Below are 144,179 nucleotides of genomic sequence, written 5' to 3' on the forward strand. Positions count from 1 at the left end.
GGCTCGTCTCCACAAAGACCGGGAGCGCACTCCTGGTCGGGAACAGGCCCGCGCAGAAAAAACCAAATCATCTCAGAAACCCAGTTTACTAAAACTTGGGTACTCGCTGCTTGGTTCGCCCTGGCTCGTCTCCACAAAGACCGGGAGCGCACTTCTGGTCGGGAACGGGCCCGCGCAGAAAAAACCAAACCATCTCAGAAACCCAGTTCACTAAAACTTGGGTACTCGATGCTTGGTTCGCCCCGGCTCGTCTCCACAAAGATTGGGAGCGCACTCCTGGTCGGGAACGGGCCTGCGCAGAAAAAACCAAACCGTCTCAGAAACCCAGTTCAGTAAAACTTGGATACTCGCTGCTTGGTTCACCCCGGCTCGACTCCGCAAAGACCAGGGCACACTCCTGGTCGGGAACGGGCCCACGCAGAAAAACCAAACTTTCTCAGAAACCCAATTCACTAAAACATGGGTACTCGCTGCTTGGTTCGCCTCGGCTCGTCTCCACAAAGACCGGGAGCGCACTCCTGGTCGGGAACGGGCCCGCCCAGAAAAATTAAACCATCTCAGAAATCCAGTTCACTAAAACTTGGGTACTTGCTGCTTGGTTCGCCTCGGCTCGTCTCCACAAAGACTGGGAGCGCACTCCTGGTCGGGAACGGGCCCGAGCAGAAAACATCAAACCGTCTCAGAAACCCAGTTCACTAATACTTGGGTACTCGCTGCTTGGTTCGCCCCGGCTCGACTCCGCAAAGACTGGGAGCACACTCCTGGTCGGGAACGGGCCCGCGCAGAAAAACCAAACCTTCTCAGAAACCCAGTTTACTAAAACATGGGTACTCGCTGCTTGGTTCGTCCCGGCTCGTCTCCACAAAGACCGGGAGTGTACTCCTGGTTGGGAACGGGTCCGCGCAGAAAAAACCAAACCATCTCAGAAACCCAGTCAACCATGCTAGATAACACTCCGGGTTCCTAAAATAGGACGTGTGTGCATGTGAAATGCAAGGGTTTAGATGCAAGTGATATAAGTGTGTGCAATAAGTTTACGCAATCTATGATGCCTTCAGGTTTTGTTAGATTGAGTTTAAGTAAAATGTGATGAGAAAATAAAACAAGACAAACTAATCTAACAAATATAGAGTTTTTATGAGCCAGTTAAATTAAATTCAAATGAATTATCTTTTGGAATTTTAATGAAGTTAGGTGGTCCCCAGCAGAGTCGCCAGACTGTGGGACATGATCCCGCGAGAGGGGCGGGGCGCGAGCCGCCGCGCTCTCACTCTTGGTCTCTCGTACCCACGCGATTGGCGTGTGCATTTTAATTATTGATTTGAATTTGTCTTTCCTGTAAACTTGGGATCACTAAGGCAATCCGAATTCCACACGAAAGAGACTGACAGAGTCGCCACCTAGATGTGGGATCTAGGACCCGTAATTAACCAGAAATCTAGACTCGCTACCTGGTTACAAGAATGGAAGGTATGGGGAGTTATCCACCACATGCACCATTCCTGCCCGATAATCGGTCTTCGATTCCAAAAGCTAACTCTTTTAAATTTATTTTAAATGGCTCATTCAACTCTATGTTAATGTGCGAACTAAGTGACATGCATCCTAGAATCTAATTTCAATGTGAATCCTAGATGTGTATCTTGATTTATTAATTTGTCTGGATTCATTCTAAGTGAAAGTTCTCCTAGAATTCTAATTTCATGGAAAACCCTAACTGATTTGATTAAGTATTTACAAGAAAATTAATATACAAAACACCACAATTTGTTGTGGTGCCGACTCGCGGGTGGTATGCCGTCAGACATCCAAGCTGCCTACGTACCCAAGCCTCACTGGGATCAGAGTCGACGTAGTTCGGTGCACCTAAGCTAAGCTACATATGCCTAACTCAACTAGGACACCGACTTAGACGGATTTGACTGTTTCAACAGTTTTAAGAGGAATTATTTAATTCAAGTTGAGGATTTTATTATCTTAGGATTTCATCTAAGATGCTATATGATTCTTATCTGAATGCAAGTTGTCCCTTAGACTAATGCAGGTTTGCCTACATCCTAGTTTACTAGGCTTGTCCTAGGGAAGGATTGGGTGACTAGTGTAACTAGACCTATGGTACGGTTGCTATTCATAGCAAGCGTCCGTGATGAGGCTGAACTCCTAACTATAGGACTTCCTAAAACCTAGGACACGGCACGACACCAGTGTTCCTAAATTGGGCTCTAATGGTTCTTAGATTGGAAACCATAATCCAATGGTTCCGAAAGACACAAGATAAATCGATTTAAGTTCTCGAAGTTAACGAATTTCAGATTTTGAGGATTTTCAGTTTCTGGACATTTAAGGAATACCAACGGTTCTAGGGTTCGCCAATTTCGGCTCAGAATGACATCCAAGGAAGGGAATCGTGCGCTCTTTCCTTGGGCAATTTAATACTTAGGTTATAGCATCTTATTGCCTGGCAAATCTCAGGATTTCCGTGGACAGTAACCTCGGAGCCAACAACATGCTATAGCTTAAATATTCAAATTGTCAAAGATCGGTTGCAATTAGGATACGATTATGGACGCACTGGCCATTTTTCCAGGAAAATCTAAAGATCCTAAAATTTCTGTTTCAATGGATTAAGGAATGAACATGTGACAGAATTTAAGATTCTTTGGAAATTTTCACAATAATTTTTAATTGATTTCGAATTTTTAATGGATTTTATCAATTTTAATCATATGAGTGATTTTACAAGTGAAATTATTGCAAACGAATTCGAAATGAGTTGAAATTTCTACAGCAGCAAGATGGGAATGTATGTAGCTTACTGGATGAGTTTTGCAGATTTTTACATTAAATTCACATTTAATCTTGATTAAACAATTAAATGACCAGATTGCAACATTAACACAGAAACTACAAGAAATAGAAATTTAAATTCTATGAAATTTCTACAGAAATAAGATATGAATAAAAATAGCATGCTGTGAGAATTTCATAAATTGTAATGACTATTTACAACCAATTCCGGATTTTACAATTTTCAGACCAGATTATGAATTAACACTACAGCCCATATGAAACCAGATCCAAAACACTTGAAACTTTTACAGTAACAAGGAATATGGAATATAAGACTACTGTAAAAATGTCAAGAATTTGAATGATGATCTGGTGTCAGTAAAAATTCTCACAAAATCTGGTAATTTTCAAAGAAAATATAAAATAATATACCAAACCGAATCCAACAATTCTCAAAAATTCATGGTAGAATGTGTGAGTATCATAGTATGTTTCCACGAAATTTCATTAATTTTGGAGTCTGTTTAGTATATAATTTATTTTCCTTTGTCAAAAGATGTTTTTTTGAAGAGTTTTCTATTTTTAAAACACAATTTGCGGAAAAATTCGGAAAAATTGGAAAAAATTCAAAAACAATGTACCTACCTGTGATGAAGATCTCCGCCCAATCCAAGAGTCAAGAAAAATCACCGCCGCCGATCCGCTCCGCCGTCTTTCGCTTTCTCTTAGAGGGAAGGATTGGGGAGTGATTTGAAGAGATAATGGAAGAAGAATATCTTAGAGAGAGGGATTGGGGGAGTGATTGGAAGAGATAATGAAAGATGAATCTATTTTTTTCTCTTCTTTTTTTTCTCCCCCTTGGTGTGGATGGGAAGGAAGATATATATAGGGAGAGAAAGAGAGAGAGAGAGATATGTTGGTGGAGAGCTCATCATGTTGTCCCTCTTAGTGGAGAATCCATCATTATTGTTCTTAGTGGAGGGCCCATCATGTTTCTTAGTGGAGAGCCCATTATTATTGCTCTTAGTGGAGGGTCCATCATGTTTCTTAGTGGAGAATCCATCATTATTGTTCTTAGTGGAGGGCCCATCATGTTTCTTAGTGGAGAGCTACCATCATTGCTCTTAGTGGAGGGCCCATCATGTTGTCTTAGTGGAGAGCTACCATCATTGCTCTTAGTGGAGAGCTACCATCATTGCTCTTCACAAGAGGCCCCACAAGAGGCCCCACTGAGGCCCCACAATGTGGGCCCCACAATGTGGGCCCCACAATGTGGGCCAAATTCTTTCTGGCTCGGATTCTCGTGAATAATCACTCTCCACAATTATCAGGACGACGCAAAATATGACAGAAATATCCGAAAAGATCGAGAAAACATGGGGGACGGACACCGAAATGGAGAATACTGACGGACTGACAGAAAAAACCCTAATTTCTTTATCGATTAAGGCAGAGCAAAATGGGGGTGTCTACAGATGCCCCTCTTTGGTAGAGATGACGTAGTCATCAAATACCAAAGTCAAAATGACAGAACCATTTTGCGTAGCTTTAATCAACAAAGGACTTTCTAGACACAACGCACCTTAACATAATGCAAGACCCTAGATAAAATCCTAGAATTTAGAATGCAATAAAAAGTCCTGCTGCGGTGCTGCTCACAAACGGGCAACGAGAGAGGATGAGACCATTCACAAATGGACTCACAACATGAGATACCGTTCAGAAACGGGCTCAAAGAGGATAGGAGGCCATTCACAAATGGATTCGGACAATGAGGTACCGTTCATAAACGGTCTCAAGGAGGATAAGAGACCATTCACAAATGGACTCGAGAAATGAGGCACCGTTCACAAACGGGCTCAAGGAGGACATGAGATCATTCCCAAATGGACTCAGAAAACGAGACACCGTTCACCAACGGGTTCAAGGAGAAGACGAGACAATTTACAAATGAACTTCAGAAAATGAGACACCGTTCACAAATGGGTTCAAGGAGAAAACGAGACCATTCACAAATGAACTCGAGAAATGAGGCGTCGTTCACAAACGGGCTCAAGGAGAACACGAGACTATTCACAAATGGACTCGGACAATGAGGTACCGTTCACAAACGGCCTTAAGGAGGATAAGAGACCATAGTTGTATGGACTAGAAGAGAATGGAATACCGTATTTTTACGGAGTTCCAAGGAAATGAGGTATCATATTTGTATGATAAGAGAACATTTTTGAATGGACTCAGAAGAGAATGGAATACCGTATTTTTACGGAGTTCCAAGGAAATGAGCTATCATATTTGTATGATGCTCAAAGAGAATAAGAGAACATTTTGGAATGGACTCAGAATGAAATACCGTATTTTTACGGCTTCAACTTCGGTTGAGATGAATTAATGAATTTGACAATGAAGAATTTAGAGATTTTTCATGAATTTGAATTTTGACGTAGAATTGGATTTGATGAATTTGAGGAATTTGAATTTGACGTAGAATTAGATTGTATGGACTCGAAGAGAATGGAATAGCGTATTTTTACGGAGTTCCAAAGAAATGAGTTATCATATTTGTATGATGCTCAAAGGGAATAAGTGAACATTTTGAATGGACTTAGAAGAGAATGGAATACCATATTTTTACGGAGTTCCAAAGAAATGAGGTATCATATTTGTATGATGCTCAAAGAGAATAAGAAAACATTTTTGAATGGACTCAGAAGAGAATGGAATACCATATTTTTACGGAGTTCCAAAGAAATGAGGTATCATATTTGTATGATGCTCAAAGAGAATAAGAAAACATTTTTGAATGGACTCAGAAGAGAATGGAATACCGTATTTTTACGGAGTTCCAAGGAAATGAGGTATCATATTTGTATGATGCTCAAAGAGAATAAGAGAACATTTTTGAATGGACTCAGAAGAGAATGGAATACCGTATTTTTACGGAGTTCCAAGGAAATGAGGTATCATATTTGTATGATGCTCAAAGGGAATAAGAGAACATTTTGAATGGACTCAGAAGAGAATGGAATACCGTATTTTTACGGAGTTCCAAGGAAATGAGGTATCATATTTATATGATGCTCAAAGAGAATAAGAGAACATTTTTGAATGAACTCAGAATGAAATACCGTATTTGTACGGCTTCCAAGGAAATGAGACATCATATTTGTATGATGCTCAAAGAGAATAAGAGACCGTAGTTGTATGGACTCGAAGAGAATGGAACACCATATTTTTACGGAGTTCCAAGGAAATGAGACATCACATTTGTATGATGCTCAAAGAGAATAAGAGAACATTTTTGAATGAACTCAGAATGAAATACCGTATTTGTACGGCTTCCAAGGAAATGAGACATCATATTTGTATGATGCTCAAAGAGAATAAGAGACCATAGTTGTATGGACTCGAAATGAAATACCGTATTTGTACGGCTTCCAAGGAAATGAGGTATCATATTTGTATGATGCTCAAAGAGAATAAGAGAACATTTTTGAATGGACTCAGAACAGAATGGAATACCGTATTTTTACGGAGTTCCAAGGAAATGAGGTATCATATTTGTATGATGCTCAAAGAGAATAAGAGAACATTTTTGAATGGACTCAGAATGAAATACCGTATTTTTACGGCTTCAACTTCGGTTGAGATGAATTAATGAATTTGAAAATGAAGAATTTGGAGATTTTTCATGAATTTGAATTTGACGTAGAATTGGATTTGATGAATTTGGGGAATTAGAATTTGACGTAGAATTAGATTTGATGAATTTTGGGAATTTGAATTTGACGTAGAATTGGATTTGATGAATTTTGGATTTTTTATTATTTTTTTTTGGATTTGATGAATTTTGGATATTTTTTTTTTTTTTTTTTTTTTTTTTTTTTTTTTTGAACTCAATGAAATCGGGGATATTATAGATCGTGCCTGACAAAGATATCGGAAACTAGGACTTTGACGAATGATGAAACGGCAAACCTTAGGAACGAAGAACCATTACTAACAAGAATGGATCAGAAACACTTTTATGAAACTTCAACAAGATTTTTCTCAAAGAGACTGCTGGTCTTGTCTTTGGGGATTTGGATAACTGAAACCTTGAACAAGACACTTGAAATTGGTAATCTAGAACAACGGCTCTCTTGGATATAACCAAACTAACTGGAAGGAAATTCTGAATTTTAACGGTTCATCTTTCTGAGAAATTGGGTCGACCATCATTGCATCTGAAGCTCTTCCAAGCTTAAGATGCCTTCCTGGGGTATGACATTTTTATGGAAGCTGGGCTTTCTGATGTTTCTACTTCTGAATTCTTCTGAGTTGATCTTCTTTGAAATGTAGCTGTTTGACTAGATTCTTGAACTCTTTCAGGTACAATCGCAGGGAGCTGACGAGGTCGGGCCTCCTTCACCGAGACAGTTGCATCATTTGGACATATGGATGACGATTGACTCCTTTTAAAGAGAAAACTTAGATAAAAGACACTAGTCAAAGGATTGAGCAGCTCTGAAGGAGTGAACATAGAATGACAAAGATTGACTAACTACACAGACAGACACGGTAATGCTTCTGACTTAGTTAACATTTTATTTGGTAAGTCCATCCTTTCGAGGAATGTTTTTTCAATTGGTAAACACTGGACTTTTTCCTTAAAACAGTAATGCTTCAAGGATTTAATTACGACCCCTAAGATTGCTTAGCTTCAATGCCCCCAGTTTTGAGGATGTCATTTGAATTTGCTTGAACTTCGGTTGATCCTCAGTCTTGATACCGGCTGTAGCCTTCTTATAAATTTGCTTGAACTTCAGTTGATCTTCAGTCTTGATACCGGCTGTAGCCTTCTTATAATGATTCTCTTACCGTGACCAAGTCACCTCTTCAGGGTTTTTAACTTGGCGGACCGTGCTAGCCTTAACTTTTGCCTGAACCGCCCTTCTAGGTTTTCGATTCAGCAGGCTATCCCCTTAGCTTTTGCCTAAGCCGCCCTTTCGGGTTTTCAACTTAGCAGGGGAATGATCTTAAATTTTGCCTAAACCGCCCTTTCAGGTTTTCAGTCTAGCAGATCTTCAAACTCCATTTTTTTATTCATCATCATTTTTTTTCTTTTTGTGTTTCGGGACCTAGATCATTAGTTCTGAACACCGGAAGGACTTTATAGGTAGGATAGGGCTTTTCAAAGAATGGCTTAAGGTTCAACAAAGATTTCGACCGAACCTGTGAACATGTTGCCTACATATCCCAAGGTAGGAATCAGGTCGTGTGTAGTTTAGGGCGAATGCCCCTAGTTTGAAGATAGATTACTTGAAGGTTAATTGATTTTTCATTTTTCTTTTCTTTCTGGAATAATTGACTTCTCTTCTTTTGGAAGTTGTCCCTCTTTTTTCTGAAAGGATTGAATTTCTTTTTTTTTTGGATCGATTGAATTGCTTTTCTTTTTTGAATTGACCGAACTCAGTTTAACCGAGCTGCCTACGTACCCCAGTGTAGGGATCAGGTCTCGCGTAGTTCGGGGCGAATGCCCCTAGTTTGATGGGTTTTCAAGAAAATTTCATTCAGGCTCAAAGGGTTTGCAAACAGGTATTTGTTTTGACATTGGGTTCTGATTTTGGGATTTATCGGCCAAAGGAGGCCTTTCGATGTTCAGATTGGGAGTCGATCTAGCTTACTAGAGTCCCTCTGGTACTGATTATTTATTTTTTATTATTTTTTTTTCTTTTTTTTTTTCGGAGTTTGACGGCATTTCCAGGTAAGAGATAATTGATCTTCTTCTTTCAAGATTCTAATACGTGATTTCGACTTTCATAGAGCGAAACTTGTTCTTTGACATCCTCCATCTATGGATTTGTAACTCTTGATATCCGATAATCACTTTTCAATGCTTGCTCTTGAACTTCTTATCTTGAATTTGTTGGCTTCATGCTATGAGTTTGAGAACCAAGGTTATTGATTGGAAATATGAAAGTTGTTTCCACTCCATGCCCCTTGCATAGCATATGATATTCACTTCATTCTTTCTTGAACCTTCTATCTGGGTCTTTCTCTTGGCATTAATGGTAACGCTTACCGGACCATCTTTTTATCCTCAAAATGGGTTTACCAACTCTTCACACTCTTTAGAGGGTAATGTATTTTCAATCGGCATTTACTGGATCAAGGTTTCAGTGCCAGTGTTTACCACTTCAATTTCATCTTTGAAAGGCTGAGATTGGTGCTCCTCCTCTTGTTCAAGTAATCGTTGTGACTCAAGTGGAGTTTCGTCAATTTTGTCCTCATTTGAGGAGGGAGTCTTATTTTAAGATCAGAAGCACACTTAAGAAACGGACACAAGTGAATTATTGGGACTTCCAATTTCATTTAAAGAGAAAGTTCTTACATTTGACAACCTATTCTGAACATGCTCAGGATTCACGACCCTAAAATAGAAAAATCAAAAGATAACTTGCCTGGACTAGGCATTGACCTTGAATTGTAAGACCGGACTCAACAATTGTACTGACCATGGTGACTGACTCAACATAAAATAGTAAATGACTAAAACTTTAACTGCTGCAACTGTCTAGCTTCGGAGGCTCGGCGAAAGCTGGCTCACAAGTAGTTGGGACAATAGAATGAATCCTAAAGGACCAAGACATGACAATGATGACAGATTCGCATAGGGGAATGCCCTTAGTTCAAGGATTATGAGAGTAAACTCTGAAGGATTTAGCAGAAATATTCTTGAAAAAGGTTGCCCTTAGAGGAGGAAGAGACCAAGGGTACAGGCAAGATTGGATCATCAAGATTGCATAATCGAAAGATTGTGAGATTCTGCTCCTGCCAGTTAGGGGATGGCATGAAGATACGATCGAATCGTATGACAGAAGAATGAAAGACGCACGATCAAGAGATTAGATGAGATAGTATAAGATTGCTTTCAACGGATAGATCATGAATGACTAATCCTATGAGATCTTTGGAAATGATGGGATTTATATCCTAACCCCAAAGGAAAAGTTTTTAGTCTTCGCACATTTTAACAGTGTTACCTGAAGGCATCAACCCTAATCCTAATCTAGCGGAGTGGAGAGAGGATCTCGACTCATGACTTTGTTTGTGTACCTAGGACCGATCGTAGCCATTGGAAGATGGACTACGGCCTAATCTAGACACAAATGGGTAAGATATCCTAAACTAGGCTCACACATGTGGTGCACATGTGTTCGTATACTGCATGCATGTGTGGGTTAATCTAGGGGTAAGGCCAAGAGTCCCCTTAGCGCAAATCCATGTTCGATATACTGTACCAGTGTCCGGCGTATCAGTACGTGAACAAGAGATCCGTTTACGCACCATAAAGGTACTAGGCTAAGGGTGGAATGCTTCTCTAGCACAGAGGCACCAGGTGATGAAATCCCAGTCAACCATGCTAGATAACACTCCGGGTTCCTAAAATAGGACGTGTGTGCATGTGAAATGCAAGGGTTTAGATGCAAGTGATATAAGTGTGTGCAATAAGTTTACGCAATCTATGATGCCTTCAGGTTTTGTTAGATTGAGTTTAAGTAAAATGTGATGAGAAAATAAAACAAGACAAACTAATCTAACAAATATAGAGTTTTTATGAGCCAGTTAAATTAAATTCAAATGAATTATCTTTTGGAATTTTAATGAAGTTAGGTGGTCCCCAGCAGAGTCGCCAGACTGTGGGACATGATCCCGCGAGAGGGGCGGGGCGCGAGCCGCCGCGCTCTCACTCTTGGTCTCTCGTACCCACGCGATTGGCGTGTGCATTTTAATTATTGATTTGAATTTGTCTTTCCTGTAAACTTGGGATCACTAAGGCAATCCGAATTCCACACGAAAGAGACTGACAGAGTCGCCACCTAGATGTGGGATCTAGGACCCGTAATTAACCAGAAATCTAGACTCGCTACCTGGTTACAAGAATGGAAGGTATGGGGAGTTATCCACCACATGCACCATTCCTGCCCGATAATCGGTCTTCGATTCCAAAAGCTAACTCTTTTAAATTTATTTTAAATGGCTCATTCAACTCTATGTTAATGTGCGAACTAAGTGACATGCATCCTAGAATCTAATTTCAATGTGAATCCTAGATGTGTATCTTGATTTATTAATTTGTCTGGATTCATTCTAAGTGAAAGTTCTCCTAGAATTCTAATTTCATGGAAAACCCTAACTGATTTGATTAAGTATTTACAAGAAAATTAATATACAAAACACCACAATTTGTTGTGGTGCCGACTCGCGGGTGGTATGCCGTCAGACATCCAAGCTGCCTACGTACCCAAGCCTCACTGGGATCAGAGTCGACGTAGTTCGGTGCACCTAAGCTAAGCTACATATGCCTAACTCAACTAGGACACCGACTTAGACGGATTTGACTGTTTCAACAGTTTTAAGAGGAATTATTTAATTCAAGTTGAGGATTTTATTATCTTAGGATTTCATCTAAGATGCTATATGATTCTTATCTGAATGCAAGTTGTCCCTTAGACTAATGCAGGTTTGCCTACATCCTAGTTTACTAGGCTTGTCCTAGGGAAGGATTGGGTGACTAGTGTAACTAGACCTATGGTACGGTTGCTATTCATAGCAAGCGTCCGTGATGAGGCTGAACTCCTAACTATAGGACTTCCTAAAACCTAGGACACGGCACGACACCAGTGTTCCTAAATTGGGCTCTAATGGTTCTTAGATTGGAAACCATAATCCAATGGTTCCGAAAGACACAAGATAAATCGATTTAAGTTCTCGAAGTTAACGAATTTCAGATTTTGAGGATTTTCAGTTTCTGGACATTTAAGGAATACCAACGGTTCTAGGGTTCGCCAATTTCGGCTCAGAATGACATCCAAGGAAGGGAATCGTGCGCTCTTTCCTTGGGCAATTTAATACTTAGGTTATAGCATCTTATTGCCTGGCAAATCTCAGGATTTCCGTGGACAGTAACCTCGGAGCCAACAACATGCTATAGCTTAAATATTCAAATTGTCAAAGATCGGTTGCAATTAGGATACGATTATGGACGCACTGGCCATTTTTCCAGGAAAATCTAAAGATCCTAAAATTTCTGTTTCAATGGATTAAGGAATGAACATGTGACAGAATTTAAGATTCTTTGGAAATTTTCACAATAATTTTTAATTGATTTCGAATTTTTAATGGATTTTATCAATTTTAATCATATGAGTGATTTTACAAGTGAAATTATTGCAAACGAATTCGAAATGAGTTGAAATTTCTACAGCAGCAAGATGGGAATGTATGTAGCTTACTGGATGAGTTTTGCAGATTTTTACATTAAATTCACATTTAATCTTGATTAAACAATTAAATGACCAGATTGCAACATTAACACAGAAACTACAAGAAATAGAAATTTAAATTCTATGAAATTTCTACAGAAATAAGATATGAATAAAAATAGCATGCTGTGAGAATTTCATAAATTGTAATGACTATTTACAACCAATTCCGGATTTTACAATTTTCAGACCAGATTATGAATTAACACTACAGCCCATATGAAACCAGATCCAAAACACTTGAAACTTTTACAGTAACAAGGAATATGGAATATAAGACTACTGTAAAAATGTCAAGAATTTGAATGATGATCTGGTGTCAGTAAAAATTCTCACAAAATCTGGTAATTTTCAAAGAAAATATAAAATAATATACCAAACCGAATCCAACAATTCTCAAAAATTCATGGTAGAATGTGTGAGTATCATAGTATGTTTCCACGAAATTTCATTAATTTTGGAGTCTGTTTAGTATATAATTTATTTTCCTTTGTCAAAAGATGTTTTTTTGAAGAGTTTTCTATTTTTAAAACACAATTTGCGGAAAAATTCGGAAAAATTGGAAAAAATTCAAAAACAATGTACCTACCTGTGATGAAGATCTCCGCCCAATCCAAGAGTCAAGAAAAATCACCGCCGCCGATCCGCTCCGCCGTCTTTCGCTTTCTCTTAGAGGGAAGGATTGGGGAGTGATTTGAAGAGATAATGGAAGAAGAATATCTTAGAGAGAGGGATTGGGGGAGTGATTGGAAGAGATAATGAAAGATGAATCTATTTTTTTCTCTTCTTTTTTTTCTCCCCCTTGGTGTGGATGGGAAGGAAGATATATATAGGGAGAGAAAGAGAGAGAGAGAGATATGTTGGTGGAGAGCTCATCATGTTGTCCCTCTTAGTGGAGAATCCATCATTATTGTTCTTAGTGGAGGGCCCATCATGTTTCTTAGTGGAGAGCCCATTATTATTGCTCTTAGTGGAGGGTCCATCATGTTTCTTAGTGGAGAATCCATCATTATTGTTCTTAGTGGAGGGCCCATCATGTTTCTTAGTGGAGAGCTACCATCATTGCTCTTAGTGGAGGGCCCATCATGTTGTCTTAGTGGAGAGCTACCATCATTGCTCTTAGTGGAGAGCTACCATCATTGCTCTTCACAAGAGGCCCCACAAGAGGCCCCACTGAGGCCCCACAATGTGGGCCCCACAATGTGGGCCCCACAATGTGGGCCAAATTCTTTCTGGCTCGGATTCTCGTGAATAATCACTCTCCACAATTATCAGGACGACGCAAAATATGACAGAAATATCCGAAAAGATCGAGAAAACATGGGGGACGGACACCGAAATGGAGAATACTGACGGACTGACAGAAAAAACCCTAATTTCTTTATCGATTAAGGCAGAGCAAAATGGGGGTGTCTACAACTCGCTGCTTGGTTCGCCCCGGCTCGACTCCGCAAAGACTGGGAGCACACTCCTGGTCGGGAACGGGCCCGCGCAGAAAAACCAAACCTTCTCAGAAACCCAGTTTACTAAAACATGGGTACTCGCTGCTTGGTTCGTCCCGGCTCGTCTCCACAAAGACCGGGAGTGTACTCCTGGTTGGGAACGGGTCCGCGCAGAAAAAACCAAACCATCTCAGAAACCCAGTTCACTAAAACTTGGGTACTCGCTGCTTGGTTCGCCCCGGCTCGTCTCCACAAAGACCGGGAACGCACTCCTGGTCGGGAACGGGCCTGCACAGAAAAACCAAACATTCTCAGAAACCCAGTTCACTAAAACATGGGTACTTGCTGCTTGGTCCGCCCCGGCTCGTCTCCACGAAGACCGGGAGCGCACTCCTGGTCAGGAACGGGACCGGTCGAAGGCACACAGTGTCGAGTAATTGATACCAGTCAGACACGCAGTGTTAGGTTAATCGACACTAGTGAGAAGCAGACGCAAGCGAAAACAATGCACAGTAAAATATGAACTATTCATTAAAGTAGGGCCTCCACGAGCCATTACAAAAGGTAGGGCCTCCAAGGGCCATTACAAAAAGAATACAGTGAACTGCCAAAAAGGAAAAATGGGTAGCTCAAGGCACCCCATGGCCACCCTAATGAGAAGGACCCCCCGCCCCGGCATCCTGCCCGTCCTCGCCCTGACCCGCCGGCGGGTCAAGAAGGACAAGGGCTGTGAGAACGACATTCGGGTTGGATCCCTTGACCTGCTCAAGGCAATCCATGAACCCCAGCTTGTATGATTTTGTGGACAAGCTAATACTCATTTTTCTGCACGGCGTCTGCCACGGCCGCTATCTGCCTCTCCCGGGCTCTCCCTCTCTGCGTTTCAAGGGCATCGACGGCCTTCTGCAACTGGGCGGTATTCTCGGACTTGAGTCTTTTTATCTCGTCGTCCCTCTCGTTAATGGACCTATTGAGCTCGGACGCCTGCTGGATCAACTTCCCGTTCTCCTCCTCAGATCTGGTGATTGCGGAAGAGAACTTCCGACTCTTCTCGCGGAAGTCATGATAATACACGCCGATTTGGTAGAGCGAGGAGAAAATGGCCTCATCGGCCGCATCAGGAGGCTCGTTAAGAACCTGGAGCTGATCCTGGTTCAGTTGGCCTTTGGTAATTATCTCCCTGGCAACACGACTGTCACCCATGTCGGTGTCGCTCTTCTGAACGGCCCAGTTGAGCCGAAAAACGTTGTCCCCGACCTCGCGGGGGTGGGACGGACTCCGGTAGATCCGTCCCCCGGCTTGGGTGTTCCCGCTCCCCGCCCGTATGAGCTGACGAGCCTCACTGTTGGCTTGCCCTTGGGGGGCGGTGCGTCCTTAGATGGCGTATGACTTGAGATCTTAGGGGCTTTCCTTTTTTGGCCCTGCTGGCCTTGGCCCCTGACAAAGGCTCCTTGCCTCACCTTCTCCAGTTGGGACTGCGACTGTATTTCTGAAATTCAAACAGCAAGAACAAAAGCCGGTCAGGGAAAAGGGAGAAAAAAGAGGACTCAAAAGCATGACTAGCCACATACTTGCCGGGGTCGCTGTACTAATGCCGAGCCCGACCAGAACCTCTTCCCTAGAGAAGTCCGCACAGTGAATGTGGCCCTCCCGGCGTAACTCCTCACAGACTAGGGCGAACGTTCTCACATCCTCGCCCTCCAAGAGCGGCTTGCGACTCAGCGCAAGTGTATCTGGGGTGTCCCACTTCAAAGGAACCGGCCAGGGCTCAGTAGGCTCGCCGTCCTCGACATAGAAGAACCGGTTCTTCCATAGATGTATGGATGAGGGAATGCTGATAATCATTTTCACCTCAGGGCGCTGACTAATGTAAATCTAGCCTCTGTCCATATGCTTCTTCAGGTGCGCACACATATGAAATAGCGGTATGGACAAACTCCTTTGGAGCCGGCCCTGGACGAGGTATATGAAACCAATAAGCGTCCTCCACGAGTTCGGCGCAACCTGGGCCGGAGCCAGGCCGTAGTATCGAAGGACTGCGACGAAGAAGGGGTGCAAAGGGAACCTGAGTCCAGCTCTTAGCGACTCGTCGTACATACAGACATCGGTGCTGTCGTTGCAAGCCCTATCTCCCTCTATCGCAGCCCTAAACCTGAACCTTTGGGGAATGCAATATCTATCTATAATGTCCCCTAGTCTGGACACATCAAGGATACTCTCCTCGTAAAGAGCCTGGGTGTTATATTTGGGATTGGCGTCCATCCGAGCCCTAGCAGTGACCTCAACGGCCCGGCCCGGAAGGAATGTGGTGGACGCCTCGGCGGCGTCACTACCTGCACTCATCTCTGCCCGAAAATAACCATCTGTTGGGGGCGGGGTGTTATTCAGCTCCAAAATTACCTCGTCCCCACTATCTACGACCTCTACACTAACATCAGGACTCGTCATATAAGGGCCGAGAGTCCTGGTCGGATTAGTTTGGGTCCTCTCCGACGAACTAGACTCTGAACTACTAGAAGATGCAGACTCCCCTGAAGAGGACCTAGAACCGGACTCAGAACTCGAAGCACTACTGGACATAGGTGACACTGAAAGAGAAATCAAATATGTACGACCTGAAAAGAAGATTACCGGCCTAAGGGGGATAGCTCTTAAGCTTGCGGACGACCACAACCACGGGCTAGCAGAGCCGAACAGGCAGAGAAGGCAGAGCGAAAAGTGAAAAAATGAAAGGTGAAAACCTCATTTTATAGCCTTGAGACTGAAGGCGGTTTGCATTCATGAACCGGATGATGCCACATGTCCCTCATTAATGAAGGGCACACCCTTCGAAGCAACGGCGCTAATAAATGTGGATGCGGAAGGGCACACACTTCGTAGCAACGCCGGACAGGATAAAGACGCGTCTCATAAGAAGACAAAAATCAGTCCGGCCCAAGCTGGACAGGATATGACGCGTCCACAAACCAACAAAAATTAGTCCGGCTATGATGCGTCCGCTAGATGACAAAAATCAGTCCGGCCCAAGCTGGACAGGATATGACGCGCCCGCAACACGAAAAAAATCAGTCCGGCCCAAGCCGGACAGGATATGACGCGTCCGCAATACGACAAAAATCAGTCCGGCCCAAGCCGGACAGGATATGACACGTCCGCTAGATGACAAAAATCAGTCCGGCCCAAGCCGGACAGGATATGACGTATCCGCTAAATGAAAAAATCAATCCGGACCAAGTCGGACAGATTTTGTACTTCCACTTCCGGCCGTCCCAGGCCGGACAGACGGCTTAGCCGGACAGGTTTTCCATTGAGCCATCCCGAACACCGGCTCGTCCTACCATTTAAGAATATAACTCTTCACACTTCCCGAAATCATTACAATGACTTGGAGAACTGGGGGGCAACCGATGGGGTACGAAGAATAGCGATTAATGAGCTGTCGATGCGTGGCCCCAGAAGGGCCCACCACAAATCTGATAGATGCCCAGGGGTAATTCAGTAATTGCCTAAGAGTGGAACCTAAATCCACAAAAGGGCCGACACCTGTCTTGGGGTAGGTAATCCAACCACCCCAGGTCTCCCTCTATAAAAGGCCTCTCAAGGCTCAAAGCAAGGGGTAATAACTTCTGAACCACCACTCTTAAAGTTTGGCTCTGCACCTCTGCTCATACTGACTTGAGTGTCGAAGGGCCCGTCCGGAGCAACGACTCCGGGTTGGTCTTCTGACCTCATGCACTCTTGTGCAGGACTCAGTTCTCTCAGTTCAGCTCCTTGGGCCCGCCAGATCAGCTCTTACGTCACTGCCGTATCTGTTACCAATTTTAGGCCTAGCAGAAACTATACGAAGACAGGGCCTTGTCCGGGCTTTCTCAAACAGCCCTCTTGTGGAGGCTTACTAAAAGTAAAGATGTATTAGTCATTTTATAAAAAAGCTGAGGTTATTTTTGTCCAAAAATCTGTCATTAATGCATTGTCCATTAAATGACTTCTTAGGAGGGATGTTCGGAAACTTTTTGACACTCCGGGGGGTCTTCCTTACAGCTCTCATATATGAATATAAAATTATTGAATTGACATATTCACCCCTCTTTCTTCACCGGACCATCCCTTGTTCTAAGGAGTATTCATAAATACACTACGTGGTGGTCAAGTCAACTACATGAAAAAAAAAAAACTTAAACCAAAACAATTCAAATTAACCATAATCATATTATTTCCCTCTAAATTTGGAAAGAACAAATTTTCTAAAAAAAATTTGGGAAAAATACACTTAGACCCCCTGTGGTTTCTAACACATTCAACTTAACCCCAAAAGTTTAAAAAGTTACAAGTAGACCCCTTGTGGTTTCATTGGGTTTTTTTTTAACTGGACGGAGCTGATGGCGTGGGGGGAAATACCAAAATGCCCTCGTCTTCTCCAACTGAAAATTAGGGTTTTCATACTTGAAAACTAAAAATTGGGGTTTGATTCAAACCCTTGTTGATTTATCAACATAAACCCTCCATTTAGGAGTTTTATTTGTCTTCATTCACATCATTATAATGATTTGCACAAAAACCCTAATGTTTTAGGGCTTTATTTTTTTTTATTTATCAAAGTTTTTTTTTCTTGAAATGTGGGTTTGATGTAGCCATGGGGTGGGGTTCGATTGTCTGTAGTGGAGGTGACGACGGTTGCCGGAGATGGCGACTGCGGCAATGGCCGAAGGTGGCAACGAAGGCGGTGGCCGGAGGGGCGACTGCGGCGGTGGGAAATGGCGTAACCCTAATCCCCCTGCAAATGACAGTATGTTTGTCCTCAAAATATTAACCATGGTAAGTTTTAGTCTTTCCGTCAGGTTAAACTGACGGACAGTTGACGGAGGGGGTGTACTTGTCACGTTTTGAAACCACATGGGGTCTACGTGTAACCTTTTAAACTTTTGGAGATAAGTTGAATGTGTCAGAAACCACAGGGGGTCCAAGTGTATTTTTCCCAAAAAAATTCATCATAAATGTTTTTCTTTCGGTCCAAATGGGGTCTAAACCTATCGACCTAAAAAATCAAAATTGGTTTGATTAGAAGATGAGATGCCAACAAAATTATTTATTACTTTCACGTCAATCAAAGAAACTTAGGCAGAAAGAAAGTGACTTTGAAAAAAGGAAACGAAGATGAGAAAAGGACAGGATTGCTTTCTTTTTTCTCTATGGAACACTTCTCTTACGTAACGGAACTCCAAATTGGTAATGAAAACGACGCATACAATACCAAAACTACCCTTGTTTACGACTTAAATTTTTAAACAAAACTCCACACCATTAAAGCTGTCACTGGTGACCAAATGCAACCAATAATGACCGAAATCTCTAGTTAACATTGCGAGCATTTCCTTTTCCTAAAGGGGTATTTTGGTCATTTTATCAGAAATCATTATCAACCCACCGAATACAAGTCTCTCTCTTGTCTTCTTTTTAGCGAAAATAGGTTCCTGTCTTCGTATAGTAACTCTCTTCCTTTTTGAAGTCAGGTTTTCTTTGTTGTTACAAAAGCAATTGTATTAGCCCAATCAAATAAATAACATTTATGAATAAGAATGCAACTGGGTTTAGGGGTGCAACTTGGGTCGGGTTGAACCCGAATTTTGGGCGGGTTGGGTTGACAAAATTCGGGTTGGGTTCGGATCTGGGTTTGGGGTTTGGCAACCCGACCAAAATTCGGGTTGGGTTGGGTTGTGTTGTGTTGTGTTGTGTTGGGCATCGGGCAACCCGACCCAACCCGTAATCCGGGAAAGAATAAGATTAACACGTTACTTTTTAACATTTTAAGTTTTTCACGTGTTGTTTTTTCTAGCTTCTAATTTTCTATCCTTGAAAATATAATAGTGTATACTTTATATACTTATCAAAAAGTCAAAAACATAAAGTAAAGGCAAACCCTAACCTAGAAAGTAGAAATCCTTATTCTCTATTTCTCTTTGAGAAAAGCCAGCAGCCTCCAATCCTCCATCGGACCATCTCTCATTCTTCTTCGGTTCTTCCGCCACAGCATCTACAAGGTTCTCTCTCTCCCTCTCTCTCTCTCTCCAATTTTTTTCATTAAGATTTAAAGAGGCATTTTTTTCATTAAGATTTAAAGAGGCATTTGATGGGGTAACTGATTTAAAGAGGCATTTTTTTCATTAAGATTTCAGCAGAAACCAAACCCAACTTGGGAAATCGGGTTTGGTTGGGTTCGGGTTAGGGAAAAATCAATTTGGGTTGGGTTGAGTTGGGTTAGCCAAGCCGGGTTGAAACTCGGGTTGGGTTGGGGGTTGAAGTTTTTTGGGTTGGGTTGGGTTGGCCTCAACTTGACCCAACCCGACCCAACCCGAGTTGCATCCCTAACTGGGGTTGGTTCTACTAAGCTTTTACTAAAAATTGGATTGGATTCTCACCCGACCCACCATTATGGTAAAAGCTCAACCCTAATTCTAAAAAAATTCAACCTAAGTTGAACAACCCGGGTTGGAGGAACTTCCTCCAACCCCTCTAACAGCAAGGGGCGTGGAAATATCAATTCACACACCCCAGTTATGAAGGGCTACTATAGTAACCTATTTATAAGAGGGCAAGTGTATAATAGGAGTTAGCATCACTTTCGTATGCTTTTTGTCTTGATCTTAGGCCCTGACTCAACCTCGGGCGGAGGAATCCTTTAGTTTTTGGAACTTTGGATTCCAATACTTTTAAGTGAGGAGTTGTAGAATGTTGAATAAGAAAAAGGGAAATGATTTCAGCACAACTATATTTTGATACATGCGCTCATTTATCTTGTCTTTTAGCATTTAATTGTCAGGTAAGTGCTTTTTGGGGACAATCAAAACCGTTTTACAGCTCTCTAAACATAAAAGGCAAGAAACATGAGCGACTTGAAATCATTTCCCAAAATTTATAAGCATTCAGAGGTGGAAATATAAAGACCAAAATACTCTTAACTTTATACTTAGACTAGGAGGAATGCTAGCTACATATCAGACTCAGAGGCCGCATTTGGATTCCAGGAATCAGGAATCAGAAGGGACATCATATTCTGATTCCTATTCTGATTCTCCCTTAGATGGAATCATGAAAAATTATTAATTCAAAAACATTCTATTCCAACTAGGGTGAAATCAAAATGCCACCTTTTGGGATGGGAAAAAGACATCCCCTAATTCCACCAAAAAAATGAACATTTCCTCCCTAAAATTCCACCTTGGTTTCAATTCCCACCTCGCCCCTATTTCATTTGTTATTTTTTGAACCAAACGTCAGAATCAAGTATAATCAGAATTAGAAGCCGATTTCACAGCCTAATTCCGGCAATCCAAATGCACGGATATTGCAAAGTTGAAATAACATGAACAAATAATAGCAAGCAAAATATCTAATATTATAAAGTGTGAAAAAAAAAAATTATATAAGAAGTGCCTTCAATGTCCTTTCTGGGTTACAGCCTGTCATTTTATGCAACTAAGAGTTTCTATATGGTGCCGGACCATCATGTAGTGTTCGAGCAGTACCGCCCTTGATATTTGATCCAACAGCGGTATTACCTACACGGGACTTGACAGTTGGGTACCATATAATTTCTCATGCAACTAAAACACTAGGTTTGTTTACGTCTTCCTAGCTCTCTTTTTTTTAATTAACGTGTGGGTTTCATGGTTTTAAATTTCGGACCGAAATTTTTGTTTTCGGTGGGGACCGAAACCGGTATTTGGCGAAATTAAATATTTCGCCATTTACCAAATTTCTGTCCGGAATTTCAAACGGGAGTACCAAATTTCGGTTGAAATTTCAATTTTCCGAATGTCCTAAACGGTTACCGAAACCGAAATTTTAAACCATGGTGGGTGTGTGGGACGACATCAAAATTTTCTTATGTAGTTGGATAGACCTTTCCGGCAAACCAAACAGGCCCTTTATGACTAAATTTTATGAGGTAAGAATCAGGGTGCGACTTGGCTCAAACACAACGGGTTCAACCCAATTTGGCTTGGCATTTCCTTGGATTGGGTTGGGAAAAGCCAACCCGATTTAATTTCATATTGGGTTAGGGATGAGGCCTTGGTCATTCCAACTCATCCCGAAACTGACCTCTGTCCTTAATTTTATCGCAATTTCTTAAGATTATTTTTGTTTTTTGTGTATTTTTCTGTTTGGCCATAGGTTAACCCTAACCTAACCCTACTCAACCCGACTCGATTTGGAAAAAAAGCAAGTTAGACGGGTTGGGTTAGGGTTGAGAGATTTAGAGGCGGGTTGGGTTAGGGTTGAGGGAATGTATCTCGGGCCGGTATAAGGTGATTTTGGACAAGGAAAATGATACATTCACCCGCTTTTCTTCCCAGAACCCCTCTTGTAGAGCATGGATTTAAATTTCGGTTTCGGTTTCGGTTTTGAATATAGCCGAAACCGAAATTTTGGCCGAAATTTAGTAAATAAATGAAGGCAAATCGAAATTTTGGTTTTTCGGTTGAAATTTTGTAAACAAAATAAAAAAATCACATTTTTTCTCAAATTTCGGCCGAAATTTGGTACTCTGGCTGAAATTTTGGAAATGATATATTCACCCGCTTTTCTTCTCAGAGCCACCCTCTTGTAGAGCATAGATTTAAATTTTGGTTTTGGTTTCGGACATAGCCGAAACCAAAATTTCGGCCTAAATTTAGTAAAAAAAAAAAGGCAAATTTCATTATTGTATCGAAATTTTGGTTTTTTGGTGATTTTTCTAAACAAAATTTAAAAATCACATTTTTTCTAAAATTTCGGCCAAAAATTGGTACTCTGGCTGAAATTTCGGGGTTTGGGTGATTTCAGTTTTAGTCCCAACCAAAATCCGAGCTTTCGGCCGAAATTTTCTACCAAAATTTAAAACCATGTTGTAGAATAAAAAGAGTAACCATTAATACACTATAGGGAGGTGGCCCGAGGAAGAAAAAGGGGTGAATATATATCACTTCTCTTTTGGCGTGCTTTGGCGGAGGAAGTATGGTCGAAGGGTTTTCATTAATTTTCCCTTTCTTTTTCTTCCTTCTGAATAAAAATTCCATTACACTATTCAAAAAAAAATCCATTATTTATAAAAAAGAAAGAAAATAGAAAAAAGAAAAGAAATTATTAATTAATTAATAAATTAGTAGCTTCAAAGTCAAATCCTAGACAAGTCCTTAATACAGAAAAGTACGAAATGTGGGCTGATGTTTAGAGAAATTACGGATTGTGGGCACCTTTTAAAACAAGAACAAAACACGGGCTAATCTTCAAAATCGGGTGGTCAAAAGACCCTGATACCCTTCCAACATGGACAAAGTCATCCTTTTTCATTACTGCCTATTAAATTGGCGTGCTTCACGAGGTTTCTTTTGGTTCGTTTGAATGCGTATTTGAACCGAAAGAACCTTGGTTTTGTTTCTATCTTGGCCGTTGGAAATAACTAGAGACGGATGGATACTTGACATGTGTTGAAAAACTTTTTGGAATGTTGACAACCCAAAGTCAATCGTTATCTTTTCTCACTTTTCTTTTGGCTTAGAACAGTAACGTTATTGAATACGTCTCTTTTGGCTTAGAATCTTTTCACTTCTCTTTTGGTCCTCACTTCTCTTTTGGCTTATAACGGTAACGTTATTGAATAGCCAACGGCGATGTTATTGAATATTTTATTATTTCTCACGTCTCTTTTGGCTAAGAACGCCGCCGGATTCAGGACTACGCCGCCGGAATATTAAGGGATACGCCGACGAAAATAGAGTGTACGCCGGCGGAATTCATGAGTACCCCGGCAAAAATAAAGGGGTACGCCGGCGGAAAGCGTAAATAATGGGGTAAGCCGGCGTAAATAATGAGGACCAAAAGAGAAGGAAAAAGATTCTAAGCCAAAAGAGAAATAAGGTGTACGTCAAATTCATGGGTACGCCGGCGGAAATAATGGGATACGCAGCGGAAAGCGTAAATAATGGGGTAAGCCGGCGTAAATAATGAGGACCAAAAGAGAAGGGAAAATATTCTAAGCCAAAAGAGAAATAATGGGTACACTGGTGGAAATAATGGGGTACGCTGGCGGAAAGCCTAAATAATGGAGTAAGCCGGCGTAAATAATGAGGACCAAAAGAGAAGGGAAAAGATTCTAAGCCAAAAGAGAAAATGGGTACGCCGGTGGAACTAATGGGGTACGCCGGCAGAAAGCGTAAATAATGGGGTAAGCCGGCATAAATAATGAGGACCAAAAGAGAAGAGAAAAGATTCTAAGCCAAAAGAGAAATAATGGGTACGCCGGTTAATTAATGGGTAAGCCGGTGTTAAATAATGGGGTAACCAGGCGTAAATAATGAGGACCAAAAGAGAAGGGAAAATATTCTCTAAGCCAAAAGAGACGTATTCAATAACGTTACCGTTCTAAACCAAAAGAGAAGTGAGAAAAGATAACGCTGCTTACCAAAGTATTCAATAACGTTAGCATTCCAAAAAGTTTAAGTTTTCCAACACGTGTCAAGCATCCATCCGTCTCTAGTTATTTGGAACGGCCAAGATAGAAACAAACCCAAGGTTCTTTCAGTTCAAATACCCATTCAAATGAACCAAAAGAATCCTTGTGAAGCGTGCCAATTTAATAGGTAGTAATGAAAAGGAGGACTCTGTTAATGTCAGAAGGGTATCAGGGTCTTTTGACTACCCGATTTTGAAGATTAGCCCGTGTTTCGTTCTTGTTTTAAAAGGTGCACGTAATCTGTAATTTCTCCAAACATCAGCCCGCATTCCGTACTTTTCTATGAATTCCTTGGGCCATAAATATTTAAAATAATCAATCTATATTTTTACTATCCTAAGCAAGAGCAATGATAGATACAAGAGAGCCCTTGCATAAAGAGCCACAAAAGGGCTTTTCATTGGATCCACGTCATTTTCAGTTACATTTTAAAATAGGTTGAAAAAGGAAAATCAGTTACATTTGATGAGGTGTGATGGGGTATGAAAAGCAACGACCAATTAGCTGTCGACACGTGGCCCTTAGAGGGCCCACCACGAATTTGGCACCTGCCCAGGGGTAGTCTGGTAATCTGCTAAGGGCAGGTCAACCTAAACCCACAAATGGGCCGACACCTGTCCTGGGGTAGGTAACCCAACCACCCCAGGGCCCTCTCTATAAAAAGCCTCCTAAGGCTCAAAGAAGGGGGTAGTAACTTTTGAACTACCACTCTTAAAAGTTTTGGCTCTGCACTTCTGCTCATACTGATTTGAGTGTCGAAGGGCCCGTCCGGAGCAACGACTCCGGGTTGGTCTTCTGACCTCGTGCGCTCTTGTGCATGGCTTAGTTCCTTCAGCTCGGCCCCTTGGGGCTGCCAGATCAGCTCTTTCGTCACTGCCATATCTGTTACCAATTTTGGGCATAACATATTAGCACCATCCGTGGGACCTCTGAACTAAAAGTTGTTCAAATTCCCCCTTTATAAAATGGCAGGACGGAGGAGTGCCCAGGTAGCAACTGCCCGGACAGCCCGAGCCGAAGCACCTCGTAGGATTCGAAGCGAACGAATGGCCTCACAGATAGTGGCTCCTTCAGCAATGACGACGCTCTGGTCATAACCATGCTCGTTGCGAACTGGGAGTTAAAGAAAATCCTCGTCGACAACGGGAGTTCGGCCGACATTCTCTACTATCATGCATTCAAACAGATGATGATAGGAGACGACTGCTTGAGACCGGCGAACTCCAACCTGTTCGGTTTCTCTGGAGAAATTGTCAAAGTGGAAGGGCAGATTGAACTCTCGGTCCTCGTCGAGGAACCGCCTTGTCAAGCTTTCGCAATGGTCAACTTCTTGGTAGTGAGGGCCACGTCGGTCTACAACGCTATCTTGGGACGACCCGGCCAGACTCTCATCCACGATGTTGCCTCCGCGTACCATCAGAAAATGAAATTCATTACTCCAAATGGTGTAGGAGAAGTTAGAGGGGACCAACCACAGTTCAGGGAGTGCTGTGATATGGCACTCAAAGGCAAAAATGCGTCGGAATCATTGCCAATCGAACTACTTGATCTGAGAGGCGAAGCCCAAGTAAATGAACCCGCCGAAGACCTCATCTCCATTCCTATTTGCGATGGCGATAGCGAGAAGTTCATTCAAATCGGCTCCTCTTTAGACAGTAGCACCCGGCAGAAACTCACCCAATTTCTTCGAGACAACGCATACGTCTTCGCATGGGCTCCCGCAGACATGCCTGGCATAAATCCGGAGACCAGTACTCATAGACTCGGTGTTGACCCCACCTGTAAGCCAGTGAAACAAAAAAGGAGACACTTTCCCCTAGAAAGGCGGCAAGCGATTAAGGAAGAAATGGAGAGGCTCTTGAAGGCCGACTTCATTCGAGAAATTCAATATCCGGACTGGCTGGCAAACGTGGTCCTGGTAAAGAAAGCCAACGAAAAGTGGAGAACCTGCGCTGACTTCACCGATTTGAACAAAGCTTGCCCTAAGGACAGCTACCCGCTCCCAAAGATCGATCAACTGATAGATGCAACCGTAGGTCACGAACTACTGAGCTTCATGGACGCCTTCTCCGGGTACAACCAAATCAGAATGTATGAACCGGATGTACCCAAAACATCCTTTGTAACGGATGAGGGCACGTATTGTTACCGCGTCATGCCTTTCGGTCTGAAGAATGCGGGGGCAACCGATCAGAGACTCGTAAACAAGCTCTTCAAAAAACAAATTGGCCGCAACATGGAGGTCTATGTAGATGACATGTTGGTCAAAAGCCAGAGCGCGCAAGATCATGTATCTGACCTGAAAGAGACATTCCACGTCCTAAGGGAGCATAACATGAAGCTCAACCCCACTAAGTGCGCGTTCGGTGCAGCTTAGGAAAATTCCTGGGATTTATGGTAAGCAAAAGAGGGATAGAAGGCAATCCGGAAAAGATCAGAGCTGTGGTGGAGCTCACTCCACCAAAGACCATTAGGGAAGTGCAGCGGTTAACCGGAATGGTGGCCGCACTAGAGCTCTTCATCTCAAAATCTGCAGAGAGATACCTTCCTTTCTTCAATGCTGTTAAAGGAATCAAAACAGCCCCCTGGACATCTGATTGTCAAGTTGCATTCGAAGAGCTGAAGCAGTACTTGTCCTGTCCGCCATTGTTAACCAAGCCAGAGCCCGGAGAAGAGCTACACTTGTACCTGTCAGTGAGTCCCATGGCATTGGCGGCAGTACTGGTTCGAGAAGAGCACAACTAGCAGAAACCAGTCTACTATGTCAGCAAGGTCTTACACGATGCTGAGACCAGATACCAGCGAGTGGAGAAGCTGGCTTATGCTCTCATCATGGCGGCCAGAAAACTAAGGTCGTATTTTCAAGCCCATACAATAAAAGTCTTAACCGATCAATCGCTCAGACAGGTTCTCCACAAGCGGGACACCTCAGGGTGACTTGTGAAGTGGGCCGTGGAACTGAGCGAATTTGATATCCAATGCTTGCCCAGGCCAGCGATAAAAGCCCAAGTACTGGTAGACTTCGTAGCCGAATGTACCATTCCCTAGAAAAGCACCGCGTTTGAAACTGTCCAAACTCCGGTTGTAGAAGAGATTACACCTGGGGAACAAGCAGAAGTTGGGGAGAATGAACCTGTAAGAGCAGAAGTTGGGGAGGCAGACCAGAATCCGTCGTCCGATGAGCCGCGCTGGGAAGTATATGTGGACGGATCTTCAAATAAGACTGGCTGCGGGGCCGGCCTGATCCTCATCCGGCCTGAAAACTTTGTTCTGAACTATGCACTAAGGTTCGGATTTCGCGCATCCAACAATGAGGCAGAATATGAGGCTCTCATCGCCGGAATGAACTTGGCAGCCCAAACCCGTGCCGAAAAGCTAAAGGCGTGTTGCGACTCCCAACTGGTCACAAACCAGATCCAAGGAGTCTACGAGGCCCGCGATAAGCGCATGATTAAGTATCTTTCCAAGGTCTACCAGCTAGCCAGCAAGTTCAAAAGCTTCGAGGTCATCTGAATCCCTAGAACGGAAAATGCAAAAGCAGATGTGCTGTCCAAACTGGCAGCGTCCGGTTACACCGCTCTCGGGAGTATATGTATGGAATTTCTGAAGAAGTCCAGCATCGAGAACGAGGCAGTGGGAGTAATGCAGGTCGAGCACGAACCATGTTGGATTGACGAAATCATCGATTACCTGCGCAATGGGAAGCTTCCTGAAGGAAAGAAGGAGGCCCGCAAAGTGATACAACGAGCAGCAAGGGTTTCCTTAGATGGTGAGAGTCTGTACAAGAGGTCGTACACCCTTTCATACTTGAAATGCCTCCGGTCGAGCGACGCCGCGTACACTCTACTGGAAACCCACGAAGGAATTTGCGGAGAACACTTGGGGGGCAAGGCCCTGGCCATAAAGGTACTGTTGAGAGGCCTGTACTAGCCAACCATGAGGCGAGACGCCCTGGACCTAGTCAAAAAGTGCAAGAGATGCCAAAAATTCTCTCCCACCATTCATCAACCGGCTGTACCAATGGCCCCAATCGTTAGTCCACTCCGTTTCGCAGTATGGGGGATGGACATCCGGGCCCTTTTCTGCCAGCATCGGGGAGACGTGAGTTCGTCGTAATTGCTATAGACTACTTTACCAAGTGGGTGGAAGCTGAACCTCTAACCCAGATCACGGAGCAAAATGTGCAGACCTTCTTTTGGAAGTCCGTTGTTTGCAGATTTGGGATACCTCGCGTCTTCATAACGGACAACGGCAAGCAGTTTGATTGCCGAAACTTTCAAAAATTTTGCTCAGACTTGAAAATCGAACAAAGGTTCACCTCCATGGCACACCCTCAGACGAATGGGCAGACCGAAGTTACGAACAAAATCTTGCTCCAAGGGATTAAGAAAAGGCTGGACGAGAAAGCACGCCGATGGGCTGATGAACTCTATCACGTCCTATGAGCGTATCGTACCACCCCACGCACCACAACGGGGGAGTCGCCCTTCAACCTGTCCTTTGGAACTGAGGCAGTAATCCCCGTTGATATTGGCGTCCCATCTCCCAGAGTCACTGTGGTACCCGGATCCCGCGAGAGGGGTGGGGCGCGAGCCGCCGCGCTCTCTCTCTTGGTCTCCCGTACCCACGCGATTGGCGTGTGCATTTAATTATTGATTTGAATTAATCTTTCCTGTGAACTTGGGATCACTAAGGCAATCCAAATTCCACACGAAAGAGACTGACAGAGTCGCCACCTAGATGTGGGATCTAGGACCCGTAATTAACCAGAAATCTAGACTCGCTACCTGGTTACGAGAATGGAAGGTATGGGGAGTTATCCGCCACATGCACCATTCCTGCCCGATAATCGGTCTTCGATTCCAAAAGCTAACTCTTTTAAATTTATTTTAAATGGCTCATTCAACTCTATGTTAATGTGCGAACTAAGTGACATGCATCCTATGATCTAATTTCAATGTGAATCCTAGATGTGTATCTTGATTTATTAATTTGTCTGGATTCAATCTAAGTGAAAGTTCTCCTAGAATTCTAATTTCATGGAAAATCCTAAGTGATTTGATTAAGCATTTACAAGAAAATTAATATACAAAACACCACAATTTGTTTGTGGTGCCGACTCGCGGGTGGTATGCCATCAGACATCCAAGCTGCCTACGTACCCAAGCCTTACTGGGATCAGAGTCGACGTAGTTCGGTGCATTTAAGCTAAGCTACATATGCCTAACTCAACTAGGACATCGATCTAGACGGGATTGACTGTTTCAACAGTTTTAAGAGAAGTTATTTAATTCAAGTTGAGGATTTTATTATCTTAGGATTTCATCGAAGATGCTATATGATCCTATCTAAATGCAAGTTGTCCCTTAGACTAATGCAGGTTAGCCTACATCCTAGTTTACTAGGCTTGTCCTAGGGAAAAACTGGATGACTAGTGTAACTTGACCTATGGCACGGTTGCTATACATAGCAAGCGTCCGTGATGAGGCTGGACTCCTAACTCTAGGACTCCCTAAAACTTAGGACACAACACGACACGACACCATTGTTCCTAAATTGGGCTCTAAGGGTTCTTACGACGGAAACCATAATCCAATGGTTCCGAGAGACACGAGATGAATCGAGATGATGAATAGTGTGAGGGAATGGGAAAGATAGAGAAAGGTGCGACTGAACTTGGGAGTGCCAAATTGCCTACGTACCCCGTGATGGGGATCAAGCCACACGTGGTTCCACTGGGGAGGTTACTTGGATTTTGGAAAACAGAATTGGTATTTGGATCAGGAATCGGGTTTATATTTGAGCATTGGACTTGAGATTCAGAAACATTGATTTATCAATGGGATTTTGGAATTGGGAATTTGCATCAAAGAATTGAGCATATAGGAATCATCAAGGGTTTGAATTTTGGGAATTCAAAATGGGCGGGCTTATGAGATTCGGCCAAATGGATTCAGACATGCGACTCGGATTGTGTTGGGATATTACTTGGTTGGATTGGGTTAATGGTTAGGGTCAAGTGAGTCGGGTCTAAGTTAGGAGCAAACCCGAGACTAGCCATGGTCTAACTAGGAGGAAGCAGGGTACAAACCAGGGTGCGGACCAGGGTGCACCAGGGTGCGAACCAGCAGGGAACCAGGGTGCGAACCAGCAGGGGAACCAGGGTGCAACCAGGAGGGAACCAGGGTGCAACCAGCAGAGGAACCAGGGTGCAACCAGTAGGGAACCAGGGTGCAACCAGCAGGGAACCAGGGTGCAACCAGCATCGAACCTGGGTGCAACCAGCAGCGAACCTGGGTGCAACCAGGGTCTAACCAGAGGCTAACCAGGGGGAAAACGGACCCTACATGCTTCCTAACATGGTTTTTCTTTTAAAGTAAAAGATATGCATGAAAACAGACCCTACATAGAATTGAAATAAATGCCTACCTCTTTGGAAACCCACTTTGTGTTTGATTTTTTCTTTGATGTTAATTCCTTGAAGATGATTCCTTGCTTGATAATGACTGCTTTTGATATATATCACCCAACGTATAAAATCACCCGATCCGGCAAGGATGGCCGAACCCTTGAAGAGATGAGGGAGAGGGATGAATTTTCTAAGAGAGGGGTTCTTTTTTTCTTCTCTTGGATGGTGGGATGAGAGGGTATTTATAGGAGAATGGGATAGGAGGTTAGGTGAGGTTAGGTGGTTTTGGATGGTTAGGATGAGAGGATGAGGTTAGGTAAGGTTAGGTGGGGTTAGGTAAGGTTAGGTGAGGTTAGGTGAGGTTAGGTGAGGTTTGGATGGTTAGGATGAGAGGAGAGGTTAGGTGAGGTTAGGTGAGGTTTGGATGGTTAGGATGAGAGGAGAGGTTAGGTGGTTTTGGATGGTTAGACCCAGGTCAAGATCTGCCATTGATCTAACGATTTACGGAAATCGGGTCTCGGAATGGAATCAGGGTCCGGGCTATGAAGTGACCCTAGCTTATTTTGTCCCGATTGATGATCCGTAAAGTCAGATCAAGATATTAATGACCTAAAACATATAAATCAATGATAGAGGGGGTTCTCACATGGATTTAACACACTAATTTATTTGTTGATTAAAACAAAACAAAATGGGGTGTCTACAGATGCCCCTCTTTGGTAGAGATGACGTAGTCATTGAATACCAAAGTTAAAAATGACAGAACCATTTTGCGTAGCTTTAATCGACAAAGGACTCTCTAGACACAACGCACCTTAACATAATGCAAAACCTTAGATGAAACCCTAGAACTTGAATAATAAAAAAAACTCGATGCGGCGCCGTTCACAAACGGGCAATTAGAGAATGAGATATCATTTTCGAATGGATTCTGAAGGGAAAGGACAAAGATCGCTCTCAAACAGTTTTTAGAAGGAGATGAGACGCCGCTCACAAGCGGGTTCAACGAGGATAAGAAGCATTCCCAAATGGACTTGGATAATGAGGCACCGTTCACAAACGGCCTCAAGGAGGATAGAAAACCATTCACAGATGGACTCGAGAAATGAGGCACCGTTCACAAACGGGCTCAAGGAGAAGACAAGACCATTCACAAATGGACTCGAGAAATGAGGCACCGTTCACAAACGGGCTCAAGGAGAAGACAAGACCATTCACAAATGGACTCGAGAAATGAGGCACCGTTCACAAACGGGCTCAAGGAGGACGATACCATTCACAAATGGATTCGAGAAAAGAGGCACCATTCACAAACGGACTCAAGGATAAGACAAGACCATTCACAAATGGACTCGAGAAATGGGGCACCATTCACAAACGGGCTCAAGGAGAAGACGAGACCATTCACAAATGGACTCGAGAAATGAGGCACCGTTCACAAACGGGCTCAAGGAGAAGACGAGACCATTCACAAATGGATTCGAGAAATGAGGCACCGTTCACAAACGGGTTCAAGGAGAAGACGAGACCATTCACAAATGGACTCGAGAAATGAGGCACCTTTCACAAGAGGGCTCAAAGAGGACATGAGACCATTCACAAATGGACTCAGAAAATGAGACACCGTTCACAAACGGGTTCAAGGAGAAGACGAGACCATTCACCAATGGACTAGAGAAATGAGGCACCATTCACAAACGGGCTCAAGGAGGACATGAGACCATTCACAAATGGACTCAAAAAAATGAGACACCGTTCACAAACGGGTTCAAGAAGAAGACGAGACCATTCACAAATGGACTCGAGAAATGAGGCGGCCCCCGTTCACAAACGGGCTCGAAGAATTTAGAGATTTTATATGAACTTGAATTTGACGTAGGATTGGATTTTTTATTTTTTATTTAATTAAGGATTTGGATTTGATAATTTTTTTTATTTTTGGAAAATGAGGTACCGTCCGCAAACGGGCTCAAGGAGAAGATGAGACCATTCACAAATGGCCTCGAGAAAAGAGGCACCGTTCACAAACGGACTCAAAGAGGACATGAGATTTTTCGTAGGATTGGATTTTTTTTTGAATTAAGGATTTGGATTTGATAAATTTTTTATTTTTGGGAAATGAGGTACCGTCCGCAAACGGGCTCATGGAGAAGATGAGACCATTCACAAATGGCCTCGAGAAAAGAGGCACCGTTCACAAATGGGCTCGAAGAATTTAGAGGTTTTCATGAATTTGAATTTGACGTAGAATTGGATTTGATGAATTTTAGATTTTTTTTTTTTGAACTCAATGAAATCGGGGACATTATAGATCGTGCCCAGTAAAGATATTGGAAACCAAGACTTTGACGAATGATGAGACGACCAACCTTATGAACGAAGAACCATTAGTAACAAGAATGGATTAGGAACACTTTTATGAAACTTCAACAAGATTTTTCTCAATGAGACTGTTGGTCTTGTCTTCTGGGGATTTTGATAACTGAAACCTTGAACAAGACAGTTGAGATTGGTAATTTAGAACAATGGCTCTCTTGGATATAATCATGGAAAAGTGGGATTTGCCTCTTGACAGGTGTTTAGATAAACATTTCTTGACCAGGATAGTATTTAACAACTGGAAGGAGATTCCGAATTTTAATGGTTCATCTTTCTGAGAAATTGGCTCAACCACCATTGCATCTGGGGCTCTTCCAAGCTTAAGGTGCCTTCCTGGGGTATGATCTTTTTACGAAAGTTGGGCTTTCTGATGTTTCTACTTCTGAACTCTTCTGAGTTGATCTTCTTTGAAATGTAGCTGTTTGACTAGATTCTCGAACTCCTTCATACGATCGCAGGGAGCTGACGAGGCTGGGCCTTCTTCACCGAGACAGTTGCATCATTTGGACACCAGGACGACGATTGACTCTTTCTAAAGAGAAAACTTAGATAAAATGCACTACTCAAAAGATTGAGCAGCTCTGAAGGAGTGAACATAGAATGACAAAGATTGACTGACTACACTGACAGACACAGTAATACTTCTGACTTAGTTAATATTTTATTTGGTAAGTCTATCCTTTCAAGGAATGTTTTTTTTCAATTGGTGCACATGGGACTTCTTCCTTGAAACAGTAATGCCTCAAGGATTTAATTACGCCCCTTAAGATTGCTTAGCTTCAATGCCCCCAGTTTTGAGGATATCACTTGAATTTGCTTGAATTTCAGTTGATCTTCAGTCTTGATACCGGCTGTAGCCTTCTTATACTGATTCTCTTACCGTGACCAAGTTACCTCTTCAGGGTTTTTAACTTGGCGGACCGCGCTAGCCTTAACTTTTGCCTGAACCACCTTTCTAGGTTTTCGATCCAGCAGGCTATCCCCTTAGCTTTTGCCTAAGCCGCCCTTTCGGGTTTTCAACTTAGCAGGGGAATGATCTTAAATTTTGCCTAGACCGCCCTTTCAGGTTTTCAGTCTAGCAGATCTTCAAACTCCGTTATTTTTCTTATTCATCATCATTTCATTTTTTTATTGTATCTCAGGACCTAGCTCATTAGTTCTGAACACCAGAAGGACTTTTATAGGTAGGATAGGGCTTTTCAAAGAATGGCTTAAGGCTCAACAAAGATTTCGACCGAACCTGTGAACATGTCGCCTACATATCCCAAGGTAGGAATCAGGTCGTGTGTAGTTCAGGGCGAATGCCCCTAGTTTGAAGATAAATTGTTTGATTTTTTTTTTCCTTTTTTCTTTTCTTTCTGGAACAATTAACTTCTCTTCTTTTGGAACTTGTCCCTCTCTTTTTTTTTTGAAAGGATTGAATTTCTTTTCCTTTTTGAATCGACCGAACTCGGTTCAACCGAGTTGCCTACGTACCCCAGTATAGAGATCAGGTCTCGCGTAGTTCGGGGAAATGCCCCTGGTTTGATGGGTTTTTAAGAAAATTTTATTCAGGCTCGAAGGGTTTGCAAACCGGTATTCTTTTGACATTGGGTTCTGATTTTGGGATTTAATCGGCCAAAGGAGGCCTTTCGATGTTCAGATTGGGAATCGATCTGGGTTACTAGAGTCCGTCTGGTAGTGATTATTTTTTTCTTTTTTTTCTTTTTCTTTTTTTGTTGTTTTTTTTTTTCACGGAGTTTGACGGCATTTCCAGGTAAGAGATAATGGATCTTCTTTTTCCAAGATTCTAAAGCGTGCTTTAGACTTTCATAGAGCGAAACTTGTTCTTTGACATCCTCCATCTATGGATTCGTACTCTTGATATCTGATGATCACTTTTCAATGCTTGCTCTTGAACTTCTTATCTTGAATTTGTTGGCTTTATGTTATGAATTTGAGAACCAAGGTCATTGATTGAAAATATGAAAGTTGTTTCCACTCTATGCCCCTTGTATAGCATATATCTTCTCACTTTCTTCATTTTCTTTGAGCTTTCCATCCATGTCTTGCCCCTGGTATCGGTTGTAGCTTTTCTAGACAATCTTCTTATTCTTGAAATAATTTTATCAATTCTTCACACTCTTCAGAGGGTAATGTATTTTCAATCGGCATTCACTGAATCAAAGTTTCAGTGCCAATGTTTATCATTTCAATTTCATCTTTGAAAGGTTGGGATTGGCGCTCCTCCTCTTGTTCAAGTAATTGCTGACTCAAGTGGAGTTTCGTCAATTTTGTTCGCATTTGAGGAGGGAGTCTTACTTTAAGATCAGAAGCATACTTAAGAAACAGACACAAGTGAATTACATTAAGGATTTGGAACTGAAATTTTTATTTAAAGAAAAGCTATTACATTTGACGACCTATCCTGAACATGCTCAGGATTCACAACTCTAAAGAGAAACAGAAGATAACTTGCCTGGACTAGGCATTGACCTTGAACTGTAAGACCGGACTCAACAATTATACTGACCATGATGACTGACTCAACATAAAATAGTAAGTGACTAAAACTTTAACTGCTGCAACTGTTTGGCGTTGAAGGCTCGGCGAAGGCTGGCTCGTATCGGGATAGCAGCTACTAGAACATCTCCACTGTCTGCATCTTCCTCTTCTTCAAAAGGTTCCGACCCAGACGTTTCAAAGGTAGGTTCTAAGGCACAGATAAGAGTGAGAGGATCAAATTTTGGGTCCCCTATGGTTATAGCATTAACAGCAGCAGCAGGGTTTGCATGACCAGGTAATGAGTTATCAGTTTTTGGCTCGAACACAAGATCTTTGTTGTCGAGCAACCTCTGGATCCTGAATTTTAGGGCAATGCAATTATCAGTGAGATGGCCGGAATTTCTATGGTATTCGCAGTGTTGATCTGTTCGCCAATTTGCTGGTAAAGGATTGGGAAGAGCCCTAATGTCGGGCAGGATTATGCGACCTGAGGCTAGACACTCCTTGAGTATCTCAGATGGTGGAAGAGGGAGAGGGGTAAATTTTGTCTGGGCCTGTGGTCGAGGTGCGACAGCAGGTTGGGTATAGTCCATCACCATGGGGTTCTGAGATTTGGAAGGCTGAGGATTGGAGCGGGAAAGGTTATTAATTTCAGCTGATGGAGACTTCCTGAATTCTCTGGTATTCGGGTTACTTCGGTTGAATACACCTTGAGCCATAGCCTCCTCTATTTGGGTGCCTGCCACGATAAAGTGTTTGAAGTCCGGATAATACTGCAACGACATGTGATATTGGAGTTGGGGGGAAATATTTTTCATGATTATCTGGACCTGTTCTTCCTCAGACGGGCGCTCCATCATCTGAGCTGCTACTCTCCTCCATCTTTTCACAAAAATCAGAAAGGATTCCCTCGAGTCTTGCTTTGTTCTCTCTAAATCCTTTCTGGTGATTTCTGTCCCATCATCATATTTGAACTGCCTGATGAATTGCTCGCCGATATCCTTCCATGTCCTGTAACGAGTCTTGTCCAAGACCATGAACCATCTCCTAGCAACCTTGGTTAAGGAAACTGGGAACAATTGAGCCATTTGCTCAGGAGATAAGCCCTGAGGCTGACACATAATGGTGAACATTTGCAAATGTGTGATTGGACAACCCACACCATCATATTTGTCGAAATCGGGCATTTGAAAATTGGCAGGAAGGCGGATTTCGGGAAATAGAGTAAGATCACTGGGATTGAAACCACCCTGGTCTTGAAACTGAATGTCTTGAACTTTCCTGGTAAGAGTCTCTAATTTCTCCATAACAGACTTATCAACCATGAACTGAGAAGGCCTACTGCGATTCTCGCTATATTGCTCTTTTTCCAAATCTTCTTCGGTTTTATCATGGATATTGATGAACACTGGATGGGCAGGTGCTATTGAAGTAGCTGCTTGGTGCATAGGCCCTTTATCCTTGGACAACGATGGTCCCAACTTTTCAGAAAGCTGAGCCTTGATAACTTGGTTTTCTTCTTTGAGTTCTTGAAGCTGCTGGAGAATTAAGGTAAGAGTATCGGTAATTGCAGCAGGTGGAAGGCCATCTTGGTTATCTGCCATTGGTGAGGATGAGAAAGAAGGAGACGCTGGGGTTCTTAGAGAGGATGGTAGAGAGACAGAATTCCTCTCCAATCGTGAAGATACCCGAACCCAAGGAGCAGTGGGGTTAGCTATTGTGCCAACTTCCTGTGATGGAAATAATGAACACGAGGTATATGAGCTTGACATTCATGGAGTGTTCATTCTCAAAAACAAAGATTACTCATTTAAGCAAGTAATTGGGACAATAGAGTGAATCCCAAAAGACCAAGATATGACAATGATAATAAAATCGTATAAGGAAATGCCCCTAGTTCATGGATCATGAGAGTGAACTCTGAAGGACTTAGCAAAATATTCTCGAAGAAGGTTGTCCTTAGAGTAAGAAAGACTAAGAGTACAAGCAAGATTGGATCATCTGGACCAGGCATGATCAGATCATGAGATTGCATAATCGAAAGATTGTGAGATTGTGCTCCTGCCAGTTAGGGGATGGCATGAAGATACGATCGAATCGTATGGCAGAAGAATGAAAGACGCACGATCAAGAGATTAGATGAGATAGCATAGGATTGCTTTCAACGGATAGATCATGAATGACTAATCCTATGAGATCTTTGGAAATGATGGGATTTATATCCTAACCCAAAGGGAAATTTTTTTTTTTTTTTTTTTCACATTTTATCAGTGTTACCTGAAGGCATCAACCCTAATCCTAATCTATCGGAGTGGAGAGAGAATCTCGACTTATGACTTTGTTCGTGTATCTAAGGACCGATCGTGACCATTGGAAGATGGACCACGGCCTAATCTAGACACCAATGGGTAGGATATCCTAAACTAGGCTCACACACGTGATGCACATGTGTTCGTATACTACATGCATGTGTGGGTTAATCTAGGGGTAAGGCCAAGAGTTCCCTTAGCGCGAATCCCTGTTCGATATACTGTACCAGTGTCCGGCGTATCAGTACGTGAACAAGAGATCCGTTTACGTACCATAAAGGTACTAGGCTAAGGGTGGAATGCTTCTCTAGCACAGAGGCACCAGGTGATGAAATCCCAGTCAACCATGCTAGATAACACTCCGGGTTCCTAAAATAGGACGTGTGTGCACGTGAGATGCAAGAGTTTAGATGCAAGTGATGTAAGTGTGTGCAATATGTTTGCGCAATCTATGATGCCTTCAGGTTTTGTTAAATTAAGTTTGAGTAAAATGTGATGAGAAAATAAAACAAGACAAACTAATCTAACAAGTATAGAGTTTTTATGAGCCATTTAAAATTAAATTCAAATGAATTATCTTTTGAAGTTTTAATGAAGTTAGGTGATCCCCAGCAGAGTCGCCAGACTGTGGTACCCGGATCCCGCGAGAGGGGTGGGGCGCGAGCCGCCGCGCTCTCTCTCTTGGTCTCCCGTACCCACGCGATTGGCGTGTGCATTTAATTATTGATTTGAATTAATCTTTCCTGTGAACTTGGGATCACTAAGGCAATCCAAATTCCACACGAAAGAGACTGACAGAGTCGCCACCTAGATGTGGGATCTAGGACCCGTAATTAACCAGAAATCTAGACTCGCTACCTGGTTACGAGAATGGAAGGTATGGGGAGTTATCCGCCACATGCACCATTCCTGCCCGATAATCGGTCTTCGATTCCAAAAGCTAACTCTTTTAAATTTATTTTAAATGGCTCATTCAACTCTATGTTAATGTGCGAACTAAGTGACATGCATCCTATGATCTAATTTCAATGTGAATCCTAGATGTGTATCTTGATTTATTAATTTGTCTGGATTCAATCTAAGTGAAAGTTCTCCTAGAATTCTAATTTCATGGAAAATCCTAAGTGATTTGATTAAGCATTTACAAGAAAATTAATATACAAAACACCACAATTTGTTTGTGGTGCCGACTCGCGGGTGGTATGCCATCAGACATCCAAGCTGCCTACGTACCCAAGCCTTACTGGGATCAGAGTCGACGTAGTTCGGTGCATTTAAGCTAAGCTACATATGCCTAACTCAACTAGGACATCGATCTAGACGGGATTGACTGTTTCAACAGTTTTAAGAGAAGTTATTTAATTCAAGTTGAGGATTTTATTATCTTAGGATTTCATCGAAGATGCTATATGATCCTATCTAAATGCAAGTTGTCCCTTAGACTAATGCAGGTTAGCCTACATCCTAGTTTACTAGGCTTGTCCTAGGGAAAAACTGGATGACTAGTGTAACTTGACCTATGGCACGGTTGCTATACATAGCAAGCGTCCGTGATGAGGCTGGACTCCTAACTCTAGGACTCCCTAAAACTTAGGACACAACACGACACGACACCATTGTTCCTAAATTGGGTTCTAAGGGTTCTTACGACGGAAACCATAATCCAATGGTTCCGAGAGACACGAGATGAATCGAGATGATGAATAGTGTGAGGGAATGGGAAAGATAGAGAAAGGTGCGACTGAACTTGGGAGTGCCAAATTGCCTACGTACCCCGTGATGGGGATCAAGCCACACGTGGTTCCACTGGGGAGGTTACTTGGATTTTGGAAAACAGAATTGGTATTTGGATCAGGAATCGGGTTTATATTTGAGCATTGGACTTGAGATTCAGAAACATTGATTTATCAATGGGATTTTGGAATTGGGAATTTGCATCAAAGAATTGAGCATATAGGAATCATCAAGGGTTTGAATTTTGGGAATTCAAAATGGGCGGGCTTATGAGATTCGGCCAAATGGATTCAGACATGCGACTCGGATTGTGTTGGGATATTACTTGGTTGGATTGGGTTAATGGTTAGGGTCAAGTGAGTCGGGTCTAAGTTAGGAGCAAACCCGAGACTAGCCATGGTCTAACTAGGAGGAAGCAGGGTACAAACCAGGGTGCGGACCAGGGTGCACCAGGGTGCGAACCAGCAGGGAACCAGGGTGCGAACCAGCAGGGGAACCAGGGTGCAACCAGCAGGGAACCTGGGTGCAACCAGCAGCGAACCTGGGTGCGAACCAGCAGGGAACCAGGGTGCGAACCAGCAGGGGAACCAGGGTGCAACCAGGAGGGAACCAGGGTGCAACCAGCAGAGGAACCAGGGTGCAACCAGTAGGGAACCAGGGTGCAACCAGCAGGGAACCAGGGTGCAACCAGCATCGAACCTGGGTGCAACCAGCAGCGAACCTGGGTGCAACCAGGGTCTAACCAGAGGCTAACCAGGGGGAAAACGGACCCTACATGCTTCCTAACATGGTTTTTCTTTTAAAGTAAAAGATATGCATGAAAACAGACCCTACATAGAATTGAAATAAATGCCTACCTCTTTGGAAACCCACTTTGTGTTTGATTTTTTCTTTGATGTTAATTCCTTGAAGATGATTCCTTGCTTGATAATGACTGCTTTTGATATATATCACCCAACGTATAAAATCACCCGATCCGGCAAGGATGGCCGAACCCTTGAAGAGATGAGGGAGAGGGATGAATTTTCTAAGAGAGGGGTTCTTTTTTTCTTCTCTTGGATGGTGGGATGAGAGGGTATTTATAGGAGAATGGGATAGGAGGTTAGGTGAGGTTAGGTGGTTTTGGATGGTTAGGATGAGAGGATGAGGTTAGGTAAGGTTAGGTGGGGTTAGGTAAGGTTAGGTGAGGTTAGGTGAGGTTAGGTGAGGTTTGGATGGTTAGGATGAGAGGAGAGGTTAGGTGAGGTTAGGTGAGGTTTGGATGGTTAGGATGAGAGGAGAGGTTAGGTGGTTTTGGATGGTTAGACCCAGGTCAAGATCTGCCATTGATCTAACGATTTACGGAAATCGGGTCTCGGAATGGAATCAGGGTCCGGGCTATGAAGTGACCCTAGCTTATTTTGTCCCGATTGATGATCCGTAAAGTCAGATCAAGATATTAATGACCTAAAACATATAAATCAATGATAGAGGGGGTTCTCACATGGATTTAACACACTAATTTATTTGTTGATTAAAACAAAACAAAATGGGGTGTCTACAGTCACCAACTTCAACGAACCGCTCAACGGGGACGGACTCCGCGCTAACCTCGACTTGCTAGAAGAAGTCCGGAAAGAATCCCGAATCAGGGTCGCGGCCTACAAGCAGAAAGTGTCCCACTATCACGACATAAGGATACGCCCAAGAGAATTCCAAGCGGGCGATTTAGTTTTGAGGAAGGCCGCCATCTCCCAACCAAAGAAGGTAGGCAAACTCTCCCCGACCTGGGAGGGGCCATACCGAGTGAAAGGAGTCATTCGCCCGGGGAGTTACAAATTGGAGACACTTGACGAGCACCTACTACCCCATGCCTGGAACTCGAAGAACCTCAGAAAATACTACCAATAGCCTACCACTTGGTGCAAAAGCGGATGCCGTTGTAACTACGCCTGAATGTGGATAATAAAAAGGCTATTGTTTCTTTGAAAGCTCCGAGTTCTTCGTCTCAGATAATACATGATGCTTTGTTAACCCCGGTTTGTCTCCAAAAAGATCGGAAGCGTACTTCTGGTCAGGGACAAACACGAGCAGAAAATCAAACCCTCGCCAAAAACCCAAGTTCAATACAACTTGGGTATCCGCCGCTTGGTTAACCCCGGTTTGTCTCCAAAAAGACCGGAAGCGCAGTTCTGGTCAGGGACGAACCCGGGCAGAAAACCAAACCCTCGCCAAATACCCAAGTTCAATAAAACTTGGGTATCCGCCGTTTGGTTAACCCCGCTTCATCTCCAAAAAGACCGGAAGCACACTTCTGGTCAGGGACGAACCCGGGCAGAAAACCAAACCCTCGCCAAAAACCCAAGTTCAATAAAACTTGGGTATCCCCCGCTTGGTTAACCCCGGTTTGTCTCCAAAAAGACCGGAAGCGCACTTCTGGTCAGGGACGAACCTGGGCAGAAAACCAAACCCTCGCCAAAAACCCAAGTTCAATAAAACTTGGGTATCCGCCGCTTGGTTCACCCCGGTTCGTCTCCAAAAAAACCGGAAGCGCACTTCTGGTCAGGAACGAACACGCGCAGTAAACCAAACCCTCGCCAGAATCCAAGTTCAATAATACTTGGGTACCCGACGCCAGGTTCACCCCTGTTCGCCTACGCAAAGACTGGAATCGCACTTCTGATCGGAAACAATCCATGTTACCAAGTGTTATTGGCCCACAGTGTTAGGTTAACCGGTGTTAGTTAAAAAAAACAAATACAAGCTGAAGCAATAGATAACAAAACACAACTTCTATTCATAAAAGGTTGGGCCTCCAAGGGCCATTACAAAAAAAATATGGCTTTCAAAGGCCACTACAAAAGAATCTGTCAGCACCGAACTGGGAAAGGGTGAGGAGTTCAAGACTCCTCGTGACCACTGTCCCGCGGAGGATCTGCCTCAGGAGCATCAGCTGGCAGGGGAGGGTCTTGCTCGTCCCCATCTCTGGCAGCCGGCTCGGGTATGACAAGACCCTTCAGAGAGACGTTTGGGTTGGACCCCCTGACCTGCTCCAAGCAATCCATGAATCCCAACTTGTAGGACTCGACGGACAAACTGACGAGTTCATCCTCCTTCTGCACGACCTCTTTCTGCCTCTCTCGAGCTCTCTCCCTCTGCTGACTGAGGGCGTCACTGGCCTTCTCCTTTAAGGTGGTAATTTCACCCTTGAGCCTGTTAATCTCCTGGTCCCTCTCTTGAATGGACCTATGGAGCTCGACGGCATCCTTCTTCAGCTTGCCGTTTTCTTCCTCTGACTTGGTAATTGCGAGGGAAAATTTCTGACTCTTCTTGCGAAGGTCATTGTAGTAACATCCGATCTGCGTACCAATGAGAAGGCATGAGTAAGACCAAAAAAAAAAGGGGGTGGTAGAAGTATACCTGATAGATTGAGTAGAACATAGCCTCATCGGGCGTGTCTGGAGGCTCATTAAGAACCTTGAGCTTGTCCTGCTTCAACAAGCCCTTGGTGACTATCTCCTTGGCTACTCGGCTGTCACCTAGGCCGGTGTCGTTCCTTTGAACGGCCCAATTAGGCCGAAAGACGTTGTCTGCAAGCCCTGAGGAAGGAGATTGAATGCCAAGGACCACGTTCGAGGGCTGGGAGGATCCGGCTCCCCGGCCAAAGGTGCCCACGATCTTTACCGATGGCCTGCTCCCCCTGGGCAGCGTGTCCTGCACTGGTGCAGGACTAGAAGTCTCAGGGGCCTTCCTTTTCTGACCTTGTCCCCTCCCATAGGCACTTTGCCTTACCTTCTCCAGTGCGGACTGCTTCTGCATCTCTGAAATTTGACAGGGCAAACCGGTTAGTAATAACAAAAGAGAAGGTTAAAGATCAAAACTAGCCTAAAACCACATACGTGCCCGGGTCGCAGTACTAATGCCGAGCCCGACCAGAATCTCTTCCTTAGAGAACTCCCCACAGTGAATCAGGCCCTCACGTTGCACCTTCTCGCAGGCCTAAGCAAACGTAAGCTTATCCTCTCCTTCAAGGACCGGCTTGCGGCTCAGCGCCAGCGTGTCCGGGGTGTCCTATTTTAAAGGAACCGGCCAAGGCTCAGTAGCTCTGCTGTCCTCGACGTAGAGGAACTTGTTCTTCCATATGTGTACGGAGGATGGGATGCCGGTGATCATCTTTACCTCCGGACGTTGGCTTATATAAATCCAACCTCCGTCCTTGTGCCTCTTCAAATGCGCGCACATACGGAACAACGGAATGGATAAGTTTCTCTGGAGCCGGCCCCGGACCAGGTACATAAATCCGATCAGCGTTCTCCATGAGTTCGGCGCGACCTAAGCTAGAGCCAGGCCGTAATACCGGAGAACCTCCGCGAAGAAGGGGTGCAGGGGAAACCTAAGCCCGACTCTTAGGGATTCCTTGTAGATGCATACATTGGTGCTATTGTTACAAGCCCTATCGTCCTCTATCACTGCCCTCAAAATGAACCGCTCAGGAATGCAGTACTTGTCCCGAACTTCCCCTAATTTGGACTCTTTGAGGTAGTTCTCTTCGTAAAGAGCTTGAACTTTGTACCAGGGATTGGCATCCATACGAGCCTTAGCTATGACCTCTACAGCCCGGCTCGGAATGAATGTTGTGGATGCCTCGGCGACATCACTACTCCGCTCTCCTCTGCCCGGAAGAAGCTGTCCGTTCGGACAGGGGTGGCGTTTAAATATAAAATCACCTCGTCCCCACTATCTATGGGCTCGTCGAGGGCAACTACACTAATACTAGGGCTTGCCATAAAGGGGCTGGGAATCCTGGCAGGATTTGTTTGGGTCCTCTCCGACGAGCTAGACCATGAACTACTAGAAGATGCGTACTCCCCTGAAGACGACCTAGAACCGGACTCAGAACTAGAGGAACTACTGGACATCAAGAACAGAAAAGAGAAATCAAATAGAGACATGCCAAAAAGAAGATTACCGGTCTAGATGGAAAGGCTCCTAATTCGCAGACGACCACAAGCTACCAGAGCCAAGCAGGCAGAGCAAAAAGAGGCGAAAGTAAAAAGTGAAAAGTGAAGAATGAAGGGTGAAAACCTCCTCTTATAGCCTAGAGGCTTGAGGCGGTCGTATTCGCGAACCAGGTAGTGCCGCGTGCACACACCACGAGGCAAGCGTATGTATACGTATAGGGGTACGTATAATACGTACGTATATAGACTACATACGTATATACACGTACAGGGTGGATGCGAAAAATCTCCTAAGTGTTTGGGCGCAAAAAATCTTCTAAGTGTTTATGCCCGTCTCAAGCCGGCCAGGATATAGCACATTCAGAAAACGACAAAAATCTGGTCGTCCCAAGCCAGCCAGGATATGGCGCGTTCAGAAAACGACAAAAAATCTGGTCGTCCCAAGCCGGCCAGGATATGGCGCTTTTAGAAAACGACAAAAATCTGGTCGTCCCAAGCCGGCCAGGATATAACGCGTTTCGCAAAACAACAAAAATCTGGTCATCCAAAGCCGGCCAGGATATAATGTGTTTCGTAAAACGACAAAAATCTTGCCGTCCCAAGCCGGCCAGGATATAACGTGTTTCGCAAAACGACAAAATTGGTCATCCCAAGCCGGCCAGGATATAACGTGTTTTGCAAAACGACAAAAATTTGGTCATCCCAGGCCGGACAGACGGCTTGGCCGGACATATTTTCCACTTCAATTCTCTGCCCATCCCAGGCCGAACAGATTTTCCACTTCTCATCTCTGCTCGTCCCAGGCCGGACAAACTGCTTGGCCGGATAGATTTTCCACTTCTCATCTCTACTCGTCCCAGGCCGGACAGACGGCTTTGGCGGACATATTTCCCACTTCTCATCTCTGCTCGTCTCAGGCCAAACAGACGGCTTGGCTGGATAGAACACTGGCTCACTCAATCGCTCAGGAACACAGCTTCATACTTCCCCAAATCACCACAATGACTTGGAGAACTAGGGGGCAAGTGATGGGGTACGAAAAGCAACGACCAATTAGCTGTCGACACGTGGCCCTTAGAGGGTCCACCATGAATTTGGCACCTGCCCAGGGGTAGTCTGGTAATCTGCTAAGGGCAGGTTAATCTAAACCCACAAATGGGCCGACACCTGTCCTGGGGTAGGTAACCCAACCACCCCAGGGCCCTCTCTATAAAAAAGCCTCCTAAGGCTCAAAGAAGGGGGTAGTAACTTTTGAACTACCACTCTTAAAAGTTTTGGCCCTGCACTTCTGCTATACTGACTTGAGTGACGAAGGGCTCGTCCGGAGCAACGACTCCGGGTTGGTCTTCTAACCTCGTGCGCTCTTGTGCAGGGCTTAGTTCCTTCAGCTCAGCTCCTTGGGCCCGCCAGATCAGCTCTTTCGTCACTGCCGTATCTGTTACCAATTTTGGGCATAACAAGTTGGATCCAATCGGGAGCCCTTTTTTGGGTCTTTATGCAAGGGCTCCCTTGTATCTATCATTCCTCCCTAAACAATTTCGATTTTAAGAACATGGACTTCTCCATACTTCTATGTCTGTAGAGAATCCGTGATAGTGAATTAAATAATACCCTTAGAATAACATTACGGGCCCATATTGATTTCTTGTTGTTTTGATTTTTCAAAAGATAACTATTATGGGACCCACACCTCATTACTGTCCAATCTCAATCTGTTAAAGATACTTTTTTTTTAATTTCCCTCGCTCCTCCAGCCTAGGAGTGCAAGTTTGGCCCTGTCAACCCTGACTCACCCTGAGCCCTAACAGGGTCTGGGCTGGATTTTCCAACCCTGAGGGCATGTCAGGGTTCATTTTTTAGGCCCTGACTCAGGGACGGGTCAGGTTCTGGGTTAATGCCTCGGATCACCCTGACCCGGTCCGACCCTAAGTTTTCTATTATATAATTGAACCATCTGTGCATGTTTCTTTTGCTAATGTTTTCTATTATCTTGGATTGATGGCTCGTCATGTTGTTGAATTCATATTGCCTTATTTTGTTCCATTTCTCTGATTATTGATCATTTTGTTCTATATGATATGTGCTTGCTTTATTTTTGGCACTCTTAACAAGTATTTGCACTAGGGTCAATTAGGGCCAACCCGGCTTGGCCCTGCCCAATCAGGGCCAATTAGGGCGGGCCAGGGCCGCGCTGAGCCCTGTAGGGCGGGCAATGGGTTGAGGTTTTTCGGTCCTGACTCAAGGTTAGGGTAGGTCAGGGCCGAGATAATGGGATCCAGGGTTGGGCTAGGGTTTTGAAAAACCCAACCCAACCCTGTTGCAGCCCTACTCCAGCCCTTAAAGATGTCCTAACGATTTCTGTTAATGGGGTGTATTCTTCTTTATAGGGGTGAATTTATAGGTCTGTTCAGTTGTTTTCCCAGGAAAGGAAAAGAAAAGGATGCTTGAGAAACTGACGTGGCAAAAGGAAAAGAAATCCAGAGAAACTGTGCAGAAAAAGGTTTCTGCGCCTGTTCACTTGCGCAGGAAACCCATCTTTTTTTCCCATGCGAGAAAAGAAAACAAATCTCGCAATATCGGTGGGAAATGGAATCTCGCTTTAGCGAGAAAACACCATTTTCCACATCATTTTTCCAATTTTCCACCTATTTAATGTTAGTTTCTCCGGAAAACAAGTGAACACCACTATTTTAGCTTACTCGGAAAAAAAGAGGTGTTTTCCCCGGATTTGATTTCCCGAGAACGCAAGTGAACAGAGCCGGGAAATGTTATATTCCCACACTTTTCCACAAATTATATCCCTTTTGTTGGTAGATTCCAGGAAAGCCAAACATGATACTTTTTTTAATGATGTAGGGCGATTATTCAGAATTGATGTAGGGCGATTATTTTTTCACTCCCCTGTGGATTATGCGCCACCTTTTTAGCGAGATTTGACATAAAAAAGCATTGAAGTCTGCCCACAATTCCTGTTAAAAAGGGGGCGTATAATCCTACAGTGGGGCGAAAAAATAATCTCCCTTGATGTATCTTTGTCTAGTTTATATTTGAGGAATGCTAATCTTAAGGGTGCCATTGCAAAAACTAGACGCAAGGGCGCCTCCATTGGATCCACTTCACCAATATGCATTCATAATGCCACTCAAAAATGCAAGAGTAAATAGATAATAAATGCATATTGGTGACATGGATCCGATGGAGGTGCCCTCAAGGCAAGCGTGCCCTGCAGAGTAGCATTCCTCTGTACATTTGTATCACTTCAAAAAAGACAAAACAGTGACATTACTGAGAGAGAAAGAGAGATCTTATCCATTTGGTCCTATTTATAGTTCCAAACTTGACAAGAGAGTTTTAACAGAGAGAGAATGGGTTCGCTGTCACAAGCTGTTGTAACTTGTAGTTCAGATGACCTGCCCCATCCTTATAAATGTCCCAATCCAAAAGCAAAACAAATTGAACCATCATAATCGCACACGAAATCAACAGATCCAAAAGCGAAAAAATATTGAACCATCATAATTGCACAAGTAACCCATATTTTCTATGAAAAAACGTACAAGGGACAAGAAAAATTTGAAAAGTCGAAGAATTCACATAGAAATGGCACTATTTTAATAATTCACGCTAGAATGTCACCGTACCAAAAAAAACCTAAAAGAAGTTGACTGAAATGCCCCTCAGGCTCAGTTTCTTCCAAAGTAAAAATGGACGTAAAATTTGTTTTATTTTCATTTTTTACAATATAACACAAATTTTACGTCCATTTTACACCGAAAGAAACGGAGCCCCAGTGATTTTTAACCTTATTTCATCGTGATTTTTCACATCTCATGCCCTTCCCCTTATGTCGCAAGTGGAAGTCTAATCAATCCGCGTTCTTCATCCAATTTGAAGTTGGCTTTGGCAAACTGGGGGCTAGTGAGGAAGGGCTTCAAATCATAGATTTCATATTCCTGTGCCTGCACCAACACAAAATCAAATGAAATTGTTAAAGTATAAAAGATTAAATAACGCCATCCCCTTTTGGTGTAATTGGCTGTTTCACATGGTATCAGAGCAAAGGTACTAGGTTCAAAACTCCTTGATATTAAAAATCCACATGTAATGGCCAACCCTAAAAGAGAGGGCCACATGTGCAACGTGTAGGGCAACCCTGAAAAGAGGGGCCAATGGTGAGGAGTGTTAAAGTATAAAAGATTAAATAATGCTGTAAATACCCGAAAAACAAAATTCATTTTCTCCTTCTAAGGAGGGGCGTTTTTGTCCCCTAGTGGTTTAATTAATTAGGGCTTCTTAAAGAAAGCCTGTAAATACATCTTTTGGGAGTTTAATTAAACCCTAAACACATTTTCTTCAGCCCCAAGAGACGATTTTCGTGTGGAAGAAGAGGAGAACCAAGTTTTGGGATCGGAGAGCGAAGATCAAGGTAAGAACTATGTTCTTTATCGATTTATGTTCTTAGAAATCCTAAAACAAGGATTCTTGATCTTGAAAAGATGAAAGTGAATGTCTGATTTCGTTGAAGATGTGTTGAGGACTGGTCTTTGACTCCTTAGGGTTTGTTTTCTTCATGAACCCTAACAAATCTAAGATCGGATCAGGAAATTGTCTTCGAGGGTTTAACCTAAAAGTTAAGATTATCTTACAATAATTGTGTGTCGATTCGGAGTGTGAAATCGGGTTAGATGGATTTCCTTCGTCGTAAGGAATCCATTGGATCCGACCTCGTGCGATTTGGAGTCCGAACGAATAAGATCTGTAATTTTGAAATTTTGAGGAAATCGGGTAAAATTTTGAAATTCTCAAGAAAAATCCTGCACTGAGGTTTGGACGCCCGATTGGAGGTATTCGGGCGCCCGAAGGGGTGTTTGGACGTCCGAATCAGGCGCTCGAACGTGAGTGATCTGAGAACCTGAGAATTTGAATTTCTCAAAGGCCCGAAGTGGCTTCCGAAGGAGGTGTTTAAACGCCTGAAAACCTTGGGCGGGCACCCGAACCCACCAAATTTTGTGAGTTGTGTGTAGGCTTTGGATTTCAGATTCTTTGTTTTGGGCCACTCCTTTGGGCCCTTATTGATTAAGTATGATCTATGTGAATTAGGTATTGGTCTTTTGAAGTGAATTTGAAAGAGGAAGTGTTCGTCATTGGAGGTACGTAATTTCGTACCACTTTAGTGTTATGATTTACTACTAAATGATATGCCTTTTTTTATCTTAACCCTATAATCTCCTTGAATATATTAAACCTTTGATAAATTTATACTTTAATTTGGGTCTTGCATGCCAATTCCTCATTGATTACAATATGTTGAATCTTGTTTTCATTGATAACCTATGGTTTTCGCATTGAATATGTGACCCTTTTGATATAAAAACCTTTTGACCCTTGCATACTCAACTATTCTGGAAAACCTTGTAGAACCAATGTAAACCACAATCTTTGGAACTTTGTACGTATCTTTGGACCTTTTGTGGAACCAATGTACGTCTCTTTGTACGTAGCTTATATGTGAACTATAAGGGCCCGCACTAATGGGGGTTATACGTTAGCTTTTGGGTCCCGTCAGTGGGTGCTATTCACTGACCCTGTCGACAGGTATATGAACTCAGAAACTAGTTTCGAACCATGGGCAGTCGGGTAAAATAACGTGCTTTTTGGGCTAAGCCGATGACCTTTGGGTGGTTTTGTATATTCTGATTGATCCCAATAATCTCTAGAGACTTTGTAACTCTCTATTGGGACCTTTTTTGATATAACTCTTTGAAATATGGCTTTGTGGACTTTATTGCTCAGTTATTGTATTTGTACCAAGTACCTCATTTGTAGCTTCTGTGATCTTCGTTTATCTATTGACTCTCCCTATGTAAGCATGCCTTTGACCCCACTTTAGTGGTGCGTCATTATGTACTGAGCTTTTCATCTGACTGTGGTTTATCATTTTCAGACATTGACCCTCGTGGAGCGGACGAGGGAGCGCAGGCGTGACTTTTTGGTTTTTAACTTTAGTAGATTCTTTTAATTTCAATAGACAGTGAGTATTTTTAAGCATTGTTGAGACTATGTTATTTTATTTCATTATTGATTATTGGGGGAGAGTGGGAGAAAGATTAAATATTTGATTATTGGGATTATTTATGCAAGTGTGGACCTTTATGGATGCTATGATGTGGTTGGTTTTGTTATCGCTTTGTTAGCCTTGTATGCTTGTAAGGTTTCCTTGCAGGTGACGGTGCTGTTGTGTTACTAGGCCTTATGTGTGCGGCTTGGGGGCGTGATAAACACCATCTCCAAAAGCTTAAGCTTTTAGTGTGAGTGGTTGTTTCACAGAAATTCTTAGCCCACATGATAGCAGCAAGCAAAGCGATCAATTGAGCAACATCTCTTTTTTTTTGTTAAATTGCTAGGGTTGGCTTACGTGTTCAATAGAGCAACATTTTAGTCCTCCCTTACCTTGCTTTGCAGCTCCTCCACCTTCACCTCAATATGCGTAAGCCCTGCTGTTGTCCCAAATACAAGTACTTCATAGTGCAAGGAGTCCTTGATAAGCCCACGCAGGATTCCCATGAGCAACCCATTAAAATCTTTCTTGAAGGTCATGTACCTCGTGAAGCTCTGCAACCAGGAAACAGTTTATTTTCTAGCGTTCTCAGACACTCAAATATCAAGCAGTTGAAAGTAAATCTCAGAATTTGAGTATAGGCTTCAAAACATCTGTAGGATCGTTAGCGCAACCTACTTTCCCAAAACCAATTGGTGATGGGAGAGGCGCAACTAATTCTCGTAAGTCTAGGGTGACCACAACACAACACCCCGCACTACTATCAATGGCAACCTAGAGCCCCCCTACTAAGTGAGGGATGGGCACAAGGTGCAACACACCTCATGGGTGCGCGTCAGGTTGGGCTGTCAAGCCCCCTTTCGAGCTTGCGGGAGGTTCTGGCCCCCATAAGCCAGCCCCCCAAGGACGGCTGGCCCTTCGACACTCAAGTCAGTATGAGCAGAAGTGCAGAGCCAAAACTTTAAGAGTGGTGGTTCAGAAGTTATTACCCCTTGCTTTGAGCCTTAAGAGGCCTTTTATAGAGGGAGACCTGGGGTGGTTGGATTACCTACCCCAGGACAGGTGTCGGCCCTTTTGTGGGTTTAGGTTCACCTGCTCCTAGGTAATTACCGGATTACCCCTGGGCAGATGCCAGATTTGTGGTGGGCCCTTCTGGGGCCACGTGTCGACAGCTAATTAGTTGTTATTTTTCATACCCCATCAGTTGCCCCCCAGTTCTCCAAGTCATTGTAGTGATTTGGGGAACTACGAGGAGTTATGTTCCTGAACAGTAGAACGAACCGCTGCTCGGGATGACTCGATGAAATGAAGTAAGAGGTCCGGCTGGGACCGACCGTGATAAATAGGGTGAAATCTGTCCGGCCAAGCCGTCTGTCCGGCCTGGGACGACCAGAAGCTGAAGTGTAAAATCTGTCCAGCATGGGACGGCCAGAAGCTGAAGTGTAGAATCTGTCCGGCCAAGCCGTCTGTCCGGCCTGGGAATACCAGAAGCTAAAGTGTAAAATCTGTCCGGCCAAGCCGTCTGTCCGGCCTGAGACGGTCAAAAGCCAAAGTGTAAAATCTGCCTTTTAGCGGACGCGTCATATTCTGTCCGGCTTGGGCTGGGCAGATTTTTGTCTTCTAGCGGACGCGTCATATTCTGTCTGGCTTGGGCCGGGCAGATTTTTGTCTTTTAGCTGACGCGTCATATTCTGTCCGGCTTGGGCCGGGCTGATTTTTTAGATGGGCACAGTCGCTTAGAAGATATCCCGTAATCAAGCACTTCATATATAACCCTCAATCACTTGCAAGATTTTTCTGCATCCACATTATACGCGCGTAGCCTATACACCAGCGCATTTACTCGCGCCCTTGCCTCGAAGTGTGTGCCCTTCATTAATGAGGGACACGTGGCGTCACCTGGTTCACGAATGCGAATCGCAGGTCTCAAGGCTATAAATAAAGTTTTTCACCTTTCATTTTCACTTTTCACTTTCTACTACTCCCCTCCTTTTTTTTTCTTTTGCTCTGCTTGTTCGGCGCGTCAATCGTTGTGGTCGTCTGCGGGTTAGGAGCATCCCTCTTCAGACCGGTAATCTTCTTGAACGCGTCTTTTACTCGTTTCTTCTGCGTTCTTCATGTCCCGTAGTGAATCTAGTTCTGAGTCCAGTTTTGGGTCGTCCTCAGGGGAGTCTGCATCCTCTAGCAGCTCGGGGTCTAGTTCGTCGGAGAGGACCCAAACGAATCTGCCCAGGGTTCCCGGCCCGTATATGGCGAGTCCTAGTGTTAGTGTAGAGGTCGTAGGTGGTGGGGACGAGGTGATTTTGGATTTAAATACCACCCCGACCCCAACGGATAGCTACTTCCGAGCAGAGGCGAGTGGGGGTAGTGATGTTGCGGAGGCGTCCACCACTTTCGTTCCAGGCCGGGCTGTTGAGGTTAAAGTTGCGGCTCGGATGGACGCCAATCCCCAGTATAACATTCAGGCTCTGTACGAGGAGAATATCCTTGACAAGTCCAGGCTAGGGGAAGTTAGGGATAGATATTGCATTCCTAAGAGATTTAAACTGAGGGCGGCAATAGAGGGGGACAGGGCCAGCAATGAGAGTGCCGACGTCTGCATTTACGATGAGTCCTTAAGAGCCGGGCTTAGGTTCCCTCTGCATCCCTTCTTTGCTGAGGTCCTTCGATATTACAGTCTGGCGCCGGCCTAGATCGCACCGAACTCATGGAGGACGCTGGTTGGGTTCATATATCTAGTCCAAGGTCGTCTCGAAAGGAACCTGTCCATACATATGTTCCGCATGTGCGCACATCTGAAGAGGCACAAGGACGGGGGTTGGACCTATATCAGCCAGGGTCCCGATGTGAAGATGATCACAGGCATCCCATCCTCTATTCATAAGTGGAAAAATAGGTTCTTCTACGTTGAGGACAGCGAGCTCTCCGAGCCATGGCCGGTTCCATTAAAATGGGATACGCCGGACACGCTTGTGTTGAGTCGCAAGCAGAGCTTGGAAGGCGAGGATAGGCTCACATTTGCTCGAGTCTGTGACGAGCTGCAACGAACAGACATGATTCATTGTGAGGAGTTCTCTAGGGAAGAGATTCTGGTCGGGCTCGGCATTAGTACTGCGACCCCGGCACTTATGTGGCTAGTTTTGCTTTTGAGCTCCTCTTTTTTCCCTTTCGTTCCTGACCAATTTTTGTTTGTCCTATTGAATTTCAGAAATGCAGAAGCAGTCCCAGCTGGAGAAGGTGAGGCAAGGGGCATTCGGTAGGGGCCAGGGCCAGCAGGGCCAGAAAAGGAAAGCTCCCGAGGTCTCAAGTTCTGCACCAACTCAGGACGCACCGCCCCCCAAGGGTATGCCCACGGTAAAGATGGTCGACGCATACGGACAGGGAGCGGGGTCCTCTAAGCCAGGGGACGCGGCTACTGGAGTCCGATCCACCCCCGCAAGGCCCAAGGACAATGTTTTCCGGCCCAACTGGGCCATTCAGAAGAGACACCGGCTTGGGTGACAGCCGGGTGGCCATGGAGATCGTCACCAAAGGCCTACTGAACCATGACCAGCTCCAGGTTCTAAACGAGCCTCCAGATGCGGCTGATGAGGCCATCTTCTCTTCACTTTACCAGATCAGATTGTATTATCATGACTTCCGCGAGAAGAGCTGGAAGTTTTCTGCCGCAATCACTCAGTTTGGGAGGAGAACGCCAAGTTGATGCAGGAGGCTGTCAAGCTCAATAGGTCCATTAAGGATAGGGATGAGGAGATAAACAGGCTAAAGATCGAGATGGCAGCCCAAAAGCAGAAGGCCTCCAAAGCCTTTAATGCGCAGAGGGAGAGAACCCGGGAGAGACAGATAGCGGCCGTGGCAGAGGCCGTGCAGAAGAAGGAGGACGAACTCATTAGTTTGTCCACTGAATCTTACAAGCTGGGATTCATGGATTGCCTTGAGCAGGTCAAGGGATCTAAGCCGAATGTCGTTCTGACGGGCCTTGTCCTTCCTGATCCGCCGATGGCCAGGGATGAAGACAAGCAGGACGCCCTCGCACCAGCTGAAGCCTCGGTGGTAGATCCCCTGTGGGATGGTGGTCATGGGGTGTCTTGAGCTCCCCATTTTTCCCTTTTTGGCACCGTTTACTGATTCTCTTTGTAATGGCCCTTGGAGGCCCTACTTTTTGTAATGGGCCTTAGAGGCCCAACTTTTCATGAATAGAAGTTACATTTTGATGTCTACTGTTTCCGCTTGTGTGCCTCTAACTAGTATTAACATTGTGGGCCAATAACAATTGTAAAACAGTTTGTTTCCGAACAAAATGGCGCTCCTGGCAGGTATTCAGGTTTTTATTGGCCTGGATTCTCCCAAAGGTTTATTTTTCCGCCCGGGCCCGCTCCTAACCAGAAGTGCGCTTCCGGCCTTTGTGGAGACGAACCGGGGTGAACTAGGCAGCGAGTACCCAAGTTTTGATGAACTGGATTTCCGAGCAGGTTTGGTTTTCTGCCTCGGCCCGTTCCTGACTAGAAGTGCGCTTCCGGTCTTTGTGGAGACGAACCGGGGTGAACCGAGCAGCGAGTACCCGAGTTTTGGTGAACTGGGTTTCTGAGCAGGTTTGGTTTTCTGTCCGGGCCCGTTCCTTACTCGAAGTGCGCTCCGGTCTTTGTGGAGATGAACTGGGGTGAACCAAGCAGCGAGTACCCAAGTTTTGGTGAACTGGGTTTCTGAGCAGGTTTGGTTTTCTGCTCGGGCCCGTTCCTGACCAGAAGTGGGCTTTCGGTATTTTTGGAGACGAACCAGGATGAACCAAGCAGCGAGTACCCAAGTTTTTGTGAACTGGGTTTCTGAGCAGGTTTGGTTTTCTGCCCGGACCCGTTCCTGACCAGAAGTGGGCTTCCGGTCTTTGTGGAGACGAACCGGGGTGAACCAAGCAACGAGTACCCAAATTTTGGTGAACTTGGTTTCTGAGCAGGTTTGGTTTTCTGCCCGGGCCCGTTCCTGACCAGAAGTGCGCTTCCGGTCTTTGTGGAGACGAACCGGGGTGAACCAAGCAGCGAGTACCGAAATTTTGGTGAACTGGGTTTCTGAGACGGAGTGCTCGGAGATTTGCAAAGAAACAGTATCCTTTTTATCATTCACATTTAAGTGTACTTACAACGGCATTCGCTTTTGTGCCAAGTGGCCAGCTATTGATAGTATTTTCGGAGGTTCTTCGAATTCCAGGCGTGGGGTAGTAGGTGCTCCCCAAGTGTTTCCAGCTTGTAACTCCCTGGGCGAATTACCTCTTTCACTCGGTATGGCCCCTCCCAGGTTGGGGAGAGTTTACCTACCTTCTTCGGTTGGGAGATAGCAGCCTTCCTCAGGATTAGGTCCCCTACTCAGAACTCTCTTGGGCGTATCTTCAGGTCGTGATAGTTGGACACATTCTGTTTGTGGCCGCGACCCTGATTCGGGATTCTTCCCGGGCTTCTTCCAGCAAGTCAAGGTTTGCGCTGAGTCCATCTCCATTGAGCTGATCATTGAAGTTGGTGACTCTGGGAGACGGGATGCCAACATCGACGGGTATTACAGCCTCAGTTCCAAATGACAAGTTGGATGGCGATTCCCCAGTCGCGGTGCGCGGGGTGGTAGATACGGAGTCCTCTTTTTGATCCCCTGGAGTAGGATTATGTTCGTTACTTCAGTCTGCCCATTCGTCTGAGGGTGCGCCACAGAAGTGAATCTTTGTTCGATCTTCAAGTCCGAGCAGAATTTTCGAAAGTTCCGGCAGTCAAATTGTCTGCCGTTGTCCGTTATCAAGACGCGGGGTATCCTGAATCTGCAAACGACTGACTTCCAGAAGAAGGTCTGCACGATTAGTCTGTGATCTGGGCTAGAGGTTCAGGCTCCACCCACTTGGTAAAATAGTCAATGGCCACCATGACGAACTCACGTCTTCCGGAGGCTGGTGGAAAGGGGCCCAAGATGTCCATCCCCCATACTGCGAAAGGGAGTGGACTGATGATCGGGGCCATGGATACAGCCGGTTGATGGATGGTGGGAGAGAACTTTTGGCATCTCTCGCACCTTTTGACCAGGTCCAGAGCGTCTTGCCTCAAGGTTGGCCAGTACAGGCCTCTCAGCAGTACTTTGATGGCCAAGGCCTTGCCCCCAGGTGTTCTCCGTAAATTCCTTCGTGCATCTCTTGCAGAGTGTATGCGGCGTTGCTTGGCCGGAGGCATTGTAGGTACGGAAGGGTGTACGACCTTTTGTACAAGCTCTCACCATCCAGGGAGAGCCGGGCTACTCTCTGTATCACTTTGCGGGCTTCCTTCTTTGCTTTGGGAAACTTCCCTCTACGCAGGTACTCAATGATCTCGTCCATCCAGCACAGCTCGTGCTCGACTTGCATTATTTCTACGGCCTCATTTTCGATACTGGATTTCTTCATAAATTCCATATATATACTCCTAAAAGTGGTGTAGCCGGATGCTGCCAGCTTAGACAGCACATCCGCTTTTGCATATTCCGTTCTAGGGATTATGATGACCTCGAAGTTTTTGAACTTGCTGGCCAACTGGCAGACCTTGGAGAGATACTTAATCATACGCTCGTCGTGGGCCTAATAGACTCCTTGGATCTGGTTTGCGACCAGCTGGGAGTCACAATACGCCTTTAGCATTTGTGCGCTAGTCGGGACTGCTAGGTTCATTCCGGCGATGAGAGCCTCATATTCTGCCTCATTGTTGGACGCACAGAATTCGAACCTTAGCGCATAATCTAGAACAAAGTTATCGAGCCCGGTGAGGATCAAACCGGCTTCGTAACCAACCTTGTTTGAAGATCCGTCCACATATACTTCCCAAATCAGTTCGTTGGATGATGGACTCTGTGCTGCCGGTATAGGGATGTTTTCTGTTCTTACTGGTTTAGTCTCAGCTTCTGTTCGTTCCCCAGTTGTAGTTACCTTCTCTACAACTGGGGTTTGGACAAGTTCGGACTCGATGCTTTGTTGGTGGATGGTGCACTCGGCCACGAAGTTTGCCAGCACTTGGGCTTTTATCACCGGCCTAGGCAGGTACTGGATATCAAATTTGCTCAGTTTCACGGCCCATTTCACAAGTCGCTCTGAGGTGTCTGGTCTATGGAGAACCTGTCTGAGCGGCTGATCGGTCAGGACCTTTATTGTGTGGACTTGAAAATACGGCCTCAGTTTTCTAGCCGCAATGATCAGAGCGTATGCCAATTTCTCAACCCGCTGGTACCTGATCTCAGCATCGTGTAGGACCTTGCTGACATAGTAGACCGGTTTCTGCTGGTTGTGCTCTTCCCGGATTAGCACAGCTGCCAGTGCCATGGGGCTTACGGATAGGTACAAAAGCAGCTCCTCCCCCGGCTCTGGCTTTGTCAACAGCGGTGGAGAGGACAAGTACTGCTTCAACTCCTCGAATGCGACCTGACACTCCTGTGTCCAGGGTGTTGTTTTGATTCCTTTGACAGCATTGAAAAAAGGCAGGCATCTCTCTGCAGATTTTGAGATGAAGCGCCCCAGTGCGGCTACCATCCCGGTTAGCCGCTACACTTCTCTAATGGTCTTTGGTGGAGTGAGCTTCACCACAGCCTTCATCTTTTCTGGATTGGCTTCTATCCCTCTCCAGCTTACCATAAATCTCAAGAATTTTCCCAAGCTAACACCGAATGTGCACTTGGTGGGGTTGAGCTTCATGTTATGCTCCCTTAGGACTTGGGCTGTCTCTTTCAGGTCGGAGACATGATCTTGTGCGCTTTGGCTTTTGACCAATATGTCATCTACATAGACCTCCATGTTGCGGCTGATTTGCTTTTTGAAGAGCTTGTTTACGAGCCTCTGATATGTTGCCCCGGCATTCTTTAGGCCGAAAGGCATGACACGGTAACAATACGTCCCCTAATCTGTTATAAAGGAAGTCTTTGGTATATCTGATTCATACATTCTGATACGGTTGTATCCGGAGAAGGCGTCCATGAAGCTCAGCAGTTAGTGACCTGCGGTGGCATCTATCAGCTGGTCAATTTTTTGGAGCGGGTAGTTGTCCTTGGGACAAGCTTTGTTCAGATCGGTGAAATCAACGCAGGTCCTCCACTTTCCGTTGGCTTTCTTTACTAGGACCACGTTCACCAGCCAGTCCGGATATTGGATTTCTCGAATGAAGTCAGCCCTCAAGAGCCTCTCCACTTCTTCCTTGATCGCCTGCCGCCTTTCCAGGGCAAAATGTTTCCTTTTTTGTTTCACAGGCTTGCAGGTGGGATCGACACCGAGTTTGTGCATGCTGACCTCCGGATCTATGTCGAGCATGTCTGTGGAAGCCCATACGAAGACGTTTGCATTGTCTTAAAGAAACTGGGTGAGGTTCTGCCGGGTGCTACTGTCCAGAGAGGAGCCGATTTGGATGACCTTCTCGCCATCGTCTTCGAGCAGAGGAATGGGGATGAGGTCTTCAGCGGATTCATTCACTTGGGCTTCATCTCTTAGATCAAGTAGCTCAATCAGCAACGATTCTGATGCGTTTTTGCCTTTGAGTGCCATGGCATAGCACTCCCTGGACTGTGGTTGATCTCCTCTGACTTCTCCCACGCCGTTTGGCGTTATAAACTTCATCTTCTGGTGATATGCTGAGGCGACGGCGCGGATGAGGTTCTGGCCGGGTCGTCCCAAGATAGCTTTATAGACCGAAGTGGCCCTCACTACCAGGAAGTTGACCATTGCGAAAGCTTGACATGGCGGTTCCTCGACGAGGACTGGGAGTTCAATCTGTCCTTCCACTTTAACAATTTCTCCCGAGAAACCGAACAAATCAGAGTTCGCCGGCTTCAAGCGGTCGTCTCCTATCATCATCTGTTTGAATGCATGATAGTAGAGGATGTCGGCCGAACTCCCATTGTCGACGAGGATTTTCTTCAACTCCCAGTTCACAACTAGCATGGTTATGACTAGGGCGTCGTCATGGGGGAGTATCAAGTTGTCGAGATCCGCTTCTGAGAAGGAGATCTCATTCTCTGTCTTCATCTTTTTGCTGCATGTGTGCACGGCATTGAATCGGCATGCGTAGGCCTTTCGAGCAACAGATGATGTACCCTCGGCGGTCGGTCCGCCCATAATTGTGTTGATGACCCCATTAGGCTGGGATCGGCGCATCTCTGGCTGTGAGCTTGATGGTGGGGGAGATTGATTCCGCGCAGGGGGCGGCTGTGACCATCGAAGGCTTGGCCCTGAAGGCTCTTCTCCCTGCGCTCTCCTCTGTGGCCGTCATCTTTGACATATTTTTTCAAGTATCCCCGATTGATCAGCAGCTCGATCACTTCCTTGAGCTACCAGCACTCGTCTGTGTTGTGCCCGTGGTCCCTGTGGAACTGACAATACATCGACTTGTCTCTCTTGTTTCCTTTGGAGATCATCCTGGTCGGTCATCTTACGAATTTTTCTTCTTTGATCGCGGCCAGTATGTGTCTTCGGGAGGTGTTGAGAGGGGTATAGTTATCTTCCCTCCTTTGGGGGGACCTTTCTCTTCTGGAGGCCTTATCATCCTTACGCTGCTTGGTAGGATTCTTTTCTTCGGAGGTCCTCCGGTTTGAATCTAAGGCTGCCAGAGTCTCCTCCACAGCTATGTACTCCTAGGCTCCAGCCATCAGGTCTGCCAGTGAGTGCGGGTTTTGGCATGCTCCTGATCGGCGGAAATCATTAGATTTGGCGCCCGCGAGGAGTGCATTCATGACGGCTGAAGGATCCAAATTTGGCACTTGGAGGGCCTCCCTGTTGAAACGGCTGACGAATGTTTTCAGAGGTTCATTGTCCTCCTGCCGCAAGGCCATTAGGGATGCTGTTGTTTTCCTTAGCCTCTGGCTGCTCATGAAATGGCAGACCAGATCATCCCCAAAATCCTCAAAGTTGCTGATGGAGTTTGGCTTGATCCTTGAGTACCAGTCCCGGGCTGCACCGGTCAGTGTGGTCGGAAACGCTCTGCAGAGGAACCCGTCAGAGGCGTCGTAGAGGAGCATCATAGTCTTGAACGTCTTCCAGTGGTCTACAGGGTCTGTGGTTCCGTCATATTGTGGAACGGTCGACATTTTGAACCCTCTGGGCGCTGGCGCGTTCATAACATTGTCGGTGAACGACGGTCTGCTTGAGAACGTCTTTGCAACAGGTCGGCCTTAATCATTTGCCAGCTCTTCTATACGGTGGTCTATCTCTTCTATCCTTCGTAGCATTGGATCAGCCCTCTGGTCTGTTCGGCCCACTGATCTGTTTCTCTCCACAGAGGGACTCATTGCGGAGCCGGAGTGACTTTCCGAGCTTTTTCGATGGTGTCTGGGCCTCTCTCGTGGTGCACGGTCCTTCTGGGCTCGGTGCCTTTGCACGGAGCGAGTGCGTGACCTGCAACGATAGTGAGGTTCCGTATGGGCATGCCTGGTGTTGGAATGATGAACTCTCCTCGTAGAATGGTGGGTCCGGTCTCTACTAGGATGTGCCGGCTCCCCCCTATGGGCACTCGACCTTTCTTGTATAGGTCACAGAGCCTCTGGGGGATGCTGGGGAGGCGCTTGTATTAGATTTTGGTATTGACCAACAAGAGTAGTCATCTGTTGAAAGAGAGCTTGGACTTGTTCGGGAGTAGGAGCAGGGTTCAGGTGTTCTGAATGGGCCGGGCTCTGTTCCGCTATTGCTGAAGGAGCTACTATCTGGGAGGCCACTCGTTCGCTCCGAGTCCTACGAGGTGCTTCAGCTCGGGCCGTCCGAGCAGTTGGTACCCGAGCACTCCTCCGTCCTACCATTTTATAAAGGGAATTTGAACAGCTTTTAGTTCAGCATCCCACGGATGGCGCCAATCTGTTATGCCCAAAATTGGTAACAGATACGACAGTGACGAAAGAGCTAATCTGGCGGGCCCAAGAGACTGAGCTGAAGGAATGAAGCCCCGCACAAGAGCGCACGAGGTCAGAAGACCAACCCGGAATCGTACTCCGAACGGGCCCTTCGACACTCAAGTCAGTATGAGCAGAAGTACAGAGCCAAACTTTAAGAGTGGTGGTTCATAAGTTATTACCCCTTGCTTTAAGCCTTGAGAGGCCTTTTATAGAGGGGGACCTAGGGTGGTTGGATTACCTACCCCAGGACAGGTGTCGGCCCTTTTGTGGGTTTAGGTTCACCTGCTCGTAGGTAATTACCGGATTACCCCTGGGCAGATGCCAGATTTGTGGTGGGCCCTTCTGGGGTCACGTGTCGACAGCTAATTAGTTGTTGTTTTTCATACCCCATCAGGGAAGATCTTAAGCTTGGCATATGTCAAGTACTTTTTGAGCATGTCTTGAGAAAGTATCTGATTTAATACAAATTATTTTAGGACATGATGGTGGAGGAAAATCACATTGATTTACAAGAGTCCAGAAATACTAGAGTTTGAAACCTCAGGATCGACTGGCCTCTCAGAGGCTGGAAAATCATCTTGGGAATTTCTTATAGAATTATCGTCCAAGTTGGCTCCTTTAGGTTGTGATTTAAAGTGGCTATCAACAACAAAATTTGCAAGCATTTCATCCGTGACAGGGTCAACTACATCCTGCACATAATAAAATATTGGACCAATCAGAAGCAATTATCAGAAACACAAAATAGATGAAAGCATTGAGAGAAGGTTATATAACCTTAATGACACAGAGGACATCAAAACGAGATATAATTGGATCATTCAGTTCCATGTTTTGCGAGAGAGTCTTTGATGAATCATATCTGAGAACACGACAAAGTGAAATTCATAGAACTGAGACCATGCGAAGGCAGCAAAAAAGAACTTTCATATTATATAGTTAGGATGGGTCCTACCATTTAATTCCTAACGTTATTACGAGGTGGGGTCCACTATTTCTACCCAAACCTATAAATTAGGGTGGGGCCCATCATTTGACACTTCATGTTTGATTGTGTGGGGCCCACCATTTACTCCCATGCATAGCATGGGCCCTGAATACTAGTATCATATACTCATATACCTTCCTCCAATTGGATTTGCAGCAGCAATAACTGAACAACGGGTTTGGAGAGATGTAACAATTCCAGCCTTTGAAATGCTAATGCTCTGTTGGTCCATAGCTTCGTGGATACTCACTCTGTTATCATGGATAAATATTTCTCAGGCTAGGAGAATAGAAATCTTCCTGGAAAAAAAAAAAACATTGTGACAATTGTGTGAAAAAAACATGATTTTATTACCTGTCCTGATCGTTCATTTTGTCAAACTCGTCGATTAGACAGATACCCCTATCAGCTAGGACAACGGCCCCACCTTCAAGAGGCCATTCCCTAGTAACAGGGTCCTTATGCACCGCTGCTGTGAGTCCAACAGCAGAAGCTCCTTTCCCAGTAGTATAAACAGCCCTATGCCCCGTCTTTTCGACGTACCTACAAAGCAACTTATTAAGTCTCAAGACGATTGCTTCTATAAAACTAACCAATAAAAATTGTAGTATACATCAATAGCTAAGCCTTACTTGAGAAACTGTGACTTCGCCGTCCCTGGATGCCCAAGGAGGAGAACATTTATGTCACCTCTCAACGGATGCTTTCCTTTCACATTTTTCTCTTGACCACCAAACATAGCAAGAGCTATCGGGGTTTTGACATCTTTATGACCATAGATTGACGGTGCTATGGACTTGATGATCTGCACGTTTAGTTACAATAGTTTTAATAATAAGCAATGGAATTACCGCAAGAACCATTGTTACGTGGGTTCTTCTAAATGGGCAAATAATCAAGACACATGCTTAGAAGGATTTGAAGGGACGAACGGTCACGTAAAGAATTACATTCAAGGGAGCTTAGACGAAGTGACACAACTGGTTAGCAATGTGTTAGCCATGTTTAAGAGAATTCATAGCACACCTCTAAGATCACCTAGAAATGGAACTACAAACACAAAGAATTTTGATTTCCCGACATGGGTTTCGGATGAAGAACAAGAACTCGTTCGCGCAACTCCTAATTCGATGCACGTGGATGCTGTAGTGTCGATCGGTGGAAGTGGAAGGTATCGATCAATCATGGATGCCATTAATGGAGCGCCCGATCATGGCTTAAGGAGATATGTTATCTATGTGAAGAAGGGGCTGTACAGGGAGAATGTGGACTTGAAGAAGAAAAAGACTAATATCATATTAGTAGGGGATGGCATGGGGATCACGCTGGTATCTGGCAGTAGGAATTTCTTGCAAGGTTGGACTACGTTTCGGACCCCTACTTTTGGTGAGTTTCTCCTTGCCTTCTTTTATTTTCAGTTAGTGGATTTTGCAATATGTCTCTACTTTTCCTTATTTGGAACTGACAATTTAGATTTAAGCACAACCATATATGTTTTAATATTTGAACAAACCCAGCTTGTCTTTCCTTTTTTAATTGGCTCGTGACTCGTGAGAGCTTTTTGGGAAATGCAATAACCTTTTGACAGCTCGTTTAATAAACTAGTTTGTGCAGAAATCATTTCCCGTTCCAAATAGTCCATTTGAGAGAATTTTTTCAAATCGAGTCCTGCCATCAATTTTTTACGAAATTACTCGTGGTAGATTTTTTTACTCATAAATGATCAAAATATCCTTACATGTGGGAAATTTTTTTTTTTTAGCTCAAGTAAAAACCTGATTTAATGTGGGAAATGATAAAAGTATTTCCTTTTTTGCACTTCCTGTCCTTTGACCGATTGTGGGACCGCCCCATCAAAAAATTAGGTAAAATTTTGAGCCCCAACTAATGCATGGATTTGAGTGGAGACTGTGGAGTCGGTGGGACCTACCGCATGAAAACATGGTGTAAAATGGTGGGACCCACCCTATGCATGGATTTTGGGGGAGATGGTGGGCCCACTCATGGGTGTAAAATGATGTAGGCGTGCAACTCAGATCGGGTTCAACCCGAACTAGTCGGGTTCTGGTTCGGGCCCGGGTTGAGTTCAAGTCGGGTTCGGGTTGAGGGTTTGGGCAACCCGCCCCGAGTGAAACCTGACATTTTTTATCATTTTTTTTTGTAAGCTTAAAAACTCGGTTGGGTCAAGTTGAACTTGGGTCAGGTCGGGGTCGAGATGGAAAAAAGGGTTCCTCAGGTTGCGTCGGGTTGGCCTCAACCCAACCCGAGTTGGCCCTACAATATGCATGATTTTTGGTAGAGATGGCGGGCCCTCCCATATCAAAACTTGAAGTGTCAAATGAGGGCCCTACCCATACTATGTAAGAAGTGAGATGTAAAGAAAGAGAATGGCTAAGATTTGGAGAGAGATAACCTTAATCTACTAAGTTTCCTAATCTAATCCAACTACTAAATCCAATTAAGATATTCTAACACAAATAGTATGTAGTGTATGATACTAACTAGTAGGAGTGTAAATGGATATTCGGAAATTCGATTACCGTCCGCATCCGAATTCGTTTCAAGCGGATATTATCCGAATCCGTTTATGAGATATCCGGCTCTTAGCGGATGCGAATTTGGTAAATGGTATATCCGATCCGTTTAACATCCGAATCCAAGAAGTAAATTCTTTTTATTTATTATTAATAATATCATTAATATTTATTTTTAGTAATGACACACTATCTTTTGTTTCTAAAAGAACAGTGAATTTTCTTTTTAGAAAAAAAAAAACAAAAACAAAAAGTGTTTTGGGTAGGAAATGAAGTACTCTCTCATTTTAAGAGAATTCTTGGAGTTTGACATGGCTTCTTTATGAAGCAACAAATGTGGGTTGTAGGATGAAAGAGACAAATTGATGATGGTGATTGAGAATTCTAATGCGAAAAGGCCATCTAGGTCGATGGTAAATGGACGGCTCAGATCAATTTTCCAACTTAGGGTTATATAAAAATCCAAAATGCAATTAAAAGATGGGACTTCTAAGGTTTGCAAGGAGAAGCAAGCAAGAGAGAGGAGAAAGGAGGAGACTGAGACACCTCTTCAGCATTCCTTGGTGCCTCCAACCCCATGAAAATCCACCGCCACCCCTCTCTACCTTCTCACAGTCACCTTCATCACCGCCAGTCACCTCCATCTCTAACCCAATCTCCATTTCCATCCCCACTTCTCTTCATCTTCCACCATCAGCACTCTCACTTCCCATGTTCAAAATAGGCGAAACCCATTCCATCATATACAAAAAAATAAAAAAAAATAAAAATAAAAATAAAAAAAAACCCAAAGACCACTACCAACACCATCATCCATCCCCACCGCCCCTCGTCTCAGATTCCAGTACTTCAAGATTCTCTAAGACACATTTAGATCTCTTTTATCTATTGTTTCTTAATACTACCGCCACAACTTTACAATTATCATAGGGTTTGAGTTTTACCCATCCTAATATTAAGTTTCTTAAATGGAAAGAAAATATTATATCTACTTAACCGATTAAAATATTCAATATAATACTTGTTATAACCATATCATTATACCAAAAAAAAAAAGAGAATTGATTAAAATATTTTGGCGAATCCACTAATCGTTTTTTTTTTAGTTTTGCTGAATCCGACACTCGATACCCGTGTCGGATTCCGACAGTACTCGTGTCCTTACTGATGCAACATAGACAGGAACAAGGCAAATAAAAGATTATTCTGGATAACAAACCCTTTCACCGATCCTTGGGTCCTTGGCCAACTCCTGAGTTTCTTTCTTGTCATCCTCGGTGAGCTTGTATGAAGAAAAGAGGTCATGCTTCTTCGCAACATAGTTTGCTACAACCACTGTTGCAAAGACTGGAAATCCATTTTTCATATTCAATGACAGGTCAAAGTTGTTTGTATATATGCCCGTCACCTCCTGAAAAGGAACGTATGCAGCAAAAATTAGGGGGGCTCAATATATGTGTTTGAATTAAAATTCAAGTCATGGTTATGAAATATACAATTTCTTCTCCGGGGCGAGCACAATCAATTAGATCATTCAGGAGTATCACTTCCATGTATCTTGGAAGCCGACCAGCTGGCACGATTCCAGGACTCTCCTGAAGGGTGAGTTTCTGGTAGTTCCTATAAATCGTCTGCAACATGGTTAGATAAAACCAAAAATTAGCCAAACCTTTAGGGGCCGTTTGGATATCAATATTTTAAAATCTTGGATTTCCTCAAAATCCTGGATGGGGTCGTTTTCTGATTTCTTGCCCTTCTTTCCGTCGAGCCAGAGAGTTGAGATCATCCCATGTTTCCAGGTTTTAGAAATCTTAGGATGGGGGAGAGATTTCTAAAACCTGGATTTCTTATTTAAGATCCAGGATAATGGATTGTAAAATCCAGAATTTTACACCGCTTTCAAACTAAAACCTGGATTCTAAACAGCCCCTTAAACTCTCTGAGCAAAAATACCTGCTCAATGTTGACAGTGAATGGTCCTCTGGATTGGCATTCAGGACAAGACCCAACTTTGACTTCTAAATAAGAGTTTTGGAAGAAAGGACCGAGAATCATCCCACATTTGTTGCAGTCATACTTCACCTCTTGCAGCTGAGGGAAAACACCAGAGCGTCGAGTCACAACCCTTCCTATACGAATCAGGGTGTTTAGATTAATCTGCCTAAAGTGTACCAAAGTGAAATGCAATGAGATTCGATGAAAAGGAATGAAAAGAATCAAATTATATGAACCATTCAAAAAAAAAAAAAAAATCAAATTATATGGGAGAGTAGAAATTATATAGCTCACCTTATGTTTCTTATCTTATCATAAACTGGTAGGTTTGTTATCCGAACATAAATTTTTGGATGAATTTTCTTGTAATTGCCGTGGATAATGAAAATTACATTCTTTGCAGCCTCTTCCATGACCTCTAGCACTGATCGAGGAGCATCAGCCAACCAGATGGCAATGTTTGGATAACTCTCGATGAAATGCCTGTAATCTATCTCCAAGCTACATTTATTAGCTGCAGCAGGTAAATCAATATAAGTCTTTATAAGCCGAAGTTGAGAAAGTACAAAAGAAAAAAAAAACATAAGGGAATGCTAAAAGTGGAGAACAGTGCAGAGTGATTGTGAGGAGTTATCAGCTCATACAGACAATTCAGAGATATTTCATAAAGCTGGTTTGTGATTAACATTTGGGTGTTACTAGCAAGCATAGATAAAGTCTACTACCTGAGACCATCTCATTTATGAGCCGAATATACTCAAGGTCCCATTCCCCATTCTTTTGGATCAAATATGTAAGCAAGAACTTCTTAAATTTCTTGGCAATGAACTGGCACACTTTGTATCTGGTAACCCACTCCCTCAAAGTTCCTAGGACACGGTACATCTTATATTCACCATCATCATTTTTTTTCTTTGAAGAGGTGCTTTCATCATCATCTTGATCCTATCAAATCCATTGCAACTTGGTTAAAACTTAAAAGTACATGTATACAATGTTAGCCACAAACCATAAATGTATGATATTAATTTTATCTGGATGATAATTTTAAAACCTCAGAGTGCTCATCATCAGTCTGATCAGTCATTGGCACATCATCTGATCATCTGTGTCTGCAACTAAAAACATCGGACATCAAAGATTCAACGAAAAACAAGCAATTTCTCCCACAGTTTAGTTACCCATTAATTCATAATCGAAGAAAACAATTTATCCATTAGCAAGTACCAGTGAAATACTTTTCAAAAAAAAAGTATCAGTGATAACATATTTGATTGGAATCAGAAAAAATCTTTAAAGGCTGAACTTATCAGATTGTAAAATTGGATGGTGAGTCATGAGATTCATTAGTAAGTAACAAACTAACAATATAAATATGAATAAATGAGAACAAGTCTGGAAGGATAAGATGCCACCAAATCAGTCAAATTCCAATAATTCACATCATTTATATCATTCCATGCATTACTATGTAGTAATGAGCTGTGTAAAACACCTGAAGTGATTAGAAAAAAAAATATTCAGTTGCCTGCAATTCAGTTTCTTCTTCAACCCGTAAGGAAAAAAAAAACTGCCTTGAATACTATAAATAATCATGAAATTCTGCTAGTCCATCTTTCAGAAAATTGTTTGTCATGGGAGAAACTGAGGAATGATTACAACAATGTGCCTCCAGCAATGAATGTAAATTTTTAGTTGCTCGTCTAGAAGTGAAATTTCCTGCTATCCATCAAGAGTGAGGAAATTGCTTAAACCATACTAGCTTGACCACCAAGTAGGTTTGCAGTACCAAAAATTTAAAAGGTTCAACTTTCATTGTCAATTAAGCAATATATATGTTTGTGTCCACCAAGGGCTGGAGTATGTTTTGAAAATCGGAATCAAATCGTTAATCGTAATAGTGGTCGAATCCTATCAGATCGTAAATCGTAAGATTCATCCATTCACTCATGTGTGTGTACATACCATACACACACATACTAGTATTGTGGCCCATGCTATGCTTGGGTGTAAAATGATGGACTCCACCCTAATGCATAGGTTGGGATAGAGATGGTAGACCCCATAATAAATTAGGGGTAAAATGGTGAGCTCCACCCTATGCAAGTAGAGATAGTGGGACCCAGCCATCAAAACCTGATGTGTAAAACATTGGCCCCGTCCCATCAATAACATGGGGTGTAAAATGGTGGGCCCCACCCTATGCATGGGTTTGGGTGGAGATGATGGGCCCACCACATCAAAACATGAGGTGTAAAATTATGGGCTCCACCTATGCCAGGCCTGGTTATATAATTTTGGGCCCTATCCCATCATAGAATGAGGTGTACAATAGTGGGCACCACCATATGCATAATGCATGAGTTTGGTTAGAGATCGGTGATCCATCAAGTGTAAAATGATGGTTCCTACACATGCTATGCTTGGGTATAAAATGTTGGGTCTCCTGCATCAATACAAAACATGAGAAGAAAAGGTTTTCAATAAAAATCTTTCTTGGAAAGAAAGCGAATTATAATGGAAAAAAACATGCTTAGGATATATTATATACAGAGAGAGAGAGAGAGAGAGAGAGAGTAAAGTGTTTCTGAGCTCGAGCTCATATAGCTCATCTGAGCTCGAGAGTCAAAAACTCATGTGGGCACACATTTTTGGATGGGTTAGGATGATCCCTTGGACCTGATTTTTTGTAGGCACCCTATCCATGTAAGAGCCTTTCAAATGAATGCTTTGGATCACCCCAAAAATGTGGGCCAACATGAGTTTTTGACACTCGAGCTCAGATAAGCTATCTAAGCTCGAGCTCAGAAACACTTTATATAAGAATATAAACAAATCAAAGAATATTTAAATAGTGAATTATTCATTTTCATCCAAATTCATTAATTTAAACAGAAATTACTATGATTAGGTATTCAATATCATGATACGAATTGTTTGTTAACAAATTTGTCACATACTAATAATCTATTTCCCATCCAAACTCCTGCATATTGGATAATAATCTTAAAAATAATAAAAGTCACAGGTTCATATTAATTCTCAAAGTCTCAAACATCAAATTACAAATATGAATTATAAAAACCTAGTGAGTCACCGATGTCGAAAGAAAATGCTATATTTTATACAAAACTTAACTAGGATAAATCGCACGAATTGTATAAATAGTACGATTTACGATTAAAGATTCAATCGTAAATCGTAAGATTCATAAAAATTAAGATTCAATCATGGGATTCAAATCATGATCTATAAGAATTGATTTGAATCATAAATCGTAAGATTTTCAAAACAATAGGCTGGACAATGAACTGCATAGTGAATGATGAACTAATGCTTTTGTTTAAGATAGCATCATCATAGAACTCAATAAAAACAGGCATCAAGCCTACTTTGATACAGTCCCAAAATTTCTAAAATAACGCTAAGCAAAAACCATCTGACCTTGCACACTATCCCCTTTCACTGTGAAGACAGGATTCTCCACTTCCTCCATGGACAACTACATCTCTAGGACGGTCTAGCCATCCTCATCTGATAATTCAATCTACAGCTGACAGGTTTGGGCTAAAAAAAAAAACCACTTCAGAAGACTAAATGTCCATTTAAAAGTTAACTATAATTTCTGATATACCTTGCATCTAACGCCATTCACCATTAGAGTGAGGACCCTTGATGCAGAATAATTGAAGAGAGATTGAGGGGAAGAAGAAGAGAAGAAGAATTAGGGGAGAAGAGAGAGAAGAATAGGGGAGGAGAAGTACACAATCAAAAGAGGATTTAACACTTTTCTCTTACAATAAATGACATACTGATAATTCTAGCAAATGTCCTTACAGTTTGACAACAATGAAACCTCAGCCTACCTTACAATAAACTGTATAATGACAATGCCAATAAAAGGAGATTTGCATATTGACAATAGTTGGTCTAAAGCTGATTCACAAATGTCTTTTATGTCTAGCGAGGCTGTCAATGGACCCAAGTCAGATCTGTTAACTTACCAACTTCGCTAAAAGCTTAAGCTCTTGGAGAAAGGCGTTATTTATCTTTTATATTTTAACACTCCCCGCACGTATGGCCCACTTGGCAAACACGTGGCACATGTAGCCCCACTTTGGGCCGACCATCGCAAGTGGATTTTTGCTATTTGGGAGGTTCGAACTCGAGACCTTTGGCTCTGATACCATGTTAACTTACCAACTTCTCCAAAAGCTTAATCTTTTGGAGAAAGGTGTTATTTATCTTTTATACTTTAACAAGATCGGATCCACCTATGTTTGTTATTATCTATTTGAATCCTAATCTGGTTGGGTACTACTCAGTCGGATACCGGGATCCTACTTTGGTGTGTCTGTATCATGGTCGCATTGAGAATCAGAGTGTCAGTCAGAGTGTCCTAGGTCCTACTTGCATCAGCTAAAACTTCATCCAAACTTAGAATTTTCAATCAATGGTGATTCAGAAAACACTATCATACAGCAGCAAACAGAGAGAGGAGAATGGGCTTAAGGGTTCGATGAGAGAGAGAGGAAATGGAGACTTTGTTTGTTTCATTTGATTCATTCAAATGAGTTTCTTAGTTATTTTACATGTTAGACCGAAAATACACCACATGTTTAGCTTGTAAGTTAAAAAAACATGAATGGTATTATTATACTACAACAAAATATATTCAGATCTTGGACACTCTGACGGACTTTTTAGCAGTGTCTGAGTCACATCCAATTAAATAAGGGTTGTGTCTATGTCCCATGACACATTCCAATGGACCCACATGACTTTTCTATGAGTTAGATCTAAGGCTATGTTTGGTTAGACAGGGATGGCGGAAAGTAGTGGAATAAGAAGTCAAAAGGGAGGAGACAAGCATAGAAGATGTCTACAATTACCACTTGGAGAGTAATGGAATAATGGTAAGTAGTGTTTGGTTGCGTGGCAGTCCTCTCAGAGTAGTGGAAAAAGTAGGGTTGTCATTACCAATATAGAGAGTGAAGAGAGAGATAAGGAATAAAGAGAATAAGAGAATAAGAAAATACCTTTTACACTATTCTTCAACCATAATTTTACCATTTTGGTAGAATTTGGTTGGAAGACGAGTAGGGGGCATTAATGCCACATGGGCGCCCCATCGGATAAAAAGCAATAATGATGTCCTTGGGAAGTATAAGTGGAGTTTCATTGCAATTTTGGCTACCAAACAAGGAATCAGCATTCGAAATGCCAGGCATTTGTACAACCAAATAAAGGATTTGTCGTACCATCTGGGTCCATTGAGTCCAGCCTGGAAACAAGAGCTGTGTTATTCCCCATACAAAGTTAGGGGAAAACATAAACAGAACAATCATTTATAGCAATCTATGTAACTTAACTGATACCCTTTAAGATGTTCGATAGAATATAATGGCAATCAAGATCACGTTCAATGGTATATCATGATTTGGATATGTAAAGATAGTTATTTCATCGTTGTACAACAATTGTAAGCCCAAGAAACATCAGTCTAAGATAACATTTAACCTTGTCACTTAAATTATCAATCGAATAACACATTATCAAATATACTGTTTTCTAGAAGTCATCACTTAAATTATCAAATGAATTATATGCTGTAAAAAATATTTTTTCTCGAAATAATGGGAGTCTAAAAGATAACTTGTAAGAGCTTTCTTTTTATTTCATAGAACAATGGTTGGCAGTTGAGTAATTCAGATTTCTTTTTACATAAATCACAATATACAAGTTATCTACTATTGTCGAAAATGATCACCCAAGAGATCTCTTGTCCACTTAATTAGCCATCTGATCAACTGCCCACTGTCCACCTTCCACTCTTTCATGATATAATACAACTAAGCCCATGAAGAATGCCTCATACCAAAGCTATGAGAATGGTACACTCCAACAGATACAAACCATCAGCAGTTGAGACCCCAAATTTCATTGTAGGCTCCCCCATAAGCAATCACCAACATCCATCCAAAGTCAAAAAAATTCACACAACAGAATGTCTATGATTTGTGGACAAGGACACGAGTGTCGCGTGTCGACACGGACACGGAGTGTCGGACACGGCGAACTCCCAAAATTTAGAAACAGAGACACGGCTAAAATAGAAAATATAAATATAATCATAATTTGTGAATACGGATTTGTGTGCCGAGTTTTGACACGGATATGAAGTATCTGACATGGAAACCCTTAAAAATCTACAAAATAGTGGCACACTCATACATGTACATACATATAAAGTTACTAATACTTAAGCAGTACATTTAAAAGTGTCTAAAGGAGTGTCAACACGTGTGGACACGGGTGTCGTGTCGGACACGACACGACACATGTGTCAACAAGAATTTCAAAGTGTCGACCAAATCATAGCAGAGTGTACATATTATATCAAGGATTTTTGGTTTGAACAAAAAATTCTGAAATTTGCAAGCACACAATACAAGAAAAATGAACATATTTCCTAACAACCAATGAAAATACAAGGGTATTTCTGTTGTGAAAAAAAAAACCCTCAATAGCAATATGTGATTTCAAAGTCAAAGCAAAAAGAAATAACAAACACAAGCAATCGCACAAAGACACAAAGATTTACGTGGTTCGGCAAAGCCTACTCCACGGCAGAGGCAACGAGAAAAAATCCACTATAGAGACAGGAGATTACAAGAGAAGATCAGTGTCTCTCACCAGAAACCCCAAGAAACCCTAGCACACCCTTTTCCCCTTTTGAGCCCTCAACCCTCTTCGTTTACAAGAATGCGACATAAGCTCTAAAAGCCCCTTTATATAAAGCAGGTCATAACTTATTCTTATGGGGCTGAAAATACATAAAACGGGCCAGGACAAACGGGCGGGGGCCAAATAGACGGGTCGCATCCGGGCCACACACAATATTTCAGACCCCAATCAGGTTTAATTCAAGACACCCAACTCAACAATTTCTAATAAAAAGTTGATGTAGCCTGGCTACGCGTGTGTGGTTGTTTTACTGGGTTTGAACCATAGAAGCAGGAAACGCCTAGCGTAGGTGGGAAACGTGTTTCTGCAGAAACGCATTTCTGAAACGGGTACGAAACACTTTTTGAAAAATGGTGAAACGCCTGTGAAACGTTTGTGAAACGCGTTTCCAAGAAATGGGAAACTCGTTTCAGTTCCATGGAAACGCGTTTCTTGGAATTTTAATACTTTTAAAGGGTATATTTAAACCCCCTTTAGTTTTCTGTGAACAGCCCTATCTAGTTTAAAGATAAATACACTAAAGAGGGCTGTCCCAAACGTTTCCCTTGCGTTTCCCAAGACATTTACCAATGTGTTTCACATGCGTTTCTCTATCATTTTCCGTTTCTCGTTTCCCCTTTGATTTTTTTCACGCGTTTCACATTTCCGTTTCGCATACCGTTTCCCGACCAGGCAACTATGGTTTGAACGACAATCACACCTAATAGTGCAAATTGGAGAAAATAAAATGAAAACCATAAAAGTTTCTCCCTTCTCTATACTATCTCATAAAACCAATAAAAGTCCTCCTCTAAATCGTCTCACGCATCTTTTATACATAAGAAAGAAAGAAATTCTGACCCTAGCAACATTCTAAAACCAGTCCACCAAAATATAGAAAGATACCTTGCTTTAGATTCCCAATAAAAATAAATTTTTGAAAGACTTCCTAAAATCTCCAAATACTAATATCCTACTTACTAAGGGAGAATAAAGGAATTTAGGAAACATAATCCCTCAAATAGGTAGGTTTTCTAAGAATCTTTTTCTGTTTGCTATTTTGGACTAAGACTTTCTATGTCAAGAGATGTGGTTGCATCAAAAGTAGGAGAACGAGAATACAAGAATCATATGTTAATGTCATAATGATAGAGGATTTCTAGTTCATTTTCCATCTACAATATAAGATACAGAACCAACCAAATCTATTTCTTCCCAATTTTCATGCCTCAAAATTTTATTACCTTGGTCGTGCAAAAGGCGTCGGAACCCTTCTCTGCCATCGAGCTCGACCTCGGCCGCCCTTCGATCTTCCATGATCTGATCTAGATACCTCTCATCCTCCATCGAATCATCATTGAGACCCACAGATTCAAACTGATCATGCTCGTCCATCCAACGATAATCACTGCGCCAAAATAAACAAAAAGTTAAAAAAATAATAGGAAAATTTTGATCCAAGAAAAATCCTAATTCTATTGATAGAGGAGAAAGGAAAATGTTGTGTGCCTAATTGGCCGTAACACAAATAAAGAAAAAAAATAGTAGAAAAAGAGAAGGGAAAAAGTTGAGGCAACCGGACGTCCTAACGGTTCAATTCTAAAGGAACTATGACTCTCCTGAAAACAAAGTCTCGCCATAAAATTCTCAACATTTCAATTAAGATACAATTCCTTAAATACAAACAAAAAGGATTGCCACATCACTACCCTATTAACCCACTTATATGACACATAAGCAATAACCAACACCCACAACCCTGAAACACATTCCCACAACTAGGGGTGTAAACGGATCGAATTCGGAGCGGATATGGCTATATCCGAATTCGATTACAGTATACACTATCCGAATTCGGATTCGGATTCGACGGATATTTAATATCTATTACCGAATTCGTATCTGTCGGATATTGTTCGAATTCGGATATTATCCGTATCCGTTTATCCGGTAAATTCGAACATTTTATTGCAGCACTTTATCTTTTTTCTCCTACTTACTCAAATGAATTTTCCAAACCCTAAAACTAGACCTCTACATTCTCTTCACAGAATTAACTCTCAAACCCTAAAATATATGAGATCTTCTTCTTCCTTTTAAAACAAAGGCAGAGAGAGAGAGAGAGGGAGGCGATGGGGATGGATGATAGACTGATAGTGTTGGTAGTGGTCTTTGGGTTTTTCCTTTTTTTTTTGTATATGATGGAATGGGTTTGGGTTATTTTGATGGAATGGGTTTGGGCTATTTTTGTTTTTATTTTTATTTTTCTAAAAAGAATATTCACTTTTCTTATAGAAACAAAAGATAGTGTATCATTACTAAAAATAAATATTAATGATATTATTAATAATAAATAAAAAAGGATTTACTTCTCGGATTTGGATGTTAAACGGATCGGATATACCATTTACCAGATTCGCATCCGCAAGAGCCGAATATCTCATAAACAGATTCAGATAATATTCGCTTGAAACGGATTCGGATAATATTCGCTTTAAACGGATTCGGATGCGGACGGTAATCGAATTTCCGAATATCCATTTACACCCCTACCCACAACTAAATAATGTTGGCCACTTTGAATGGATCGATAATGCCATGTTGTGATCATAAGAGTAAGAGCATGGTAAGGGAGCTTGGGAGATACATTGCCAAAGGGCCCGCGTAGAGCTCCACAAAAACACAAATGTAACACAAAAATAATATATATATATAAATAAAACAAATTAAAAATGACTTTGTGTTCTTTCTACTTGTTCCCTTAAAATCTCCACACATCTTCTGCCTTGAAACTTCTCTCTAAGCGTTCCCATGAAACTCTTTAAGCTTACAATCTAACCCTTGAAGCTCTTTAAGCTTACAATCTATACAACAATGACTCTATACTTATAGACTCAAGACAACCCTAAAATAGCAAACATTAAACACTTTGTTAAATCCACAATGACTCTTTGATATTCTAGCCTAGACATTGAAGACTATAGAAAACACAAAAGATACTTTCGTTTTCTACACATAATAACTACCTTGGAAGACTACAAACACTTTCCACAAAATCATACACATTGATTTTGATTTACAATTTCCAACACATTGTTGTAGAAAATCTGTGTAGTGGTTGAGAATGAAATGAGAAGATGCTTCAAGGCACGTAAACACTCTCCTTAAGACGATATTCGCCCCCACCAGTAGTATGCAAAGGGGACCACGAACTCGCCTCCAAGATACAATGAAGCCCGGTTCTAAACCAATTGCTTGACGACGTTCTGCACTGAACGGAATCAAGCCTAAATCACCTTTGAATTTTGCAAGTATTTGAGACACAAGAGTTCTGTTTCTACAGAAAACAGAATACTTGAAAGGATTTCTAAAAATAGTAAAACAGTAACTTTGTAGGGGTTTAGAGAGAGAGAATTGTGCTGGAAATAGTATTTCTGGGTATGCCAAAGTAGAAATCCGAATTCTGTTTTGAATGAGAATTTTCTACTAATTTTATAGAGCTTCTGGTAGCTTTTCCCTTTGGAAAGCACCCTTTCTGAACATCCTTTCAGCGGGTTTGAATTCTGACTATTAGATCGCATCTCTACAGTTCAGATCAATCCTGGAGTGACCGTTGGCTTATGTAAAAACCCTTCCAACTTCGTAACCGCTAGATCTCCCATCCACGGTGCAGATTGCACCCTTTAGGAACTTGACCGTTGTGTAGAAGAGACACAATCCAATAGTCATCATCCACTAGCTGTTACATCACGATCCGACGATTCGGATCACACCCGCTCACACACTATCCATTGGAGCCCTTAGGCCTACTGGGCCAACCATTGGGCCAGAACTCAGGCCCAACCCGACCGAACCATTCGGTCTACCCACTTGACCGATCCAAGTCGATCTTGATCCAACGGTCTGGATCAAATCGGGAAAAATGAAAGGCTCCAATCCCTCCTCGCTACGATGCGGCGTGCGAAGTGCAAAGTGCACCTAAAAAAGCGCCACTATGCGCCCTATAGCCCATTACAACGCCGCGCGCCCGCGTCCGCGTGTGCGAATGAACAATGCGGCGTGCGCGTGGATAGACCGAACCATTCGGTCTACCCACTTGATCGATCCAAGTCGATCTTGATCCAACGGTCCGGATCAAATCGGAAAAATGAAAGGCTCCAATCGCTCATCGCTACGATGCGGCGTGCGAAGTGCAAAGTGTGCCTAAAAAGCGCCACTATGCGCCCTATAGCCCATTGCCAACGCAGCGCAAACGCGTGCACGTGCGCGTGTGCGAACGGTGCGTTGCACCGTCCCGCGGTTCAACCCAAGGCTAAGACCATTGTGCACCATAATAAAGAAGAGAAAGAGGTAAAGCTTTATAAGCCTAATTTTTCTTTTCTTATGAGTCAGTGCGGGACTATCTTTTTCACACTACTTTTGCACTCTTCTCTTTCTCTTGCAAAAAGCAAATCTTTCCAAAGAAAATTTTTTTCTTTTCCAAAACACACTTAGAAAACATTTCCCAAACACTTTCTTTTGACCAAAAATCAGATTTTGAAAATCAAAATCTAACAATCCCCCACCATTTTCAAAATAAAAAAATGTCTCATCATACTTGGAACTCTTACGCATAAATGAAGGTATCTTACGATTTGAATCTTCACTTAGTGAGAACACATCAAAGTTGACCAAAATTGCATAGTAGACGTGTCTTTGAACTAGCTATTCTATACGGCCAACCGGATACGTTTCACACATAAGAAATTCTTCTCCTCAGGTGATTCTTATAAGCCGACACGTGTATTGGCCATGTGTTTGTATCTCGGTTTCATGAGTGCTCTAGAGACTAGCCAAGTCTCATAGGAAGCGGCACCACTTCCACACTCACATAGGTAGGCTTACGAGTGCCCCTGTAACTATAGCACGCTAACAACCTGGTTATAAGCTTATTAAGAGCCCAAATGCTCAACCTCATCCATTACACATTACAGGTACCAAGCACTTTCCCTTAGGATGGCATTTATATAATGTACAGTGCTTGTAATCACTTCATATGATGTACTTGGGCTCATTGAACTCAAGACTTGATGTCTCTTCAAGCGTTGAGTTGAGTTTCCATCATTGGTGATCATTGGTTATTGGCTTTTGACCCATCCCCATTGATGTCTTTAACACCATATCTCTTGCAAGACCTTTTGTTAATGGATCAGCCAAGTTCTGGCTTGATCTCACATAATCTATAGTTACTACTCCATCAGTAAGTAACTGTCTAATAATACTATGCCTAAGTCCAATATGCCTGGACTTACCATTGTACACATGGTTATATGCCCTTGATAGTGTGGCATGACTATCACAATGCACATATATCGATGGCATAGGTTTAGGCCAAATAGGAATTTCTATTAGCAAATTCCTCAGCCACTCCGCCTCTTTACAACATGAGGCTAATGCAATAAACTCAGCTTCCATTGTGGAAGTAGTTATGCATGTCTGCTTCTTCGAAGCCCAGGAGATAGCTCCCCCACCAAGAGTGAATATCCACCCACTCGTTGATGAATGATCAACACGCTCAGTTAACCAACTGGCATCTGTAAATCCTTCTAACACTACAGGATACCCACTATATGACAATCCATAGTCTATAATGCCTTTAAGATACTTTAATATCCTATTTATAGCATTCCAATGAACATTACTAGGATTGCTAGTAAATCTACTTAGCTTTCCAACTGCGAATGCTATATCAGGTCTAGTACATGTCATAGCATACATTAAACTACCTATGACACTAGCATACTTTAATTAAGATATAGACCTACCAGTATTAGGATATAATCTTAAACTTGAATCAAAAGGTGTAGAAACTGGTGTGCAATCAAAGTGATTAAATTTTCTAAGTATTTTTTCAATATAATGTGATTGGGTAAGAATAAGGTTACTATCTTTTCTTATTATTCTAATACCTAGAATCACATCTGCAACACCCATGTCTTTCATATCAAAATTCAATGACAGAAACTCTTTGGTCCTTGTGATAGTATCCATATCACTACCAAAGATTAACATGTCATCTACATATAAACATATGATGACACATTTTCCACCTTTATACTTACTATATACACATTTGTCAGATTCATGTATCTTAAAACCATTTGCACTAGAACCTTGTCAAATCTCCCATGCCACTATTTAGGGGCTTATTTAAGCCCATATAAAGACTTAACTAATTATATACTTTACGCTCTTGACCAGGTATAACAAAACCTTCAGGTTGATCCATATATACTTCTTCATCAAGTTCACCATTCAAGAATGTTGTTTTAACATCCATTTGGTGAATGTGAAGCTTATATATGGATGCAAGAGCAATTATAACTCTAATGGTTGAGATCCTAGCAACAGGGGCATATGTATCAAAGTAATCTATTCCGGCTTTTTGTGTAAAGCCTTTGGCAACCAATCTTGCCTTAAACTTTTCTATGGTTCCATTTACTTTCATCTTCTTCTTGAAGATCCACTTATAACCTATGGGGTTAGACCCAGGTGGTAAGTCAACTAATTTCCAGGTTTTATTACCCATGATTGAATCCATTTCATCATTGATGGCCTCTTTCCAAAAGGCAGCATCTTGATATTTAATGGCTTCTTCATGGGTCTTTGGATCAGGTTCTATTTTTAGATCTATCATAGTAGAAGTAGAGACCTTATCTCTTGATCCTTCTACAAGAAAGACTACAAAATCAAGACCATAGGTATTTTCTTTTCTATCTCTTTTACTTCTCCTAATTTCATTAGGTACCTCATTTGTTTCCTCTTAAGGCTCTAATGAAGACTCTATAGGAGGATTTAAATCCATTAATCTAGGAATGGATGAGAACCTGTTTTCGCAGAAAGTGGCATCCCTAGACTCAATAATGGTATTCATTTCTAAAAAGTCATTAAGTTCTATAACTAAGAACCCATATGCTTTACTATGATTTGCATATCCAAGGAATATGCATTCTATGCCTCTTTCACCTAACTTTCTTTTCTTAGGTTTGGGTACTTGAACAATGGCTCTACAACCCCAAACTTTAAGGTAGCTTGAGTTGAATTTTCTCTTTTTCCAAAGTCCATAGGGGGTTACATGGGTTTTCTTATTAGGAATTCTGTTTAGAATGTGACAAGCCGATAGTAAGGCTTCACCCCAAAATCCCTTATTTAAACCTGAATTGACTAGCATGGAATTAACCATTTCCATAATAGTCCTATTCTTTCTTTCCGCAACACCATTCTGTTGTAGTGTATAAGGGGCGAAAAACTCATGTATTATTCCCACATTTTCACAAAATTCAGGAAATTGGTATTCCCCTCCTCTATCAGATCTAATACACTTTATCTTGATTTCACATTGGTTTTCTACTTTTGTCTTATAAGTCTTAAACTTATCTAAGACTTCATCTTTATGTCCTAACAGATATACATAACAATATTTTGAAAAATCATCAATGAATGTTACAAAATATTTTTTGCCTCCTCTTGTTGGAGTACCATGTAAATCACATACATCACTGTGTATCAACTGTAATAAAGTAGTAGATCTTTCTATACTAGAAAATGGTTTAGTAGTTATCTTAGTTTGCATGCATATCTTACATTTATCTACCAAATTTTCATCATCTTTAGGAATTAGTTCTAACTTTACCCTATCATGCATTTTCCTAATATTTACATGTCCTAATCTATTATGCCATAAAGAAATAGAGTCAAGCTTGTAAACATAAACATTAACTTTATTAATATTCATCTTGAACATGCCCTCATACATATAACCCTTCCCTACAAATGTCCCACCCTTGGATAGTATAAACTTGTTAGATTCGAATACAAGTTTAAAGCCATTCTCATTAAGAAGGCTACCAGAAACTAGATTCTTCCTAACATCTGGGACATGGTATACATCAGTAAGAGTTAAGATCTTTCCAGAAGTGAATTCAAGTTCCACTTTGCCTTTTCCCTTGACTTCTGCAGTTGAGGAATTTCCCATGTAGAGAACATTTCCGTCTTCGACTGGAGCATAAGTCAAGAACGAGCTTCTATCTTTGCAAACATGTTTGGTAGCGCCCGAATCGATCCACCAAGCATCTTCTCCTTTGAGGAAATTAACCTCGGATATCATGGCAACAAACTTTTCCTTGTTTTCATCTTTGTTTCCTTGACCGTTCGACTTTTTAGATCGACAGTCCTTTTTGTAGTAGCCCATTTTGCCACACTGGAAACAAGCGCTTCTTGTTCTTATCAGAACCCTTGCCATTTTGATGCTTTCTCATCCGATTACCTTTCCAAGGTTTAGTAGGGGGTTTGAATCTGTTACATTGGCAACTTCCACCACATGGACTTTAGAGGATTGATTTGCTATATCATCTTTATTGTCTCGAAGCCTTGATTCTTCCTCAACTTGGAGGGTTTGAATCAAATCTTCGAGTGTCATTTTCTCTTTTTTATGTTTAAGACTTTTTCTAAAGTCTTTCCATGATGGTGGTAGTTTGTCAATGATAGAGGGTATAATGATAGTGTCATCAAGGTTCACCCCTTGTTGGTGAACTTGACTAATGATATGTTGGATCTTATGGACTTGATCCACTACCAACTTATCATCAGTCATCTTGAAATTTAAAAAATGACTTACAACAAACTTTTTGGTGCCGGCATTTTCCGATAGGTATTTCGTCTCCAAAGCCATCTAAAGTGGTCCCGCTGAACCCATGCTATGGTAGATGTCATACAGTTCATCCGTCATAGCATTGAGGATGTGTCATTTGCACAGATAATCGTCTTGTTCCCACTTCCTCCTTCTACGGGCTTAGGCAAGCGTCTCGTTTTCAACTTTTGCCGATTTGGGTGAAGTCAGTACATATACCACTTTGAGGGTTGTCAAAATGAAATGTACTTCCTTCTGCCATCTTTTAAAGTTCCCCTTGTTGAATCGTTCCAACTGGACAAAATCTTGCATCATATGCTTCATTGACTGCACCATGAAGATCTCCAACAGAAGAATATCGTCTTAAGATTGTTTTAGAAAATCTGTGTAGTGGTCGACAATGAAATGAGAAGATGCTTCAAGGCTCGTAAACGCTCTTCTTAAGACGATATTCGCCCCCACCGGTAGTGTGCAAAGGGGACCACGAACTCGCCTCCAAGATACAATGAAGCCCGGCTTCAAACCGATTGTTTGACGACGTTCTGCACTGAACTAAATCAAGCCTGAATCACCTTTGAATTTTGCAAGTATTTGAGACACAAGAGTTCTGTTTCTACAGAAAACAGAATATTTGAAAGGATTTCTAAAAACAGTAAAACAATAACTTTGTAGGGGTTTAGAGAGAGAGAATTGTGCTAGAAATAATATTTCTGGGTATGCCAAAGTAGAAATCCGAATTTTGTTTTGAATGAGAATTTTCTACTAATTTTATAGAGCTTCTGGTGGCTTTTCCCTTTGGAAAACACCCTTTCTGAACATCCTTTCAGCGGGTTTGAATTCTAACCGTTAGATCGCCTCTCTACGGTTCAGATCAATCCGGGACTGACCGTTGGCTTATGTAAAAACCCTTCCAACTCCGTAACCGCTAGATCTCACATCCACAGTGCAGATTGCACCCTTTAGGAACTTGACCGTTGTGTAGAAGAGATACAATCCAATGGTCATCATCCACTAGCTGTTACACCACGATCTGACGGTTCAGATCGCACCCGCTCACGCACTATCCATTGGAGCCCTTAGGCCTACTGGGCCAACCGTTGGGCCCGAACTCAGGTCCAACCTGACCGAACCATTCGGTCTACCCACTTGACCGAGCGAAGTGCAAAGTGCGCCTAAAAAAGAGCCAGTAAAGCGCCATTATGCGCCCTATAGCCCATTGCCCACGCCGTGCGCGTGTGCGAACGGTGCGTTGCACCGTCCCGCGGTTCAACCCAAGACTAAGACCATTGTGCACCATAATAAAGAAGAGAAAAAGGTAAAGCTTTATAAGCCCAATTTTTCTTTTCTTATGAGTTGGTAATGGACTATCTTTTTCACACTACTTTTGCACTCTTCTCTTTCTCTTGCAAAAAGCAAATCTTTCCAAAGAAAAATTTTTCCTTTTCCAAAACACACATAGAAAACATTTTCCAAACACTTTCTTTGACCAAAAAATCAGATTTTGAAAATCAAAATCTAACACACATAATAACTAGATTATAACTATACCCATAAGTACATATTAAGAAAATAAGGGGAGATTCTAACTCCTAGTAATTGTCAACGTAGAGATCCTCTCCTTTTTCTTCATTTTCTTCTCCTCCGTCGCGACTCAACTCGTTGTAGGTGGGTTTTCGGAATCGTCGTCCTGTATGGCCGGAAAACACACCGGAGATAAATCGGAAGAGAGAAAAAAGGAAAATGAGAAAGGAAGTTACAAAAATAAAGGTGAAGAGGGCTTTTACGATTATAAAATAAAAATTAAGAACCAACAACTGCTTTTCTTCTTTTCCTTCTTCCCCCTCTTCTTTTTCTCTCACTTTGTCTCTGTTTTCTTCTCCGGTGAGATTTTTCTTTGGGTTTCATATATGGTGCGGGAGTTTTTGGCGGGTAGGTTTTGGCGCCAAAGTGTTGACGTGGCTATATTGTGTTATGATAATATGGGCGTAAATTAAATGCAAGAATCAAGGGTAATTCCCTATTTAAATGGTCGTATGGATTGTTTGAGATATGCCTTAGAACCAAAAAAAAAAAAAAAAAAAAGCAATACCCCAAGGAATTGACCTTGTGGCCCCCATTAACGCAGACAAATACACAATCATGTTCTCTCTGTCTCTCTGGTTTCATTTCGTTGTAAAAGGAAGGAAGAAATTCTAGGAAATGTGTTCACAGAAAGAAGACTTATTTTGGCAAACTCTCTGCACAGTTGCAAGAAAATTGAAATTGAAATTGAAATGCAGATTATACAAACAGAAAGAGCCGGGGTTAAGAGGATATCATATACTTTTCACACGAGGGAAATGATATCAGCACAACCATGTTTTATTGTTGTTTTTTTTTTTTTGATGGGTAAGCTGGGGTTAGGCAGACCCCTACGAGATATATTAAATTAGAGAGAAAGATACAACATGAAGAGCAAGGAAAACAACCCCTAACATATATGAAGGGGAACAACAAAAGATAAGAGACTCAAAGATGAGCCAAACAACAAAAACCAAAGAGACAACTAATTATCCAAAGAAAATAAAGGCACCAACAATTCGCAGCAAGAGGGACCAATCCCAACGAAAGCCAATGACCGGCCATGGAAACCCAGGGGATCAAAGAGAGGACTCTAAGATCACTTCGGAGAGAGGGGGAGCTTGCTAGAAGAAGATGCTAAGAGGAGTAAGGAGGGGCTCTTGGTTTTCCTTTTTTGGACAAAATGCCAGGATCCTGGATCAGAAGCCGTGCCATGGATCTCAGACTTGTCGGGTTGAGGGAGATCATCAAAGGTCGATGGAGAGAGATGCAAATCTTGTAGTGCCGAAACTTTGTTGATATGAGGACGGATTTGGGTGCTGGCTTCGTATCGTTTTCCTTTAGTGATTTCGTTGCTGACAATTTGGGCTTTCTTCTGGGAAGAAACAACATCCATTAAGATCTGAGGATTGGTCTTGGGCTGATGAGCTACTGAGGCAACCCCCTCATTAGAGCCATTATTAGACAATCTAGCTCCTCCTAACTGAATTCTTGGGACATCATTGGCTATTGACTTGGGTTTCCAAAGTTGCCTTGGAGGGATAAGTGAAATGTTCTGAGAATCGGAAATGTAATTGCATCTATCGGTCCCATGGCTAAAGTCTCTGCAGATTTTGCAAGCCGAAGGCTTCCAATCATATTCCACCAATTGGATGTGAGTCCCTGTTGGAGTCTCTATTATGATGGAATCCGGGAGTTTTTTATCCACATTTACCATGACACAAACTCGGGCGAACATTAGACGAGTCGCATTAGCTGTATAGGAGTCCATGTACATGGGTCTTCCAAATCTACTAGCAATTTTACTGAGGCCTCTGCAAGTCCAGAATTTTAGATGAAGACCAGGAAATCTTATCCAAATAGGAATTTCAGTCATCTTTACTCTCTCCATTTTTTATTCCGGCGTCCATTTTTGGAGGACAAGAACTCTACCTCCAAAAGTGGTGTAGCTTGTCTTTTCTTATTTAATTGGCTCGTGAGAGCTTTTCGGGCACTGTAATAAACTTTGACAGCTTTTTAAATTCTAAGGCCCTCGTATCATATTGTGAGTTGTGACAACCGATGGTGAGGGTTCAACCGATTATTGGCCCACCTAAAAGATAAGCTACGATCATGCAAATAACAAAACATGGTTGTGCTGATATCAATTCCCTATTATAATTATGAGGGTACAGATTAACAAGCTATTATTTTTTCTTAAATAAAAAAAGATGTCATTGATTAAAGACGGGTTGCTAGCAGCATTGCATCTTGTATTTGTGACACGTGTGCAACCAAACAAAACAAAATGGCGCTTATCCCCGCAAATGCAATAAAAAAAAAGTAAAAGTAGCCAAATCCAATACTCATTTTCACCCCTTCTTTATTTTCTAGACGGGATCCCGCTTTAGAAGTTTTTTTCTTAATTAAATAAGAGAAGATTACATTGCACTCTTATATGAGCTAGAGTGCCCCAACACATAGGTCCCCCATTTTTTGTGGTGGTCCCAACATTCATTTGCAAGGCTCCGTTATAGATAGGGTGTGTACCAAAAATCAGGTCCATAGGATCAACTTTTGGATGAGTTAGAATGATCCTATGGACCTGATTTTTGGTACACACCCTATCTATGTAAAGGCCTTTCAAATGAAGGCTTTGGATCACCCCAAAAAATGTGGGACCCATGTGATTGTCGCACTCTAGAGAGATTGCCCCATATATCATTGAGCTCTGTAAGTGCCAAATTGTTGGTGCTTCTAAGAAAGAAAAAGAAAAAGAAAAATGGCCTCATAGATATAGGTCCTTTATCTCATCCTATAGATTGGCCTCCATGGACTGGTACTATAACATATTATTAGAAGCGTTGCTTTCCACTTCTAAGTTCCCCTTCATTTGGTTGAAAATGATAGACAATTCTTGATAGAGGGCACCGACTTGGCTTATTAAAAAGAGTTCTGCTACGGAGACGGAGAGTGGAACCGAGAGTGTAACATAACAAATCCCCACATGCCATTTGGCATGGGAGAGGTAGTTTTGCCATTTTCATAGAGAGAAAAGCCAAAAATCAATGGAAAGATTGCTAATGTGTTAGGAGGCAATTTGTTTGGTTCCATTCTAGGTCCCCAAATCAGTTACAATATCATTATTCTATTAAAATGTTGTCTTTTATTTCCATAATAACCTTAAATCTGCAATATTGCTACACTAATAGAAAATTGTACCTAATGATTAACCTGCTAGATCATAAATACACTAGAAGGGGGTGGCCTTGGGAAGGAAATGGGGCGAATATATCATCACATCACTAAAATTTATCAATATCGCATCTTAAGATTGCATGATTGGCGTTAAGTTTTGGGCTATAAAAGATCCAAATCAAGATCTACACCGGCTCACTCTCTAGAATATTTTGTCTCGTTCACTTAATTTATAGGTAGTTGTTCTCTCTTGCAAAAGTGATTCGCGAAATGCATTTGTGCAAAATTGCCTAGCAATTCCTTATTCTTAATTAAATATTTTTGGATTAAAATTTATGTCAATCTATATAGAATTATTTTTTAGTTATGCTAGGAAAAAACACAATTGCTTTCTAACTAAAATAATGATCAAATAGGCATGTGTCATGTGTCGAGTGGAAGAGAAAAAAGAACTAGTGAAATGGTTAATTAAATGGCCACTCCATGCTATATGTGGCTCAGCCCCTGCCCGTACCGGTTTAGGTACAGTCAGATACATCAATTCTGTTTATAGGAAATGATATTTCCAACTCCTTTTGCTTGCTTTTTAATAATAAATGATTGCCTATTCAATTCTCATTTAATTCTCATTTATTTTGGCTTTTTAAATACGGTGCAAGTTTGGCCCTGTGAACCCTGACCCGCTCTGAGCCCAAACATGGTCAGGGTTGGAAAATCCGACCCTGGGTGGGTTTGGGTGCATTTTTGAGGTGACTCAGGGTTGGATAGGGCTCAGGGTTGATACCATGGGCCGACCCGACCCAGCCCTGTTTACATTGTACCCCTGACCCACCCGACCCGACCTGGCCTTGTTTACACTTTACCCCTGACCCGACCCGGCCCTAAATCTGTTTTACACTTTATCCCTAACCCGGAAATGAATATTTGATGATCTGGGAAATGAATATTGAACACAGCTATGAGAAAAACATGATGAATCACTTCAAGTGAAAAAAGCTTGACTTTCAATGCATTCTCCACACATTTTTTAGTTGGTTTTGACATGTAACATAGACACATGCACTACAGACAGACTCGGACACACTCATATCACATAGATAGACACTCTCAAACATATCTAATTAAATGTTGTTGAATCTCTCAAAGGAGATCCATGGTGTCTTATATAGAGCTTTTATAGAAACAAATGGGATTAAGAAGACGAAATGTATTGTTTATGATCCATCTCATGCAATTAAATCGTATAACTACTATACCTAAAGTCGGATGGCGTCACTTCCATCCCACTAGGTTTCGATGTTTCAACAGTTCCCAGTCAGCACTAGGGTATTTGCACTAGGGTCAATTAGGGCCGGCCCGGGCCTGGCCAATCAGGGCGGGTCAGGGCTGCGACGAGCCCTGCAGGCGGGTCAGGACCAAGAAATTAGGATCGGGTTTTGAAAAACCCAACCCAACCTGACCCTGTTGCAGCCCTACTTGAAAGGTAGGTAGCAATATGTCATTTCCCTTTGTTCTGATTCTACATATTGATCAATTTGAACCGAAATCTTCCCTCTTTGCCTTCAATTATTTAGGGGAATGATAAATGCGCTCCTTTTCATCACATGGACACCCAACTGCAGCCGTTGAATACTTCTGACGTGAAGAACATCATCCCCTCTGCAGTCATTGATACACTGTTGGGTGTCCCAAGTGATGAAAAGGGGTGCATTTATCATTTCCCTTTATTTATAACAAAAGGATATAAAGGCTGGCCCACTTTGTTCGAAGATCCAAACCATTCAGTTATTGATCCCCAATGTAAATAGATCGTCCCTCCAAAGTCATCTCCATTTTGATCCTCTATTCTAAAAATTACACCATATAGAAATTTCAACAGATCGGAAGGTTAGGATCATCGTATGGAGGTGATTTTCGACATACTGTCTATTTACGGTGGAGCATAACTCAATGGTTTTGATCTTTGAGCAAGGTTGGGCCCACTCTATTAAAAAAACATGTGCAACTATGTACGGAAACAATATAATGCATATTTATTAGAATATTCATTAGGGCCTACCTTGTTCGAAGATCCAAACAGTTCAATTGTTTGGCCCCAATGTAAATAGGCATTTTCCTTAAAAAGACATCACCATAGGATAATCCTAATTCTCCGATCTGTAGAGGTTTATATGTGGTGTCGTCTGTCTATAGAACGGATGGTCATCGGTTTTGACCATCCGGTGGAGATGTTACTATGGGCTTTAGATCTTCGAACAAGGTGGGGGGGGGGGGGGGGGGGGGGGGACATCAAAATACGAGAATTGCCAAGGGGGACACACTTTTGAAAATTTGTTAGAGAGGGACGAAATGGGAGTTATCAAGTCTCTACAAGGGGGTTATCAACCCTCTAAATGGGGTTATCAAACTTTCAAAAAGGGGCAATCAACCCTATTTAACAATTTTTCGAAATTTTGTCCCCCCTCCCTCCCCCCCCATCTGGCAATTCTCGAATTTTGATGTCCCCCATTGGCAATTTTTCCTTTTTAAAAAAGAGAAGATACACCTTATTTAGTATCCTTACACAGGTGCACGTATTTTTTAAAAGGGATTTGCTAGGGATCATCAGAGAAGGCATTTTGAAGAAGGGCTGTTGCATGAGAGAGCAGCCACCTCATATGAATTAAATCTATAAGACAAAATCTGAGCATGGCTGCTCTCTCACGCAATAGCCGTTCCGTAAAATGCCTTCTGTGACAGTCCCTAGCAAAAGCCCATTTTTAAAAATATAGTGAGGCCTACTTGTTCAAAAATCCAAACCATTCATTTTTTGTGCCCCATGATTCGTGTTTAAAGAGAAGCTTGTGAGAGCTTTCTGGGAACTGTAATAACCCTTCGACAGCTCTTTAAATACAGAAAGACTGGACCATGCAAATAACAAAACACGGTTGTGCTGACCACGTTTTGTTATTTGCAGAGTTCTACCTTATCTTTTCTTTTTTAATTGGCTTGTGAGAACTTTCTGGAACTGTAATAACCTTTTGACAGCTCTTTCAATAAAATAAGACAAGCTAGGACCGTGCAAATAACAGAACATGATTGTGTCGATATCATTTCCCTTATAATAATGTAATTATCTTTTTCAGGGGGGTTGAGCCTCTAGCTCAATGGTTATGGCTTTGGCATTCAACCTTGAGGTCGGCAGTTTGATCCCAGATTACCTACGCCCCAAAAATTTTCAGAAAAAAGGAGCTCGGGCCAACAAGTGTGCCATCATATAATTTCCAATGGAGAAACCCCATTAATAAGGTAACATAGAATTTTATCTTATCTGATCCTTCAAGATTCTTTGTTGCGCTTGCTAAGGTTCCAAGCGTCACAGTTACGAAATTCTGCAAATAACTAAAAAAGGGAAATGATATTAAAACTGCAATGTTTTGACAAGATGCTCGAAGCATCTTATCATCTAGCATTTAAAGGGCTGTCAAAAGGATTTTACAGTTATCAAAAAGCTCTCAGAAGCCCTTTAAATACCAAAGGACAAGATGCTGCACGCATCTTATCAAAACATTGTAGTGCTGAAATCATTTCCCTTAAAAAATTATTAAAATATCAATTAAAATAAATTTAGTTAAACACAATTTAACAGACAATTAGTGAAATCAATGAATAAGGGCTGGTTTAGTAATGCTCCTCATTCTCTCTTTTGGAGCCAACAAAATGGTCAAAATGGGAGAATGAGCTACCCTACTTTTATATATATATATATATATATATATATATATGAGAAAACGGTTCTTACACATATGTGTAGAGAGTTCTCTACACACTAGCTTAAAATACAGTGGGGGCCTACATTGTTTGGGTGATCCAAGACATTCATTTTAAAGGCCCTCACATAGATAGGCTGTCTACAAAAAATCAGATCCATAGGATCATCCCAACCCTACGATTTGTGGAGGTAAAATGGATGTCTTTAAACCTTCACAAATTAGTCCATTTTTTGCTTCCACAGTTCGAATGGTTAGGATGATCCTATGGATCTGATTTTTTGTGGACACTCTATCTATGTGAGGGCCTTAAAAATGAATGGTTTGGATCACCCAAATAATGTGGCCCCCACTGTATTTTAAGCTAGTGTGTAGATAACTTATCTACACATGTGTGAAGGAACCGTTTTCTCATATATATATATATATACCCTACTTATTTGGGCTGTTCTTCAGGGGAAAGGAGGATAGCAAGCCTATCCAAGGATAAAATAAACCCTTTCTGTCCCCATGGAAACCAGCTCTCATAACCTAAAAACCTATTATAGAAAACACAACTAAAACATTAATTCCTTTGAATGTGGTGACGTTTTATCTGGAAAAATAAGTATGTGCTAGTAAATATATTTGTTTCAAATAGAAAAACACATGCATTTTTCTGAAGATTTCCTAACCTCTTCCTGTATATTTCCTGATTTTTACAAACATTGTTTTGCACCCTGAATAATTCATGACCCCAAAACTTTGTATTTATCCAACATCAATATAACTTTGTCTTCTTGAGAAGCACTCACATGTATAATTCCATCCAAAATATGCTTTAAGAGATCAATATTGGAATTTATTCGCGTATTATCCAATAAGGTATTGAAAGTTGAAACATCACAACCAGAGTTTCTCACATCTATGAAAGAACAAATTTGCTATCTATTTACATTTTTTCCTCATTGATTCATAAACATCAAACAAGAGATCATGAGATGCAGTCCAGAAGGAAAGAATAACAAGATCCAATCCACAAACTGACCTGGTTTGACACCCTCATAGAGGGGCAGATAATTTCTGCGTAGAGTTCTTCTAAGCAAGAATTTCTGAAGAGCCTCCATAGATCTCATCTACGTGGATGGTGGGAACATAAACTGCATCCATCAGAGAACTATGGTTCCGCCCGTATAATAAATAAACAAATACTCCGATTACCAGCCATACCGAAACACGAATCCATGTGCTAGTGCTGAGAGGTTAAAAATAGTAATGTTAGAGCCTAAATTGGGTATGTGTTTGGATCAAATCCATGAGCTCAAAGTTACTTCATACTTACCTGAGATTTATTAATAAGTATACATTTATTAGAATGCAAGAAACAGGGAGGAGTGGAACAAAGGGGCAAATGAAACCTGCGGAACATACAAGAGTCTTACTTCACTAAACTTATTCCGTGCACAATTAGTAGTTACGAAGGAAAATGTGGTAAAGATAACAAAAGTTAAGATATGAAAAAAGGATCTTTACCTCCAGTGTGTCCGAAGCTGTGCCGACCATCATCTTGGTCGATCCAAAAGAGCACAATTAGACCACACAAAAGAAGCAAGCCACCAATTAAACACGCTGATAATCTTACAAAGCTGATGAAAATAACTGAGTCAGAAGCCAAATCACTCTAAATCCAAATAATTCGCTGGAATATTACTATTGGGACTCATGCCCGGAGACAATTTGTTAGAACCATGCTACCCAGACGCATCAAAATGGGGTAGAGAGCAATCAAATTGTAGTCGTAAGTGGCACAGAACAATTTGAATTGATAACCCAGATGCATATACGTAAGATTTCCAAAAAAAAATTAGAAAATTATGACAGAAAAAGGAACATTTTTTTTGGGATGGCAGAGGAACACTTACAAAGATGGGAAACAAAGACAAGGCCCAATCAGCTATATTCTAACATTTCAAAAGACAGTTCTATATGCAGTAACAAACTGTATACTATATATGTAGAGCATTGGGATCAATCAGACAAATGGCAATATTAATATGTTATTCGAAATTAACCTTGAAGTATATATGGGCCATAAAGTTGAATAGAGGACATCAAGACATGACTAACCTGGGAAAAAATACAGCTGAAGCCCCAGAAGCGAGGAGGAGCACTCCAATACATACAAACATTATGTTCAAAGCCGCTACTCTTCGCCTTTTTTGTTCCTTTGATTTGTCTGCAGCAATCAATATAACTGACATGACCACTTACAGAAAATCCATGCAGACCACAAATCTATAAAAATAAGATTTGATAGGGAAATTTATCATAGAAGTAAATGGAAAATCCAAATAGGTGTAGAGACAGATGACAAAATTAAGAATCATAGAATAAATTGTCACATCTAAATTTAGATTACCTTGATCAAGTTTCTTTACAATAAGAGGATAAGCAGCTGATGTTTCTGCATCATTTGGATAAAGCATCCTTCCTTGTGAATGTTGATTTTTGTCCTTACAGGCAGCAACAAGATCTATTGGGTCTGCATTGTTTTCCTGAGTATTATATTGTAAAAATACGGAATCAATTGATTCCTGAGGTGATGACGCCATAAGTACCTCGTCATCTGGTGGGACGTATCGGAGAATCAAAATAGAAACTGCAACAATGGTGAATGCAAGGAGCGTACCCACACTGACCTGGACAAAGAGCAATTTAATCTCAATTTTATTTTCTGGACTTAATGAATCTGATATTCAATTTTCATGAGATAAGCAGTGTAATTGGTACCAATCTATTTCTTCATTTTCATTTCCTTTTTAAACAATTTCAAAAGCATACCCCCATTGCAATCCCAACATTCCTTGATACTTGGAGAGAGTACCCAACAGTAACATACCATTCCAGCTAATTGAGAAACATCCATGAAAAAAGCCAATGTTGCAGCACAGATCCCAGTCACTATTGTGCCATTTACGGGAACTTGGGTACGTTTGTTAACATTTGAAAAAAATGGAGGCAGTAGTCCATCTCTAGCCATTGCCATGAGTATCCTAGGCTGAGGAAATATAGACAACATGGGAAATCACAAAATCAGTGAGTGGTACGGTTGAAAATCAAGCAACTGTAATCATATCAAGCAAAAAAATTCAGATGCCATGGTAAAAGAAGTTAGAGATAATAAAGTTGTACAGAATGTACTGTGGATAGAAAGATCGCAACCTTCTCTAGATAGGGATGGGATACTCAAGGCACCCACAGTAGTTATCTGCTATGCGTTAATTCCGGTCAAAGATTTAGGGAGAAGCCTGCGTCTAGAAGTGAAATTGATCTTTTTATTTCCCAATCCATTGATTGAGGTACTGATGCAGCGTCAACATGGCAACCATGTCATGCCTAGGTGGTTTTGGTAGAGTTCCAAGGTGCATTCCCGCAATAATGTTGCTGGCCCGTTTTGAACCTGATTTTTTGGCTTCTAAATGGCAGAATCATGGAAAGTGATAAACTACAAAGTTGTAGGTTTCTTTGAGATCTTTCTAACAAGTATTTGGGATCGAAAATTGGTCAAGTGGTTAGAAAGTTATGGCAGTTTTAGTGGACTGTGTCTGTAGGTGCCCAAAACAGTCAAAGTTAGTAAGTTCCAATGCAATTAATGTTATGTTAGTCCCTAAGCTAGCTAGTGGAGGAGCTTGAACGAATTTGCTTTGGTTTTCTTTTATTTAAAGAGTTAGAAACCATCTTTAGAGGGGATTTTTTATGTTGATAAACTTGCGTAATTGATGGAATATCAATTGGGTTGAGCATTGCTCCCATTTTGGTTCTTCTATTGTTGTGTTCTTGATTTCTAATTTCTCTTCTTCTTTCCTCTTAAGCACTCTCATTATCTGGTATCAGAGCCAATGTTACTCTCTTGGGCTAGCTTTGATTTGATTTTCATGGCAGCACGAAGAGGTGGAGGAAGGGTTGATAACCAAATGATGGAAGATTTGAGAGATGAAAGAGATGAAGAACTTCAAGCACTTCGAAGACAAGTTGAGCAACTTACCATGGGACTTGAACGCCAAGAGGCTCGTAGTGAGCGAGGTAGATCGAGCCGTGGAGGTTCTAGTGATGAATCTGATGTAAATCCCTTCTCCCATACTCGTGAAGAGGCTACGTTGGGAAGGTTCTATCGTGATTTCGACACCGTCAAGATTGACTGGCCGGAGTTTCATGGTCATCTACAATCCGAAGAGTTTCTTAAATGGCTTAGTGCCATTGAGAAGTTTTTGATTACAAGGAGACACCCAAAAGCCAACGTGTGCTGCTTGTGGCTACAAGGCTTCGTGGCTACGCTTCAACATGGTGGTATAAAGTTCAAGAAATGAGAATCCGGAAAGGAAAGCGTAAGATTTCTTCTTGGGACAAAATGAAGTCAAGGCTACACCGAAGAATTCTACAAACTCATGGCTTGTAATGATATTCAAGAGAGTGAAGATCAACTTGTGGCAAGGTATGTTGATGGTTTGAAGTTTTCCATTCGTGATGAGGTGGAAATGCACCGATCATTGAGCGTCAATGATGCTTATCAACTAGCCTTGAAGGTGGAGGCTAAGCTTTCTCGTCGTAGTGCTAAAAAGTATGTGGATGTTCATAGTCTTTATCCTTCTTCTAAAGGTAAATCTTCACATGGTGGAGGTACAAAGTCAAGATACGAATATTTCAACAAAAATTCTACAAAATCAGCCCCTACACATCAAGTTGGAGATCAGCCCAATTGTCCCAACAATTCAAATGCTTGTTTCAAGTGTGGTCAAGTTGGCCATCGTTTCAAAGATTGTCCAAAGAGGCAAGTAGTGGCCTTCGGTGATGAAGAAAATGATGATTATTTTGATGATTTAAATCAGCCCATATATGATGAGGAAGATGACATACAACATGAAGAAATCGAACCCAGAGAAGGAGAAAGCTTGGTGATCCAAAGAGCACTTTCTACATCAAAGGTTGAATCCGATGATGATCGGCTTCGTTCCAATATTTTCAAAACTCGATGCAAATCTCATGACAAGGTTTGCACCATTGTGATCGATGGTGGGAGTTGTGAGAACATCGTATCTCATGACATGGTGAACAAGCTTAAGCTCAAAACCGAACCACATCCAAAGCCCTATCGGATTGCATGGTTTAAGAAGGGTAATGAGGTAAAAGTTACTAAAAGATGTTTAGTTTCATTTTCTATGAGTAAGAATTATCATGATCAAGTTTGGTGTGATGTCGTCCCTATGGATGTGTGCCACATACTCTTAGGAAGGCTATGGCAATATGATAGAAATGTTACCCATGATGGTCGAAAAAATACATATACCTTACAAATGAGAAAAGTGGAGATTGTTCTTATGCCTAGTAAGGAGGAAAAGACATCCAAATCTTTACAAGAGGAGGGTAGTAATTTTCTCACTTCATCAATGTTTGCAAGAGAAAGTAAGAGTAGTGGTAACATTTATATGCTTGTGGCGAAAGATTTGGACATGCCCTTCAATGTGCCTAGTGAGTTAGAACCTCTCTTGGAGGAATTTAAGGATGTCACACCCGATGAGTTGCCCAATGGATTCCCTCATTTAAGAGACATTCAACATCAAATTGAATTGATTCCCAGTTCTATTCTTCCCAACAAGGCTCACTACCGTATGAGTCCTAAAGAGCATGAAGAGTTAAATAGGCAAGTCATGGTTGTTGAAGAAAGGTTACATCAAAGAAAGCATGAGCCCTTGTGCGGTGCTGGCCTTACTCCAAAGAAAGATGGAACATGGCGTATGTGTGTGGATAGTCGTGCCATAAACCGAATCACCATCAAATACCGGTTTCCCATTCCAAGAATTGATGATATGTTTGACATGCTTGCCGGTGCAAAGATATTTTCCAAGATTGATCTTAGAAACGGCTACCATCAAATTCGAATCAAGCCAGGTGATGAATGGAAGACCGCTTTCAAGACATGTGAAGGCTTATATGAGTGGCTTGTTATGCCATTTGGTCTCTACCTTCATGCGGGTAATGAATCAAGTCCTTCACTCTTTCATTGGAAAGTTTGTTGTTGTTTATTTTGATGACATTCTTATTTATAGCCATGATAAAAGTGAGCATGTAGAACATTTAAAGGTTATTCTAACCACTTTGAGAGGTGAAAAGCTCTATGTAAACCTCAAAAAGTGTTCTTTCATGATAACTGGCCTAACTTTCCTAGGCTTTGTTTTGACTGCAACAGGGATTAGAGTGGATGATGAGAAGATCAAAGTTGTCCAAGAATGGTCTACTCCAAAGAGCTTGCAAGAAGTGAGGAGTTTCCATGAATTGGCCTAATTTTATCGCCGATTCATAAAAAATTTCAACACTATATCAGCCCCCTTGACGGATTGCATGAAGAAAGATGGGTTTAAGTGGACTATGGAGGCCGAAAAGAGTTTTCAACTTATAAATGGCAAGTTGTCTAGTGCTCCTGTGCTTGCTTTGCCGGACTTTGAGAAGATGTTCAAGGTTGATTGTGATGCCTCTCATGTGGGCAGTGGCGGAGTACTTAGCCAAGAAGGCCATCCCATTGCCTTCTTTAGTGAAAAACTCAATGAAGCAAAGAAGTACTCTACCTATGATGTGGAATTTTATGCCATTGTTCAAGCACTTCGGCATTGGCGATCGTATCTTGTTCAAAGGGAGTTTATTTTGAATTCCGATCATGAAGCTCTCAAGCACATCAACAATCAATGAAGCCTAAATCGAAGACATGCAAAGTGGGTTTCTTTCTTACAAGAATATACTTTTGTGTTAAAGCATAAGAGTGGAAAGTGCAATTGTTAACAGGTCTTTAGGTATTTATTGTAATGCCCAAGGGCATACTTGTCTTTGTACTTCACTCTTTATTATTTATATTACATGAGTGAGGGGGAGAACCCTAACTCAATCTTTTCTCTCACTCTTTACTTTCTCTATTTTCTCTACCTCTCTCAACATGGTATCAGAGCTCTAGGGCATGGATGCCTAGGGCCATTTTTTTTTTTTCTTTCCCTAACCCTAACCTTAACATCCACCTCCATCTTCTCCATCCCTAACCCTAACCATAACCCCTTCATTCTTTGCTACAGTACCCGCTACAGTAAATCGCTTCAGTACATTGCTACAGTACTGCTACAGTGAATCGCTACAGTACCCGCTACAGTACTGCTACAGTACATCGCTACAGTACCTTCTTTTCCCCACTCTTCCTTGCCCTAATTTGATCCATCATAATCTCTTCTTCTTTTGGGTCATAGCTATGCCCTAGATTTTCTTGTTCAGCTTGATCACTATCTTCATGGTGTTGTTCTGGATTTGTACTTACATCATTGCGATGTTTGTGGCTCGGAGTTGTCTCAACTTTGTCTTTATGTCGTGAGGCTATCTCATGCCTCCCTTATGCATATGTTGTCCTCACGAAGCCGCGGTCTATTAGCTTGCTTATAGTCTTCATCCTTGTCTCTACTTGCTCGTTGTTGGTCCTCTTCAGTCTTCTTCCCGATCTCTTATGGAAGATACCCCTCATATTGAGGACCCTACTATTCGTACTCCAGCTATGGCTACTAGTTCCCAGCCGCGTCAGGCTGCGTCGTCGTCTTTGTCTTCGGTGGATACGTCATTCCCACCAATTACCACTTCCCGTCTTGATGGATCCAACTATTTGACTTGGAAGATTGCTGTGGAGACATATCTGAAGGCCCGACGAAAGATTTCTATTATTCGTCGTGATCCCCCTCCTAAGACTGACCCTACCTTTGATGATTGGGATGTAGATGATGCCCTTGTTCGTACACTTCTATGGCAGAGTATGACCTCTGCCATTGCTAGCACCATGATGGATCTCCCTACTGCCAAAAAGGTATGGGAGCACACTGCGGCATTATATTCTAATGAGGGGAATGTCGCCCGTCTCTGCGACACTTATTCACGCTGGATGGGTCACAGGCGCGGTGATTCTACAGTCCATGATTACTATAGACAGTTTGTCTCCTATTGCCAGCCGCTGGATGCTCTTATGCTTCTCACCACTGATCTTACCACGACAGCCAGACAGCGGGATCAACTCCGTGTTGTTCATTTCCTTGAGGGTCTTGGACCAGAGTTCACTCATCTTCGACAGCACATCCTTGGGTCTGGTACTGTACCCACTCTTCAAGAGGTATTTTTACGAGCTCAGCAGTGTGCACTTGGCATTACTGTTCCTACTCCCGTGGATGGCTCGACTACTGCTGTTTATGGAGCCGCTGACCGCCCTTCCCGAGGAGGAGGCATTTTTGGTCGCGGTCGTAGTCGCGATACTAGCCGAAGCGGATATGGCGGCGGCCGAGAGGGTGGCCGTGGAGGTCGAGCTCGGCCCTATTGTACTCATTGTAGGCGTGAGGGTCACTATCACGAGACATGCTTTGATCTCCATCCTGAGCTGCGTCACACTCCATATCCTCGTCAGGGCCGTACTGCACATCTTGCCCTTCCAGATTCGCTTGCTCCTATTGACAACCCCTCACAGACACCACTGGCTACTCCGACTGATCAGATGGTCGTCTCTCGTGCCGACTATGATGAGCTACATCGTTTCAGGTCTGCCAGCCGCCTCCTACTGCTGGTCTTGTTCAGCCAGGTAGTTCTCCTGCTTCGTTACTCTCTAGTTTTAGCTCCTGGATTATTGATTCGAAAGCATCTCATCACATGACAGGTACCCAGTCATCTTTACATAATTTTCATCATGTTGTTTCACATTCTATTACTCTTGCTGATGGGAGTACCTCTCCTATCACTGGTGTTGGCAGTTGTTCCCCTTCACCAGGCATTACATTATCATCTGTGCTCTGTGTCCCAAAGTCACCTTTCAGTTTACTTTCTGTTAGTCAATTAACAAAGCATCTCCATTGTTCTATCTCATTTTTTCCTTCATATTGTCTTTTTCAGAATCTCTCGACTGGGAGTACGATTGGCTCGGGCCGTGTGGTAGATGGCCTTTATCGTCTCGACTGCACTCTGTCCCATCCGATTCTACATGGCTCGGTCGATGCATACCAGTGGCACTGCCGTCTAGGTCACCCGTCTATGGAGCATTTACGCAGGATTGCCTTCGTTTCTTCTTCATCTGTTAGGTCTTTTCAGTGTGAGGCCTGTGAACTTGGGAAGCATCATCGTGTGCCATTTCCCTCTCGGACTGTTAGTCGGGCTTCACACCCTTTTGCTCTTGTTCATTCTGATGTATGGGGTCCTGCGAGGACTACCTCTTTATTTGGATTTCGCTATTTTGTGGTCTTTATTGATGACTATTCACGTATGACATGGACTTATTTAATAAAAGATCGTTCTAAAGTTTTTTCTGTGTTTCGTGATTTCTATGCTGAAGTTAGTAATCAATTCTCATGTGTTATCCATCGCACTGACAATGCAAAGGAATATTTCTCTTATTCAAATGGTTTTCAGGAATTCCTCTTTTCATTCTGATGTATGGGGTCCTGCGAGGACTACCTCTTTATTTGGATTTCGCTATTTTGTGGTCTTTATTGATGACTATTCACGTATGACATGGACTTATTTAATAAAAGATCGTTCTAAAGTTTTTTCTGTGTTTCGTGATTTCTATGCTGAAGTTAGTAATCAATTCTCATGTGTTATCCATCGCACTGACAATGCAAAGGAATATTTCTCTTATTCAAATGGTTTTCAGGAATTCCTCTCTTCGCGAGGCATTCTTCATCAGTCCTCATGTGCTCATACCTCTCAGCAGAATGGAGTGGCTGAGAGGAAGCTTCGCTCCTTGTTAGATGGGGCCCGGACACTACTCTTTCAGATGTGGGTCCCTAAGACCTATTGGGCTGATGCTGTACTCACAGCATGCTACCTGGCGAATAGGCTCCCCTCTTCGGTCCTTGGTGGCACGTCTCCATTCTCGATTCTCCGTCCTACCTCTGACCCTTTCCCTCTTACACCTCGAGTTTTTGGCTGTCTCTGTTTTGTCCACGTTCTTGGGTCAGGATTAGATAAGTTGGATCCTCGGGCGGAACAGTGTATCTTTCTAGGTTACTCTCGGACCCAAAAGGGTTATCGTTGCTACAGCCCTCACCTACGACGATCCTTTGTCTTGGCGGATGTTACATTCTTTGAGACTCATTCATTTTTTCGTCCGTCCATCTCGTTGGATCCCTCCCCCTCTACACTTCAGGAGGATTCCTCGCATACTCCTGTTCTTCCTCTTCCGGTTCTTCCTGATCCCATCCCTGTTTCTACACCTCCGGTGTCCAGTTCCTCCCCTACAGTTGATTCTACTGTTATGCCGACGGCAGCGCCTTGTTGCAGCCCCTCTACCTCCACCATTGAAGCAGCATCAGCGTCGAACCAAATCTGTTGCTCATTCAGCCCCGCCCGAGCCATCATCATCTCAGCCGGAGATCCCCACTTCTGAGGTACATTCTGACTTTCCCATTGCCTCTCGCACTCGGTCTCGCAGTACTGCTCATCCCATTTCCTCTTTGTGTCTTGTGACTTTCTCACCCCTGTATTTCGTAGTTTTGTTTCGTCTTTGTCCTCTATTTCTCTACCTAAGACTCTACAGGAGGCACTTGATCATCAAGGCTGGCGGGCTGCTATGGATCTTATGATGCAGGCCCTTCAGGCCAATTAGACATGGGATTTGGTCCTTCTACCATATGGTGCTCGTCCCGTTGGTTGTCGCTGGGTTTATGCAGTCAAGCACCTTCCTGATGGCATAGTTGAGCGTCTTAAGGCTCGACTTGTTGCCAAAGGGTACACGCAGACATATGGGATTGATTATGGCGAGACTTTTTCACCAGTTGCGAAAATTCCTTCTGTCCGTGTCCTGCTATCCCTTGCTGTGAATCATGGCTGGCATCTTCATCAGTTGGATGTAAAGAATGCCTTTTTTCATGGTGATTTGGAGGAAGAGGTCTATATGGAGCAACCTCCTGGATATGTTGCTCAGGGGGAGAGATCTTCTCTTGTTTGCCGTTTGAGGAAATCCATTTATGGTCTCAAACAATCTCCGAGAGCCTTGTTTGGGAAGTTCAGTGCTACACTTATTCGCTTTGGCATGAAGCAGTGCGAAGTTGATCACTCCGTCTTCAGTTTTCAGTCTCAGGCTGGTTGTGTTCTTTTGATAGTATATGTCGATGATATCATTATCTACTGGTAGCGATATAGGTGGCATTCAGAGGCTCAAATCCTTCCTTCAGGCAGAGTTCTCTACTAAGGATTTGGGTCGTCTTCGGTATTTCCTGGGCATTGAGGTTGCCTATTCGACTAGGGGTATCTACCTCTCACAGAGGAAGTATGTTCTGGATCTTCTTGATGAGACAGGTTGTTTGGGAGTCAAGCCTGCCTCAACTCCTATGGACCAGAATATGAAATTACTCCCTGAGGAGGGAGTCCTGTTAGAAGATCCAGGGCGATACAGACGGTTAGTTGGTAAGCTCATTTATCTTACTGTTACACGTCCACATATTACCTTTGCAGTTAGAGCTGTTAGCCAGCATATGAGCTCACCTCGCACTTCACACTGGACTGCTTTACTTCAGATATTGAGATATCTGAAGAGTTCGCCAGGTAAAGGGTTGTTATTTCAGAGGCATGGGCACCAGAGAATTGAAGGATACACTAATGCCGACTGGACAGGAACTCCGGCTGATAGGCGGTCTACTACAGGATATTGCACCTTTATTGGAGGGAATCTTGTTTCATGGAGAAGTAAGAAACAAGATGTCGTGTCTAAATCCAGTGCCGAGGCAGAATATAGAGCTATGTCTCATACGAGTGGGGAACTCATGTGGCTACGTTCCTTACTTTCAGAGATTGGATTTCCTCCTCCTTCTTCTCCAGCTCAGTTATACTGTGACAACAAATCCGCCATTTACATTGCCACGAATCCAGTCTTCCATGAGAGGACCAAACATATTGAAGTGGATTTTCATTTCATTAGAGATTTGATTCAGCGAGGCTACATATCTCCCGTGTTTACCAGATCTACAGATCAATTAGCAGACATGTTCACGAAGCCTCTAAGTAGAGCTAAGTTAGTTGATAATTGTAACAAGCTAGGAATGTTAGATATCTACATTCCAGCTTGAGGGGAAGTGTTAACAGGTCTTTAGGTCTTTATTGTAATGCCCAAGAGCATACTTGTTTTTGTACTTCACTCTTTATTATTTATATTACATGAGTGAGGGCGAGAACCCTAACTCAATCTTTTCTCTCACTCTTTACTTTCTCTCTTTTCTCTACCTCTCTCAACAGCAATCAAGTGACGGATGCAAGAGTGGCTTTTCTTAATTCCGTGAGTGTACAACTTGAAGGGTTTGATACCATTAGAGACATGTATGCTAATGATGAAGACTTTGGTGAAATTTGGAAGCTTTGCAAAGAAGGGAAGCATGAAGATTATCTTCTTCAAGATGATTTTCTCTTTAAGGGGAGTTGCTTATGCATTCCAAAATGCTCCCTTAGAGAGTATGTTATAAAAGAACTACATTCGGGAGGTCTGGGAGGACATTTTGGAAGAGATGAAACTATTTCTCTAGTGAAAGAGAAATATTTTTGGCCGCCCTACCCAGATGTGATGAGTTATGTGAAGAGGTGCCGAATATGCCAAACATGCAAGGGACATACTCAAAACACCGGTACCTACAGTCCACTTCCACTTCCTAATGCTCAATGGGACGATGTTAGTATGGATTTTGTGGTTGGCTTGCCGAGAACTCAAAGAGGTAATGATTCCATCTTCGTAGTTGTTAATCGCTTCTCTAAAATGGCCCATTTCATTCCTTGCAAGAAGACTATGGATCCTTCTTATATTGCTAATCTTTATTTCAACGAGGTAGTTAAGCATCATGTTATTCCCAAGTCCATTGTTTCGGATAGGGATACTAAATTCCTTAGTCATTTTTGGAGATGCTTGTGGAAAAGAATTGGTACTATTTTGCTCTATAGTAGCGCCTATCACCCTCAAACCGATGGACAAACCGAGGTGGTGAATCGAACTTTGGGAAACTTGCTTAGGAGTTTGGCGGCAAAGAGGCCCAAGCAATGGGATGTGGTGCTTCCCCAAGCAGAGTTTTCTTATAATTATGTTGTGAATCGTTCTACAGGTAAGAGCCCATTTGAAGTGATCTATGGAAAAACTCCAAAACACTATCTTGATCTTGCATCCATTCCCGATCCATCGTTGTCCAACAAGAAGGCGGAAGATTCTGCTACTACCATGACAAAGATTCATGAAGAAGTGAAGAAGAATCTTGAAGAAAATACCGAGAAGTACAAGTAAGCGGCCAATACTCATCGCCGAATCAAAATCTTCAACGAAGGTGATCTTGTGTGGGTTTATTTGAAGAAGGAACGATTTCCAGCCGGGTCTTACAACAAGCTCAAGGAGAAGAAGAATGGCCCTTGTCGAATTCTCAAGAAAATCAACGACAATGCATACAAGATTGAGCTTCTTCCAAATATCAATACTCACCCAACTTTCAATGTCAAAGACTTGACAACTTATCATGGAGAGCTTGATGAGATCTCGTGGGCGAGTTTTTTCTCACCCAGAGATAATGATGCAGTGCCAACATGGCAACCATGTCATGCCTAGGTGGTTTTGGTAGAGTTCCAACGTGCATTCCCGCAATAATGTTACTGACCCATTTTGAACCTCATTGTTGGTCTTCTAAATGGCAGAATCATGGAAAGTGATAAACTACAAAGTTGTAGTCTCTTTGAGATCTTTCCAACAAGTATTTATGCTCGAAAATTGGTCAAGTGGTTAGAAAGTTATGGCAGTTTTAGTGGACTATGTCTGTAGGTGCCCAAAACAATCAAAGTTAGTGAGTTCCAAAGCAATTAATGTTATGTTAGTCCCTAAGCTAGCTAGTGGAGGAGCTTGAACGAATTTGCTTTGGTTTTCTTTTATTTAAAGAGTTAGAAACCATCTTTAGAGGGGATTTTTTATGTTGATAAGCTTATGTAATTGATGGAATATCAATTGGGTTGAGCATTGCTCCCATTTTGGTTCTTCTTCTCTTGTTGTGTTCTTGATTTCTAATTTCTCTTCTTCTTCCCTCTTAAGCACCCGCATTAGGTACCTAAGTGTCAATCAATCCATATTAGCATCGATCGACAAATCCAACCATCAACTGAAGAATAGTGCAAAACAACAATTTTGTAAATTATTTTTAGCTTGTTATTCTTTTCATTTTGCTTTTTTTTTTTTTTTGGGACGAATTCATGTTGGTTTAAGGTTCTTTTTGCTTGTAAGTGCTACACTTATAAAATATGCACATTCTTGGATTTGGGATTAGTTTTTGAGATTTTTGAGTTAATACTCCTCTTTTGGAATAAAAGTAGAGGAAGATCACTCTTCTCTTCCGATGTTCTTTTGTTCTCGGATTTAGTGACTTGCAAGCCAGATTCCTAGATGTAAATTTCCTGCTTCATTATACACACTGCATCACTTCTACTTAAAGATTCCTAAACAATTTAAGATATTAATTTGTTTAAGGTACTTAAGAAAAAGAATAAAAAGAGCTTACAAGGACTCATTAAATAAAGAATCGAAGAATACCATGGAATTTACCTTTCCCTTTACTTTCTGATAAAATTTTCATTACAACACCCACGTACCAAAGCCAGATCCTTTTATTCCAGCATAGGATGTCACACATTAGATCCTTCTGCCCAATGGAGGACTTGTACTTTTATTTAGTCTCATGATGGTTTTTACTATACTTGGTCCCTCCTTACACAAGCTCTGTTCCATTTGTGACGAGCAAATTCCTAAGCAAACATTAGCATTTGGGCTGCAACATTACTTTTGGTTAAGGCTGACATCGTCATCCTCATTCAAACTAAACTAAAACTAATATAATTTAAACTATCTACTGATTTTTTTATTGGGATCATAGAATGTTATAGTACTCTTTTTAGTAGGAATATTTTAGCACCATTACTTATGCCAATTAGATTAGTACAATATTGCCCATTGGCTTTTGTTAGAATATGTAGAATGCCTAAGGGCATAACTGTCTTTGTACTATCCTCGTGTTATTATAAATACATGTGTAAGGGGGAGACATCCCTAAGTTACACAAACCCTTTCTCTCATTCGTTCTCTCTATCATCGTATCGGAGCTTATCTGGCTGTGCTCACTATTGTCTGAAATTGGTGTTGTTCCCTCGTCCCCTTCTAGGTTGTATTGTGATAACAAGGCTGCCATAAATATTGCTACCAATCCGGTTTTCCATGAACGAACGAGCCACATTGAGGTGGACTGCAATTTTATTCGTCGGAGCATCCAAAGAGGAGAGATATCCACAGTCTTCACTCGATCCGTAGATCAACTGGCAGATATGTTTACAAAGCCTTTAAGCAAAGCTAAGTTGAGTGATATTTGTAACAAGGTTGGAATGTATGATATATACTTTCCAGATTGAGGGGGAGTGTTAGAATATGTAGAATGCATAACTGTCTTTGTACTATCCTCTTGTTAATAATATTACATGTGTAAGGGAGAGACATCCCTAACTTACAAAAACCCTTTCTCTCATTCTTTCTCTCTAACAACTTTGATTAGTTTTTTGTCATTTTCTATTATCTGTCATATTAAATTTTGAAATTGATAGTGACATTTAGTATTAGAAATGTGTTGTTGTATCATAGTTTTAAGGATTTTGAATGCCAAAAAAAAAAAAAAAAAAAAAAATAGAAAAAGAAAAAGAAACAAGAAAAAAAAAAGAAGGAAAACCATACAAGTCCTTGTTGTACTCAGTATTTCGAGATTTTAGGGATTAGGGGATCTCCGTACCTGACCCTTTACCATATTGGACACTTTTATCTGTAACAAGGTAACCTGCCATTCTTAGTAAGATCCATCAGGAGGACATCTAGGTCGCTGTTAATAGAGAGAGACTGAAGCTGGGCAACCAGACTGTTGCTGCCGGAATATAGGCGTGAGATTGTTGCTGCCGGAATATAGGCGTGAGATTGTTGCTGCCGGAATAGACTGTCTCAGCACGCAACCAGACTGCCCGTGATGTATCCAGAAATAGCATGTGGCTCGCAATCTTTGGTTCTATACTCTGACAGAGAAGAGACTGGAGCTGGGCATCCTCCTGACTCCACTTATCATACCCAGCATCTTTCGGATTCGGAGGATCTCTAGTGATGAAACGTAACTTACCCTGACCTCACAGATAGAGATAAATAGAACGACTCTAGGCAGGGTAATTAACACCATCCAATTTAATGGATGTCATAGAGGTCACCGGGAACGGAACTGAACCGGTGGAAGAAGCTGGTGACAAGGCCATAACAAACACCGAAACTCAAAAAAAAAAAAAGAATGTCGGTGAAGCAGACCATATTTGTGGAACTACAACGAAACATAGAGATAAAGCTGAAAGCATCAAGCAGAAATCAAAGTTATGAGGACCGACAGGAAAGGACAGGGCGCAAATCACAAATTTGGGGGGGAGCAAATCCAAATTCCAGGAAAAAAAATTTCCTGCCCTAGAAATTTCGCACGGGGGCGGGGGTTGCAAATCAAAAATCTGGAAAAAGAACCACGAAATTTTTTTTCAGCCTGGAAAATTTCGGGTGGGGAGGGGGGGCAAATTAGGGTTCCTGTGGGGAAATAAAATTCGTGGGGCGGCGCGGTGTTGGTAAGTGAAAGAGGGGCGGCAAGGCTGGGAGGGGCGGCGAGGTTGTTGCCAGCGAGGGTTGGGGCTGGGAGGGGACGGCACAGAAAGAAAGGTGGTGGCGGCGTTCCCTAGGGCATCAAAGAACCCTAGGGCTCTGATACCATGTTAACAGAGAGATTAGAGAATGAAAAGTTATGTGTTAGCAATTTTGCCCTAACACACACACACACACACACATATATATATATATATATATATATATATATATATATATATATATATATATTATGAAAAGAATATGAAAAGACTATAATGCCCTTAGGCTACATAAGCTTATTCTAATAGTCACCATCCACATATAATGGCACACATCGCAGGTTTGGTGTTTGTGGAAGACACTCCTATAGTTTTTTCTCATGGAATTCCTTTTACCATTCTTAATTCCATATGATAAAACTAACATTAAAACCACCTGCAACCATCGAATTTCACGCATTCCAATTCTTTCAAGAACCTTCTGGTGCAAGGTTTGATAACATTCAGGAGCATTTGAATATGGGGTAAAGATTTTTATTGAAACAAACAATACCATTTTAAAAAATGTATTCCATGGAAAAAATTCCAGGGTCTAGGAGGATTGAAAATTTTCAAGTAGACAAGGAAATGTTTTATTCCAGAAAAAAATTCCATGGATTATGAGTTAGCTTCCAAACACTGAAAACTCACTTTAGAGGGAATTTTTATTACTCTATAGCCAAACAGCCCTTTACACTATAAATATAGGAAATTAGTAAGAGTTGTTGAGAACTTGAGACTATATGCAACCGAATATATCATTGAGCATACATATGAATTGAAACATTCAAGACATATCATAAAACTAGACAAAAAAAATAAAAATGCAGAGATACTAATCTGATTAAGCAATAGTTTACCTGAGGAAGAAGCACTCCAATTAAGGTAGAGCAAAGAGCAGTCACTGCCCCGGCAGTGATAATGTACCTACGCTTAAATAAATTGTCAAATTGAAAACTATACCACAATTAAGTTTATCTGGAAAGAAGCAAATTTATACTGTGGATTCAGGTTTGAAATGACCATATTTTACAAGTAAATCATTCCTTACATTGCCCACTGCATCCCATGGATGGCAAACGCAGACGAAATTGGGGTGTCTGGATCCATTGCATAATATGGAACCAGGCCAACGATAACAACAGATGCCAACATGTACAAGAAGCAACATGTGGACAGTGCAATTCCTATACCTAGCGGAAGGTCTCGCTGAGGATTTTTCACCTGTGATGCAGATATTCTATCTCTTCAGAACAAGAAATAATGAAAATTCAAGAAGTCCCAACAAAATGCATATATAGAATAGAAGCAGCTTCCTGTTCGTGCTTAGTAAATTTCTTTCAAATGTCAATAATTTAGGACATAATACACAACATTTTTTATTGCTATACCTCTTCTGCTGTGCTGGCAACTGCATCAAAGCCAATGTATGCAAAGAAAACAGTTGCAGACCCAGAAAGCATCCCATTAATTCCAAAGGGAAAGTATCTGAGGATCCAAAGATAATAGGAAGGTTTAAATTGGCCATTAATTGTTAAATGAGAGAGAGAGAGAGAGAGAGAGAGGGGGGGGGGGAGAGTATAGCGGAAAACAAAATTACCCGCTAGGAAGAGAGTATCCAACCCATCCAGTCTGGAAACCAAGGTAAGCACCAGCTATGATGACAAATACCATGACACAGACGTTTGTTGTTGTGACGACAGATTGTGCAAGAGCACTCTGCCATGAAAAAAAAAGGATTCGAATTTAAGTTTGGAGGTTGTATAAACTTTCCTATAAAATATATATCTTAATGGGATACCTCCTTGATTCCCAAACATAATAGGAAAGTGGCAATGACAACAAGAATAGCAGCACAAGGATCAATCACTATATCAAGACCAGGGATGGTTGCACGGGCTAGAAAAGCAGGCATATTATCTTGTCCACCAAAAAACAATGCCTGAAACATAAAAACCATGGATCATCATATGAGTACCCATAAAATCTTGGAAATCTAGTGTTCAATTAGAGCTTCAAGTTTAAAAAAATTTCACTAATAATGGTAATGATGTATCACAGGTGCAGCAACATGGACTTGAAACATAACTAAAAAAGACGAGAAAGGGTTAGGAATTTCATGAACTGTTTAGAAAAATAGATAAAGGGCGGCCCAGTGAAGGAGGCTCCCGCCATTGTGGGGTTTGGGGAGGGCTAGATGTACACAGCGTTACGCCTGCTTTGCAGAAAAATAGATACCGATGAAAAAATAAGTATTATACAATAGTAAATAACCACATTGGAAACAAACCATGTCTAATATCTAAATTTTGCAGGTTCCATCCAAGTCACTGTCTCGACACTTGTTCAAGAGTCCAGCCAGAGCCATCAAGAGTCCAGTCAGAACCACCATATTTGAGGATCATAGACGATCCAGTTATTTAAGATTTGTAGATCAATGTACATATATAATAAAAATCACAATTCAAGATTTGGGAGAAACTGAATATGGTTGTTTCCAACATCTAGGAAATAACAAGGATTGGCAAACAGATTCCTGTGTTGGAAATTAAAAATTAGAAGAAAATAAAAAAAGAAGCCTATAAAACACATTAGAGAATAGCCCCCCACTAAAAGGAATGCAATTCAAAGTTGATCCAAGAGTAACATAGATAAAAGAAAGCCGATACTCTATGCAACTATTCCACTAGGGATGCCTTTTGCATACGCAGAAAAATATAACAAGTATTATTACCTATTCTAATTTGCAAGAAGAATGGAATTACCAAGTTATTCTAATTGGCAAGAAGAATGGAATTACCAAGTTTGGAGATATGCCACGAGCAACAGCTGATCCACCAATTGTATATTCCAGTATAAGGGCCCAACCAATCAGCCAAGCGACACTAGAAACAATCAGAACACTCAGAATCACCAATTGAAAAACAATCCCTTTCCGATTAAAATACAACAAAGTATATATCATTTTCAAAGGCCAGAAAGTAAGTTCAGGGTAGCCAAGTTGGCCAATTTAATTAATTAATCACTATAGTTCGTACACAAGTATATGTTAGTTCACAGAGCTTGCTCCTTCAAGCAATACAAAATAAATCCCAGGATTAACTTGCCTAAATGATTTTAGACATTGAAACATGTAAACCACTAAAAACTAGAAAGGTTGAAAATGATCCAAACGTTTACATTACCCTTCACCAACACATATATATGAATAATGATAGGCGCTTCCCGCTGAGGGGCAACGACTCGCAAGCTCCGCATAGCAAAATGCTGAAAGAGCAGCTGCTACTCCAGCTATTAGGAAGGAAATAGTTAGGGCTGGTCCTGAGTGCTCTCGAGCAACTGTTCCAACAAGCACATAAACTCCAGATCCAATAGTCGTTCCAACACCTGATTAGAAGCAGAAAAATTTCATTGGCACACCAAACATAACTGCTAGCTTGACTCTAGCTATTCATGTGTTAGTCTGCAACAACAGCTGGATAAAAAATCTTAATTATAATAAGCTAAGTTTGAAAGAATTACTATTGCTGTAATCATAGAAGAACTGGTGAAAGTATCGGTTAAGAAATTCATGATGATAATTGTAAAACAAGACTAAATTAACAACAGGAAAAAAACACATGCACAGAAAGTAACTAATTTAGTGCCATGGAGCAAGAAAGGAAAAAACTGTGTGGAATATATGTTTGCTTGTGACATGGTTGGTGATTTGGAGAGAGAAATTCTAGACTTTTTGAGGGGATTGCCAAATCGCCTCATTGGCTTTACATGAAAATTATTGCACTATCGATATCTTGGGTGAAATGTCTTCCGTCCTTCCGCTTTGTATCGGCATTCGATCTATGGGAGGGGTGAAGGGTAGTTTGCTTCAGTCGGGAAAATAGGCCTCGGATTAATTAGCGTTGGGAGGCTCCACCTGATGGGAAGTGGAAATTGAATTTTGATGGTTCGAGTTTTGGAAATTCGGGTCTGGCTGGGGTTGGCGGGTTGTTCCATGATGATTGTGGTGTAGTTGTGTGGGCCTATTCTGGTCCTTTGGGGAGATGTGATGCTTCAGAGGCAGAAGTGAAGGCTATTCTGGTCCTTTGGGGATAGTGAATCTCCCTCCACAATGGGCCTATTCTGGTCCTTTGGGGAGATGTGATGCTTCAGAGGCAGAAATGAAGGCTGTATATCATGGTATCAAGAGATTAGATAGAGGGTACTTGGATAACACCATTGTGGAGGGCAATTCACTCAATGTGATTCGTTGGTTGAAAAGGGTGGTGTTGCCTCCTTGGAGATTTTTATCCTTTTTTGATGAAATTGAGGATTTAATCTCAGGATCGGCTATTGTCTTCGATTTGATGCCACATGGATGCGATTTGATGCCTAAAACGGTGGTTGCAAATAAAATGACGAAAATAATAATTAAAAATAGAACTTCTTCCCGTGCCGCATGTTCTTGGCAATTTCCAACTGCATCATAAGGCCACAGACATTGAGCTTGGGCCTTGTAAGTTGAAGTATGTTCGTCGAAACCCGAAAATAAGAAGTAGTATACTTGGATCTGAAGATCTGAAGAAAGGATCTTAGGCTTCTTCTCGGTTGGATTTTTTTCCAATGAAATGCAAAGCTTGGTGTTGTGAAAGATGTCTGGTATTATGTTGGTGAATGATCTCACCAAGGTAGCACTGTATACGATAGCCTAACTAGTGGGGCCAAGGAAGCTACCCTTGCCTAGGGGGCCTAATGTTCAAGGATGAAGCCCTCAACCGCTAGGTTTACCATGTTACTGGGTGCATTTTAGATATATACACCGATTGAATATTTTCTCCTAGGGCTTCGTTTTAGGTTTATGTGTGTTAACTTACCAACTTCTCCAAAAGCTTAAGCTGTTGAAGAAAGGCGTTATTTATCTTTTATACTTTAACACTCCCCCGCACATGTGGCCCACTTGGCAAACACATGGCACATGTGGTCCCACTTTGGACCGACCATCGCATGTGAATTTTTGCTATCCGGGAGGTTTTGAACTCGAGACCTTTGGCTTTGATACGATGTTAACTTTACCAATTTCTCCAAAAGCTTAAGCTATTGGATAAAGGCGTTATTTATCTTTTATACTTTAACACTCCCCTGCACGTGTGGCCCACTTGGAAAACACGTGGCACATGTGGTCCCACTTTGGGCTGACCATCGCATGTGGACTTTTGCTATCCGGGAGGTTTGAACTCGAGACCTTTTGCTCTGATACCATGTTAACTAACCAACTTCTCCAAAAGCTTAAGCTGTTGGAGAAAGGCGTTATTTATCTTTTATACTTTAACAATGTGAAACAAGTATAGTTTCAGGTTCTGACAGTAGTGCGGGAGATACGCTTCTAGGTTTAACATGTGTTTGAGTTATAGAATCAAACTACTATGATTCTAAAGATTGTTGAAAAACTAGAGATGAACAGAATACTACAGATCTTAAAGTGTTAGAACAGTTAACATAATGAATTAACGATCTATGGCATAATCGAACCCCAAAGTACAGTAGGTCGAATCCAACTTAGTTACTCGGACCCAAAACAGGTTACTTAAATCCAAGTTGGTCACTCAGCCCCAAGTCTGTGCAACACGAACCATAAATTCATTTGCTGTTAAAAATCTAGAATTGAAATAGAACTTTGGAAAAACAGATTGCACTTATCTCTTTGACAAAAACCCTTTGGAAAATGCCACACGGTCACTCTCCTTAAGAATCATATCCGCCCTCTACGGTGCAACCGGGATCATCTAATCAATGTTCCAAGATAAAACAACCCAAACAGGCTCCAATCCACATGCACTCACTGACTGGTCCACCTAGAACCACCTTAGAAGTTTGCTCAGACATGGAACGGAAGCAGGAAGGAAGGAGATAGGTCTGTGTTTTTCTTGTGCTAAACAGCAAGAAAACAGTGTTTTTCTCAGCCCAAAATCCACCCCAAAACAGTGCTGTCATCTCTCTTTTATAGAGAGAAATGTGACTGTTGAGGAGAAGTAAAAGCCCATTAAGAGAGAAAACGATTCTCTACAAACAGCAATGTGACTGTTGGAGATATGAAACGACCTACCTTTAATGGGTTTCATTAACAAAAAATGTTTGGAGAGAGTAAAAGTGTTTAAGAATTGATTAGAAAAGATAAAACGTTTTGGGTACCAAAAAGCTAGTTTTAATTTACCCAAACCCAAATACAGACCCGGACCTTTAATGGGTGTCATTAACAAAAATGTTTGGAGAGTAAAAGGGTTTAAGAATTGATTAGAAAAGAGTCAAAAGACAACATTTTGGGTACCAAAAAATTAGTTTTAATTGACCGAAACCCAAACCCAAACCCGGACCCGGACCTCGGCCCTAGGACCACGGCCCGGCCTAGCGTGGCGCGCGCTTGTGTTTTTTACATTAACTTTGTTCATACAAAAAAAGGTCACCCAACAAATTCCAATGCCCCTTGAAAGGCTCAATCCTTTCCTCCAACTCCACCTTATATAAGGATGAAAAACTTCTTCAAAAGTTCCAATGTGGGACTAAATGTTTGCATTGTAGTTAAGAGCCTCTCCACACACCCCCCAAGGTCTTGGGTTCAAGTCCCCGTAAGCTAACAGCATGTCTCCCACACTAATGTCAGATGCCTAAACTATACCAAGTGTGAACCCTCCAAAAAATCCTTCTTAGTTGGGTTGGTTGTGGAGAAACATTTTAGTTGAGGACATTGAAACATTTGGAAACACCAAAATGGATTCGGTGAAGGAGAAAGAGCTGAAAATCAGATGAGGTCTTGTTCATACTCCATTTGGAAGGTGAGATGGAGCATGGACAGATGTGGGTGAGACTAGTTAGAGAGGAAACTTTTTGCTCTCCTATAGGTTTAAGCGTTGTGTGGATTAGGTTATACGGTGTGTGACTTAGGTTATATGGCGCCACAGGTGTTTTCAAATCCACATAATCTGTTTCTAAATGGGTCCAAAAGTTAGATGATAACATAACAAAGTTCTCATGTTTTGATGTTTATTAGGTGGGAGCAAGCAATCCTTTAATCTCCAGTTAAGCCTGTGACGGATGGCACGCAGTATGCTGTAGGTGTTTGAACTAAAATGTAGCTCAAATACAAACATGAGATGACCACCACTAACCCTAAGGCTAGCATCCAATAGGTCCCAAAAGTGAATCCAGTCAATCTACAAAGGAGGACTGATATAGGAAATTAGTTATGTCAAGGCAGACTGCGGTCTAAGGGTGAGAGGCTCAAGGGAGAATATACGCAACAGGAAGGGTTTATTCAGTTAGTTTCTCAAACAAAAAAAGAAGAGTGCCTTAGAATACCTAGGTTGAAGAAAATGAAGAGAGGCCAACATGGAACCTGAATACTCAGCTTGAAGAATTTTTCATGAGATGGTGTCGGACCATGTGTCACAGACTGAAATCTTTCAACAATCTTTGTGGCACTAGCTAATGTCCCTTGAAAAGCAATTAAAAAGGCAAGTTATAGGGGCATTGACCTACAAGGTAAGCACACAAAGGCCAACCTAAGTTCACAAGCACAAAAGAAAAAAGCAAATAGGCATCACTCAAAAGCAAAGTTATACAGAGGACATCATGCCAATAACCCGTTGTTGAGAATGGCTCCTAGCTGTGTAAGCAAGCACATCACTCGATAACCAACCAATTTCTAAGCTAAGTCGTGGGGGCATCCGCACAGACCAGCCTAGAGTACCCACCAAAATCGTCATGAGACTCTCTACGAAAAATTATGAATAATGACATGGTGAAAAGCTATGCAATGAGTCCCTGGACAAAATGGTCATGACACTCCCTGCCTTATCATGTCGACAATGTTGTTGAGGTCTTCATCCTTCTATAGGTAAGCTTGAACTTGGTCTTAGGATAGGTGGAGTATTCCTAAAGGTTACAACTTGATTTAGATTCATGAAGTTCAACTTCATGAGATATTTTGAGGTCGGTTTTTTGGCCTATCATTGCAACTGGACTCATTTTCCCATAATGGTTTTGAATTTGCATTGAAGGATGTTGCCTTTGACACATCTTTGTTCCTTGCTAGTTCTTCTCGGAAGAAAATGGCTTGGAAGACGAGATTAATCTTCAAACATGCTGGTAACTGGACTTTGAAAGACACGTTTCCAACTTGCTCAATGATATGAACCAGATTTTTTGGCTTAGCAGGTGCAAACGAGGCGGAGGTATGCGCCATTCATCAAGGCAAGAAGATGCTCCATAATGGTGATATGAACAAGGTTGTGGTGGAAGGGGAATCTCTCAATGTTTTTAGATGGCTTCGAGGTGCAAAGGGCGATGCCTTGGAGATTTGCCAGCTTTTGCGATGAAATTCGGGATAAAGTTGGGAGGCATCAGTCTCTTTTACGCACGTGAGGCGGTCTGCCAATGGCGAAGCGGATAAATTAGTACGAGAAGGGGTTTCCAAAGAAAGCTCTAGTTTCTTTCTTATGTATATTGGTTTTTTTTTCTTGATTGTACATCTATAGCCTATTCAGGGACCTCCTTGGTCTTGGTTTTTATTTAATGAAATCTATTTGCCATTCAAAAAAACAAAAAAAACGGATTCTCATACTTCCAAACCAGACCTACCAGCACCAAATTCAAAACTTTAAGGCTTTTAGGTCTTTAGACTTGTTCCAACCACTTCTTCATTCCCTTAGAAGCTTTCTCCAAATAGAATCTTAGGATATCAATGTTGACATGCCATTCCTCCGTGAATTGATAAGCAAGTGTGCTGCTTCTTGTATACCTGGTAGCAATGATGTGTAGGGCTTTGATTAGATGCAGAGTTATTTTGCATACCTAGGAAAATTAAGGCACAGTTCCTCTATTTGGCAATTACAAAGTATTCTTTAATATGGCAATTGAATTGAGGCTGTATACTCATAGAGAAGTTCATCTTAGACCATAAGATCAGTGTCAGCCGTCAATGGTAGATCCAAATCATTGACAACATTTTAAGGCACACCCACAACTTCAAAGAACGTAGAAAGAATACTCTACCTGCCTCTTTCATGGTGAAATATAACAATAGAATGACGAAATTCACATACTTGGCAAACCAATCTACCAGTACCAAGAAAAAGCCACCCTCCACCTTTCCGCAAATTCAAAAAAAAAAAAAAACCCAAGAGAGACATGCTCTAAACAGGGGCGCAACTCGAGTCGATTTTGGGGAATTCGGGCTGAGTTTTTACCTTAAAATCGGGCCAGGGTTGATTCCAATTCAAATTTTACACAAGCTCCACCCGACCGACCCAAGTTGAACCTCTAGCTCTAAAGGCCTTCTTGATACAAGGAATGATTTTAAGAGCCCCATGGGTTCGGGCTTTTGAACTATATCCTATTGGCAAGCATGGTTTTAAATTTCGGCCGAAACGTTTCGTTTCGGCTGAAATATTTCAGTTTCGGCACAAACCGAAATGAAATTCACATGAAGTCGTTTCTTTACAAGATTTCGCCGAAATTTTACCAAAATTTCACTGAAATACCAAAATTTCGCTGAAATGTTGCCAAAATTTAGGTTGAAATTTCATTTTTGGACATTTTTACAAAATTTGCATCGAATTTTAAAAATGTACATTGAAATGTTATAATTTCCACAGAAATTTATGAAATTTCCACCGAAATCGCCGAAATTGACACCGAAATTTTAGACATTTCAGTCGAAATTAAAAAAATAAACGAAATCATAATCATAATTTTACATGATTTCAGCCGAAATTTTGGCCCGAAAATTGGTGGTGGCTGAAACCGACACCAACACCGAAACCGAAATTTAAAACCTTGTTGGCAAGTGAGGCAAGTCCAGATATATTTGTTTGCATCGTCTCCCATCCTTGCCAATAAAAGCCTTATTCCAATAGGGCAAGGTGGGACGAATCTCACCGTGCCCCACCCACAATATTTCATGGCACGCCTTGGTTGGTCTACCAAAATCTCGGTTATGTAACTCAACTTCTTCTTCTAAAAAAATAAAATAAAATCATCCTAGCCGAATGAGTCCATTCCAAGTAGTTCCTTCCATTAAGTCTAACCGTGGTAGTCATCATTCATGGTTGGTCATTATGATTACTTTCTATGGACGAGATTCTCGGTTGCATAACCTCACCAACCTTAATTGGTTCTCCTTCCATAGTTCAAGTTCAAAGGTATTACATAATTGTATAACCTCACCATCATAGACGGCCAAAAGGTACTAGTACACACCTTTAATTGTTGAAGGATACTCCCACTTATTGTCCACTATCATCACAACTGCCCAAAATGAGAAGAAAAAACCTGAACTGAAGTTTTAGGGTTCTAATCTAGATCTATATCTGAACATGCTCTTATACCATGTCATAATCTACCCCATGTTAGGGTAAGAAACAAATGGAAGATATATCAGAAAAAGAGTGGTGATAGGGGATTAAGATGAGGAGAGAAGATAAGAGAGGAGAAGACAAAGAGAGAAAAGGAGAAAGGGAGATTGATAAGTTTGGAGATTGATACCATGTCATAATCTACCCCTATCAACATCATTATTAGCCAATTCATCCACTTTCTTAGTTGCAATCCACTGAATTTGCAAGAAGGAGATTGATAAGTTTTCTAGAAATTTCTCTAAGAGACAAAAGACTGACAAGATGGCACTGTTCATGCATCTATTGGAAGCCCAAGCAATGGTATTTGTTGTGTCTCCTTTGAACACAAGAAGCAATTTGTAAGGGACAAGTCATCTCTAAAAACTCCCTCAATTCTGGCAAGACCAGGATTACCTCTAGAGCTCCCATCAAAATTCAACTTCAATGAGTTTGATGCAGGTCAACACCCATTTAGCTACAATTTTCTTCTTATATGACTTGCGCCATTCTATTTCATGCCACTCTCCATTAATCTCCTACCAAGAGACCCCCATGGCCACAATGAGAAATTATTTAAGAAATGATTGAACATTTGATTCACTATAAGGTCACACTAGGAGAAGACTCCAAATGCCCGACAATACAGCCATCAGGGTGATTTTCCATAGGATATTTCCTCTTTCACCAAGAGAAGGGATCACCACCCACGAATTAGGCATCCCACCGAGCTAGGAAAAACCCACATAATCCCAAATCTCCTTATATAGAAGTCCACACAAACAAGGACACCTTGCAGTAGATGAAAATGTAGCTACAAGATTCTTCAACTTCTTTACCAAGTATACACCAATTTGCTAATGTAAGTTCCTCCTTTGAGCACATAACAAATATTTATATTCTTAAAAATTGTTGTCCAACAGAAAGCTTCAACATAAAGGATCAGGGAGCACCAAACCACCTGAAGGTGCAAGCCAAGAATCACAACCAGGATCAGAATAAGAAGAAAGACTGCACTGAGAAGAAGCCATTAGAACTCCACACACACACACACACACACACACACATATATATATATATATAGGGAAAAAGGTTTATGAGCTCGAGCGCAGATAGCTTATCTGCGCTCGAGTGCTAATAAATCATGTAGGGCCACATTTATTGGGTGATCCAAAGCATCCATTTGGAAGGCCCTTCCATAGATAGGGTGTGTACCAAAAATCAGATCCATAGGATCATCCTTACCCATCCAATAGTGAAGGGGAAATTGGACAGACTATTTGTCCACAAATCTGCCCATTTTCCCCCTCGACAAATGGAAGGGTTAGGATAATCCAATGGAACTATTTTTTGTGGACACCCTATATATGATACGGCCTTCCAAATGAATGCTTTGGATCACCCCAACAATGTGGGCCCACCCTGTTTCTGCACTCGAGAGCAGATAAGCTTATCTAAGCTCGAGCGTAGGAACAATAAGCCCATATATATATATATATATATATATATATACTAGTAAAAAACCCCGTGCGATGCACGGGCCGACAAAGAACTGTACGGACCACATCATAGGTTGATCCAAACCGTCCATGTGATGGAATCGTCAATAGGTTGATCCAAACCGTCAATAGGTTGTATCCGTAAAATCATTTCCATAGGTTGATCCTAGCCCTCCAATCTATAGAGGTTTCCATAATTAAAAAAGCATAAAGGAGGGGGGTAGGATTGAAATTATGTGGCTTTAATGGGTGCCTTTGTTAAAAAGCATAAAGGAGGGCGTAGGATTGAAAATATGTGGGTTGAATGGGTGCCTTTGTTAAAAAAAGTCAAAACAAGTGATGTGTAATTCTCATAGAACTTTGGGAGAAATTCAAATAATTCTCTCATTTTCTCTTCTGCTATATAGTATATAGATATATTGGTATCAATGTCGTTGGTTGCAAAGCCACTTCACTAAGGTCCAAAACATCAACTCCACCTTCCATCAAACAATCCCAACCATACAAATGGTATCCAAATTAAGTTTCCATACCAACCACACATCAAGACTTCCAAAACTCTATAAATAAGAAGCACCCCCATATATCAAAGCAGGAGAAAAACCGAAGAGTGAAAACCACACCATTAAGAGTTCCTCCCCATCTTCCCTTAGCCTTAGCCTTTAGCCTTAAGCCTTCCATCTTAGCCTTAGCCTTAAACTTAGCCTTAAGCCTTCACCCTCAAGCAAGCCTTCACCTTCAAGCCTTCACCCTCAAGCCTTCCATGTTACGTAACCCATAAGCCTTCACCGTTGAGCCTTCCCAGTTACTTAACCCTCAAGCACTATATCCTTAGAAAACTAGGAAATTCACCTAAAAAATCTAAAATATCACCAGGACCACAGTTAAAATAAGATAAAAGCTATAATTGTTACCAATATAACTTAGAGAACTGGATATTAGTCTAAGTATCCACGGTCATCATTGACTACCTGCCTCAACCTCGAGACTTATGGTTTTACGTTAAAAGACCAACGTATAGTTTTTCCCCAGTTGGCTAGAGAGAGCGCTTGAAGAATGTGGACGGATGTATGGGTTTAGAGAGAGTTATCCATCTTATCAAAGTATGGTTTGATTATAATGGACTTAGTATCAACTAGGATAAGCTCATAGAACTTTTGGTTTTTGAGGTGGTTGATGGGAGGGTAAAATTTTAATTTTGTATCGAGTGCTTTCCCCCCCCCCCCATCCAACAGCTTTGATACCAATGGGGGAGAGGGATCGGAGTGAGTTTTAGGGGTTAATAGTAACTGGTGCGTTGGTGTATTACAACCAACGGTTTAAGGGTAAAGGGTTCTTGGTGTGTTGCAACCATCGGCGTAAAGGTTAAGGGTTGACAACATAGGAAAAGAAAACAAAAAAGATAAACTAACAAGCAACATAAAGAGAGAGGTTGAAGGGGAAGATTAACTAAACAAATAACATAAAGAGTGAGAGGCGGAAGAGATTACAACATTAATTAAAAGAGAGGGGAGAGAGATTACATAAACGTAAACAAATTAAAAACTTAGACAGAGTTAACAAGAAAACTTAAAGAAGATAATTACATAAAATAAAAGAGAGGGGAGTTACACTAACATGGAATGGTTAAGGCTTGAGGGTTAAGTAACTGGGAAAGCTTAACAGTGAATGCTTATGGGTTAAGTAACATGGAAGGCTTGAGGGTGAAGGCTTGATTGAGGGTGAAGACAGACGGAAGGTTTAAGGCTAAAGGCTAAGGCTAAGGGAAGATGGGAGGAACTCTTAATGCTTCGTTTGGTAGCTAGTAAAAGACAAAAATCCAATAGGGAGGTGACATCAGTATTACGTTGGAAGTCTCCCATGTAATTTTCTAGAGAATGGTGCTCTCTCTCTCTTTCTCTCTTTCTCTCTCTTCCCTCTCTCTCCACTCATAATGACACCCTTGTCAAATAAATGCTTGTCCCCTCCCTTATCTCCTCTCTTTTTCCACAAAAATTCAATGGAATTCTTTTTTACTTGCAACCAAACGAAGCATAAGGGTGTGTGGTTTTCACTCTTTGGTTTTCTCCTCCTTTGATGTATGGGGGTGCTTATTATTTATAGAGTTTTGGAAGTCTTAGATTTGTGGTTGGTATGGAAAGCTAATTTGGATACCATTTGTATGGTTGGGATGGTTTGATGGAAGGTGGCGTTGATGTTTTGGACCTTAGTGAAGTGGCTTTGGGTTTCGGTGGGAAAACTCACAATGGGTGGTTGATGGTATCTTACTCTTGATATTTTGGAAAGAACATGGCTTTTGCTTTGATGTCTTGGACTTTGTTGACTGCCTTTGGTGGAGAATACCACTTTTCTTGCTTTTTGAAGTGCTTTTGGAAACATCACTTAGTGGCTTCTTGTCTTGATGCTTTGATGGAGTGTCTTTGATGTGACTTGTGGGCCTTTCTTGGACGTGTGGGTCTGCCTGTGGGCCCCGCTTTGATGTGTGAGTCCTGCTTGTGGGCCTGTATTGATGTGGGTCCCTCATTGTGGGTCCCGCCTTGTGTGGGTCCCGTCTGTGTGGGTATTGCTACTTCCGGTTCTATCTTGATGTGGGTCCCACTTCTGTTGGTTCATTCTTGATGTGGGTCCCGCTTGATGTGACTTGGATTTTTGAACTTGGGTTTGGGCCTTAGTTGTGAGAAGGCTTTTTCTTGGACTTATTAGTTGGGTTTGGACCTAGTTTTTTGATGTATTGGATTTGGGCTCCTGTCTTGGGAAGGACTCAACTTGGACTTTGATTAGGCTTGGGTATGGATGGATTGAAATGGGTTTCAATCCTCCATAAGGGAGTCAAAGGTTTCTTGGTCAAGAGAGCCCAATGTATTGAAGGATCGGTCAAGTTGGGCACTGTGTCTTCTTTGTCTCTTTGATCCTTCGAGGGCTTTGATGTTCATTACTACCCGGTTGGTGGTGTCTGGAGAGGGTTTTCTGAAATCTTGGCACCGCTTTTCTCCGGATAAAGTGTGGTGAACTTGAATATTGATCATTTGGGTTTGGGTTCTTGTTCGCCAATTCAGGGTATCTTACTTGAGGATTTTGTGGATCTGAACAAATTGATTGAGACGATATTTTTTGTATATCATTATACTGGATTTTGATGTTTTGCTATAGTTGGGTTAGGTTTTTAGGATCTAGCCCCGCATTGATAAGCTTTTGAGTTCATCAGTATAGTACAAATAGGTGGGTTGTATCCTAACCAAATGGTAGGATCAGTAGAATTCATGGTAGGGGTGTGGAGTTAGTTCGACTACTGGCCACTCCGTAACTGCAGATTGGATTGTGAAATCCATGACTTGATCTGAGTATATAGAATGGAACCACCTGAAAGTCTCTTTGATGCATTCTAGAAAGAGCTTAAGGCTGTGATATTTCTTTACTCTGAGTCCACAGAGGAATCCGTTCTCAAAGTAGTAACTCAAAACTTCACGGGTGAAGAATTGAGGTTCACAGATCCACATTACTGTCGAGGTTCCATAGTTAACCTCTGGGATGTCTTGATTTTGGATTACGTTAGCTATTTCTAACAATCTCTCACAATCAATATTAGCAAATTTTGCTATCTATTGGATGATATTGTGGGGAGGGTTACCGACGGCGCATTGGGCCAATTCATACCTATCTGAGTATTTGAAAACTGAAATTGGTTCTATCATATTGGGGGTTAATTCTTTGGTTCCTGAATTACTGACTTGGGAGAGATTTCTGGGTTTTGAATTCTTAAGATTTTTTATTAGGAAGTATCTTTCTAGTTACCTGAAGGCAATTTTTGCAAAGGTTACTTGGCCTTGAGGTGTACGAGGGTAGGTTTGCCACCGCCAGGCATCTGTTTGATATTTCCAAAGATTATCCAATAAGAGTTGTTGCTCTTCTGTAGGTTTGCCACCACTAGGCATAGTTGACCAAAATGCTTTCAAAATATTAGAGACTAATGCCTCTGATATATGTTATGGAGAAATACTGAAGCAATGGGTCAATGATACTGGACAATCAGTTGAACAATTTGTTCAATTTACGTCAGGATCATGGAATCCCACGCAATAGAAATACTCTACGATCACAAAATAGATTTTATCAATTATCCTTTGTATTTCAAAATTTTAAATTGTTCTTCTAAATCAAGAACTTCTATTTCGTGTAGATTACATAGCAGCAAAAGATATACTTCAAAAGAACATCAAAACCCTTTCTCAAACAAATATTTTGTTTACATCATTTACTTTTTGGGGACCAACTACTACTTCCTTCTGTCAATTAATCAAAATTTTATTCCTTTCCCCTCCAAGTGACCAATATATTTGTGCTATCAAAGGTCTTTCAATTTCTCAAAATTCGGAATTCATGGAAACTACTTCTGTTATAGGACTTCCAAAGGCTCATCAAGGTACCTTCACATCCATGGATGAAGACCCAAACATACCTATATCCTATCCCCTAGGGGAAGTCCTAAATCCTGCTCAATAATGGCCTACAATCCCCTCAGAAATCAGGTTGACAGAAGAGCAACAACTCTTACTGGATAATCTTTCGAAACATGTAACAGATGCCTGGTGGTGGCAAAGCTACCCCCGTACACCCCAAGGCCAAGTAACCTTCGCAAAAATTGCCATCAGGCAACTAGAAAGAGACTTCCCAATCCAAAATCTTGAGAATTCAGAACCCAGAAATCTCTTCCAAGCCAGTAGTTCAGGAACCAAATAACCAACCCCCAATATGATAGAACCAATTTCAGCCTTCAAATACTCAGATAGGTATGAATTGGCCCAATGCGCCGTAGATAACCTCCCCCACAACATCATCCAATATATAATAGAATTTGCTAATATTGAATGTGAGAGATGGTTAGAAATAGCCAACATAATCCAAAATCAAGACATCCCAGAGGTTGACTATGGAACCTCGACAGTAATGTGGATCTGTGAACCTCGATTCTTCACCCCTGAAGTTTTGAGTTACTACTTTGAGAACGGATTCCTCTGTGGACTCAGAGTAAGGAAATGCCACAGCCTTAAGTTCTTTCTAGAATACATCAAAGAGACTTTCAAGTGGTTCCATTCCATATACCCAGATCAAGTCATGGATTTCACAATCCAATCCGCAGTTTCGGAGTGGCGAGTAGTAGAACCAACTCCACACCCCTGCCATGAATTCTACCCATCCTATCATTTGGTTAGGATACAACCCACCTATTGGTACTATACTGATGAACTTAGGCTCATCAATGCTGGGCTAGATCCTGAAAACCTAACCCAACTCCAGCAAAACATCAAAATCCAGTATAATGATATACAAAATATCGTGTCAATCAATTTGTTCACATCCACAAAGTCCTCAAGCAAGATAAACTGAATTGGCGAAAAACAACCCAAACCCAAAGGATCACTATTCAAGTCCACCACATTTTATCAGAAAAAAAGTGGTGCCAAGATTTCAGAAAACCAAATGTTATATCCTCTCCAGACACCACCAACCAGATAGTCATGCACATCAAAGCCCTCAAAGGATTAAAGAAACAAAGAAGACATAGTGCCCAACTTCACTGATTCTTCAATATATTGGGCTCTCTTGACCAAAAAACCTTGGACTCCCTTATGGAGGATTGAAAATCCATTGCAATCCATCCATACCCAAGCCCAATTCAAAGTCCAAGTTGAGTCTTTCCCATGATAGGAGCTTAAATCCAATACATCAAAAACTAAGTCCAAACCCAACTAAGAAGTCCAAGAAATAGCCTTTTCACAACTAAGGCCAAAACCCAAGTTCAAAAATTCAAGTCACATCAAGCGGAACCCACACAAGACGAGACCCACATTAACCACATCCCTCTCATTGCCGATTTGTTCGATCAGCTTGGCGGAGCACGGTATTTCACTAAGCTAGATTTGAGATCGGGGTACTACCAAGTGAGGATAGCCGAAGGAGATGAGCCTAAGACCACGTGCGTAACAAGGTATGGCTCTTACGAGTTCTTGGTTATGCCTTTTGGCCTCACGAATGCACCAGCCACATTCTGCACTCTCATGAACAATGTCTTCCATCTTTCCTGGATCGATTCGTTGTTGTCTACTTAGATGAAATAGTAGGGTATAGCACCACATTAGATGAGCATGTTGAGCATTTGAAGCAAGTCTTCCAAGTATTACGAGAAAACCAACTCTATGTGAAAAAGGAGAAATGCTCATTTGCCCAAGAGGAGGTGACTTTCTTGAGGCACAAGATTGGCTGTGGTAAGCTAAGGATGGATGAAGGCAAAGTGCAAGCCATACAAGAGTGGATGCCTCCCACTATGGTCACAGAGTTACGCTCATTCCTTGGCTTGGTTAACTACTATAGGCGCTTCATCAAGAGCCATTGACAGATCTCTTGAAGAAAAACCGCCCTTGGGAGTGGACGGTCTCATGTCAACGAGCCTTTGAAACATTGAAAAAGATTGTCATGGAGGAACTTGTCCTGGCTCTTCCTAACCACACCAAGCCTTATGAAGTACACACTGATGCGTCAGACTTTGCAATAGGAGGAGTTCTAATGCAAGATGGCCACCCCATTGCGTATGTGAGCCGAAAGCTCAACGACGCAGAACGACAGTACACGGTGCAAGAGAAAGAGATGACTGCTGTTGTACATTGCTTAAGAACATGGCGACATTACTTATTGGGCTCCAAGTTCACGGTGAAGACGGACAATGTTGCCACAAGTTACTTTCAGTCCCAGAAGAAGCTAAGTCCCAAGCAAGCACGGTGGCAGGACTTCTTAGCAGAATTTGACTACACCCTGGAATACAAGCCAAGGAAAGTGAACTTAGTAGCAGATGCTTTGAGTCGTAAGGCCGAGCTTACTGCATTGAGTCCTCCCAATTGTCAACTACTAGATCGGGTTAAGGAAGGGTTGCAGCATGACCCGACGGCCAAGACTATCATTGATTATGGGAAAGAAGGGAAGACGCTACGGTTTTGGTTAAAGGGTGATTTGCTCTACACGAAGGGGGACAGGCTCTATGTTCCTCCTAAATGGGGGAATCTTAGGCGAGACATTCTCAAAGAATGTCATGATACCAAGTGGGCTGGACATCCCAGATTGCACCGGACTCTAGCCCTTGTAGATGACATATGCTATTGGCCTCGAATGCATGATGATGTGGAGGCCTATGTGAAGACTTGTCATGTGTGCCAACAAGACAAGGTGGAGCACCACTCTCCAGCAGGCTTACTTGAACCACTACCAATACCAGAGCATCCATGGGAAAGCATATCTATGGACTTCATCACTAAACTGCCAAAGTCAAAGGGTTGTAGTAGCATCATGGTAGTGGTTGACAGATTCTCCAAGTATGGTGTGTTCATACCGGCTCCAACAGAGTGCACAGCAACAAAAGCGGCTAGGCTATTCCTAAAGCACGTGGTGAAGTATTGGGGAGTTCCTAAATCCATCATCAGCGACCGAGACTCACGCTTCACTGGCCGATTCTGGACAGAACTCTTCAAACTCATGGGAATGGATCTTAAATTCTCTACCAGCTACCACCCCCAAACAGATGGGCAAACCGAGCGGGTGAATGCATTGCTGGAGATGTATTTGAGGCACTATGAGAGAGAAAACCAACGAGATTGGACCAAGTTGCTAGATGTTGCCCAATTCTCCTATAACTTGCAGCAAAGCAAATCAACAGGCCATAGTCCGTTCGAGCTTGCCACAGGACAACAACCTCTAACGCCACAAGCAGTTGCTACGGGTTACGAGCGTGTTACGCGGGAAGGAGCCCAACTGCTTATAAAATGGCCAAGGGGTGGCATGAACAAGCAGACATCGCACGGTCCTACTTAAAGAAGGCATCTAAGAAAATGAAGAAGTGGGCTGACAAGAAAAGGCGTGCGGTGGAATACCCAAGTGGGTGACCATGTCTTAGTAAAGCTTTTATGTAACGACCCGATTTCCGACGAGTCGCTACGAGCAAAAGAAAGCAAAAATCATGTAACTATTTTTTTTTTTTATACAAGCATCAACCACGATAGAATCTTATTACAACTGAAAGATGTCTTATCATAACAAAGTATTGATAGACATGGTAAATGACGCAAGGCGTCAAAATGTAAAAACTCAGGAACAAACTCTCTGATAACACAGTCCCTTATCCCATGGTTCCTTCATTTGCAAATGCTCCACCATCTAATGCCTCAACTCCTGTGGTGGAGGAATCAACGTCAAGCAGAGTGATAGTAACCTAGCAGGTATGATAGTTCAATCTAAACAGCAGATCAAGATCCATATTTATTCAAATAACATTCAAATACTTTTCCAACATAATAATTCATAGAGATTTTCTAAACCAGAATTCAATTCAAATAAACTGAACAAATACTTTTCCAATATGATAGAAGGTCCAGCCCTGATACCATGATGTGAAATCCCGATCCTACCCATGTAGATACTGTCCGCTATTATCCGGTTCTGGGTCATGCCCTTTTGGGTCACTGCCCTTTTGGGTCCACGCCCTCCCCAGTTTTAAAACACGTCTACATAGTGAGGAGAAATTTTCCATATACAGCCCAGCAACCTTTCCTACCTTTCCTCGAGATTTTCAGAATCATTTCAAATAAATACAATTTAAACTGAATCCATTTCAACATATAATATAGAATAACTTAGAAACAATGTAAATCAAATACTTCACCATTCTTGTTGGATACATTGAAAGTCGTACGAGCAAAGTTAGGTATCACCTGCCTTGTAAAGACTTCGGATGTATATATATTGGGACGGCCTCTAAGTGAGGGTGTGAGGGGCATCATCCTGAAGATAAAATCATATTCACGTTCTGTTTTGGCATAGACACTCATTTTGAGGCGCTATACTGCTGTCTCATTTTTTTATATCAAACTTCCACCAAAGATATATATACCCCAATTTGAGGGTGGTTCCACCTTGCACGTGTATGCCTCCCTACCAAGTGGGCCCAAAAATTAACAGTTATCATCAAATTCATATTTTAAGGTAGTGTCCTTTCTATCCAGGTAATGTCCATCTATGTCCAAAATAATGTTCCCTGTGGACCCCATATTATTTGTTATCAAATTCATATTTCAAGATCATGGGGCCTAGCAGACACTATTCATATGGACCCCACATGCTACACTATTCATATGGACCCCACATGTTACTATGCATGTGGACCCCATAGGTTACCATTCATGTGGACCCCACATGCTACTATTCATGTGGGCCCCGCATGTTACTATTCATGTGGGCCCCGCATGTTACTCATTCATGTGGGCCTCGCATGTTACTATTCATGTGGGCCCCGCATGTTACTATTCATGTGGGCCACCATTCTTTGGCTACTATGCTCAGCAGTTCGCCTTTCTTCGCCTTTCTTTCCTTACAGTTTACTTTACGGTTACTATGCGAGCATTTCACCGTTCAAATATGATGATAAAGTTTGCATAATCGATAGCGAGTTATCGCCTCATATGCACGCTTTATGCATAGGTGGTAGAACCAACCATATCACCGATATTTCACTGTGTAAATAAATAACTATTGACAGACTTACCTTCTCCTCTCTCAGATTTCCTTTTCCTTCTCCTCTCTCAGATTTCCTTTTCCTTCTTCTCTCTCAGATTTCCTTTTCCTTCTTCTCTCTGATTTCCTTTTCCTTCTTCTCTCTCAGATTTCCTTTTTCTTTTTCTTCTTCTTCTCTTCCTCTCTCTTTCTCTTTTTTTTTCCTTCTCCTCGTCTGCGAGCCTCTATTTATAGCCTTAACCTGAATTATTATATTATTATTTTATTTATTATTTTATTTGCATGAATAGTAACTTGAATTATTATATTATTAGTTTATTTGCTTGAATAGTAACTTGAATTATTGTGTGGGACTTACTTGTTGTGGGACCTACTGTTGGTAGGACCCGCTGATGTGGGACCCGCTTGTGTGGGACCTACTTGTGTGGGACCTACTTGTGTGGGGCCCGCTGATGTGGGGCCCGCTGATGTGGGACCTGCGGGTGTGGGGCCCGCTGATGTGGGACCTACTGATGGTGGGACCCGTTTGTAAATAGTACTCGGTGGGTCCTACTGTGAATAATACTTTTAAATAGTGTATCTCAATAGTGAACTTGCATAGTATTTCTGCATAGTAATCTCGCATAGTGACTATTGTGAATAGTGACTATTGGAAATTTTTAACATATATATATATAGAGGAAAAAGATTATACGGTTGAGCGTACGCTGGCTTGGTGCGGAAGAGAGAGAAAATAAAAGGATTTCACACGCAATAGTCGCTGGTCTGAAAAAAAAATATATTAAAAGCCAAAACCCACCTCATTCTCTCCGCAGAAGCTTTTCTTGAGTGAAAAATAAAAATAAAAAACCCATACCTTCGTTCCTCTAGAGTTCTTGAGGTGGTGCCGCCTCCTCCTTCTCCGCCGCGGCCGCCTCATCTTCCACGAGAGAAGAAAAACAGAAAAAAAAACCCAAAACTCCACAGAAGCGCGTGGTTTGAAGAAAAACAAAAAACCAAAACCCAAAGAGGTGGTGCCGCCTCCTCCTTCCCATTTCCGCCGCCGCCTCCTTCTCCGGGCGCCGCCTCCTCCTTCTCACAGGTATGGGTTTTTTATTTTTTTTGCCTTCGTCGAACCAAAAATGGAAAAAAAAAAACCCAAAACCCATCTCCCATCTTCGTTTTTGCACAGAAGCTTGGGTTTTGGGTTTTTTTTTTCTTTTTGTGTGTGGAAACTTTTTTCAAGAAAATAAAATTTCCTGCATCTAGTAAACTTATTTCCAGTTAATTTTTTATGCGAAATCATTTTTTCTTTCCTATTTCTAAAAAAATTGCAAACATACTATGTCTGAAATTTTATTTTTCCACGAAATATTTTCTCTGGATTTGGGGTAGTAGAATAATAGTAAGCCTGTGTGGTGTGCTTGGTTGTCAAGTGTGGATAGTAGTCTCCTTGTAGAGCATAGGGATAGAGAAGAGAGAGAAATTTGAAAAAAAAAGTGGCATAAATCCTACAACTTTACTGTAAAAAACCATCTGTTTAAAAAAAATTTAGTAGTAAAGGTTACCCCTCAATTGACAAGGGACTGATGACTAGGATATTGGGCAAGTAGTCTTCTCCCGTTTAGCCTTCGTTTAGCATGACACTGGACCATCAAAATGAAGGTTTTACTCCTTTTTTTTTCACTGATTTAGGGTTTTCTGCTACTGATTTTGTGTGGGTTTATTACCTAAGCCTGCTGTTAGGTTTTATATTGCTTATGAATGCATTGCGTGTTTTTTTCTTTTGCAGCTCAGAGAAACTAAATAATGGCTTCCTCAAAGGAGAGAAGCCTGCTGTTAGGTTTTTTTCTTCTGCTACTGATTTTGTTTCTTGGACCATGTTCTTGAAGGCATATCAATCTTTGAACTTCTGAGCGGGTGAAATGGGTGGAAAAACCAATTGGAGAGACTCCATTTTGATTTGAGAATTCAATGCAAATCCTAGAGAGTTGGAAATCAGAGAAATGGGCAGAATGGGTCGGCTCATTCTCCATTTTTTTTTCATTCTCAACTAAAAAGCCCAATAGGGCTGCTGAGAAGGATCAATGAATGTGATCTTAAATATGGGGGCATTGTGTACAAGAGAGTGAAAAGGGGATTTTTTTTATGTTGTTTTCTTTCCTAATAAATATGGCAATCCATCACTTTGCTTCTGTTTCACCAACACTACTGCATCCTTACAATTGTTGACAGCCATAGAGTTGAAATGCAATTGGTGTAGCCCAAGGGGATCAGAACTAGCATTATTAGCAAATGGTGCAGAAAAGTTATCAACAAACCACAGCAATCTGAAATATTTTGCTGGATTAATTCAAAACAGCAGCGAGAGAATTGTCTCAGCATCCAAAACAGCAGTTTCTGCGGTTGTTTCTTTCAATAATGATTTGATAAAAGAACACAGAGCCAGTGTCTCAACTATACATATTAACATCAGACCCTCACCCCAAAAAAAGAAAAAAAAAAGCAGCACAACTTCATGAATATGCATAGCTGAATGGATCTCAAGCCACAACAATTCACTTATCTGAGATTACAAGAGAGCATAACAAAACAGTTAGTGTTATCACAAAACACGTACTAAACATTTTTCATGCTGCATACATAACAGTTCTACCCAGCAAGTATTTGTCTACCCCACTGAATTTTATAATCTTCATATGACCTCCCTTTGTCTAGATTGGAGTAACTACATCGCTTGGTCCAAATGTGTTACTCACAGCCAAAGGAAAACTTGAGTATCTTAGAAATGAGAGATCATCTAACAGGACGGAGATGGATAATTGCTGCCAAGGTACAAAAAATCAAGAACTTTTTGAGACACAACTGCCATAGAGAGATGCATACACCAACAACTTCACCAATTTTGTTCAAGGTTTAAGCAAATGCACGAAAGAGAATTGTGTATCAGATCATCTGTTTGTTCCTCTCTAGACCAAAATTTTGTCTCTGCCCCATCCTTGCAACCCTTTTTCTCAATACAAGAACGTCATCATTCGAAGTTGCTAAATGCGGCCGAAATCCCCTTTCAAGCATCAAACCCAACAAAGCCATTGCCTTCTCCATACAAGTGAATCCGCCCTGTATATTGGCTTACCTGTAAAAGTAGATGAAGTGCAAAGAATGTGAAACTCTTATGTAGTAGCTTTCATCATGTTGTATTTGAACATGGATATAGGATATATGTGACATTGGAGGGTAGAAAACTGGAAACTGATGAGTGATTACTCTCATCATCTCAGGTGCAGGATATGGCTAAGAGAGCATAACAAAAGAGTTAGTGTTATCACAAAACAAGTACTAAACATTTTTCATGCTGCATACATAACAATGTTGTACCAAATATTCTTTGACAATAGGCTGTCATGAATGAGATTACACTTCCATGATAATGAAGTTATGCTCTTGAATAGCAAGAGCGCATAAACATGTAAGATTTAACTTTGAGAGACAGTTAGGTGGCCCAAGTCTCCACACAGTTAGGTGGCCCAAGTCTCCACATTAGGATGAGCTTATGTCTGTTGATTGGAACTGTTTAGCAGATGGATGTTTGGACAAACATAGCAGTACAATGGACCCTTGTGCGGGTTAAATTTCGGAGTCGTGAAGGGGCTACCTGCAATGCAGTCTTTGTACTTTGGTCTTTGGCCCATCAATATTGGGCACAATGCCTGAACGGTCCCATAATCAAGCAGATGGTTTTTGGCAGTCATCAGTCCCTTGTCAATTGAGACTGTGCAAAAAGAAAAAAAAAAACCCAAAACCCAAGCTTCTGTGCAAAAACGAAGATGGGAGATGGGTTTTGGGTTTTTTTTTTTCCATTTTTGGTTCGACGAAGGCAAAAAAAATAAAAAACCCATACCTGTGAGAAGGAGGAGGCGGCGCCCGGAGAAGGAGGCGGCGGCGGAAATGGGAAGGAGGAGGCGGCACCACCTCTTTGGGTTTTGGTTTTTTGTTTTTCTTCAAACCACGCGCTTCTGTGGAGTTTTGGGTTTTTTTTTCTGTTTTTCTTCTCTCGTGGAAGATGAGGCGGCCGCGGCGGAGAAGGAGGAGGCGGCACCACCTCAAGAACTCTAGAGGAACGAAGGTATGGGTTTTTTATTTTTATTTTTCACTCAAGAAAAGCTTCTGCGGAGAGAATGAGGTGGGTTTTGGCTTTTAATATATTTTTTTTTCAGACCAGCGACTATTGCGTGTGAAATCCTTTTATTTTCTCTCTCTTCCGCACCAAGCCAGCGTACGCTCAACCGTATAATCTTTTTCCTCATATATATATCTATTCCGTTTTTGTTGACATCTGGGGCGGTGGCTTAGTGGTAGGAAGCCGTTCAATCTTAGCTTAGACTTGGGTTCGAATCGTGTACGCCCCATTATGCCAGATGTCCTCATGCCCGATTAACTTGGGGAAAATGAGTAATGGCCGATGATTACCCACCTATGAGGCCATTTTTATATTTATATATATATATATATATTTTACCGGTTCTTACATTTTACCACACCAAAGGTCACAACAGAACAGACACAAGGGGTTGGCAAGGAGATACGAAGGTCCTTATGAGATAACTAAGCGCATAGGCAAAGCCGCTTACCAACTCCAATTGCCGCCTGAGCTAAAGATTCACCCGGTCTTTCATGTTAGTCTTTTAAAACCCTATCATGTCGATGGGGAAGATCCAAGCCGGGGTGAGTCTAGGAGATTCCCAACAACCATAGTGGCCTCATATGACAAAGAGGTAGACTACATTCTTGCTGATCGAGAGGTACGAAGATCTGGCATTCCAAAATACAAAAAGTACTTGGTGAAGTGGAAGAACTTACCAGACAGCGAGGCAAGTTGGGAACCTGAGAACGCACTACAACAGTTCAAGGATGCGATCGAGAAGTTCAAGGATGCGATCGAGAGGATCAAGGAAGAACGGACGACGAGGGCGTCGCCAGATTAAGTTGGGGAGATTTGTCACAGGAAGAATTCCAGAAACTTCTAGATATATCTAGAATAACGTAGAAGATTCCGGAATGTCCTAGAATGTTCTAAGCATCTCTAGAATTATGTAGAGTGCTCTACAATCTTCTAGACCCTCTAGAATTATGTAGGTTATTCTAGAGCCTTCTAGAACTTGGTAGAAGGCTCTAGAAGTGGGAATGTGTGAATATTCTAGAAAAGGGTTAGACATTTTGTAAAGAATATACTTGAAATATTCCAAGAAAAATCTAGAGAAAGAAGTATGTAGAAAGAGATCTAGAATGATTCTTTAAGGCCTATTTATAGTAAGTACGGACTTACTATATATAGTAAGTTTGATAAGGACACCCTCAAAAATACTTTAGTGCTGCCTTTTAATTTGATAATGACACCCATTATATATATATATATATATATATATATATATATATATATATATATATATATATATTTCCCAATTTGGGCCAGGTATTACAACAACATCGTCGAAACAACAAACGCAACAAAATACCAAGAAACCTGAATCAAGATCACAGTTCAGATTCAATAAACAAAAGATCAGAATGACACATAAACAGCAAAAGCAATAACTTACACTTTATAAAGACACACAAAACCAGAATTTCATCAGAATAACCATAAACAGAAAAGCCCTAAACGATAATTAAGAACAAAAACCAAGTATTGAGAAAGAGGAAAGAAAAAAAAACACAAATCAAAAGCAAATAAAACCCATGTAAGAAAACAAACCCACAAACCAACTAGTACAGAAATCAAGAAAGAATAAAAGTTCAGAAAGGGAAGAATAACCAACAACTGAAACAGAACAAACCCTGTTAAGCATCAACTGTTACATATTAATCAAAATTAACTGAGATTAATAGAAAATCTTCAGAATTATAAACCCAAAACCAAAAACCTGACACCGATTTAAAAGTACAAGACACAACCATTATAAACAGAAAACAAAACAAAAAAAAATTACCAATTGCAATAAGCTGAAGAAGAGATAATTTCTTTGCCAATTGTTGAACCTCCTGCTTCCTTTGAACCGAATCAACCTGCTTTCTTCTGATGAAACTCCATGAAAATCCGCCACGCCTTTGATGCTCAACGAATCCCATAAAAAAATTCAAAGAACGAGTGAAGAAGAAATAAAAAAAATGCAAGACCCTTATTAACTTGCAAAGAAGCTGAACTGCTTTTCTGGCAGTGAAGAAAGAATGCTAGTGTAATTCGTACGAATGACGGGGACAAACCAACGGTATTATTTTGTGGGTCCAAGTGTGGGTAGGACTTAGGAGTTTATCAATTGGGTAGGAAATAAATAACCGTTGTTGAATTATTTGAGCGAATGTTGTTAGCATTTTCCATTTTCTTTCATTTCGTGTTTTTTTTCCGACAAAACGTGGTCTGATTCAGAGAATTCAATTATGCCTCTCTCTCTCTCTCTGTCTCCCTCTCTCTCTCCAACGCATTTGCATATTCTTCCAGTGAAATGAGATCTCACTTCAATTTTTACAGAGGAAGTCGTAAGCATGGTTTAAAATTTCCGTTTGGACCCACCAAAAACCGAAATTTGGTAATTTGGTTTCAAATTCCGGACCCAAATTTTGAAATTTCGGCCAAAATTTTGTAACACTTTTTTTTTTAATAAATAATATCATTAAATCGAAATTTCGGTCCGAAATTTGGTAAATGGAGAAAAATTGAATTTCAGAAAATTTTGGTGGAGACCGACACCGAAATCCATAAAACCGAAACGGTCATTTATTTCGACTGAAATTTCGGTAGAAATTTCAAATTTTCAAAGACCGTAACCGGCACAGAAACCGAAATTTTAAACCTTGGTCGTAAGTATAGTAGAGTGGGCTGTCACAAGTAAAACAAAGGGGCGAATATATATCACTTCTCTTTTTTAAAGGAAAAAGGAAAATAATTTCAAGACGGTTCCGTTTTGGTAAAAAATGACGATGTCAAGAATGTCACAATACCATTAGGCCACTTTTGGATACCCACAAGATTTAGATTTAGATTTAGATTTGGATTTGAGAAAACAGTTCCTACACATGTGTAGATAAGTTATCTACACACTAGCTTAAAATACAGTGAGGGCCACATTATTTGGGTGATCCAAACCATTCATTTTTAAGGCCCTCACATAGATAAGGTGTCCACAAAAAATCAGATCGATAGGATCATCCTAACCATTCGAACTGTGGAGGCAAAAAATGGACTAATTTGTAAAGGTTTAAAGACATCCATTTTACCTCCACAAATCGTAGGGTTGGGATGATCCTATAGATCTGATTTTTTGTAGACACCATATCTATGTGAGAGCCTTTAAAATGGATGGCTTGGATCACCCAAACAATGTGGGCCCCCACTGTATTTTAAGCTAGTGTGTAGAGAATTCTCTACACATATGTGTAGGAACTGTTTTCTCTTTGGATTTAGTTGATATTTTGAACTTAGATTTCTAAATCAGCCACAATAGTGCAAAAAATTCCAATTTTCAAATCTGTTCTGTGAGACATTATTTGGAAATCAATATTTGTGGCAACTTCCTTCACCGTTCAACTCTTCGACGTTGCTCCAGCAGCAGCAAGACCTCCCTCTCCCCCTCCCTCCCTGTCTCTCTCTTTCTTTTAAAACAAGATCACGAAGGTGATTGATGTATTTTGTATCCAAAACTCAAATCCAAATCGAAATACAAATGCATGAGATATTCAAACAGGCCCTTAGTTTTGAATACAAAATGAATAGATCCGCCAGCTTATTTGTCTCTGACGGGCAAAGAGACTCTGGTAGGCCTACTACCATAGGGAAGAAATATATTCTCCCCCTTTTTTTCCATGGGCCAGCCTCCTTTATGAGTTATGAACATGGTTTTAAATTTCGACCCAAATCCGAAATTTTGGATTTTGGTCGTGATGGAAACAAAAATCTTACAAAATCCGAAATTTCAGATTTTCTGGATTTCGGCCCAAATTCCATTAGATTGATTTTTTTTTCAAAGATATATATTTTTTTCAGAATTTCAGCAGAAATTACCGAAATATTAAAATAATACTTTTTTTTACAGGACTTCGGCCTGAATTTCAGGATTTCAGCAGAAATTTAAATCCATGGTTATGACTAGATGACTACCTTTGCACTAGAAAGCAGGGGTGGCTCAATGAAGAAAAAAGGGGGCCAATATATCACTTCCCATTAAAATCCCCCTGTTTAAGGAAAATGGATTTTCGTTTTCCTAGCAGCTCTCAAGGGAAAAAAAAGAAGAAGATCAGCTGGCAAATATATAAACAGTCATCAGGTTAGCCTTCACATAACTCATCTCTTTCCATATCATTTTATCTGAGGGTTTTGTTAACGAGTGCCCTGGCACTTGTTAATGTGCATTGGGAAAGGACTTCTACACATGTTTTGGTAAAAATGACTCAAAACATTTGTAGAATTCTCAAGGGATGTGAAAATTCATGCTTATCCTCGTGATTGTTGTTTACCTTTTTGTGTGTGTATGTTTATTTTAAGGAGATGATATCAGCACTGCCATCTTTTGATATTCATGCTCTCCTAGCTTGTCTTTTCATATTTAAAGGGATGTCAAAAGATTAATGCAGTTCCCAAAAAGCTCTCACAAGCCTATTAATAAATGAGAGAACATTTCCTACACACTTGTGTAGGTAAGTTACCTACACACTACCTTAAAATACAGTAGGGGCCCACATTGTTTAAGTGATCCAAACCATTCATTTGAATGATCCTCACATAGATAGGGTGTCCACAAAAAATCAGATCCATAGGATCATCCTAACCATTCAAACTATGGAGGCAAAAAATGGACTAATTTGTGAAGGTTTATACACGTCCATTTTACCTCCACAAATCGTAGGGTTGGGATGATCCTATGGATCTGATTTTTTGTGGACACCCTATTTATGTGAGGACCATTCAAATGAATTGTTTGGATCACCCAAACAATGTGGGCCCCCACTGTATTTTAAGGTAGTGTGTAGGTAACTTACCTACACAAGTGTGTAGGAAATGTTCTCTCTTAATAAATACTAAAAGACAAGCTAGGAAAACCTGAATATCAAAAGATTGCAGTGCTGATCAAGGTTTAAAATTTCGGTCTCGGTACCGGTTTCGGACCCTGAAAATTTGACGGTCGAAATCCGGTACAAAAATCAAAACCATTATTTTATTCAATATTAAATTTCGGCCGAAATATTTCGGTCGAAATTTCGGTGAAATATTAAATTAATTTTTTAAAAAAACAGATTTTTGGGGTCAAATTTCAGAAAAACCAAAATTTCGGCCGAAATTAAATGACCGTTTCGGTTTTTGGTGGTTTTGGTGTCGGTCTCCACCGAAATCCAAAATTTCGGATTTCGGTCGAAATTTAAAACCATGGTGCTGATATCATTTCCCTTTTAAAATATTTTTGGCCTTTTCTACATTATTTTTGTTGACAATGATATCATCATCATTTAAAAAACAAACAAAAAAGCCATTCGGATGATTGAATAAGTGGGCTCACTTATACTTATGCCCCATATTTTTTAAGGTACGAGCATGCATCATATAACAACTCTAGATATACATGAACCAGCCACAGCAAAAGCAAGGTCCCACCTTATTACACATCATGCACAAGCACACCGAAATCCGTCCTAGTCGCCACCTTGATCTTCAAAAACTCTGTCCTTCACAAACTCCAACCCTTTCTACTGTATAAGGGCAGAGACAGGAGAGAATGTTAGAGAGTTAAAAGGGAATGGTGAATAAAATATAAGCTTGTCAAAAGACTGGTTATTTTAACTAGACTCTCACAAAGTAGGAATTTTGTTATGATTTTCCTTGATTTCTCAGTTTTAAAAGATCACGAGTTTCCGAATATCAACGGATCATCACATATTAACAAGGTAATTATATTTACGTGTAGTGTATATATTGAGTGATCTAAACACACTCAAATTAAATGTAATTAAATATAATACCAATCCTATAAATAATTCCTTAACATTGATCATTGCATTGCAATGAGTCCCAACATTGGCAATTGCCACTCTAACATGTAAGTATCCTACGTCATGGCAAAGAGTTCACCACAATGACTTTTCTGGTTAAGTGTACTGCGTATAAACTATTATATTATATTGTGCATGTAATTCAAATAATTTTGAAAAAAATGAATATAAACCCATCTTCCGCTGGTCGATCCGTCGAACATGTATGTGTTTAATCATTGAATTATTTTTCGATCCTTCGCACTTGTATTTAATCATTGAACAAGGGCTTGTTAGGCAATGCTTCCCATTCTCTCTTTTCTGGACCGAACAGAGTGGGTGAAAATGGGAAAATGAGAATCAGCGACGCTACATTACTTCTATATCACTTCAAAAAAAAAAATCCTCCTCCAAAGGCAGGATTTGGAGAAACAGGCACATTGGGTCGGATTTGCTTAATACATTCTACCTACTTTTTCCTTTTTTTTTTCATTTTCCGCAAAGTAAAAGCTCAAAAGCGCCACGAAAATATGGTTGCCAAACACAGCCTAAGCTATTCCATGGATTGAATACTCTACTTGGATGCTTTAATCTTGGATAAAGCCCTGGGATACTGCATGAAAAGTATAACCAATTCTCGACGTGAAGAGAGGATAGCAAGCCTATCCAAGGATAAAATAAACCCCAACTTCCCATCCCCATGTAAAAGAGCTCCTATAGGACCCACAACCTAACATCCTATTTTAGCTAATACATCTACTTAACCTCAGTTCCTTTGCATTTAATTAGCCATGTTTTATCCAAGAAAATAAGTATATGTTTTAATTATGTTTCATCAGGAAAAATAAGTATAAGCATAGTAAATTTATGTGTTTTTAAATAGAAAAACACGCATTTTTCTGAAAATTTCCAATCTCTCCCTGAATATTTCCTGATTTTTTCGAACACTTCCCTCCCAGAATCATTCCCCAACCCGAATTTTGTATTTATCAAATGTAGTAATATAACATTTCAAGCTATATATCTTGAGCTTTTTGGTTTTGGGGAAGCACTCACATGTATAATTCCATCCAAAATATGTAAGAGATCGATAATTAGAATTTCTTTTAGCATAATCCATGAGATTATGAAACATCACAATAAGAGTATCACATCTATGGAAGAACACATTTGCAATCTACTTACATTTTCTATACAGATTCAAAAACATAACACAACGTATCGTAAGATGCAGTCAGGAAGGTGAGAAAATCAAGATTTATTCCACAAACAGACCTCTAGCGAGTTTGGCATCCTCATAATGGGGCAGATGACAGCTTGGTAGGGTTCTTCTAAGCAAGAATTTCTGAAGAGCCTCCATAGATCTCGTCTGTGTGGGCGGTGGGCACGTAAGCTGCACCCATCAGAGCGCTATGGGTCCGCCCGTAGAATAAATAAACAAATACTCCGATTACCAGCCATACAGACACGCGAATCCATGTGGCAGTGCTGATGAGTTAAAGAGAGTAATGTTAGAGAGCCTTAAACCAAAGTGAGTATGTGTTTGGATCAAATCCATGAGCACGGATTTACTGAAGTTACAGTGTAACAACCAAAAGAGAAAAGGCCAATGGTAGGGCTTTTACTCGAATGAAAAATGGAAAACACAGTCTGGGTACTTACCTGAGATTTATCAATAAGTATACATTTATGAGAATGCTAGAAACGGGAAGGAGAGGGACAAAAGGGCAAATGAAACCTGCAGAGATTAAAGCAATCTTACTGCGCATAGCCTATTCAGTGCATTGATGAGCAGGTACAAAGCAAAATGTGTCTACAAAAACTAAGATATAAAAAAGGATGTTTACCTCCAGTGTGTCCGAAGCTGTGCCGACCATCGTCTTGGTCAATCCAGAAGAGCACAATTAGACCACACAAAAGGAGCAACCCACCAACTAAACAAGCTGATAGTCTTACAAAGCTGATGAAACAACCAAATCAGGAGACAAAGCACTCTAAATCCAAATAATTCACTGGAATATTACTATTGGACTTATACCCAGGGACAAGATGTTACAACTGTGCCACCCAGAAACATCGAAATAATACTATATGTTAAGTCATGAGCAATCTACTGCAAATCAAATTGAATTGTGCAATTCTATGAGGTAGAGAGCAATCAACTTGTAGGCATGAGTGGAACAGAACAATTTGATTTGAATAATCAGATCAAAATTAATAAGATTTTCAAAAATTCTTTTAGAAAATTAAGACAGAAAAGGAATACTTAAAAATATGGAAAACAAAAACAAGGCCAATCAGCTATATTTTAACATTTCAAAAAGACACTTCTCTGCAGTAACAAACTGTATACTATATATGTAGCATTGGGATCAATTAGACAAATGGCAATATTAATATGTTATTCGAAATTAACTTTGAAGTATATATGGGCCATAAAGTTGAATAGAGGGCATCGAGACATGACTAACCGGGGAAAAAATTCAGCTGAAGCCCCAGAAGTGAGAATGAGCACTCCAATACAAACAAATGTTATGTTCAAAGCTGCTACTCTTCGCCTTTTTTGTTCCTTTAATTTGTCTGCACAATTCAATATAATTGACATGATCACTTGTACAAAATCCATGCAGACCACAAACCCATGAAAATAAGATTTGTTTGGAAAATTTACCATAAAAGTAAATGGGAAACCCAAATAGGTGCAGAGCCAGATGACAAAACTAAACAACATAGAATAAACCTCCGCATCTAACTTTCAATTACCTTGATCAAATTCCTTCACAATAAGAGGATAAGCAGCTGATGCTTGTGCATCATTTGGGTAAAGCATGCTATCTTGTGAACGTTGATTACTATCCTTATAGGCCGCAACAAGATCTTTTGGGTCTGCATTGTTTTCCTGAGTATTATATTGTAACAATACGGAATCAATTGATTCCTGAGGTGATGGCGGCATAGGTACCTCATCAGGTGGGACATATCTGAGGATCAAAATAGAAACTGCAACAATGGTGAATGCAAGGAGCGTGCCCACACTAACCTGGACAAAGAGCAATTTAATCTTACCTTTATTTTCTGAACTTAATGAATGAGAAGTTCAATTTTCAGGAGACAATCAATGCACTATTTGGTACTAATTTATTTATTCATTTTCATTTCTTTTTAAAAAATTTCAAAAGCATGCCACCATTGCAATCCCAACATTCCATGATATCTGGAGAGAGTACCCAACAGTAGCATACCATTCCAGCTAACTGAGAAACATCCATGAAAAACGCTAACGTTGCAGCACAGATCCCAGTCACTACTGTGCCATTGACAGGAACTTGGGAACGTTTGTTAATATTTGAAAAAAATGGAGGCAGTAGTCCATCTCTAGCCATTGCCATCAGTATCCTAGGCTGAGAAAACATAGACAACAAAGGAAATCACAAAATCAGTGAGTGATAGGAGTGAAAATCAAGCATATCTAATCATATCGAGAAAAAAATGCCATGATAAAAGAAGTTAGAGATTATAAAGTTGTCCATGATGCACTGTGAATACAAAGATCAAAACCTTCTCTAGATAGGAATGGTTCTCCCATGACACAGATTTAAGAAATGTGCACTGAAAGAAGGTTCCTAGAATTATGCAGTTGAAGGGTTTGTTAGAGGGTGTGTGCAAAAAACTATGGAGAGTTCACAAAGATGATGTTTTTTATAAAAAGTAGGACTCCGCTAATGTAGGGTTCTCAATCTAAACAAACCAGAAGATATTTTCCTTGGATAGTGTCAATTGTAAATAGCTGCATATTGTTAGAGTATTTTCAAAATAAAAGTAGTTTTGAAAATAAAAATGTATTTTGTTTGTAGAGTGGGTTGTTTTGAAAAGAGGTGAGAAGTACTTTGTAGGAATAGTCACTCTAGGAATAATCTGGACCGTAGAATCGCGAATAGGCGCGATCTAATGGTTAGATTTTGTTCCAATCTTAAAAGGTGCCTTGAAGGGGTGTTTTCCAAAGAGAAAAGACACCAAACTGAAAAAGGTGCTTTGAAGAGGTGTTTTCCAAAGGGAAAAGACACCTAATACTCTATAAATAGAGTAGAAACCACCCATTTAAAAAAGGAGTATGAATTTCCACTTAGGAAATTCAAATATGTGAGATTCCAAAGCAAGATTCACTCTCTTGAAAACCTTTGAAAATTATTCTTTACATTTTATTTCTTCAAAGTTTGTTCTAGTGTACAGTTATTCTAGACAAACAAACACTAGTATCTCAAACACTAGTCAAATCTAAAAGGTGATTTGGAGTATGTTTCCGTTTAGTGCAAAACGTCGACAAACATTCGGTGAAGGGTTCACCTGGCTTCATTGTATCTTGGAGGCGAATTCGTGGTACCCCTTGCACACAATTGGTGGGGGCGAATATCGTCTTAAGGAAAGCGACAACGCGCCTTGAAGCATCTCATTTCCATCTTCCATCATCTCCACCAAGAATCATTAATTTTTATCCAACACATATTATGGTCTATAAAAGAGTATAGGCAGTATAGGGGCATACATGTCATTCATTGATTCTTCATTTTATTCTGCATTACTGGAGTTTAATTAATTTTACATTGCACTTTATCTATGTTTTTAAGTTATTCGTCAGTAACTAGGACAGGGCACATGAACTCAAGGGCAAATTCTCTCCAAATGGGGAGAAACGATGCACAGTAGGTAGCACAAAAGTATTTGGATGCTCTGGATCAAGTCAAGAAGAAGCCCATCAAATTTTTACGTAGAAGCCCTTATTTTACCATGGCTGGAAGTGAAACTGCTCAATTGATGCCCCAATCCATTGATCGAGATACCTAATCGCCGATCGAGGCACATCACCATCAATTGAAGGATCCACTAAATGATCAAGGAATAGGGCGAAACAGCAATTTCACAAGTTATTTTTAGGGGATTGATATCAGCACAGCCATGTTTTAATAATCCATATTTTAATAATTGCACAAACCTAGATTGTCTGTTCTATTTCAATTGACTTTTGAAAACTTTTTGGGAACTTTAATGACCTTTGACAGCTCTTAAATAATAAGACAAGATGGGTTAGTGTAGATATCAAAACATGCATGTGCTGATATCATTTCCCTATTTTTATCATGTTTTCCTTTTCATTTTGTTTCCTTTGCTAGATGAATGTGTTGGTTTAGGGTTCTTTTTTTATGTAGTGCAGGTAGCCCAGAAGTATCTACACATCCTTGATCAATCTAAGAAGAAGCCTGCCAAAGATTTAGGGAGAGGCCTGTGTTTTACTGCAACTAGAAGTGAAATTGATCTATGGATTTCCCAATCCATCGATCGAGGTACCTAATTGTCAATCAAGCTATATCACCATCGATCGACAGATCTAACCATCGATTGAGGAATAGTGCAGAACATCAGGTTTGCAAATTATTTTT

General features: G+C 41.5%; 7 protein-coding genes and 2 long non-coding RNA genes across 12 annotated transcripts in view; 2 read left to right on the top strand and 7 right to left on the bottom strand.

Moving 5' to 3' along the window:
- Positions 1-25,131: 25,131 nt before the first annotated feature.
- On the top strand, positions 25,132-26,409 carry LOC143888135 (uncharacterized). Its single transcript, XM_077392456.1, has 2 exons — positions 25,132-26,064; positions 26,206-26,409. The coding sequence occupies exons 1-2, from the start codon at positions 25,132-25,134 to the stop codon at positions 26,407-26,409; spliced, it is 1,137 nt and encodes a 378-aa protein (XP_077248571.1).
- A 6,402-nt stretch (positions 26,410-32,811) lies between these two features.
- Positions 32,812-40,519, bottom strand: LOC143887531 (uncharacterized). 2 transcript variants are annotated; one of them, XM_077391614.1, is made up of 2 exons: positions 40,205-40,519; positions 32,812-37,034 (listed from the first exon to the last, which is right to left on the bottom strand). In XM_077391614.1, exon 2 carries the CDS (start codon positions 36,906-36,908, stop codon positions 35,367-35,369), a length of 1,542 nt encoding a protein of 513 aa, XP_077247729.1. In that variant the 5' UTR covers positions 36,909-37,034; positions 40,205-40,519; the 3' UTR covers positions 32,812-35,366. The 2 variants fall into 2 exon arrangements, with proteins under 2 accessions (XP_077247729.1, XP_077247728.1); XM_077391613.1 differs by having other exon boundaries at positions 39,776-40,519.
- A 15,923-nt stretch (positions 40,520-56,442) lies between these two features.
- On the bottom strand, positions 56,443-57,867 carry LOC143888148 (uncharacterized). Its single transcript, XM_077392481.1, has 2 exons — positions 57,071-57,867; positions 56,443-56,872 (listed from the first exon to the last, which is right to left on the bottom strand). The coding sequence occupies exons 1-2, from the start codon at positions 57,865-57,867 to the stop codon at positions 56,443-56,445; spliced, it is 1,227 nt and encodes a 408-aa protein (XP_077248596.1).
- A 3,718-nt stretch (positions 57,868-61,585) lies between these two features.
- On the bottom strand, positions 61,586-74,843 carry LOC143888155 (DNA replication licensing factor MCM2-like). Its single transcript, XM_077392491.1, has 13 exons — positions 74,693-74,843; positions 67,777-67,820; positions 67,448-67,667; positions 67,017-67,236; positions 66,681-66,888; positions 66,224-66,358; positions 65,947-66,138; positions 62,826-62,998; positions 62,548-62,736; positions 62,328-62,444; positions 61,983-62,067; positions 61,745-61,897; positions 61,586-61,657 (listed from the first exon to the last, which is right to left on the bottom strand). Exons 1-13 carry the CDS (start codon positions 74,841-74,843, stop codon positions 61,586-61,588), a joined length of 1,959 nt encoding a protein of 652 aa, XP_077248606.1.
- A 3,705-nt stretch (positions 74,844-78,548) lies between these two features.
- LOC143888156 (uncharacterized) lies at positions 78,549-81,678 on the bottom strand. Its single transcript, XM_077392492.1, has 4 exons — positions 81,072-81,678; positions 80,013-80,168; positions 79,397-79,504; positions 78,549-79,213 (listed from the first exon to the last, which is right to left on the bottom strand). Exons 1-4 carry the CDS (start codon positions 81,676-81,678, stop codon positions 78,549-78,551), a joined length of 1,536 nt encoding a protein of 511 aa, XP_077248607.1.
- Positions 81,679-91,409: 9,731 nt separating this feature from the next.
- On the bottom strand, positions 91,410-135,142 carry LOC143887012 (cationic amino acid transporter 3, mitochondrial-like). Of its 2 annotated transcripts, XM_077391139.1 has the most exons (14): positions 134,718-135,140; positions 110,516-110,717; positions 110,131-110,215; positions 109,132-109,272; positions 108,931-109,049; positions 108,722-108,818; positions 108,382-108,554; positions 108,191-108,257; positions 93,481-93,639; positions 93,001-93,280; positions 92,709-92,817; positions 92,115-92,227; positions 91,924-91,999; positions 91,410-91,836 (listed from the first exon to the last, which is right to left on the bottom strand). In XM_077391139.1, the coding sequence occupies exons 1-14, from the start codon at positions 134,854-134,856 to the stop codon at positions 91,680-91,682; spliced, it is 1,917 nt and encodes a 638-aa protein (XP_077247254.1). In that variant the 5' UTR covers positions 134,857-135,140; the 3' UTR covers positions 91,410-91,679. The 2 variants fall into 2 exon arrangements, with proteins under 2 accessions (XP_077247254.1, XP_077247255.1); XM_077391140.1 differs by lacking the exon at positions 93,481-93,639 and having other exon boundaries at positions 134,718-135,142.
- On the top strand, positions 129,435-130,926 carry LOC143887533 (uncharacterized). Its single transcript, XR_013254226.1, has 2 exons — positions 129,435-129,829; positions 130,520-130,926. It is a non-coding gene; the product is annotated as an uncharacterized LOC143887533 (long non-coding RNA).
- On the bottom strand, positions 131,109-133,023 carry LOC143887532 (uncharacterized). The gene is made up of 2 exons (XR_013254225.1): positions 132,629-133,023; positions 131,109-131,863 (listed from the first exon to the last, which is right to left on the bottom strand). It is a non-coding gene; the product is annotated as an uncharacterized LOC143887532 (long non-coding RNA).
- Positions 135,143-138,254: 3,112 nt separating the features above from the next.
- LOC143887534 (cationic amino acid transporter 2, vacuolar-like) overlaps positions 138,255-144,179 on the bottom strand; it is a 14,153-nt gene continuing 8,228 nt past the window's right edge. The window contains exons 9-15 of one of the 2 annotated variants that reach the window (XR_013254227.1): positions 141,987-142,145; positions 141,508-141,784; positions 141,216-141,324; positions 140,592-140,704; positions 140,407-140,482; positions 140,020-140,232; positions 138,255-138,465 (exon numbers count right to left, since the gene is read on the bottom strand). Coding sequence is in view for 1 of the 2 variants with exons in the window: in XM_077391616.1 (XP_077247731.1) it covers positions 140,076-140,232; positions 140,407-140,482; positions 140,592-140,704; positions 141,216-141,324; positions 141,508-141,784; positions 141,987-142,145 (891 nt within the window). In the remaining variant the exon portion in view is untranslated. Of the gene's footprint in view, positions 138,466-139,829; positions 140,233-140,406; positions 140,483-140,591; positions 140,705-141,215; positions 141,325-141,507; positions 141,785-141,986; positions 142,146-144,179 lie in introns of those variants that run through there. The other variant, XM_077391616.1, reaches the window with a different exon arrangement.

The sequence above is a fragment of the Tasmannia lanceolata genome, unplaced genomic scaffold (assembly GCF_043159265.1).
Source record: "Tasmannia lanceolata isolate RefF3 unplaced genomic scaffold, GAP_Taslan_0.1 ptg000012l, whole genome shotgun sequence".
NCBI lineage: Eukaryota > Viridiplantae > Streptophyta > Magnoliopsida > Canellales > Winteraceae > Tasmannia > Tasmannia lanceolata.

Excerpts from the sequence above, each read along its gene's own strand:
- LOC143888135 (XM_077392456.1), top strand. The coding sequence starts at position 25,132 with ATGCTCGTTGCGAACTGGGAGTTAAAGAAAATCCTCGTCGACAACGGG. Across the intron at positions 26,065-26,205 it reads ATCAACTGATAGATGCAACC|AATGCGGGGGCAACCGATCA; the intron begins GTAGGTCACGAA and ends TTCGGTCTGAAG.
- LOC143887531 (XM_077391614.1), bottom strand. The coding sequence starts at position 36,908 with ATGGCAGATAACCAAGATGGCCTTCCACCTGCTGCAATTACCGATACT.
- LOC143888148 (XM_077392481.1), bottom strand. The coding sequence starts at position 57,867 with ATGGTAGCCGCACTGGGGCGCTTCATCTCAAAATCTGCAGAGAGATGC. Across the intron at positions 56,873-57,070 it reads GTTCTAGATTATGCGCTAAG|CAAGTTCAAAAACTTCGAGG; the intron begins GTTCGAATTCTG and ends CCAGTTGGCCAG.
- LOC143888155 (XM_077392491.1), bottom strand. The coding sequence starts at position 74,843 with ATGGACGAGCATGATCAGTTTGAATCTGTGGGTCTCAATGATGATTCG. Across the intron at positions 62,068-62,327 it reads GCAAATCCAATTGGAGGAAG|ATATGATTCATCAAAGACTC; the intron begins GTATATGAGTAT and ends TCGTGTTCTCAG. Across the intron at positions 61,898-61,982 it reads ATGTCCTCTGTGTCATTAAG|GATGTAGTTGACCCTGTCAC; the intron begins GTTATATAACCT and ends TATTATGTGCAG.
- LOC143888156 (XM_077392492.1), bottom strand. The coding sequence starts at position 81,678 with ATGGGCTACTACAAAAAGGACTGTCGATCTAAAAAGTCGAACGGTCAA. Across the intron at positions 80,169-81,071 it reads TGAAAATTTGGTAGATAAAT|TCTTTCTTGTAGAAGGATCA; the intron begins GTAAGATATGCA and ends TTGATTTTGTAG. Across the intron at positions 79,214-79,396 it reads TGTTGCAGATGTGATTCTAG|GTAGTTTAATGTATGCTATG; the intron begins GTATTAGAATAA and ends CTAGTGTCATAG.
- LOC143887012 (XM_077391139.1), bottom strand. The coding sequence starts at position 134,856 with ATGGGATTCGTTGAGCATCAAAGGCGTGGCGGATTTTCATGGAGTTTC. Across the intron at positions 110,216-110,515 it reads TATATATGTGTTGGTGAAGG|TGTCGCTTGGCTGATTGGTT; the intron begins GTAATGTAAACG and ends GATTGTTTCTAG. Across the intron at positions 91,837-91,923 it reads TACTTATTAATAAATCTCAG|CACTAGCACATGGATTCGTG; the intron begins GTAAGTATGAAG and ends TTAACCTCTCAG.